We start from the raw sequence: 144,179 nt of genomic DNA on the forward strand, positions 1-144,179 counted from the left end.
AATACATGGCATCATTTATTATTTATTATATTTTAATAAATTATTGTATTATTTTCAGGACCATTACATTATGTCCCTAAAGCAACTAGTTATAGATGGAAATCCTGGCAGGACAAAAGGTTTCAAGTTTGAATTAAAGTTCTCGATAAAACTCTTAACAGAGGACAAGAATATACATAAAAAACTTGCGGTACACATATACATAAGCACTTTGAGAGCTGTTATAAATTATATATTGGTGCTTTATGTAGAACTACATTTCCCACTTTGAATCTAGGTAAGATGTTTTCCACATGTTGCGCCAAGAAATTTACAGGTTGAACTGATTCAGATACTTATATATTATATATCTCCTTAAAAGTGCTTAGACTAGATGTTGTACCCTTAAATATATCACACTGACGGCATACGATATATCACACTGATATATCAAATGCATAATGAATTCGCTGTAAATTCGCGGCGGGCGTGCAGCGAACAAGCCGTGGGTGCGTAGCGTTCACGCAGCGGGCTCACAGTTGGCTACGCATTTTGGACAGTTAGTAATAGAGTGAATTCAGATGAGGAAACATTTCTATTAGCTTTGTTAATTGGAAAAAGTAACTAAAAAAAGGGATATTGCCGTGGTTACATGACACCGTATTAAAAAAGTATGTAAGTTGGGACTAAAAGTACAGGCGACAGCACAACAGCAGCCTGAGTGCTTACTAATATAATTTTATTTAATTTTTTTATAATGTGTGTATAATATATGTGTGCTTAGCGAATTTGGCACACGGACAAAGTTGCAATAATATAAGATAGGCTGGGTGCTTTTTATCCCCTGGATAGTATTTTAAATTCTGAATCTGAATATAAAATAGACAGTGCTATGCATCGATACTGTTATTTAGGCATTTTCTAGCGGGAAGGGCTTTTAACGTGCGTGACACTACGAGAAAATCTTCTCTAAAGATCTCGGCTTTCACTTTTCTGTCCGTTCATGTCTCTCATATCGAATTATGTTACAGAACATTATACACCGGATATTCATTTCATGAAAACATGGATTTAATGGCCGAAAGAAGCACATATCTCACCGGTAATGCTATATACATATATTACTTAAAGTTGTGAAAATGTTTACTTAAACTTTTTAAAATTTAGGATGTTAATTTTGACAAATCACACTAATGATGAGGCTAAGGTATAATCGTTATTGAACGTATTCGATTATCGATTACCATTTTTATAAAACTTGATATCGATAGTTGCATAATTATTTGGTATGTTCAGATGATATAAATATTTTTTATTGAATTATCTATTATTGGTAAGCCATTTCCATTTATGTTTTTAAACCCTACACCACTTGCAGGTATCATTGTGTTAACTATTTAAATCGTGAAAACATTAGATATATTAATTATAGATTTTTTTACCAATAAATGTGATAAATTACAAACAACTCGAATATTTGCAAAAATAATATAATTAAATCTAAATGCAAATTTTTATATTATCGATTTATTTTATTTCAATGGCGATTTGCGATAGTCCGTGATTGTTCATTATGATAATGAGTGGTACTTCAAAATAAAATATGATATTACCTGTAGTAAATTTTACCGAAAAAAAATACGAAACTTCATGTGAAGGAGCTGTCAAAATTACCATCCTATATTTGATAACTAATTAGAATTGGGTAGGACATGACATGAAAAAGAGTTTGTAAGAGTAACCTCATTTTAACATTGAGCCGGTACAATATCCTACTTCAAATTAGGCGAGGCGTACTGAGGCGAGGCGCTTTAATGTGCGCCTTACAGTATTTTGTAATGATAACACTCAAAATACTTTCCTCTGACTCGCGACTCGAAACGCAGTACCATAATGTTCATTGTAAAATAACGTCCTATTGTAATTGTCTACCTCTCTGTCCTCGTCCTATAGTTAACCACGGAGAATGAGTAACGCGACTGCCGCGACATAAAGTTTAAAGTAGTACAATATATAATTTTGAGCCACTCTTCCTTTTGACGTTATGTACGGGACAAATGAACCGCTTATTATATGTCCTACTCAACAAGTTACTTTTTCTTGCTCTAACAGTAATATTCATTAATGTTTTATTTTTAAGATATTACTAAAGCATTTTTCGGACCATATCTACTGCCTTACAAGTAGGTCCCGAAGACACGCGGTATACAATACTCAAATTGGTTTATTCCAAAAAATATAAAACATTTACGAAAGCGAAGGGAAGACGATTTTCACCAGAGGAAAAAAATTGTCATTGTCTTTATTAAAAAACGTCCTAAATGTTACAAACTTTTATGCAAGTATTTTACTCTACCATCATCAAGAACTGTAAAACGAGTACTAAGCCAAATTAATATAATCGCAGGAATAAATCCTATAATTTTCCACTGTTGGAAATAAAGGAAAAAGATTGTTTTTGCTCTGGTCTTTTTGTCTGTGTCATATGATCCATACAAAGATACAAGAGTTTGCTTCACATTAAAAATGCTCTTTTTCTAACTACGCTTTGGTTTTTATAATAAAAGGCATAAAAAAATATTTTAATCAGCCAATAGCATATTATTTCACAAATGGACTTAATAAGATAGAGCTAAAAATATTAATACGAACTGTCTTGGAAGATGCCATTGATGCTGGGCTTAACGTAATCAACACAACATGCGACCAGGCACCCGTTAATGTCGGTCCCATAACAGAGTTGGTTAAAGAAAGATGTAACTAAAGCTGTATATTTACGGAAAGGAAAAGACTGGTAACATGACATAATACGCGTTAAAGGACAAATAACAACCCCGTTTATGAGCTGTTGCGGCTGAACATTTAACGGCAAGAGCAGAATTCCAGCAGAATGTCGTCAGTTAGTAGATTTCACACTTTTACTTAACAATTTATTTAATTCATTGAACGGGTGTAGCGATTTTTATTTATTGTAAACTATTATTTATTAGTTTATTATTATTTATACAGATATTTTTTTATCTTTCACGTTCATATTTAAATGGTAAAGGTTCTGCCCTTGATGTCCCATCTTAAAAATAGAATATGTATCTACAAAAATGATTAGCAGTCTCATAAGATTTTTACTGATATATCCTTCATGGACAACACCTTCAGCGTAAAATTAACATTTCAAAATGTTAACGTGCCTTAAACAAAAATACCATTTCTTAATTTTTCTACTCTGAGTACGATTATGTATTTTTCATATTTTTTGAATACTTAATTTCAAAGAAACAAAAAAATAAAAATCCGAGAAATTCTTGATGACGTCACACATACAGTTGAATAAAGTTGTTCCTTGGTCCACCTTTTCTTTTTTATTAAAAAAACTAAGACATCGTCATTTATCAATGTCAAAAGATAATATTATTATGCCGGCGCCACAGATAACAAAAATATTTGAACTCATGTGTGGCACGGGAATTTTCGTATTTGTGCAAAGTTTGTTTAAATGTTTACGTATTATCTTGTCATTCGGTATCGATTTTACGACCACACATCAAGCGTTCAAAGTTATCGAGTTGCTTGAATGAGAACTGATTATATATGGAAACCTAAAAGTAAAAGCCATAAAAATTTTAATTTGGTCAGTGTCTGTAATAGAATACAAATACGCAAATACCCGTGCCAAACATGAGTTCAAACAAGTGTTCTAATATTTGTCTGTGTGTGGCACCGGCAAAGACGTTTTATAGCATCATGACTGTACATATAATTACAAATTGGCTCGATGAAGGAATACATACTTATCTGCTTTTAGTTATACAGGTGTCAAATTAACGAAGGACCAGCTATACCAGGTTGATAGAGGATTAATTTATATATATATATACAGATATTTTTTTATCTTTCACGTTCGTATTTAAATGGTAAAAGGTGCTGCCCTTGCTGTCCCATCTTAAAAATAGAATATGTATCTACAAAAATGATTAGCAGTCTCATAAGATTGATTTCTTGTGACTACAGTGTTTACGATCCCTTACTAAAAGATCCTTTAAAATTACCATAAGGGCAAACGACTTTGATTTGAGTTTAAAATAGATAAATTATCAAGTCCAAGTGTGATTCTTTTACTGATGTATCCTTCATGGACAACAGCTTCAGCGTAAAATTAACATTTCAAAATGTTAACGTGCCTTAAACAAAAATACCATTTCTTAATTTTTCTACTCTGGAGTACGATTATGTATTTTTATATATATATATATATAACCCTTCTGTGTCGCCTAATAATATTGCATCGTTCAGAAAATATTCAATCGTTCCTGCGTCGACCTGCTTGCTTTAGTTGATGTTTTGTTAATGTAACCGGTACGTACATTTCTGCAGCAATTCGCATTACTTCCTTTATATTTTATGTAACAATTATCATTTTGTATACGACTTATTTATGATTTCGTTATTTGATCATAATGCTCATTTTGTGTTTATTGTATGTTGTAATTTAACCACCACGTAACCCATAATTAATAGTTAAGTGATGGCAATTTAAAGATAATATCATGTACACAAGTGCGAAATTATTTTGCTTTTATCGCGTAAATTGTTCGAATCTCTCCTTTTTTTTTAGTACATACTCTATTTAGATCATATACCCACTGTTATGGTATATATCTAATATGTATTGGCAATTTGTATCGCATTCGCATTTCGCTGTTGATTACTACCTGGTTTCATAGACCTGTTTTAAATCAGTTCTTATTATAATTATTTAATCTTTCTTATTTAACAAATTGTTAAATTAATCTGTTTGATATCTACATAAAATATTTTTATATTATTATCATAAGTAAAACAACCTTCGCATGACGAAGAAAGTATATTTTAATGAATGCTAATCTTTATAGTTCCTTTTTCTATGGATAGGTATAATGATCATTGTAAACTTGATGTTAATTTCTTTTCCAGTGAACATTTTCAATTTTTAAAAGTAGCGTGACTTATTTGTGAAATAATTTTGTTTGGCTTAGAATAAGTTTGTTCTTGTTAATATTAGTTTCACTTGTTTGTGTAGAAAGATAATGCTAGAATCCGAATTTCCTTTTGATGAAGACAAAGATAAATAATATGGCTATCTTGTATGTTTCAGAGTTAATTGCTGTTCTAGATTTGTAAATTTTTATGTATTTCTATATTGAATCGTATATTATTAGGCAATTTTTATAAAAAATAATAAATTCTCTTTTATTTGAACATTGATACTTGATATTTATTTGATGATACATTAAAATGATTATCGAAATACAAAAGAATTCATATATTTTTATAAAGTTAAATCAATTGTTATAAAAATATAGTTTGACAATTGAGAATGTTTTAGCATATTATAAATATCAATGTTAATTATTATTCGTCACAGTATGTATTTTTAGACATAAAATAATTTTAAGTATATTTTATTATTTAGTATTTCGGAATTTTACAGTGTATTACAGTTTATTTTAAAGTAGTATCGTTTACTTTTCCATTGAATATAATTAATAACTAAGATCAAATTATCAGCGCTTACATAGCTTAATAGAGGTGTAATACTTTGTAAATCTAATATTGAATGTGAATATCATTAGTACTTACTATAAGCATTTTGTACACAAAATGTTATAGCAAAAAAATAAAATAAAAATAATATTTTCAATATGATGTTTGTCTGATTAACGATCTTATTCTTAGATCTTATTACTATCGAATTATTATGTATTGATAATGATAGAAGTACACTGTAAATAAGATGTCAGAAATATTATACTACGACGGCATAGCAAATGCAGATCTGCTTCTATGTATTTTAATACTTGGATTGCCGTCTTCTGCACTTTTAAAACCGTTTGCAAAATAATAAAACACAATAAACCTGAATCGTGAAACGCAACGAAAATCGCGAACGCCCTCTACCTCACAAGTATGAAGCAGCCGTAATGTCGATTGGCACAAAAACCCAACGAGTAGGCTCTCTATTTCCATATATATTATAATTCTCTTTGGTTTCGTCGGTAAGATCGTATAAACAGACCCTTTCCAAGGCACCGCACGAGGCCCCTGTAAACGCGAAACCCCTGGCGGTTCCACCGATAATATTAGGTACACCTAAAACATGACATAGTTGATATAGTTCGCGTTCTGCACACGAGATATATGAAAAATATTAATACAAAAGCGGCAATAGCCTATTTGGTTGTGGAACGGACTACCGAGACGGATGGCCACAGATTCAAATCCCAAGGGCACACACCTCTGACTTATCTAAAAAAAAGATGTGTGTATTTGTCAATTTATCGCTTGCTTTAACGGTTAAGGAAAACATCGTGAGGAAACCTGCATACCTGAGAAGTTCTTTATAGGAATTTCGAAGGTGTGTGAAGTGTATCAATCCGCACTAGGCCAGCGTGGTGGACTAAGGCCTAATTCCTCTCAGTAGTAGAGGAGGCCCGTGCCCAACAGTGAGACAGTAAGTATATAATACAGGGCTGATGATGATGATGACATAAATTAGCTTGGATTTTGGTTTAATCTATACATCTGCCTAACAATCGCGAGTTTTATGCGAGTTCCAGACTGCAAATCACCAGTCGCCATATTTGCACCTGGGTACCTGGTTACCAAGCTACACCACCGCATCGACGTTCTCGGCGTATGTGAATAATATTATCACCTAAGTGTACATACAGATCATGAGCGCAGTTCCTGTTCATCTCATCATTCGTTGCAATAAATCATAATAAGACAGGACCAACGGTTTCTTTCATCGGTTCTATCTAACGAATAAGGATTTCTGTGTAATAGATTTATTTATAACCCTATTACGTTATTTGTTTAACTTTCTATCTTTGGTATAGTTGTACTCTGCGCGCGGTAAGAGAGCGCTCTGATGCCCCAGGCACAAATTCTGGGTAAGGCAAACGGATATAGCATTTTCTCTGCTTAGATTCAACGGTGGGGCGATTAGATCGCCTTCTACGACATCATGGGATGGAACACACATGGCTAAAAGTGGGGGTCCTGGTTGCACCGCTACCTACCCCTAATAAGGACAAAGGGGTGAAGTGTGCACGAGCCTCCTCTACTACTGAGAGGGATTAGGCCTTAGTCCACCACGCTGGCCTAGTACGAATTGATAGACTTCACACACCCTTGAAAAATCCTATAGAGATTTTTTCAGGTATGCAAGTTCCCTCACGAGGAGTGTGCTCTTGGGATTTGAACCTGCGGACATTCGTTTCGGCAGTTTGTTCCACAATCAGCTAGGCTGTCGCCGCTTAAATCCGCTGGACTAATCTGAAAAAAAAAAAATATATTCAAATCGCTCCAGCCGTGTTAGGGTCCATAGAGAACAATAAAGGTGTGTACCTACACACCTTTATTTTTATATAAACAAGTGGTCGTCCAAACCGTCGAATTAAATATATTTGATTGATACGTGTATTATATAAAATTTAATTATGCTAAATCTTATACTCCTCCGTGTCCCTACACGGAGGAGTATAATGTGATTAAAAAGGGTACAAAGTATTTTCTTCACCTATTAAGTAATATATAAATTGTTTCTGTTTTTTCAAATAACAATAAGATTTTAAATGGGGGCCCACGGATAACTATGCATTATTTTTTAAAACATTTGGATATTTAAAAGTAAGTAAATCTTGAAGAGATGTAAAGATTTTAATTTTGACACATAGGTAGACTATATTCTGGATCAAAATATAGGTTAGGTAGTTATATTCCGGAACAGAACACAGTAGGAGTTCCATTCTGCCAAAGGTCTTTGATGAAGCTGCTAATTATACTTAGTATTTAATAAGTATAAATATTTCTATCTTTGTTGTGTTGTATGTCTGTAGATATATTTGGAGTATGATGTTAAGGTAGACACTCTCCCCGGAAAGTTATTGGAATTTATCATCTTTGTGCGATTTATTTTTCTCTGGTCTCGGCCTTTTCTGCAAGTTAAGTATGGTAAAATTATTTTTGTTTCTAAAATTTTACGATCTAGAATATTATATAATTACAAAATTCGTGAAACGAATAAAAAAAAAATACATTCGCACATAAAATAACATCGCTTTTGACATTCAACTATTTTGGCACTATTGAAAAAACATAATTATGATGTACCTTATAACCACATATTTTCCGAGTTGAGTCAAAATCAATGAATCCGCAGCATTATACTGAACATCCTTAGAATAATTATTTCATCTAAAGACCGTGGCTACAGTTTGCCACGTTGCTTGTTTAACTACTCGCATCAATGGAGCAAGGTATAAACATAGAATGACATCTCTATGAATGAATAACTGCACGTAGTCCGTCACCTTGAAAGACTTTCATTCTGAAAGTGTGATACTACTGGAATGTCAATATCCAGGCATGAAGCGGCTTACATAAGCAGAGATCGGTGGTGTGACCAAGCGGCAAGCGTACAGGCGGCTACGGTCACTATCCAGTCGCGCTTCGTGTAGCTTCGGGTGCGAACGTTTCTTCCACAACGCACTCCCTGTACTTCGGTCATAACAAACAATATTAAAAATATTATAAAGTATAACCAAAGTGATAACATACAGAATAACATTTTTTCCGAAGGGCAAACTTGTCGTGCCTTATTTGAAAGTTTTGAATATTGCATGAGGCGCGAAAGCTCTGTGGAAAGCGTTTCGTAAACTTTGTGTTTTCTTATGGAAGACGGCGGCGGTAATGCATTCATTTATTATAAAAAATATGCTTTGAATAAAAAAAAATATATAAATTCCACACGATTTAAACTATGTAGTAACGTTGTTGTATGTTTGAAAAGTTTATTTTTTATTTTGTTTATTATGTTAAACATTTTAATTTGTAGCATTTAGTAAAAGGCGTTGCTTAATTAACTTTCCGTCTCAGGGAACCGCGGCTCAGGTGCGGATTTCTGTTTAGACACATGGATAATTAAGTTCTCTTATTTAGGTATCCTAATTTCATTATTTAAATGTTAAATATATTTTGTTTGTAATGGTACATTACACGTACTTAATAGTAAAACAAAATAAATTATAATTGTTTTAACATGGCCAGATGATAAAGCACAGTGCAAAAAACCGTAGTAAAGCGTAAAAAAATATATTTAAATTCTATCAGATAACATAACAGTATCAATATACTTATAATACATAATATATCATATTCTAGCGCCCGTAACTATAGTCACAATTTGAATTTTCATTTCGGAGGGTTTGGTCTTGGAATTGGTAATCTAATTTCCTTGTAACTGTCTCAGGTGGGTTGGGATCTCGTAAATCCTTTATTGAAGAATACATAAACGTATCCGCAGTATCGAAGGTTTCCATATTCGGATATGGACAGCCATATTTCCTTTTTATTTTACAACCTGAATAACAAAGGGAGACGGTTATATGACATTCTGAATATGTTATTACTTATTGGGTTATAACTTGGTATTTACGTAGAGTCAAAAAGGAACATGGAGGTCGAATAATTTTTAAAGATTCATATTCATTTTATATACGATTAAGTTTACATTCGTTTTTAATAATAAATATTTTATTTTCACACAGGAATTATATTTGAAAATAACATTAAGTATGTATTTCAATTTATAACTATAATTCATAGATTTCTCACTTAAAGAGCTAGTTACTTAGTATTCATTTATTCCCCAGTTTTCTTATTCAAGTATAACACGTGCAAAACTTTATACCAGTTGACTGAGAAGTGGCGCGGTGCAGACACTGGATTATAAGTTATAAATATTTATTCTACTTCGTTCGGTGTTCAAATACCTAGTACATATTGTGATTATTATTATTCAAAAATATATAACTATTCACATTTACCGGGATTTTCGAAATTAGGTATTAATTTCCGGTCGCACCTCGCTCGATTGCTGACACATCTAGCTTCGTCATACCAGCCTGATGCTGTTTAAGATATAAATTGTTGTTTAAAGTCTTAAGCAAACCCTCTGTCTCAATTCCTCAACTCTGCGTTATCACATTTCATACGGTTCGCTGAAACTTAACGGTAATATCTTGTATCAGACATCTTCGAACCCAGAATATTAGCTGTGAATTAGAATTAACTACTATTAGAACTATCCAATGTAGTGGAAATTATATTTTAGCTATGCTATTTTAAGTTGAGTGTTACGATTTCTGCTTTATTATTTTTGGCAAACTATTTTTAAATTACCTTCGCAGAATACATGTAAAAGAGATCTAAAAAAATTAATTCAATGAACGCGGTTTGGTCCGCTAAAGAAAAGGGTTTATCTCGATCGGATTTATTTATAAACGACAGCTAACTAGGTAAAAATATAAGTAATAATAAATTGATAAAATAAATGTCTATTGCTGCTATAAAATGTTTAAATCCCATTTCCAACGCATAAAACAATTCCAATTCCGACGTCAGAATTGGCATAATCTTTTGAGCAAGCGAATCTCACGATTAAGCACCTGAGCACATGTTTCAAACGCGTATTCTATTTAAATATACCATGTAGGATTGCCATAAAACATTATTATAAATTGTGTAACACTTTTTGCCCTAATGTTATATTTTTGATGAGTCATTCTTTTTAAATTGCCCTAAGGAAGGTTAAGTAAATGTAGAAATTATATTAATGCGTTCACTAAACTGTTATAAGACAATTTCAAACGTTTTTCAACATTTTCAACTTTAACACAATTTTAGCTAACATTAGTCAGATGACATTTATGATAAAATGCCGATGTATTTTAAGTTAAAGCAGTCAAAAACAAAAGGGCATTTTGGGCGTATAATTTCATTCGATTTCATAATCAGATTGTTCAGTCAAATAGTGCATTCATGAAATTAGGACGGATGCCTATTCAATGCCCATGATAGGAAATATCGTATTAGGTTATTTTGTATACATTTGGCCTTTCTTTGACGGGACGAGTGGATTTCTAGTGAAACTATTGATATTAACTGATAAAATCAATTGATAAAGTTTTCGTATTGATGTCACTGATGACATAAATCAATAAAAGCTAATAGAGGCTTATACACTTCACACTACCTACCGTTGATAGTAGTTGTAATATTTAATTTATAAAACAAATCTTTGGCAGTCTGGATATGAACCAATTATGTCAAACAAATAAAATGTTTAACAAAAGGAAAATTTAATTGCGGTGAATAAAGCTGATATTGCCGGAAACCATCATTGTTAGAATAATCCGTTGGATTTTTAATATTTTAATAAGGTCGCTGTGTGCTGCATTTCTTATTTAAGTTATACAGTGTAGAGCGCTTTCAGTCTTGATAGTTTCTTGGACTTAAATGCCCTACATATACATTTTAAGAAGTTATTAGAGTCGGAACTACGCTTATTCTATTGATTCACTAGATGTTAGTAACTCTTAATTTGCTTTTAAACGATGACCTAACCTTTAGAACAGGTACTTTCGCAACGAAGTCTACTTATCTTTCTTGTCCGTTTTTCTCTGGCGGAAACTGCCAGCCGAACTGTAGAGTAAAAATATAATTTGGATACTATTTACCGTTTTATGAATTCAAATAAATTATTTTATTTGGTTTCATATAATATATATAGAACCATATTCAAAAGAGTAATACTGAATAAGATCTAAATAATAACATCTATAGATAATTTCGAATATCGTTAAAAATCGATTTATCATATAATAATTTAATATTATTACTGTTTATTATCACTGCGGTTATGTAAAAAAAGATTTCATTTAGAAGTTAATAATTGTGTAGTGCAACAAAAGTGTGTCCAGTTGAAGTGAACAATTGACGAAATGTAATGAGTTAATGTTATCGATTGAAATGGATAGGCGAGTAGACGACAGTAGATTCCGAGCAACGGCGCCACAAGAACCAGGTACGTAATTATACTTAATAAAGAAAGTACTCAGGGACTCACAAAAATCATGAATAGATAACAAAAGACTGATATATGAACAGGGTCCAATTCTAGATGTGTTCGAGGCAAAAGTCTGCAATGAAGTTCTTTCGAATGAAGACCAGCTTAATTCGCATAAGCATACTTGTTAATCTTCATATTGGATGTTATTTAATAATTTAAATGTATTAAAAATAATTAAGTAAAGCAAATGCTCTATAAATATAGGGGAGAAGGAGGCAGCTTAGAACAGGTCCATGTTAGGATAAAGGATATAATTCCAAAACTATTGTTAAATGCTAAGCACGAATTTATAATATATTTTTAAAATGGCATTACTAAACCTCACTACTGACAAATATTATCTAGGGAAAATTTAAGTGTCTAATTAAATAATATTCAGTTTTTCTATATAATTACTCACTCGCTATAATGTTGTTATAGCTTATAAATGTTAATAATTTCCTAAATTGGTCTTTCGATCAACAGTCTTAAACTATTATATTACTATTATTACTTATCAGTAATGTCCTAAGATAGCTCCGAAGAGGACAGATTAGTACAAAATCATAAAACAAATCTGCTCGTTAATTATATTATATTTCATGTTTGTTTCTTGAACATAATGTAATAATATTAATAATACCCTAGCCTTCTTTATACTAATGTACAACGTATGAGAAAACTGAAAAAATAACTACATATTTGAAAGAAATGTCCAACTCACCCTTATATTAAAGTTATTTTAGGTACAAATGCAATCAAACATGAATTTATTAATTTATTAAGTACTGAACCAAATTTTTGTTTTTTCATGGTTTAAAACGTCAATGCAAATCAGTATATTTAAAAAAATATTAAAATGTTCCAGAAGACCACAAAAAACAATTTCTTCTAAGATGAATGCTGGCGACACTAATGACTTCAGGATTATTTTAACCGTTAATGTGTGGGGATGAGGTTTAAATATTTTAACAAATCGATTACCATAATTGAACAGCGAGCGCTCTGCTGAAGTAATTTAATGTGTATGTATGTTGGATTTCTACATCTGAAACTAAGCTCGCATTATATGAGGGAATTTGCACGCGTTGTAAAGAATTTTACAAACTACATGAGCTAGACGAGAGTTTGATTAAAAAGACTTGGAGATCTATAAGTATTCAATTGTGAACTTAAGTATTATAATAATAAAGAACTCTACACAATCCATTTCTATGTGTTCCCATTACAGTAAATGTGACAATCTACGTAATCTGGAAAGTTACTCATGACTGGTAATGAGCTCTAGCTTTGTGTTCATAACATTTTGTTTAAAGATTTCCAACAAAAAAGAGATAACTTCAGTGTTCCATACATTTTTTATTAAATAAATTCCAATGTACCTATAAAATTATTTTGTAAAGTTTCCTATGCTGGTATAATGTGGGTGTAATGACCACAATTGTATTGATTATCATAATATATTTATAAATCAGCAAACCCTCTAGGCTATAGTTTTACTATATTACCTATATTATCCAGTTTTATTACTAAACTAGCTTTTGTACGTGGCTCGGGTAAAGACATTTTTTCCGGGCTAACCATCTTCCCGGGATAAAAAGTAACCTATGAGTACTCAAGAGTATTGTAGCTTCTTACTAGTGAAATATTTTTAAAATCGGTTCAGTTTTTTCAGAGATTGGTCTTTACAAACCTAAAAATAAACTCACGAACGTTTCCTCTTTATAATATCAGTATAGATAATACTATTTGTTATTCTTATAAAGTTACATAACATTCGCCACCGCAGAGCCGATATTCGATAGCTTTGACAATATCATATCCTTGTGTGGAGTGCTGTACATATTGATGCTACATATAGAATAGAAACCACCGGGACTTGACATACATCTGATCTTCCGTCATACCGTCAAACTATAATATGCGTGTGGGTTTTAAGGTTTTGTTACATATTTCTATTATCTATTGATATTTTCCTTTCTCCAATTTATTTCACGCTATATCTTCAATATATTTTAAATACAGAACACAGATATATAGTTCATATGTACTGTCGTTTTAAGATTGATAGAAGTCTTTTACCCTTACGTTCGCATTGTGAAATGATTAGCACAAAACCTTAGGTTACCCGTACAACCTAGTGGAGTCCGTTTCTGATTTTACCCACGTCCTACAAATAACCTGCTAAATTAGTAAATTTTTATATTTAGTTTTTATTAGAGTTATTTGCGTTATTAGTTCGTCAGTGCGTGGCGAAAAAAACTCATTTACCAGTAAAAACAGAAAGCGGACTACATTAGTGTAAATGCCTTCTACAATTTACATAACTTAATTTCGTTAGGACTTATTTATCAACACATTTAATCTAACAGAAAGATTGTTTATTCTCAGTGCCATGTTTTAAGGCCTTGTCGTTTATTCAGGGGCTTATTAAAATTCATAGACCAGTGTCCCATCAAAGGTTTGGATGGGACACTGGTCAGTCATTGAGTGAATGGGGGAGGCAGGATTTTTCTTTTTATATACACTCACAATATAATACTATATATTGATACATTTCCTACGACCACCATTGATGATTTAAGGAAGAGATTATATCTTAAAATCCTATAAGCTTCGCATAAGTCCAGAAACACACCCAGACATCTTTTATTAAAAACAGACTAATTGATTCCAAAAGTAGCAAACAATAATTGATTCGATCGAGAAAATTATAATTTGTCCAAATATTTAAGTTGGCGCAGTAATTGAACACGCACTTCAGACATCAAGTTCCTTGTTTATATTGCTGGAAAATTTACATAGTTGACTTCGTAACGTGAAGAATTATATTTAGGCCTAGCAGCAATTACGCGGTGGGAACAAAGGGCTCATTACAGTGTTCTTGTTTTATATTATGTTTGGAGTTGCTGGGAAATGGGAACCCAAGACGTCACGGATTACGAGCCTCCACTTCTTCATATGTTCGTTTTTGCCTATAATATTGAATCGTTATGCAGAATTTAAAGGGATCAACCAGGTAAGCTGGCATTGTGGCGACCATTGAGAGATGCAGTCTCACTGATTTACCTTTTTTAACTAAGGTAAAGGAACCATTGATGACACACTTAATTTTAAAATCTTCGTAAAGTCGTTACTTAAAAATATAAAAAAAAATCTTTGATTAAATTACAACATATAGTATACTCCATACTTATTATAACTTATTGCGACGATTTTTGGTTGAGTAATTGTTACGACTATGTTACATAGTACTTCACTCGGCTCCAATTCCCAAATGTTTATGTAATTGGCTACGTTTTCAATAGTACTGTACATTTGTAGTCATTGCTTTTTATTAACCATAATATTTTATGAATATACGAAGAGTTAGCCTACAATATCCAGCTAAGTACCGACCAATTTTTATTTAGATTCCATTTTGAGTAAGTTTCGCGCCTAAGGACAGTAATTTACTTCTATTAATGCACTAATCAGTATAAGGCAATGTGACCGAAATAGTTCGGTTTCTAACATGGCCCACCATCAGTGGCATAGCTAAGCGTGAACGTAGTGGGCCCTTGCCCACGGCCTCGCACTTAAAGGGGCCTCGTGAGGCATCCTTACGCGCGATTTTTCAAATCTATGTGCTTTACAATATTTACCCACCGCACATTTATATTTTTTTACTATCACGTACATACATACATACATAACATCACGCATTTATCCCCGAAGGGGTATGCAGACGCGCAACTAGGGCACCCACTTTTCGCCAAGTATGTTCCGTCCCATGATGTGATAGGGGGCGAGCCTATCACCGTATCGGGCACAAATTCCTGACTCCGGGCTGATACTGAGCAGAAAAATCCAAATATCACTTTGCCCGACCCCGGGATCTACTACTATCACGTATGTCGTGTCAAAGCATGTTTGGTAAGATAAATTTATTGGGTAGATCTTGGGAAAAAGAAAAGCGGCCTCGCTGATACGACTTCGCGCACGTCTATATTAGTCCAAGCTACGCCACTGCCCACCATCCATTTTGTTTTTTTTTTGCGTTATAATAAAAAATACATTAAGATTTTTTTGTTAGTTTTTTTACTTTTAAGTTATACAATATATTGTGAAATGTTGCAAGTTATTTAATAATAGTAATATCGGCCCTGTATTATATACTGTTGGGCTGTACTGTCTCACTGTTGGGCACGGGTCTCCTCTACTACTGAGAGGGATTATTAGGCCTTAGTCCTTAGTTGCAAATTAATCGAAGGTTATTTATTATATCTTTTCAAAAAAAATATTTAAGTTTTTAAAATTAAATGGGCCGTGAAAGGTCCGTTACCTTATTTCTATTGTACTGATCGTAAACGAGATGTTTGTATTTGTACCAGGTCGAACTTAGCAGCTTTGACTTTTTATTAGCGTAGCCTTACCCTGTGATAAGTATGTTGTCGAAAAGGTGACTGTCTTGTTATCTTTTCAGTTTCACGTATATAGTTAGAAACACACAATTTCTCTTTGTTTCTATTATTGCAACTAGCAGAAATGCTTTAGTCAAGTAATAAACAAGGATTATTATTAACTTAATTGTTATATTCGTTAATCCACACTGGGATGTGTTCCTAATAAAGATACATATTTACTAAGATAGGTACCATCATACATACGGGAAAGGAAACGATTCGGGTGAACTACCAATTATAAATACTAATAGCTGTTTTAATTATGCAACAAATATAGGAATCGTGCAGTTTCAAGTGGATGTGTCATATCGTTATAATTTTTTAAGAAAAATACTCGACATGCAAGCCTTTTATTTACTATTATCTGTTGTCTATAAATTTTATATCAAAGTGTAGAAAATATGCACTTAAAGCTTATGTAAATAATATGTCGGTTCATAGATTAAAAAAAAGCGCATGATTGCGGTAAATTCAAAACAAAAAAATTAAAAAGGAGGCTATAACAAAAAGCGACCGTTTCCTTAAAGTCGTCAGCGCAATGTTGATGTGCACAATAAAATTGTTTTTTACGCCTCGTTTAAAGGACTCGATGTGAGGATGTGAGCACATGGGCCGTAAGACTATTCCGCTTTCCGACGATTCAGTTTTATGGTGCGGCCAACGTATTATAACCTAAGGGGCTTTTTAGTCTGTGGGTTATAGGAATCATGGCAGAGATTAGCATTGTAGTACTGTGATAGTATGGTAAGTCTCAGGGTAAAAGTCATGAGATAAAATAAACAGCTACAAAAAGTACAATAAAAAAACTTACAATTTAGAATTGATCATCCAAGGACAACAGTTAAAAATCTATCGCAATGTAATTATTGTTTTATGCATTATCTTTTAATATTATTATGGACTGGCATTTCATTTTACTTCATTTAAGCATTACTAGTTCTGCCACTAATTACTCACAAATATTTTACGCGCAAGTTTGAGGATGGATCGTGGTAAAACCAACCAAGCTCAATATTCGCTGTGGATTTTTTGTTTATATTCGTAGCCGTATTTTCTGGCTATAGTACGGTTCTCTTTAGTGGTGTATTTAGCGAAGTAATCTCGGGCATTAGAGCATTACGCGGCCTTTGTCTTAACTGTCCGTTTTCTTGTCGTTTTTGCCATGCGGCGTCTTGATTTGGGTACATAGAACAAATATTTATGAGAAAATATGAGATCATTGTTATTTTAAAAGTATAGATTGCTTTTATACCAATAAGAATTATCCAAGAACTTTGTTATTAGTTATTGATATCACAAATGATAAAAATGTTTGTGTGTGTGTAGAAACGGTGAAAAGGTATTTTCATAGGACCTAAGTAAAATAAGTTTTACAGATTGAGAATAAATAAATAAGCTAAATGCTCTGATCTTTAATTAAAAAAACAAAAACGTTGTGATAGCTTGCTGTTGTGTTTCAAATGGTTGGCAACATTGCTAGAGGTGCGAATATATCTTTACCCTTCTTATTCCCTATTCCTTTCCTTCAACTCCAGCAGCGCTTGTATAATTTTTCAGGTATTCTGAGTATTTATTGATGGTAGTCTTCAGCCTCGCTACTGCATTGCTCATTGCGCTATGTTGCAACACCAAATTTTCTTTATATACACTGAATTTTTCAACCCTGGTCACTCTATTTTAATGAAAATATTAGTAACTATTGCAACCGTCTGACTGCAAACAATTAAAATATAAAGCAACTTTTGCCGAAAGGCATTTCTGACTATGCTATGGGTTTCTCTCTGTTAGTATTAAATTATACAATTGTAAAGTCGGAGCGAGGCAGTCTCACAGAGACCATTAATACTGTATGAAAACACATGTTTGTTTTAAATGTTGAAGCTTACCATTGCAAATGTTTGCACAGTATTTTATTATTACCTCTACGCTTGTTTTACCTTTCGCAAACGAGATATTCAAACAACGCTCGCTTTTCATAAATACAGATAAATTATTCGAAGGTTTGTCTGTGTTCATTAAATTTGGGTTATAGTTTTCGTTTGCAAATTTGGAGTTTTGCTATTGTTTTATTCAGTTTAAGTTATTTAGTTATTTTTGTACAAAAATTAAATTACTAAGATGATTACTTTTGAAAAAAAAATATATCGGAACTTTGTCATGTCATGTCAGTTAATACCCCAGTTCGATATTAAACATTATTTCTTCGGTTCATCCTATCTGATGCTAGCTCATCATCTTCGTTTTGCATCCATATTTTTAGTTAATTCGTGTTTTCTGTACAAATATATTTTTTAATCATCTAAGTATTAATATGATTATCTCTTTCGAGCAGGTTGCCCTTACAATGCATTATAGAGGTAGTAGAATGTATTTGCTGTTTTTTATAAAAGTAATTAAACCTCACTGAATAATTGTTACGTATTCGGAGGAAACGGTTTGAATTCATTTATTTAAGTACGTTTACAAGGCCTGTCCTCGCAATAAAGAGCAGCTGGAAAATGCAGAGTCGTTTCGACCGACTTTAATGGTTCCTCCTAACTTATATGAGATATATGTGAACTATCGTAAACTTCATCAACATACACTTGGCCTTGTATGTGGATGGGACGTTTGGTAAGTACAAAAGGGAGGATAGTTTGCGGAATAACCCTCTTAGAGCAGTCTCAATCTCTACGAAGTCTATGAAACTATAATATAAGAACAAAAAAGACCGTCGTCATTTGGTAGGTACGACGCGACTCGCGAGAGTTATTTGAGCATGCCAATATATTAAATGAAGATACCATATAATAAAAAAAATACATACAATGTAAAAGAAACAATGCTCATCACATATCTACATCTATATATATATAAAAATGAATTGCTGTTCGTTAGTCTCGCTAAAACTCGAGAACGGCTGAACGGATTTATCTTATCTTGGTCTTGAATTATTCGTGGAGGTCTAGGGAAGATTTAAAAGGTGAGAAAAATTCGAATAATTGCCGGGAAAATCCTCAAAACAGCATTTTTCTATTTCCCATACAAACGTTTTCTAAATAAAATGGAGAGTCAATTTGTAATTTATTACCGCTGCATAAAGTTCAAATTCGCGTGCGCGTTGGAGGATCTAATATCGCGTTCTGAAACTCAACAAAAGTGAAAGTGAATCGCGAACGCGACAAAATTGCATAGTCTCAAAATACATAGTACATAAATAGTGGTCGGCTTCGAGAAACTCAATTTTAGCTAACTTCAGTTGTTAATATAATATATAACTCAAAGGTGACTGACAGTGATATATCAAGGAACAGCCCAAACCATTGGACGGATCGGGCTAAGACTTTACATGCATAAAGCTACTATGACGTAGGCATCCCCTAAGAAAGGATTTTGATAAATTCTACCCTTAAGGGGATAAAATAGGGGATGAAAGTTTGTATAAATGTTCTTAGATTTTCGACTGATTGAACTGAAATTATAGATTGGGGATAAAATTAGTTTGAACCTATAAGTACCGGGAAAATATGTAGCAAGACTTTTATCAAACAGTGGAATTTTATCCTGGAAAACACCTTCACGCAGGCGAAGCCGCGAGCAAAAGCTAGTAAGATAATATATATAGAATTCCGTACAATATGAAGTGGTTATTTTGTTACAGGAAGTATACGTTTCCATAGAGAAACAAATGAACTGTCTATTGTCTGGAAATTACTAATGTTGTCTATGGTTCCGTGCGGGCTCAGATGGAACTAGATTTCCAACAGAGGTATTCTCAATTAATTATAAGGACAAAGGAGCAAGCGAGGGTGACATCTTATTCATTACGGATATAAATTGTTAGTCACCTCAAGACGCGGTTTGCGTATAACGAGATAATACGGGCGTGACATCGGAAATTAGGAACCTTCACAATCTTTAATAATGGCTCTTTCAAGCTTTCGCACTTAGAAATTATATATATTAAGTTTCGTTACATTTGTACTTCGTCTGCCTTTACTATTTGGTTGCTAACGTCAATTATAATTATTGTATATTATCGATTTTGTAAATATTTAAAAAAAAATGTTTATGGAAAATCAAAAAGGCATTGCTAAATTCTGGGCATGACATTAAAGTGTAATAATTTCTAATCTATATGGATTATGTCAGATATTTTTATGTTATTATATTGTGGATTCTAAGTGCTAGACTTTGGGCTCTAGATTCTTGACCAAACTCTTGAGATATCTATATCTATGACATATAGATGTCATAGATATAGAATACGCATAGCGTCATAGGATGGGGATGGGGTAGTAAAGGGACATAACGTTTATTACTAAATTATTACAAGTAACGACATGACCGGCCATAAAGTTATTTTCGACCTGAAGCAGAATGGGCTTCTAGGAGCACTTTTTATATTAAAATACCACATAAAACTTAGGTACTTTCTATTACTTAAGATTTATGATTATAATATGTTGTAAATGTTTGATCTTTTTTAAAAAAAAAACTGTCATCAATATCAATAGTTAATCAATGTTTTTTGTTGATTTTCTATCACTTTCTTGTGAAAGTGATAGAAAATGTTCTATGGTATTTGCAAATTGAATTATATATTACATGATTGAAAGTCTTTTTCAGTGAAAATTTTCAATAATTCCGTAAGATTATTTATATTGAGAAGGAATCATGAATTGTTTTTTTAAAATGGCAACATGATTTTTTTATGTATTTTTGCAACGTGGATAAATATTTACATAGGGCCTTGAAGTGAAAAAAAGGGAATATTAAATTTGTTCCTAAAATATCAGTTGTGTTACGACTAAATGTTAAAAGTGATCAATTAACAATTTATCCGATGTGTTAAGAACTATGTTTACGGTCTGTTTCGTAGAATTTTTATCCTACAGTTAACAGTCACCTAGTGAAATGTACGTATCGTGATTTAAAAATAGTGTACTAAGTCTTCACAATGTTTTATAAGGTCAAGTCGAGGAAGCCCAAAGTCGTCCTTAATGCGCCGAAGAGGGCCACCGCGGAGTTTTAGTTGGTATGCCGTGAGTTGTATATAGGGTAGGGACTCGGCCCGGCGGTCACCCGAAGGTCAAGATCAAATCCAGGTGGCTCAACGCCGGGCCGTAAGGCACGGTGACCCCAACATAACCGCTCAGTCGCCCCCCCCGAAGGCTGGGCAGTAGTAATAAGGCACTTTCTCCGCGGAAACAAAAAAAAAGGTACATATTATACTGTTGCTGAGATAACTTAATAAATCCGTCACTAAGGCTATGCAGTAGCATAGTTAAATAGCTAAGGGCCCAGATGCAATATGAAATGCCCATTCCCTCGGACCAGAGTGTCTAACATGACCAGTGGCGACCCTAACTAATACAATGAACCAAATGTAAGAAAAAATATAATTGTAGTAAGTGAGATGCTATGCCAAGGTTAAGGCAGGTAACTTAAAAAAAATCCATTGGGTCACCGCTTAGGCCAACGGTAGCTATGCTCTAAGGCTATGGTTATCCACCCATTAGGAACAAATAGCACGTCTCTAACCCCATTGGGTACTCAGAAAATGGAAATCTTTATCGCGTGGTGGTGCATAAGAAGCTCATAATATTGTCGCCATAAATGATTGCAGTTTTTCTAGTAAAAGCATTTACGTTCAGTCTTGAGTATAAATATTACCTCGGATATAGAAGGCAATTTGTCCACTAACGTAGGTTCTCATTACTATATCAGAGGTTCATTTGCATTTTTATGATACGGAATATCAATATTTTTTACTTTTATTCTGAAGTAAATTTTGAAATGCTTCCATAAATTTCTACTAAGTTTTGTACAAATGTTATCAGAGTTGACAGTTTACAATCAGTAGACGTATTGTCTTAAGTATAAATATTGAATTCATATTGGTATAATAAATAAAAATAAATATTATTAAAAAACATAGTGTTTATTATCGTAATGCTCTATGATACGCAACTCATCTATCTGTGTTTAACGACATTTGCAGCGTGCATTCTGTCAATTGCCGAAAGTTATTTCAAACAACTGATAGATATCTCAAACAACTACAGTTACGTAAAATTCAAATCGTTAAGTTTTCTTGAATTTTCTAATGTTCCGCTCAACTTCCTTATTTTTTCATTCATAAGAACCTTCTCCTGACAATGATTATGACAACAAAAAAATAATTAGCGAAATTATTCCATCTGTGCGATGACCAAGGGAAATAGAGATTCATTTCTACATTTATATACATGTATAATAATATATGAAGACAATATTCTTAATGAATATAAATTAGAAAGACTTAACCTTTCTGTACTAACATATGCCTCAGTATGCGAATATCAAATGATCTAGCGCTAATTGCTTATATCAATTGTAATTACTAATCATGCGACAACACGTACTTAGTTATTTATGTATACCGCAATATGTGCGCATCTTTTTTTCTTTCATCATAATTCATATAATTAGTAGTTTCCCGAAGTATTATTATACAAGATATGTCTTGTTGGCTATTCTATGGTAAAAAATAAGCATTTTGTTTAATAAATAATAAGTTTTTCAAAAATAATAAATAATTTGATTAAGTTGAATGCAACTTATGCTATAAATGTATTGAATCTTAATAAAAATGTTGGAGAAATTTCATTTTAATTTTATTATCATAGATCACTGGCCTAATTTTTACTCATTAGTTGGTTTTAATATTTTTTGTAACAACCAAAATGAAAATTTTACTTTTACAACATAAAGTACCTTACTAATAGCCAGTAACCAAATATGTTAATGGATAGCAATCTATTAACCCGTTTATATGCTATAAGGGTCAAAAGACTACTCACACGCAAAAGTAACTGTCAAGTCATTCCAGTGTGGACAGTCCTTAACTTACGGGGTCTCTTCTTTACACTTTGATCTATTCGCATATATTATAGATTAAAGCGATTCATAATCGTCGATGGTGCTAGCTGTGCGTATTGTAACATCCAAGTGACTGCATTTAAAAATAAAACTTTTAAGTCTCATAACCAAATCTAGAACAATATTGTGGTTCTTAAAGTGAGTTTGTTGTTCGTTACCGTGTCACTTTGTAACTCGATAAGCCAATACAAACAAACTTGGCGAAAGCACGCTATAGTTTTGGTTGTTTGATCACAAAGATGTGTTCATGTGTAAAATAGATTAAGTAAGTCCACAGTAACATACGCGAAGACGAAATATATTCGTAATAAAAATCATATGACTGTGAGATACTTAATTATTAACTCTTATGCCCCCATAATAATGCGGCGATAGTCTAGTTGGTTGTGGAACGGACTGCCGAGACGAATGTCCGCAGGTTCAAATCCCAAGGGCACACACCTCTGATTTTTCTAATAAATTATGTGTGTATTCTTTGTGAATTATCGCTTGCTTTAACGGTGAAGGAAAACATCGTGAGGAAACCTGCATACCTGAGAAGTTCTCTATAGGAATTTCGAGGGTGTGTGAAGTCTACCAATCCGCACTAGGCCAGCGTGGTGGACTAAGGCCTAATCCCTCTCAGTAGTAGAGGAGGCCCGTGCTCAGCAGTGGGCAAGTATATAATACAGGGCTGATATTATTATGCCCCCATAGTATCACTACTTTGATGTAGGTACTATTGTAATTAGGTACTATTGTAATATTGTATACAGCCTTTTAACTACTATTAGTAGTCGTTTTTTGATCACGACTCACCGGTGATTATTTCTTGTAGTGGAGAACCGTTGAAGAGAAGTGAAACACATAACGACCATTGAAGTGCGAACCTCTTGTGAAATCCATAAGACATAATATCATGGAGGCTAAATCGCTGATTCCTTGTTAAAGCTTAATGAAATTCATGTTGTTAGATTTTGATGTCTTACACAACAAACAAAAATATAAATAAGTTACGCAATCGATCGTCCATTTGTCGCGCGATGTAAACAAATAAATCATTCGTTTTGGATTGTATATATACTCATTTGATTATTATAACGATTTAGTTTTAATAAATGTTCTGACTTGTAGATACATAAAGCATAGTTCGGAGTTCTTTAAGAATGTTAGGGCATTAATAAAATAAATGTGACAAGTGGAACGTGGGTGCAAAAATTATGTTCCTTCAAAAATATTTGATAGATCTCGCTTTTACGGTCTAGTTCCGGACACCGCTCGTCCGACTTACGAAACTTCAAGGGATCCGCATTGGATAATATATCACTGACACCTGCGACATGTTACTACAACAAATCGATTAGTGGTAAATACAGGAAGGATAAAGGCACGTTCACACGTTACACGTTCAGTCACAACTGACAGTTTTGTATTACATCTGTAGGTTTACATTATGACGCTATATTATTAAGAGAGTTAATTTATAATCATGGGATACCTTCGGTACAATTACCTAATGTTTTGTTAATTGGATATATTTTTTTTAAATTGGAGATAATTTATAAAGAAACAAAAAGAAGGAAGAAAGGATTAATCGATCAAAAATGAAATTGGCGGCTTGAAACTCCTGTAAAATATTTTTCCTTACATAAGCCTGCGTCGGTGTGACGAGATTGGTTACGAGGGCGATTTAATCTTCATTATCGAAGGAATTTGCTTGGCATAAACATTTCCGCACGCTTTTTGAGTTTTATTTAAATTAAATTGTGTTATTTTCATATTCACAGTTAATAAATGTAATGAACTCTAAATTGTGACAGTCGAGTCGGGTTGATTGATTGCGTTTTTGGGTGAATTATTCAGAAGCGTTGCTTGAGATATCACGAACGATATCCTTAAGATCAATTTGAGGATATTATCTTATTAGGTTCAATTTAAAAACGTACTGTTGATTTATTTGGGTTTATATTTTCTTATTTTTGTATTACTTTGAATGTGTACAGCGTAAATATAATGTTATATAGCAAACTATTTTCAAAAGCTGTAAAGTTACAAACAAATGAACTACATTTGAAACTTTCGATTTTGTTATATTTATTAAATGCAATATCTATAACAAACTCGAAAGTTTACATGTAGCCTGTACACTGTGAACTACACACAAATAAATCGATAAACTACGAATTTAATAACCATATAAAAAATATTTTATTTTTCTCAACTCCATTACCTAGGAAAACCAGATGTTACTCCACGAACTCATTTTACACCAATCCTAGAGATGAAGCTTTTTATGTGTCGCTATCGCAAGTCCAGATCGCGTTGTAAACTTACCTTATATACTGATACTTAATATAATAATTTTATTACTTAATATAATAATAATAATTTTACTAAGAAATAACTTTCATTAAGATGTCGGTAAATGTAATACAACGATATGTAGCTCACATTATTTTATATTATAATTTTAATAAGGCATAATCGTATTACAGCTATTGTTTCTTTGTTTATACCAGATACCGTTATATGTCGGTGGTCTCCGTGACAAATAAAGTACTTTTTTCTTTCCTTCTACTTTTTAATAATATCATGTATTGCGTAGTTGCATCGATACGTAGTTGCAATTTGAAATTTATGACAATAGTTCTTCATCAATCGTTGTATAATTTGTTTTAATATTTAATTATGCATAAAATAAAATGACAATACGTATAATATGCGAAATATATATCATAAATAGTAATTTGTTATTGAATTTAAACGTCTACAAGGTTAATAACTGTAAATTAATTAATTTGTCTACAAGGTTAATGACTGTAAATTAGGGAATCTTATGTTAATATAGTCCTGAAGTAGAGAAACCACCCTGCCTTTAATGACCAACTTGAAAACGGCTTTAAATTAACTTTGATGTATCTATTAGTAAGTATGCATGTTATGGATCAGAGATCGAAGGTGTTACAATGTTATTTGTTTATTCTCCTTCTTAATTTGATGCCTCTACTCATACATGAAAATCTATTTTTTTTTCGTTGGAAAGCATAAACAACGCGCAAGAGTTATTACTCTAATAATACTAATTTCTAATTTCCCTTTACTGGTGTAATAGTGTTGTTTTTATCGACAAATAAATATCATGAAACAATACTTCGTTAACAGGGTCGTAAATATAATTATCTTGTAGCGGTGGCGGCGAGTTTAGCTAGATGTTAGACTTTTATGACTAACTAGCTTTTGCTCGCGGCTCGGCCCGAGTGAAAAAGGTTTTCCGGGTCTCGCTTTATATATTGCCAGGAAAAAATGAAGCCCATATATCAACTTAGACTTTTAGCTATGCATCAGTGAAAACTGCAACTAATTTCATGTATTCGTTTTTGCGGGATACGTGTACGAACATACAGACAGACAAATATTGAAATAAATGTGGTTTTGGCTTCTGTGGCCCTAATAAATCCTCCCATTAGTTTTTCTTCAATATCCGTAATGTACAGACATTAGTCTGTTTTAATTTTATTATAATAATGCCTACCAACATAACTTCTATATAATTAATACACCAGATTTACGTGCCATTTTTATACACGTTCGATAAAATGATATTGAAATATGTTAGCTCAAAAAGGTAGCAAATTTATTGCAATACAAGTGATTTTCATACCTACTTTGATGATTGAAATTTAGCAGCTTTTATTTTACGTAAATTATAGAAGAATAACTAGTTGAAATCGTACGAAACATTCATTCAAATGGAAATGAGATGTAAACAAAACAGCGCTAAAATAAAAAATGGACAGTAAATAATTAAAATATCTCATTTTGAATGTAAGAACCAGCTCATTTTCGTGAATCGTTAAAATGACTGGTTGACCTTTCAGGAGAAATAAGTAAAATTAGGTTATTTACTGTAATGGTGAGAGATTAGTCGAAAAATTAGACAAGAGGTAAGTATCTACTGGAAAAAACATTTAAGTTTCTTTATAACGCCTTTTATCCAAGATTAAGGTATTCTCTTGTACCTTTGATTAATATGTTTTTATAAAAAATATAATTTACTTTAAAAGAAATAAATAATTTGTTAATGGTTGTATTACAAAATATAAATATCAATTTCATGCTCCAATTTGCGCTATGAACGTACATAAAACATGCCAGCTACGCGGTAGATATTTTTTATAAAAAATATATTTGAACCAAGAATCGGAGTAGGTTTTTAAGGTTAGCATCCGTCGTATGTGTGTCAAACGATGTAGCGGAGATAAAGCGACCGGATGTGGGGCGGCTGCGGATGCCTCGCCCGTACTTGTGTGAAAAACTCTTAGGTAGCGCACAATGAGATCCGACCCGGTGCCTCACGCTGGCCTTGCCTATAGTATATTTTAAAATTAAACAGAAAAAGATAAAACACTGCCGACAAATCAGTCCGTTCTTTACTCATTTCGAATACGGCCGAGGGTGGGTTAGGGGTAATTTTAACATGGCCAAAAAAGTACATTAGTTATGAGAATCTATTTTCATAGCTACTTTATTGCTGGCTCATTGTAAGTATTTCGTTTGGTAATTTAACTGAGCTTGTGTACTGAAAATTTTCACGGTTTCGGATTTGTCTACTCCATGCTCGTAATTACCTTCTAATAAAAATGCAACACGTCAAATTACAACGGCTAGTTCAGTTTAGACTAAATTTTGTTTGACGCGAATGTAATTTGAAAGTTTTAGCTCATTGTTATAATTTTGGCACAGGTAACAACCCTCGGGAATAACGTCAACACAACAGATGCAATGAAATTAAAAGTCTCTTTACCCGAGAACGGTTGCGTGAATGATTTGCATATAAAGTGGGGGTAATTTGGGTCACCGTACAAAGCCATGTTCGCTGTTATTCCGGACTTTCGGCGACTTGGCTGATTGTATTCGGAATTCTTTGTGGAAAAGGTCTTGTTAACGGTCAGGTTGGCGCTGTGTTTTGAAATGTTTTTGGTGGAAACTAATAAATTGCTACGTTTTGTCTTAAATAAAAAACAGCATCCTCTTCGCGAGATTTATTGAAGTGTTTGGTTTTATCCACGTCTTCCGTTTTATCAGCTTTAGTAAGCTTGTTCTGTTAGAAAAGTAAATTGTCTGGAAATTATTTCTCTTTTTTATGCTACTGGAGCATTTAGATTACGAGAAACGATTTTGTTGAAACGTTTTTTTACATCTTTAGATTTTATTGTAGAATAATAGAATATTTCATAAAAGTTCGTAAATTATTTTTGTTAATAGAGTTTAATGCAATACAAATTCAATATTTATTTAATATCATAATACCTTACATACACGGTATTGATTTTCTCCAATAAGAATTAATTATAGTGGCTAATTGTGATTAAAGATAAGCATATACCATAAATACAAATTTAGGCGATAGCCTAGTTGGCTGTGGAACGGACTGCCGAGACGAATGTCCGCAGGTTCAAATCCCAAGGGCACATATGTCTAACTTTTCTAAAGTTATGTTATCTTGGTGAATTATCACTTGCTCGCTTTATAATAAACCCTCTCAGTAGCAGAGGAGGCCCGAGTCCCGCAGTGGGACAGTATATAATACAAGGCTGATATTATTATATTGTATATCTACCAATTGTCACAAATTAAATACAGACATTGGATATAGTCAGCTAAATGTTGAGACAGAATACCATGTTACTTAGTCTACTAAAAGTAGTTTCTAGACTTTTATCATTAATAAATCCGTGCGAGTTTTGTAAAGAAAGAATATTTAATCAGTTGTAAAAGAATTATAGGGTGGATTATCATCAGCCACGTGCGTCGTGCAGTCTTCTGCTAAAATAAGACTCCTCTAAAGATTTCTAGATAAACCTGTCAAAAGTAGCTCGCAAAACACATATTCTTGCGACAAGGATGCCTTAATGTTGTTAAAATAGAAGAAAGTCATTCATTATCTAGATAAAAATATTTCGAGCGAAACAAAGACATACTTTTATTTTATCCGGAAAATTTATTAAATTACCATAGTCTAATATAAAGTAAGAAATTTTATAAAGGTTCGTAAAGAGATAAGTTTCGTCAAAAATCCGGCGTGTTTGAGCTACATATCACAGCCCCTCACAATCGAGTAATTTGTGGCGCGGTAATAATTCTACTTACTTTCATTACCATATGTGTAATAAATCCTCCTGTTTATTTAACGTGAAACCATTTTTCAAAGAACTTTTACCAACATTTGGAATTATGATTTATAAGTTCATGTGCGTTTGAAATTAATAATACATTTTAATTTGATGAATAAAGCATGTTTTACGTAATGGTTTTTTATCTGATTATTTTTCACATCGCATATCCTCAAATTTTACCATCTAAGTAATTCCTCGACTGTACAGCACAACAATTTAGAGCGATCCTGACTTTTTAAAAGGATATTAATGTGTATCTTTGAAATCTTTTCATATATTATAAAAAAAAACTTTGATATATTTTTATCGAGAATCGACATTTCGTAAGTCAGAAGAGAAGATGTTTAAAGGTTAATTGATACTTTGGAATTATTAAAAAAAAAAACATTATAATCACGTCAGATAATGATTCTAAACTATACGCGCAACATTCTAATGTTCGTTTAACAGTTTTGGGCGAGTTAATTGTTCCTAACTCGGCAGACGTGTAGGCTGTCGCCTGATTTACATGTAAATTGAAACACTGGTCAATATTAGCTGAATCGATTTAATTCCAAGTACTGCTTGCATAACTGGACAACCGATAAGCGGTCGAATGTTGGTTTTTGCATCCAATTTAAACAATATACGCTGCATAACGTGCGAAATTAATTAATTTCGCTCGTCAGCGCAATGGACGATTTGTTTTAAATAAAAAAAAGATGAGTGTTTGTTGGGATATTAGGCGTAGCAGATTGAAGCCGCCGCTAATTAATCGGTGTACCGGTATTTCCAAATATCGCATTCAATTTCATTGAATACGGTTGTTTATGGGGGAATGAATGTCAATTTTAAATTGATTTAGCGTTTTACTATAATATAAAATTTATACACTATGAAAACTAATTTTGCAAAAAAAAAATACATTGGCAGGTCGATGTTGGCAGGCAATTATAAAATATTATGTTGCAGTTTCTATCTATTTTGTTCCTAGTTTTTATATTTATATTTCAATGGTGGTAAATATTGATCTTTTTTATTATTAAATTTTTTTAGGTCGGCGTTTGTTCATATTATATTAAAATGTAGTATAACATAAACTCTAACATTTAATCCCTACTATACAGACTGTAGATTATAAAATAGACTTGTATTAAAAATTAATCTAAACACAGAATTCGTAAAATAATATGAATGCCTAAATCTCACTTTAATTTAATTTCAAGTTATGAAGATATACAATAGTAATACCTGATAACCGCGAAGACCGCATATTTTTTAATGAAGCCAACTTTTTAATACCGAAGACTGAAGACCTATTTATCGCGGTTTAAAATATAATAGCTTCCGCCGCAAGACTCAGTACAAAATCTACACTATTTTACTTTCCACCTCATCAATATCCTGTCATTTTGTCGTGGTAACCGATTGTATTTATCCAAGAAGAGATTTACTCTCTTTTTGTGGACTTGCAACTTACGCATCCTAAGTTAGATTTTCAGCGTTAAATATCAAATCTGCATAAGTAAGTTTACGTTAAAATTTTGGATTTTTGGAGGTTAGGCTTGAATTTTGTTTTCGTAAATACTTTTGATCGCTTAATCTTTTGCATCGTCTAAGGATTGTTTGTAAGGTATAATGAAGATATTTACAGCATGGTCAAAACAACATTATTTTCAGCGAAGCCTGAGGTAAACCCCAGTCTGTCGCGTGACTATAACCAATACTGTCACCTTGGGTCATCTTACTTCTGATTGGGAAAGTTTGTGAGGATGTTTGGATGTTTGTTAGAAGTAAACCAAATGTAAACGTACATAAAATTTCCTACGTAGATAGACCATGGTCTAGGCATGCCTTGAATTAAAATGTAGATTACCTATATTATATTTTTTGTCACGGCAACATGCAGTGGGATGTTTATACCCGAAAGGTCTCTTCCCAACCAAACGGCCTTAAGCACTTGTTCCATACATTTGCAGCGCGCAATTACGGGCGGAAACATGCAAAGTTTTATGAATAATTGTTTTAAAAAAATAGTTCTAGGACTTATTAAAAAGTTTAAACTAACAAAATGTTCCTTATAAAATTGTTTATATAATAATGGTTGTAAATTGATATATTAGGAAGTGATGTATAGAATGAATAATTTTAGCTGCATTTATTTATGAAATTAATAAAATATTCAGATTATACACAATTTTAAACAACCAAAATAGAGATGATATATTCTAGAAATATAATGTTAATTTTTTTAATATATATTATAAATTTCGAATAGACAGTTTCTAAAAATACTGTTAGCGGACTATTTGCTAGCAAACGGTACCAAGGGAAAATAATAAAATTATAAATGTTTAATTTATATTTTAAAATATATTGTAATTCATGCATGATTAACGTTATATTGTGAATACGGTATTTTGTTCGATGTCACTTAATCGGATTAGAATAGGGTGGTAAGATCGCACAACGAACAAAGAAAACATTGTGAAGAATCCTGCAGAGCTATGAACTACGACGGTATGATAAGTCTGCCACGATGCACTAGGCCAGCGTGGTGGACTGAGACCTAAACTCCCTCAGCAGTAGAAATAGTCTGTTGCCAGTATTGCTATAGTAGTATAAGGTTAGATATTATTATTATACTAAATAGTAAAGATGTACCTTTAGTCTTTTATCATTATGTTGTATGAAATGAAAGTGTAAATGATAAATTGCTTTTTGATCTCACAAAGATAAAGCGTAACGGGAAAATGAATTATGTGCATTTGTGAAAGAGTCATTATGATATAAAATGTTATGTAGCAGGTTAATGGATGAGTTGCGTTTCAGATGAGGAATACTTAAGTCGTTAATAATGTTAGAGCTGGTCGAAGCGATAAAGAAAGGTACCTATTGTTAATGCACTTTACGATACATATTGTTTAGAAATATAGTAATTTATCACTTGTATTACTTTCAAAAACTACGGTCTGGGTTATTTTACTGTTATTTATTCGCTACATTGTACTTATCAAATATGTTAACGTACATAAAATGTAAATACTCAAAGACCTTTAGGGCTTTATTTTAATATTCCAACCTAACATAGATTGAAATTGGAACAAGAAAGAACAAAAATACAAATGAACTACTCGCTGTTTTTCATACTCACAATGCCGTAAAATTAATCGCTTGGGAATGGACAAAACAAACTTGAAAGAACTGTGTTACCACGAACAAGTATGGACAATTTGGGTTGTTATTTCTTAACATAACATAGCACTACGCCTTTTCCGCGTTGCCAGGGGTAGACAGAGGCGTTACACCCATATTTGTCATTTTTAGAATCATATAATAAGGGGTAAGTATTTTTGCTGTTCACTGGGAACCATTCCAGATTCATTTGGAATTCTGAAGCCGAGCAAAAAATCCTTAACTACTAAAACTGGGATCGAACTTGAGACATCAGTGCGAAAATCGTACCTTAATACAGCTACACAGAGACAGTGTTATTTCATAATCCACACTCATTTCGATAGATAGGGAATCTTCACAGCTTATCGAGTTTTCTTTATACATCCTGTGGATTATAACTTTTTTTATGTAAGGATCAGTAAACTTGGTTTTACGCTCCGCTGTCAATGAACCCATCTTTTGGGTTTATTGCCCAAAATAATTTAGGTACAATGTTGTTTGCTACTGAATAACTTGTACCTGATGGAGTGAAAAAGATTGTAAGCATCGTTATATGCCAAAAGAAATATTTTTGTAATAGTATCAAACATATTTTAAATCCCCTCTATTCATAAAACAGTTATATAAAACTCACTAGATTTTGGTAAAAATGCCGCCCCATCGTTGTTCCTTTCTGGGATAAAATTGAACCTGGATTCCTCTGTAAAACGTCTGAACAGAGAGTTTGAAGAAGATTTAATTATAAAAGAAAACGTTAAATGCTCATTAATACCCGGAAATGAAACAGTTCATAGCGACGTTCCAGTGGTCGCCATTATAGAAGAATAGATGGTTGCGTTCCTCTATGGTTGCGACTACCTATATCTTGCTAACAGTGTTTTTATTACTAATTCTTGCTGCCTAAATTGTGCTCTAACAAGTGTTAAAAGTTATAGACAAAAAAATATCAGAATGGCGTGCAAACTCTACTGTTATATTATATTGAGGTCAATGGAGGTCCATTAGAGCTACTCAAAGTTTTTAAATTAAAAATATACTTTTATCTTTTATAGTATCGCTGTACAATGTTTCGAGTTAACAAACTCTCGGAGTAACCTTAAAATGAAATAATACAATTTTCAAATTACGAAAACCATTCAATTTCAACTTGTTGATACAGAATACATGTTACGTTTTAATTTTAATTAAGAAAAACAAGTACCAGCAGAAACTTATTTACATATTCGTGTAATATTCAGGAAAGGTTTCGAATAATTTTCTAGGTAATATCGTTATTTCTTTGTTTACACCGCAGTGAAGCGGACTCGATTCAAATTACCAGTATCAACGCTCGCTCAATTCTCTTAATAAACATTAAATTGAAGCATGTTTATTTATTTAAAAATTAAATGGTATTACATTTTGTTGATATAAGAATTTCTGTAGGAATTTTCATAGACATAACATTGCAATTAAATTTAGTTAGTGCCAATTTTTTTACATTGCTTTTTCATCCGGTGCTATTGATAGAGTTGTTTATTTCCGTTATTGTTATAATGTATTGTAGAAAATATTGATGGCCATCTTTGAATTAAAATAAAATGTTTCTGGATCAATAGAAATCTTGTCCACAAAGTATAAATGATGAAGGAACACACTGGACTTTTCTTGTTTCTCAAGTTTGTGTAAACTTCATTTTACTACTTTGTAGGAATATTTTGATTTACTAACTTAGTATAAAATGAATATAGAAACTAATAAGACCAATTTTTATAAATTATTTTTTAAGATATTCATAATTCCGTTTAAATATAGATCATTAAAACTTTTACTTTTATTATAAATTATACCTAGAGACAAATACAAAGTTCACTAGAAATAATCTTCAATTTTTTACTAATTAGTAATCGTAATCTAAGTGCATCATCAGACTTATGCTGTTTCGTACCCATTTATTCAATAGAAACATAAGTTTCGTTCTCGTTCAAAGTAGCTCTCGAGAGTCGTCAGGTATTAAAAATTCATGATCAGCACTTAAGAACGTCTGGACACAAGCTCGCGTGTAATTCTAAAGCTAATTTAAAGCTTTTGTTTAAAATGCGGCTCCAAACGTGTTGGAAACAATTCTGTAGATGTTCTGCGTATATATTTCCTTTGGATCTTGTTTTTGTGAAATAAATTAAATCTAGAAGACAACTGAATAGCTTGTGAGATATTTAAATTACACATAAACTCACGCTTTTTATCCCTTGAGGGGCAGACAAAGGCGCTAATGGAGCACTCTCTATCCGCCGTGTGTCTTCTGTCACATGATATGATATAGAGCCATCGGACATAAATTCCCGACGTCTCGCTGATGCTAGATTGAAAAATCAAGCACACTGCCCAACCTGGGCATCGAATTTGAACTTGAAATACGCCTTAATAGATGTTAGTAATAAACATTATATCTAAATTTAGAATATCCCGCTATTTGAATTTTATGTGATATCTTCAATACCTTGTAAATACATGAATACGCTACCCAATTGTTTCTCTTGATTATACCATGAAAATCAGCATATCCATTATCATCAATTTTCTATAGGGCACTGGTTTAACCCTAGCTGAATGGGCTTAGTCATGTTATAGACAAAAACGTCTACAACTTCGTTCGACCACATTAATGTAATCTCCATTAGCGTACTTGGGACTAATGCAAGCTCAAGTAAATTATTGCTTTCCACTAGTTGAACTCTTATATATACATGCTGTAAGTTTTCCGAAGAATGTCTTATTATTTGATGTTACTATTTTCTGTTATGTTTTGTGTCCCTAGCGTGTTAGTCTTTTGTAATCATATTTATTGATTTCTGCGGTTTCATTGTTATATCAACTATTTATAGAACATGAAAAAATATTAATCACATATTTCTTTTTAAATAATTTCGTTTCGGGTTTAAGACAAATTAATGTACAAAGACGTTTCCCGAACTTTATCTTTGGTGTTATAAAATGCGTGCCACTATCAATTTATGGCTAACAAGAGTTGCAGTAGCGGGTGTAAGGACAGGATACTCTATTTATAAACAGTATCAGACATATTTTTTTTTACACTTCATATACTTCAATGTATAGGCGGACTTAATGCCGAAGGCATTCTCTACCAGTCCACTTTTGGGTGATGCAGAAATGAAAACAATATAGGTGGGTGTAAAAAAAAAAAAATATTATGTGAGAAGAAAACAAACAATATAGCAAAAACAAATATAACTCCACGGATATAATCAATAAACATAATAAAGAATGAATCCCTCCTAGCCGAATTTCAACCACGGCGGCCAACCTCAACGAAGATCAGCCAGGTACGCAGGAGATATTATAGTGCACAAGTGTGTGCGCAATACACAGGTGCACTCTCTGTTCCTTCACTCTCATAGTCCAGTGAGACGGCAATCCGACATAACCGGAGAGAGATCAGGCGCAGGACCAACGGCTTTACGTGCTATCCGAGGCACGGGGGTATCACACCGCCCACTTCCTGACTCCGAGCTGCGACTGAGTAATTTTTTAGATGGAAAAACCCAGTCACAATTATTTTGGCCCGACCCGGGATTCGAACCCAGGACCTCAGCGCGGCAGTCGTACTTGTACCGTGTACACTTACAACTACGCCACCGAGGCAGTCGACATATAGTCTCACATAATAAAGAATAACAATATAAATATATAAACACAAATATTAATATATAAAATACATATTCTATCTTCATACTTGCTCATCTTAATTAATTAACAGAGATCCATTTTCATTTTAACATTTCTAAATGTGGCGTAATATGCATCAGCGTTATCAATGAATAGGTACTGAGCTCGAAAAATTATTACGAAAAGTTTTTTACAGCATTAATTGCAACCTTTTGTGAGAACACTTACGCTGTATGAAATGAAACAAGTTTGTTAATTTAAACATTTTAAAAATAAATGTATTTCTGTGGTTGACTGGTTGTGTTCCTGAATTTTTTATATGTGGTTTTGTGTTATTTTGATGAAGTTTTTCCGTCACTCTAGTTGAGTAATGTCTTACTTCGTTTTACGTATAGTACAAAATATATTAATATATTTTTGAAATCAACTTTATGGGTTATATTATACTTACACCCACATTTTCTCACCTTTACATCATTCAAATGTCGACTATTAGAGACTGGCTCAAACACTAAAAACCTCCACATTTACTGTAAGCTTAAATAAATAAATAACATGCATTATTTAGCTTTACAAAGAGCACAGGCCGGACTTCGGCTTTCATGAAAGCCAAATAGTTTCCTCACAATTCAATGATAGCGTTGCTTTGGGAGCTTTACTTACACGTCCCAAACCTTTGCATAGAATTTAGGGCCTGACAAGATAAGACGCCTTTATAAGGGTTTCGGGCCGAGTTGTATTTATTTTAGCCTATATTTTGTTGTTGAATACGTGTACAGTCAGCTATAAACTAGAGGAATGGATGTAAAACTTCAAGTAGACTAAAATAAAATTTACCTTTTAGCTTATTTCAGCAAAGAAACCTTGTTATTAAGAATACACAAACACATAGGCGGTTTGAAGTTTTGTAAAATTCACCTTAAGGGTATTTCATCAACCTCAATTTCTTGTATATTAATACAGGTAGGGAACGGTTACCACGCATGATTGGTCTCAGTTGTTTTTTATTTTCCCATTAAACATGTCTGTGGAAAGATGTCATACATCACTATAAGAAAGGGCGGCTCAATTGTCCTAAATTATGACTTTAACTATTAATACGTGGCCGTATTGGCTTATGAAAGTCATTTCGCGGCACAACAGTCAGCGCAGATAAAGCTCCGCACGCTATTTCCGAGTCGACCGCGTTATCTCGGCGACCACTAGCTGGCCACCAATGTTTAGCGTGGCGCGTTGTTTATGATGTTGGTTAGTATGAAGTTATGTGCAAAGAATTCTAAACGGCTTAAGCGAAGGTGGCTCCCGGACAGGGGCTTATTTTCACGTAGCAGATATTTTGGAAGGTATGCGCAGAGACGATCTGCGTTAAGTGTAACTATTATTCGCACAAATACAGAAATAGAAAACAAATTTTCATTATAGCGTGAAGGCAGCATTCATGAAAAGCATAATGTTTGTCTTAAACATGTACCTTTAAATAAAATCCTTTCTTTTAGAACAATTTAAAAAGTTACTTCTATTTAATAAAAATCCACATTGTAATAAAATATAAATAATAAATTATTTTTCTGATAATATTTTTTTTATATTATAATTTTCTCCTGACGTTTCGAAAACTTTGCAGTCTTCATGGTCACAGGGGGATTGAGTTGTTGGTCTACGGAAAAGTCAAAGTTACAATATCTACCTACATATTACAATTATACTCAATTAATAATTCGTGTAAACATAAAAATCCATTGTAAAAAATCCACAAGTAATAAAACTCCAACAGTAGTAGTAGAATCTTTCAGCACATTCCTCTACCGTAGGCAGTACAAAACAATTTACAGTAACACAAACCAGGCAATCTAAAATTCGAATTAACCGCTCTCCACAATACATCGAACGGACGAGATCACGAGATGCCTTTCCCTTCGGTTAGGATCTGTTTGATTTAAATTCACTGACGTGTTTGCTTGGAGGGTCAATGTTCATACTCAAGTTACGACCTAAAGTCCTCTATAAAATCCCTAGTATTGGAGAAACTAAACTATGAATAAAATATTGCAAGAAGTAATTTTATAAAACTTTGCCTAAATGCAAATTTAAACTGATAAAGAAATTATTACTGAGATTTATGAGCCAGGCCGTTTTTGTAGATAAAAATAAGTAGCTTTGTGTTCTAGTAATTATTTATTACCTTATTATAAATTCCTTTGATGAAAGAATTATGTTTTTCGTGAAAGTCATACGTCGGACACAAGAACAATTAACCTAATTGTATCTTTAAAATAATAAGATATCTTTTTTCGAGAAAAGTTAATTTCGTAGAAGTAAAATACAAGCTACTCAATTAAAGTCCATCAGAGGTGCTTAATTGTGTTATCTAAGGCAGCTGTTTAACACAAAAGTCCGGAATTGCGTAACATGTCCAAGGAGACATTAAATATATAACTAACAGAATTTCTCTCCACTTTAATCTGTGTTGTTTAGAGAGTCCAGCTAATAATATACTTTTTCAATTGACTTAATTGGGTCTTTGTAGTCACAGTTTTCAATACTATTAAAACTAAAAACCCAATTGTGTTTAGTGATTGTTGATTGTTAGTGCTTTTAATACTTTGTGGTTAATAGGCCTCGTCGCTTTAATTGAGAATTGAAATTTGTTTTTGTGGTTATAAGCCTTAAAAAAAGACCTTATGAGGTTACTTAGTTGTCCGTCCGCCTGTCTGTCTGTGAAGACCCTTTTTCTCAGGAACGCATATACGTATCAAATTGAAATTTATATCAAATACTCGGTCGCTTCAATTGTGAAAAAATCAAACTTGTAAATTAACGCGTTCAAAAATATGATCGGTTATGTTGCATATTTTCTAACAATTTGAGATTTCATATGGGAATCAAGACTTATAGAGTTCTTCCCGTTGACTTAGAATCCAGATAATTAGATAAGAAGTCAGAAAGATGAAGAAAATAATCTAAAAGCCGTAAATATGTCCTTTAATAACAAAAAAGCTAGTTTGTATGGAAATCCCGGTGCGCGAGTCTAACTCACAATTGTACGGTTTTTTTAATGGAACATTGCTATTATACTTGCGATATACCTAGTTCTGAATTTTTCAAATATTTTGTGTTTATCTTTTGGGCTCTGTTATAAAACATACCACAAATATTAAGGCTTATAATATGAATCATACAGAATATCATACATTTAATAAGTTTCATTTCAAATAAACAACTACATTCGTTAAAATAAACACATCAAATACTTCGATTTTCATATTTATTCTATGAACATTATTCCAACTGTCTCGTGATGTAAAACAAACTCATTCTCAGTTGCAGTCGCATTTATAATAACAAAGGAAAACGGAAACTTGGCTGACTTCTTGTGCAGCTCCAGGGGAAATTAAAAATTGCGTTCACCGACTATAGAATAAAAGGTGTTTTTTTTTGTGGCTACGATGTTTTTATAACGATCGCGTCCTTATTTTATTATTTCCCTTGTTTGTAAGAAGTACAATTGCCTTTTAAAACAGTTGTTATTTACTATAGAAATTGCAAGTTATTTAGATGAAATATGGGAGAGATGCGAGTTAAGTATGATAACATGTCTTATGTAATTTGTCACATGATTGTGGAATTCAAAAGCTGGTTTCCTGATTTTTCGAATAGTCTCTGACCATAAAAAGATGAATAATTTAGAGCAATAACTTTAAGAACAGGTCATCATCATTGCTAAAAATATTAAATCAGTGATTTTTGTCAGGTTTACGTTTTAGCAAGACATTATGCATAAGAATTCAACAATAATGCAAAAATGATAACATTTCTCTTACCTATAGTAAAATTAGCGCTGCGGTCAGTGCACTATTTTAATGCTAAAAGTTTGTACTGTTTATTACAAGCGAAAGCTCTCAAACAAAGGTACTTTCGTGCATTACGAAAAATCCGCTGTGGTCTCGTTTTTACAGAATTATATCAGTATTGTGGTAAATTTTTATGCAAATTTTGGATTAGTATTTACAAATCTATTTTAGCAATGAATCGAATTCTAATGACGTAAAGGCTTATTTCTATTGGTTGTTAAAGTCCGCATGCGGGGTACGGGAGAATTTCTGTTCACGCATGCCAAATGGGCGCGTGCGGTAAGCGTTTTGATCATTTGATGGAGCCCGCATACGGGATATGGAAAGTTCTTGTTCAAGCATGCCACCTAGGCAGGATGTGGTAGCGATTTTTATAAGTCGTTATTCCGTATTCAGTAACAACCTGCATACGGTGAAATGACTGATTTAACCACCAGTGAAGAAGAGAAATGGCTACACTGAAAATATTCCTAAAAAAATTAAGTATTTTATATTCTCAAACTAATTTCAAAAACTAAAGATGTAAGCCTCGATTTGCCTTTCCGTACACACTTCTACAAAAATGTAGGTAATTTTGAAAGGGTACAAGTTTCTTTCGAAAGTTGAAAACACTTCGAAAAGAGTTCGTTCTGAAATTAGTCGCTTCTGTTTGCTTAGAGGCGGAGCATTTAGCTTAAGCGGCCGGTAGCCTTTATTCGCTGCATCGGGTATGTCATGTCAGTAATGTCTTTACAGTTCTGTTACAATTCATTGGTGAATGGTATAATTTGCTAATAAACTAGGCGTTGATCGCCACTTTACCCGCATGATAGGCGCACTATATCGGATGATAGCGCCATTTGAGAAACGCCAGTGCTATCTACTTTAAAAATCAGATTAAAAATTCCGATCTTAATAAATTTTCAGCAAAAGAACAGGATTAAAAGCCTATATGTTTATTCAGGACATCGTATATCTATGTGCTAAATTGTATCTAAATCCGTTTAGCAGTTTCTGGGTTCAGTTCTAATAAACATAGACACATCTAAACATTTTCGCAAACATTAGCATTTTTAATATTTGTAAGACAGTAAGATATGATTAATAAGATAAGTAGTAGGGAAATGTAACTTATGTGATTTGGTCACTATTGTGTTATAAAAATAAACAAAGAAAGGTAAGTATATTGTCATTAAAGGCAGATAAAGTTAAGTAATTCTATCTATGATATGAGTAGCTGTGTATGTTGGCATTGTATCATTTTTGGGTAGTCGTGTCTTAGATCATAAAACAGCTTCCGCCAGTCGTACCTTTAGTTTTGTACAAAATTCTATTTTCGCCTCATTTTAATGAAAACCTTTTTATTTTACACATAATTTAATGCAAGGTTTTACTGCAGTAGATGTAAGTGGAACAAACTTCAAGTGCAGACACGAGTGATCCCCTATTGTATTTCTGTGAGAAGAAAAGAGCCACTGACACCAATATCTGTTCATGGCTTTAAATTCATGCAGATGTGCCAATAGTAAATCCACGCGGGTTTTAAAATAGTAATGTATGTTTCCGTTGCTTTAGTACAGTTAATTTTGAGTTTTTGAGGAACGGTTTTAATTCCAAATAGCTTTTATATTTTCATGACGTGTTGGCAATGTGTTTCAGAAATGGTTTGTGTATTTCTCTGTGGAAAGTAATTTATAGCTACAGCTAAATTAAAAGCATCTCTTTGCTAGTAAAAGTACGAAGTCAGTATTTCGATTAATTGCCCCTAAATAAATCCTTCGGCGGTTCCGCGCAGAGCAAGAAATATATATGATTTATTATCAGTTAATATAGTGCATTACTTCGCATACAATATTACCCTACTTCAAGCCACACGTCATGCAATGCGTGTGTATAATTGTGGACGCGTATTTCATTGTTAATGACGTTAATATCTTAACATAGCGGCCTGTTGGGTGTATACTTTTATTAATTACGCAAACTACGATAACAATATATCACACTTAAAGGTTCCAATTCCAATACAATTGCGGAATCTATACTTCTCAGTAGTTTCGTGTTGTCTAAGGCTCTTCTAGATTTAAAGTAGTAATTGACGAATTAAACTAGTTATACTATACTTTATGTACTGGCTTAAGGAAGAAACAGAACGGATCAACAGGAGTGTTGACTGGATAAGATTAGGTATTGGAATATAGACATCATTAGTGGATGGATTTATGGCGCTCTCCGTGGAAACGCCTAGTCCAGAAAAAGCCTTGCGCCTACAAGGACCTTGCGTGACGCAGGTCTTTTGTTGTATTTTTTTTATGCTCAACCAGCAGCCTTCTCTGGAATCTGTAGCTACACCAATGGCTAGAATATTATCATAGTGGAACTTCTGAAACTGCAGCTGCATAAAACTAAGAAACATAAAAATAATTTTAACAAAAAATTAAACCGCCTTCAACAACCACTCAAAACCAAAAAATAATTTCATATAATAAGTATATATTTGATACCAATTTTGGAGTCGGTGCCTAATTAAAATTGCATTGCATATATGTATATAAGTATGTGAGCAGTACAGTCAACCAAACTCAATGCAAAAACATAACTAAATACGTCACAGGAAAGCTAAATTCGCGATTTGGTTTTCTTGGACGACCAAATTATTCTAGTTTTTTTTATTTTAAAACCAAACTACCGAAGCGATGTTGAAAAAAAATTTATGGGACCAATCTGTAGAGAAATTCTTTCGAATAAAAAAAGAATTTTCCAAATCGGTTCATAAATGAGCGAGTTCTGAGGTAACAAACACACCAAAAAAAAAAATTCACGTCGAATTGATAACCTCCTCCTTTTTTTTGAAGTCGGTTAAAAATGGAGGAACTTGTAATACAATGACCATCTGCATTATATAAAGTCAAAGTAGAAGTATACACGCCCCACCTCTACTTTTATTAGAGTAGCGCAAAGTGAGAATTGAAGTTTGAGTTCAACTTCACCGTGCCAACGGGTCAGGGTTTCCAGGTAACCGTTTTTAATCGGATAGTCTTTTCATCGGGTAGTATTTTTTAGAATTAGCGTATCTAATTAAAGTAAAAATATTTTAAATTAATGGTAGTCCAATTTAAATGTAACTTTAAATGTAAAATGGTTAGTCAATGTTGTTACCTCTTGATATTTTTGGTATTATAATTTTGTCGTCAAATAATTTCCTATAGCCAATGGTTCGCAAAGATATAGGTATGTTACCATCAATAATAAAAATCCAAATTTACCAGCGAAGTAAAGCATGCCTTTGTCGCTCGAAGAGCACTAATATGTTTCGATAATAATTATTTTGTTCCTTTGTTAATCTATCTATGTAGGCAATATCTGGAGATAGAAAAATAGACTTATTGAAGTAAATAGTATCGTCTACTTTGGTATCTGTTGCTGGAAAAAGAAACATGTTGAGGTATCATGATATTTATTTAAATAAGGGCAAATTGTTCAATCATGACATAAAGGTTATAATTGTATGAACTCTAATACGAACATATTGAAAATGACAGTGGTGTGAACAAAGTTGTTAAATTCCAGGTTTTAATTTATTTGATGGGTAAATTATATCTGATAATTGAAAAATCCGCCTTAAATCTAACTGGGTCTAAGTTTAGAACAACGGTAGACCATCCATGAAACAAGTCTTGTCAAGTCTAACAGCCCTGGTGAGAATGCGTTTGAAGAGCGGCGGACGTGGGCGGCCGACACAGGCAAATTGCGTCAATCACACTTTTGTTCCTAGAGTTGACGTTTTGTTAAACGTTGCATTGACTTCAAAGGAGAGAACACGAGCCTTTGTGCTGGTGTATAATGCACTCTATTGTAGAATTATTGAAGTTGAAACTGTTTAAGTATAAGATAAGGATGGGACAGTTTGAACTATGTAATTTTATTGTTTTCTACATAAATAAAAAATTCTGAATAAAAGACATTAGTAACAAACATTTGAATATTTCGAAAACATATTATTGTTCTTGGTCAGACTTAACCGTTGTATTAACAATAATAATAATATCAGCCCTGCATTATATACTTGCCCACTGCTGAGCACAGGCTTCCTCTACTACTGAGAGGGCTTAGGCCTTAGTCCACCACGCTGGCCTAGTGCGGATTGGTAGACTTCACACACCTTCGAAATTCCTATAGAGAACTTCTCAGATGTGTAGGTTTCCTCACGGTGTTTTCCTTCACCGTTAAAGCGAACGATAAATTCGCAAAGAATACACACGTGATTTTTTAAAAGTCAGAGATGTGAGCCCTTGGGATTTGAACCTGCGGACATTCGTCTTAGCAGTCCGTTTCACACACAACTAGGCTATCGCCACCGAATACGATTATTCCGACGTTTTAACAATACGTCGAAATAATCGTATTCCTGCAAATGTATGTATAACGGCTAGGCTAGGTTATAAATTCAGCAAATTAATTTACCTTGTTAATATCGGAACGCTAAAACGAGGTATAACTCTAATGAAGTGTCCTATATTATTAAAGGGCCGGAAGCCGCATGAATAAATGAAACGTGTGAATGAACAATTGGCTCACGTCAAAAACGGACCAACCCACTTAAATTTTAATTAGTCAGAAATGTTTTCAATGTCTGCACAAAAATAATGTGCGTTTAGCGAGTTCCAGTTATGAGTAATTAAGGCGGGTCTCGATAATATATTACGTTTTTATTTTCTTTATATTTGACTGCCTCGGTGGCGTAGTTGTAATTGTACATGGTATAAGTACGACTGCCGCGCTGAAGTCCTGGGTTCGAATCACGGGTCGGGCCAAAAATAATTGGCACTGGGTTTTTCCATCTTAAAAATTACTCAGTCGCAGCTCGGAGTCAGGAAGTGGGCGGTGTAATACCCCCGTGCCTCGGAAAGCACATAAAGCCGTTGGTCCTGCGCCTGATCTCTCTCCGGTAATGTCGGCTTGCCGTCTCACCGAACTATGAGAGTGAGGGAATAGAGAGTGCACCTGTGTATATATCCTGCGTACCTGGCTGATCTCCATTGACATTAGCCGCTGTGGTCAAAATTCGGCGGTAACATGCAACAGATGAGGTTTGGAAGACATGTGAGGTCACGCATAACATGAGAAAATCACGATGAACCAAAATGTTAAAGGTGTATAAAGTCTGTGAAAATATATTTTCTTGAACCGCAAAGGTAGTACATTGATTGATATTTAATCAGAGTGTAAAAGAAATTTGCCATTGTCATGTCATTTATATCTCAAGGACATCGAAAACTCGTAAAAGAAAACATTAAATCTCCCTATCGTATTCTTAAAATGTAGCACAACCTTGGAACACTAACTGGAATCGTGTCACTCAGTTACTACATAAAATACAATGTGTACAGTACCTAGTATAGTATTATTAAGATAAACCACAAATATTTCATGCGACACGACTTGTATATACTGTGCGCGTAGTCACAAGTGTCTAGATGCTTCCTTATACCAGCTTAAAGGTATTTAAAAGCCTGGCATGCCGTGCCCTCGTGGTGGTTACTTTTTAGGGTTTCATACTCAAAGGGTACCAACGGAATGCTTTTACTGAAGCTTCATCGTTTGATCTGTAGCGAGTATGTCATTTTAAGGCATGAAAATATATCACTTTGTGGCGAATATCTTATATTAATATTTTAATCTTTAATAAAAAAACATATTAAAGATTTAAATATTATGACAATTAGTCGTTCTTAATAAACTATCCCAATCTCAATCTTCAATCCAATTACGAGAATGAACCAATAAAGATAGATCAAAAACAGCGATTAGGATCGTTTATTGAAAACAGTGGTTAGTCGCATATAGTCGGTATTAGACACGCTTCAACTACTTTTATATTATTATTATCCTATAGTTTTAATAGCAAGGTTAACCGCGCTGGTACGCGGCTATCCGCTTAGTGCGTACGTGACAGTGCGTACGTGCCATAATGCTCTACCTTGGGTAATAAATGTAAACATCCCCACATCATTGCACCCTGATACGCACTTTGTTGTTTATACTAATAAATTTATATTAAAACACCAAGTCAACTTTTACCTGAGAAAGTGTTTTACAATCTCGGATCCTTTTACCAAACTTATAACTTTGCTGAATTTGATGTAAATTAAATGATTTCGCTTGATATAAAACAGACGAGCCAAAAAGTTTAGTACACGTCGAAGCATTCTTTGAAGGCCTTTGAGCCTTGTTAAACTTGCAAATAAATTTTCACAATGGAAAAGCTACACCTGTTTTAATAAAGCCAGTCGTTTCTACTGTAGTATCGCAATATCGCGTTTTATTGTTATATTTCATTCTGACAGTTTTTATTGGTAGTAGGTTGTTTTAGGTTGGTTGTTGGTTTGATTGATAAATTAATAAAAGGGTTTAACTAGAAACTTTTGGCTTACGTATGCGATTAACTCCTCGAATTATTTAAATGAAACCTGTTTATTAATTCGTATATTATTATATTTAATATGTAGAATGTAATTACTTATAATTGATGCCGATACCCCAACAGGGTATTAGTACTTTAATAAATAAATAATATTGTCTTTAGTAGGTTTATTCAGTCTCAAATCCCACATTAGGAATCCTTGTGTCATTATTCTGAAAATTTTTAGTCGCTAAGAATAAAGTACCTTCTAATATAAATTACGGATCAAAAGCCTTTACCAAAATTTTCAAGACCGAACTGTTGGTAGCGGCCTACCTCCAGCGATATTTTGCATCTTTATCGATTTTATTATTTAAAGACACTATTATTACTACTACCTACATCGTTTTCATCTCTGCATCACTCAAATGTTGAATTGGTACAGAATGCCCTCAAAAATAAAACAAAATAAAAATATTAAAATTAATTTATGATACAATGCAGTAGACCATATTTGGCACCTCAATGTCCGCTTCGGTAATTATTTTAAACTGTCGCTTCACACCATGACTCGAGTCACCGTAATAGACATTTCTGTTAGAAAAATCGATATCATTGAATTAATAACAGTAGGACATGACAGCGAGCCAATGATAAAGCAACATGTCTGCTGTTTGTGCACGTATATTATATAAGTACTTGTGAATAAACGTAGATAATGCAAAAAATATGTTTTGCATGTTTACTGTTTAATTGTTAACTTTGTTATTGTTTTATCTGTAATGGAAGGATATATATATATGTTGAGACGTGTTGTTGGTTTCAGGTTCTTTATATTCTAAGTACACACACTACATATCAAGAGACCGAATGCTTTCGTTCTTGGATTTCACTTTCATTGAAACACATCGTTTTTTTTTTTTAATTTATATAAATAAGAGTAGGTACTATTAAGCCTTGTGGATAGGTATCACCGCTTTGTGTTGTCTGTTGTTAACAGTTTATAAATACTGAGGCCATAACCAATATTCCTTTCTACAGTCGTTAATGCTAACGATATGTGTAGGATAACATATCCTAGCGATAGATACAAAGAGACTTTCCCGCCCTCACACCCACCACTACAACTCCTGTAAGCCAGGATCAGCAGTGGCACGCATTTTATGACATCGAGCAGTGAAGCTCGGCGAGTCTCAGGGAAAAACTAATATGTCATTATCCCGCAACGAAATTAATCAAATAGAAAGATAGGGAGGAGTTGAAAATATTAATTGTCCACTTCCCTTCAGAGCAATGCAATAGATACAAAGAGTTCTAAGATTATATTATAGAGCGGATATTGGCAATATTGCCATACAAAAATGTAGCGCTCATGCGATGGTGACTCCATGACCAATCCACTGTAAAATAGAAAAATATCAATGTAAAATACTTCATATAGTTATTTGCACGTTTTTAATATGCATAATAGTATATTTTCTGTAAATATGTTATTTTATATTATTATCTAAAGACGTTGTAACATCTTGTCACACGGACATATCAAATAAGACGACTTATTACCAATTGGTAATAACGTTTGGATAAAAAAATTGACCCTGATGTCCGGTCTTACTGTTTAACGTTTTTGTGCGGATATTTTTATACACCTTTTCTGTTTTATGGGAGCGCCAACGATTGTAGAAAGGCATCTAGCCACGGCTTCTGATGTGTTTTGGTTATTGCGGTTTGTATTGTGAGATTACTAAATGTCTCCAAATAAATTTGTACATCTTAGTATATAACTTAAAGCTTTGGTTAGTAATTTAGGTGGATGTTGAATAATAAACTTTTTGATGTTGCAGCCACACTATCGTGTTATAACAATGACTATAATGGCCATAACTGAATATGAACTAGGTGCAGTCACGATTTATGGTCATAATTTTACAATGTCAATCAATATGGCACATGAGGATAGGCAATAGCTCCGATGGCGGTCATTTTACGTATACCAAAGTCGATTACCGAATTAATTTTTGCATGAGTGGCCACACTACAGTTTGATCAGTGGGGGTCATGAGAAACCATCTTGCAAATGACATTTTTACTACGTAGTTCACTGCCATATCTAGATAGACCTAAGTGTAACCACACCACTTCAGGCGTTAATTTATGGAGTAATTTAATGGCATAATTATTGTGGTAAACGGTAAGGTAGTGTGGCCGCAGCTTTAGACTAACCTAAGCGTTGACAAATTAAAATATTATGCATATCGCATTTACAAGTCTTGTTAGCAAGTTTTAAGATCCTCTAACCCTTATCACGGCCCATGCACATGCATGAGTATTTACACGAGGTCTTGCTTGCGCTCACTTTGCATAATCATCTTGACTTGCTACTACATTTGGAGATAAAGTTGACGGTATATTTCGTCGTCTTGTATTTCGGCCGCGGTTAATTTTCGTAAAATTGCCGTATATGTAAATGTTGTATTAGAGTTGAGATTGCGCCTTTGAAGATTTTAATTTCGTCAGTAATTTTAAAGATGGTTTTCGCTTGTATCTAGAATATTTTAGTGATATTAGATCTAAAAGAGATGTTTGTGTTGTTGAATTGTATTTCTATTTATGATGTCATCGTAGGGTATATTAAAAATCCTGGTTTTCTTGTAGGATAAGCTTCAATATATTTCGAATGGTTACAGCTTGGATTTCGTATTGAACTGCTATGTTTTTTTCTAGGATTTCGAATGCAATTAATCGCAAGACTTTTAATGAAAGCAAATTTTAATGTAACGTTCCAATTTATAATTGAACTATTAAAAAATGTTGATTCGTTAAACTAAACTAGCCTCTATTCACATCATGTGGAAGATTTAATGAAGCTATCATTTTACAGCGCAAAATTATTGCTCTAAACAGTCTCTGTTTAGATCGCTCATAAATTTAGCCATAACATTATTCAATTTTATTTAAATTTAGCTCTCGTAAAAGGCAAATTTCAACATTGAGTGCGTTTCGAGATTTTATTTACTCGGTATTGGATTAGGCATGAAGTTAGGCAAACGGTCTATGATAAAGACTGAGCTAATTTGTGTCTGCAACAATCGTAAAAAAGGTTTGCGTTTATTGCAGGAACATTGCGTAAGAAGAACGAAAAGAACGGTGCTTAAAGCTCAATTAAGCTTTGAGATTTCATTGCAGCAAAAGATTTCACGAGAGCTTCATATTTAATGAATCTGTCGCGACGTCCCATATGAGGTCGGCTCTTCCTAATCAATAAGCATAATAAGACATACCAACAAAAGTTTCAAGGCGGTGGTGACTACGTGACTTATTTGTCTTGTTGATCAGTTTCAAATCAATTATAAAATTAGAATATATGACAAAAATGTGTCGTGCAATTTCCAACCTGTGTGTGTGCATCATTATTTTAATTTTATATACGTTTGTTTTACAAAACGCTTTTAATATGAGGTAAAACGAATATAATAATGTGACAAACCATATAAAAGTATGTTCAGAAAGTCACGTAAACATTCTAGAATGTTGTGGAACACTACAATTTATTGGTCCATTTCCAGAACGTACAGCACACAGGTAACAAATAACGAATGCAGCGTATAACCGCAACGTTTTAGGAAAAAGTATAAAGTGGAAATATTAAGAGTCTCGCCGGAATATGCTGTGCGATACGCAATAATAAAAGCGAGAAATGACTTTCCAGTTTGCACGTTCATAAAATTTTAAAATCGTATGACATTTTGCGTCATAAAAATTCTCAGAAATGATTTTATGGATATAAAATAATAAAAAAATGTTGCAAAGGTATAGATATAGTTATGACATGTGATAAACCTAGTCAAAAATTAAATTATAATATGAATAACAAAATTGTACAATTCGAAGAGATAGTCTTTTGTGAACTTATCTACCTTTCATTCTAAAATATTTAATTTGCCATACATAAATTAGTATGAACAACCGACATCCGTGCTGTATTAGTGGACTGAGAGACCCAAGACAATAGTCATCTACTCAATGATGTATTCTGGGAAGAGGGTCGTCGAAACCAGGGTCAGATGCTGAGTATTTGTGACCTAATTACGTTGTCTGCCATAGAGTTGTTTGTCGGAAGCCCGGGCTTTAATATTTTATCTTGCCAAGGTCGGGAATACATCAAATGTAGGCTTTTAAACAAATTATGTTAATGAATTTCACAAAGAGTTCTAAGATTATATAGAGTGGACATTAGGAAAATTGTCATACAAAAACCTTGCGCTCATGTAATGGTTATATCAATGTAAAACACTTCATATTATCTGGATATCGTTATTTCCACGTATTTAATGCGCATATAAGCGTAATATTTTCTGTAAATATGTTATTTTTGCATTAGATAATATCTAAGGACGCTGTGACATCTTATCACACGGACATCTATACTTATAATAAATCTGTAGAGAGGTCAATTCTGTACATGAAATATATTTCCAAAATAACCATCAGGGGGTGATTAGGGATCGATACTGATGCCAAAAATGCAATTAGTAAAATTTTTGTGTCTGTCTGGCTGTATAACCGTTATAGAAACAAAAACTACTCGACGGATTTTAACGAAACTTGGTACAATTATTTGTCATACTCCTGTGCTGGTTATAGTATACTTTTCATCACGTTACAATTAATAGGAGCAGAGCAGTGAAGGGAAATGTTGGGAAAACGGGAGAAGTTGCTCCATTTTTTAAGCTTCCGTCGCGTGTGCAACCTTAATGGTTAAAGCTACATAGAAATCATGTATGACGGAAAATGTTCTCCTTAAAATTATATAAAAAATATCCCACGACAGCATATGTCTATCTTTTATGGTTGACTCACAATAACACGTGTAACTCCCAATAGCTTAGCAGTTCGAAGCTTTCTCATTATATTTGTCTACTCTTACGTTTATAACACTCTCAGTCATCCCTAATTAAAAAGTTAACATTATTAAATATTCCATAAAAAAGAATCATAGAAAACGGTATAGAAACACCAAAGTTATACATGAAATACGCTAATAATAAGCCATCACGCGTGAATACTGAATCATGCTATATGCTTCCTTCGATTTCACCAGGATCCCATTATCAGACCTTGGCCGGATAATCGGACCACCTGCATACCACCATACATTAAAAAAACATCCCGACAAATTGAGCACCTCTTCCATTTTTGAAGTCCGAAATCCACGCGGGCGAAGCTGCGGGCGGAAGCTAGTTTCAAATAAGACAACGACTTATTACCAATTGATAATAACTTTTGGAACACAAATTTGGTCCTGATGTCCGGTCTATAACTATACTGTTTGATATCTTTGGAATATCATGATATAAATGTGTATTGAAATCCTTAGTAAACTAAAAGATAATATGAAAACAAACTGTTAGGTATTCCTTAATTTTTTAACAACTGCAATTTTACATTAGTGATATTGCTTATCATAAATGATATTATTCCACGTAACTTATAGATACTTGACTGCCTCGGTGGCGTAGTTGTAAGTGTACACGGTACAAGTACGACTGCCGCGCTGAGGTCCTGGGTTCGAATCCCGGGTCCGGCCAAAAATAATTGTGACTGGGTTTTTCCATCTTAAAAATCACTCAGTCGCAGCTCGGAGTCAGGAAGTGGGCGGTGTGATACACTCGTGCCTCGGAAAGCATGTGAAGCCGTTGCTCCTGCGCCTGATCTCTCTCCGGTCATGTCGGAATGCCGTCTTACCGGACTATGAGAGTGAAGGAACAGAGAGTGCACCTGTGTATTGCGCACACACTTGTGCACTATAATATCTCCTGCGTACCTGGCTAAACTCCGTTGAGATTGGCCGCCGTGGTCGAAATTTGGCTAGGAGGGATTCAATGTACTTTGGTGATAGTCTTTTCTCACAATAAAGGCACTCAAATTTATTTTTACTGGTCAAAGAGAGACATAATTCTTAACTGCTGTGTGAAATTCGTGTGGGTGAAAAAGCTTACATTAAAAAAAATCTGGAAAACACATGTCATTATTAAATTGTAATTAAAAACCATAACACTGTATTTAATTTTAGATAAAAATAAAGCTAATATAATACGTGTATTCTAATTATCTCGTATCCCAAGGGTTCTTTACCCTAATAAATCCTAATGTTGCTCACTCGTTGAAAGATTGTTTTATGTGTAAATCTTGTAACACTGCTACGTTTACATTATAATCTTGATTACATGCCCCAAATTACAAGTAACAAGCAATGTGTGCAAAATCAATTGCGTATTAGTTAAATTATATTTTCATCTATATGAATGATATCTGTTTGTGATTTCAAAAATGAAAGGTTTACAATTTCACTCGATTATTCACACATCATCAATGCCTGAAACATGTTGTAAAATCTTTACCTGTTAGTCTAAAATAATATCCCAAGTTGGTAATGCAATTTTGACAAGACATTCATCCTTAAATAGACTTTTCAAGAAATATTCTATATTTCAGCTTTGAAATTACATTTTACACGGTCGAAGCCAATTGCAAACGCAAGTAACAAATGCATTGGTTTGTTCTTGAATACTATTAATAAAAATTAATTTTTAATATTACTGCTTAAAATATGTTAAATGCGAAATTTTGTGAAAGTGTTTGGATGTTTATTAGAAGTAAAAGCAGAGATAACGGAACGGCACACATGTAGACTATATCTTGGCTTACCACACAGGCTCCTTTTATCCTAGTAATTTGCTCCCATGGGAAATAATGAATTTTAATCTAATTTTGTAAATAGACGACGTTGGGGTCGTACAGCGTCTTGCGGACGATTTTTCATACGGACGACGCCGCTGGCAACACCTAGATTTAACATAAATCGCAAAATTTATTACATCGTACAAGTTTTCTAGTCTTTAACTTTCTTACTCTTTTCAGTTAAAGACGCTCCAAGATTATAGTGTTTCATAAAGCCCGCGGTGAACTTCTGAACTTAACTGAGTGTTGCCAGTTCCACTGTCTGAGGTTTTCGTAACACGAACTCATTAAAGTGAACAATTTAACTTGGAGTGGTCGGTCGTGATCGTGCACTTAACAATGGATCGGAAACGTCCGATTTCAAATAAAACTCAAGAGCTTGGTTTTGTTCTATCCTTTTCGAGTAGTTTTTATACGTTTGTAATTAGTTGGTAGTCGTTATTTAAAACACTTGCGGTTCTGACTTTTTTGGGATAGAGAGAAGATATATATGTTACTTGGGAATAATGTAGCTACCTAATTATGGAAGATGTTTAGACCAGAGTAAGCGTTTCAGCGATTCATTCAAACAACCAAACAAAAACTATTGTGATAGTAAAGATTATATATGTATGGAAATACTAATCCTAAACTTCCTAAAGTGATGAAAACCCATGAGAAATAAAAAAATAATCGTATTGAAATTCAACTGTTCAAAATAGAAATACATAGCCTCTGCCTACCACTACGGAATACTGGAGTGATATTAGAAAGCAGAAACAAAACACGAACAAGGAGCACAAACAAATAATCATTTTCTTAGAACTATTTAGAAATACTATTTTTGTTTTTATTGATTTGTGTAAGTGTCGAAAATATTGAATATACCATTTATTTCTTTCTATTAAGCTGATAAATAGTGTTATAGCGATTGACATAAGGAAGAAAGAGAGAATCTGATAATGATCATGATGAATATGGATATGATATTATTACGAATGAGTGCGATGTAGTCAGCTTTTGAGTAGCTCTATCAACAGAATACAGTTATAGATAATGTATTAATATATACATAGATATCTGGCCGATATTATGCTAGATTACTTTTAAAGAGTATTCACGATTGATTGAAGCAATAAAGCCAGTTTTGGATCCGAACAGATTATGAAGTAAAGCATCATTATTCATTAAGCTTGTATGTTCCAGACACGTTTCTCTTAAAACACGCACAAGAACTCTAAAAGGCATATGTCATTACTAACACAAAAAATCTATCGTAAAACGAATATTTAAGTTCCTTTTAAACCCATTTTATTATATAATGGGCCACAGAAAATGTATGTCAGGATAAAATATATCAGGTAGTTACAAAACTATGCTTTATGTTACTACAGCTGTCTTGGCCTTACTAACTTGCCGAGTTGAACTATGTTACATCTATAATACTTTATCAAAGTTTGTCGCCTCTTGAGAACTGGTATCCGTTTGCTGGGCAGAATTAAGTTTATTTTGAGTATTTTTTCGCTAGGTATTAATGTTCTTTTGTTTATTGTAATCACGAATATAGTAACTAAACCAGCATAATAATTTTTATGAAGAAATGTATTTATTTTAGACGGCTTCAGTTTTTATTTATAGGTGAAATATGCATTTATAATGTGTATATTTTTTATTAAAAAAATATTCAAACTAGGAAGCTAAGTTACAAACTGAACATTATATAAGAGCTATCTGAATCCGTATTATGATGAAAATTCTATATTATTTTGTTGGATGGATACTCTACTTGCAAATAACACTCTATATTCAAAATCATAACCGTTACAAATGCTCTCAATAGACATCCTTTTAATATAGTGGCGCAGAGTCCGGTGGCCCCGAATTCAACATTTCTATGCAAATTTGTATATCGTACAAATATTCCATCCGGAATCGAAATTACTTTTGTGAATTAATATTACCAACTATACCAATATACAGTTTGAGATTAGAATACAATTTGTAATTATCGTCAATATTCGTGGCATATTAATGAAAGTTCAAATAACATTTTAGTTAGATTAGTTTTTAGTTATATCATACTAAATACGAAGTGTCGGCAATTAAATTGTTTTCTTTGCCTCTATCTAATAGCCAACTAAAGTAAAGTTTTATCTCAATATTAGCCAATCACAGCGCCCCTACGCTTACGCACTGCGACAGCTGTCATGCCGAAAGCACTAAGAAACAGACTTATTATCGCATTGTTCTATACTAAACTAAGTAACGTTTGTGAATGCAGGCTTAAGTATGTATAACTAACTAAAACATATATAACAGAAGTTCTATAGCGTTTCTTACTAGGAACTGTATCATTAACATAAACCGTATACTAATTTTGTGATCGTACGTGATATCTGGTTGCAATATGCCAAGCTTACAAATAGCCTTGTGAGTTTTATTTGTAAAGCGAGATGAGCAGCTTGTTTTGTAGATGCAAGCGACGCTTAATAGATCACGAATATTTTTGCATTCTCGATTACAGACGAAGATAGTTTAAAATTACGCTTTTTTGTATATTTCTTAGTTTTATTTGACTTCATCGTTATGAAATATGAAACGCGTTCAATTGTATACAGATTGAACACGTGTCATACTTAATAACGATGAAACGATCTGAAAGCAGGGAAGACAAACTGCTCCATAGAATATCAAAAACATCTCTATGAATGCAATCTACTTAACTCATTTCCGAATACAAATTCAAATTAGTCGCATTTATCGCAATAAATAATCAAAAAATAAGATTCACTTATTTAATGACATCATTTTCATTTAGACAAAGAGAAGACAATACCAATTACAGATACGTCAAAAGTAGCGCCAGTAGAATTCAATCAATATCTCAATAATTTCCCAATGTCAGGGCCTTCGAAGAACAAACCTGATCTAAATTTAATTAGTTAATGGGGTAATTGGAGAGTGTACTCTCTTGTTAGGATATTAAGAGCTTAGCAACAACTCGCAAGTGTCAGGTAAGCGTGCGTTCACAGTGAACATGTTATAACTATCTTTATGGAAAAAGATAACTACAGAGGCAAGGGTATTTGGTTGATTTTTATATTCGGAAAATTCAGGGCTATATTATGAAATTATTAAATCTATTTAAATATGATTCTACACTTTTTTATAAATAATAACATTTGTACATGTATTTACAGTAACGAATTACCAATCAACTTAGATAGCATTTTTAATCTGTTGTGTAGGTACCATAGTATTCATAAACTTAATGCCTACTAACAATGTGCTGAAAGTGGATTGAAATTTATTTATGTATAAAAAGAAATATACAATTTGCGCAGGAAAAAATACATAAGTTATTACATTAAAGATAATTTCAAACGATGTCAAATTAACAGTGACTGCGGGTACTGACCCGAGCAGAGGCATCAGATATCGTTACAATTAAAAATCAGAGCGTAAAATTGGTAACGCCAATTTTCAGTCAATATTTATATTTCTGTGCATTTCACAGCGCCAATCTGTAACTGGTAGACAATTTTTTATGAAGTGGGCACATAAAATACGATACCAAAATGTTTGTATATGACAAATTTTATTAATATTTTATTATATTAACGGATATAGTGATTTTATTTTGTAAGAGCAACAACACGTCAACCTTAAATGGAAATGAATAGTACATTGCTTAGTTAAATTGTATAAAATATATATTGGTCTTCATTATTCCTTCTTGATAATTTTCGTATATAAGAATAAATGGCATCATGAAATACTTTCTAATATTATTTGTTTACTTACTTAAATTGCTTTAATGTGAACGAGGTTTTAGGCATCCATTGTGAATCCGTCTTAATTGATTACTCTTCTTGTTTAAGCCTCCTGTAATCAGTACGGTACTTAAGTAATCCCTGACGTATATGTTTATTGGCACGAAACCGGCGCTGAATAATTTGATGTCCTCGTAAATCGACTAATGCTGATCAGCGTTAAATAAATTACTTGCGTATGTATTTAAGTATTAAAGTAGAGATATGTGTATTTAAGTAAAGATTTATGAACATAAAGCCGAGTTCATTGTACTTATTTATTTTTATTTTCTTTATTAGGAAGAACAAACAGTTATGCAGTGTGTACAAATACAAAAGGCATCAAATCTAGTAGGAACATAATATAAATGCATAACCCACAACATTCTTCACAGAATACATATTTAATTATTAGTTACTATTTTCTTACTTATGGATTCCTGCTGCCAATATAATTAATAATACTAGCCCTGTGTGCTGTCTCATTGACGGGCACAGATCTTCTCTACTAAGTACTCATAGGGTTTAGGCCTTACTCCACTACGCTGGCCTAATACGTGTTGGCGAACTTCCTACACGTTCAAAATTCTTTTTAGAGAATTCTGCCAATATACATTGGCATACTATTATTAAATTAATAGTTCCATCATTGGGAAAATAAAGGTCATCAACGAAAAGCCAGCTGCGCCGGCATATTTGAAATAGTTGGATACACTGGCTAGTTTCCAAAAGTGATACATTGATGTTGATGAATGAGCCGTTGGGGTTGAGTTTAACATGTGCTTACTATACGTATGCATTATGATTATGTATATGCAGTTCATCATCCAGATTGCTAGACCTAACCACCTTCAACATAATTCAATACGTTATTTATAAAGCTTTAAAGTGGTAGTTTGCTTGCAAGACTTACGTACTTGTATCCTTTCTTCTGCTGTTTCGTCTATTTTATTACAATAAAAAAATCCACTACATTTTATTTCTATCTTTGGAATTAAAAAAAAAAATAACATTAATTTTGATCCCGGTTTTATAGATTAAGATAAAATGTTAACTCTAAATAGCATTGAATCCTTTTATATTTTTAAATAAGTCCAAAGATTAGTAAATGTACGACGTTATTTGAATAAAGTGTTGGCGGTTAATGATAATTACAAAGATTATTCAGCAGTTTAACGTTCAACGCCAAATTTTATTTTTGCTCTAAAGCCTTTAAGTAGCTACATAGTTTTTGAAAGCAGTTGGTTTTAAATGTAAAAAAATGTGCTTCATGTTAAAGAAATATAAAACTGAAATAACTCTGCTATTTTTTTACAATTTTAGTACCAATACTTTAAAGTGAGAAAGAGAGTTGACATCCGCAATATCATTTTGTGTTTATAGTATTGAAAAAATGGTATACATACTCATAATTTGGCTGTTTATAAAAAATACCAATTCTTTTCATTAAAGCAAAGATACCATAAGTGAACGGAATTCTGGAAGTCCAATGATTCGCTTATAAGAGCATTGAACAGGTAAAAACAATTTTGCATCAGTAAGACTAACAACAGTTATTTTTATTGATACAAAAAAACGAGTTCGTCATTGGTAAAACACATTATAAACAAACGATTCCATAGAGAAAAGCATAAAGTGTGAATCTAATTAATTCCAGAAGAGCAGTCAAACGACCAATTGATTTTTTCATTTAATGGCTCCTCAGTGATTCTTCGGCGACATTTTCATTCTGCTAAATGTTATTGTTGCAGTATTTTATTACTTCATAATTGTAGGTAATATAAGTTTCTTTATTTTGATATCGAATTAAATACATACTTTTGCATTTATACGTACATATAACTTACCTAGTTTAACTAAAAAGTTATTAAAATAGCCCCTGCGCTACGAAGTAGGTGCAAAAAACGCAAATGATTAAGTTATACATTGTTTCACATAAGGTTTAAATTCGTTTTAATATTCGAAGTATATATAGGAAATATTATATTGAATATAGATTTAGTATAATATGTGATAAAACATGCATATATTTGTTTCCAGTATGCTGTACAATTTACGGATACTCTTTCGATAGCGTGTCGTTTGGTTCCGTATCGGCGGCTCTTTGCATTCAATTTCCGGCTGTCGGTGTACTTATACTCAGTAAGAATTTTAGAATACCGATGTGATTGTTATACACTTTGTATACTTTTATGTATCAAAACGGGAATATTATATGAATATATCCAAAATTTTTGTTGATAATCCTTTTAAACTTACATTTTGAATGTTTACTAAATTATAAAAGTGTATACACGTTTATTCACTCTCCTATACGAAAAGATAGAAATTCTCAAATCCATTTATTACTAACTTTTGCTCGGAGCTTCGCCTGCGTAATAGTCCTTTTCCAAAAATCATCCACTGTGTACTTTTCCGGGATAAACATAGTTTATGTTTATATTAATCCAGAACTATGATAAACACGCGAAATCTCCAAACTCACATTTATAATACAAAACTAATAAGAAGTAGAATGAGATGCACAATAACAACCTTTAACTGGAATGCATAACACTAACACATCAATAAATGTTCTAACAAGATTCGGAAGTCAAGTACTCTCACGTACATGCTTAATTAAGATAGGACGATAAACACGGTCATTTTGCGTTTGGCACGGTGCCAACTCGTTGCCAGTGGAGTCTGGAGTTTAAGTTATTTTTCACAGGCCCTAACCGTCCCTTTGTTCGCAGTAGCACGTGACACGTTTACCAGTTCTGAAAATCAATAGAAGTTTCGTTCCACATTCCATCGTAACTTATTCACGATTATTACTGATGTGCCTATCACTAATACATTATTTATATCGATGGTGTGATGCATATTGAATGGTCTATTCGGAACACTTTGATGAAATGAATTTGATTGGAAGTGTTTTGTTTCTAGTACAATTATTTTTGCTTTACTTAAGGCGATACCTCAAGGTCCATTTTCATACATTTTGTTTCACCTTTAATCTGGGTAACTAAACAAGTATTGGCAAGTAAAGAATTTAAATTCACGTCTAGTTAGTGATTAGTTCTCGCAGTTGAAAGAAAAACGTAAAAATAATTAATAATCATGGATATTTCGGCCTTTAAAATTTAATATGACGAAATTTTAAGGCCGAAATATCCATGATTATTAATTATTTTTACGTTTTTCTTTCAACTGCGAGAACTAATCACTACCTAGACGTGAATTTAAATTCTTTACTTGCCAATACTTGTTTAGTATTGGCAAGTAAAGAATTTAACTTAAGCATAGAAATTTGTCCCTTGCCGACTGTGTCAGATATTTATGAAGAAATGTCAATATCCATTTCTTTTGTGATAGTTGTATGAAGAAACCGTAATAAAGTTCTGTGCCTTTGTTTAAACTGCTCACTACAGTAATCAATAATAACTTAAATGTTGGCCTTTCTTTGTCTATGGATTTCTAATCAATTATTTAAAGTTCCTTAGACGCCGCAATCAATTATAGCAGAAGAATCCAACATCACTTTGCCCGACTAGGGATTTGAATTCAGGATTTCAGAGCGCTGTCGTATCATGCACTCAATTCAACTACCTATGCTACCAAGGCAGTCGGAACTGCTTATTCTACCACATAAAGACTTTTTACAATAAAAATGCCATTATGTAGGTAAAAATTAAGAAAATAGTCCACGTATTAAAAAACCAAGTATCTTTTTTAACCTCTCCGAAATACACCAAACGAGTCTTATACGTACTATGTGCCCTTGAGTCAGTTGCTGCAAATTTTATTTCGTCTGGGGCGCTTGAAGAGCCGCTTACCTGTCCAGTTACGATTTCAAAGACACTAACAATTGACTTATTGTATAAAATGTACATTTTAAAGTTTTAAGGTTGCTTAGTATCGTTTCATGATACGAGGTTAACCAATTTTGCAGCAATTGGCTTCTTTATTTGATACTTAGTGGTTTTCTGGATCTGCATTTTCATTTATGTAAGTAATTATTCATGAGTAAGTACTTATAAGAATGTCAGTGGCGCCACGCTGACGTTAACTTGTTGCCCAGATACGCTACATTACTTTTATATTTGACAGTCGCGGCTGTCAGTTTCATATCAATGTAACGGTGTTCAAGAACAAGTTAACAGCGTCAGTGAAACGTAATAAAATAATATTTAATGTAAAAACACATTTCAATATAACGTTCTATTTTGTGAGATATTTACGTATCATTTATAATTTATGTTTGTTACGTACCTGCTCCGTCCATGAAATCCATCTATCGAATTCAAAAATAAATGTCAGATAAATTGACACGAAATTCTCATGACGTTTACTTTCAATGCATGGAAAATGGAAATATTTCCGTACCGCGGTAGAATGCTCCATTTTATTACGTTCAATATTTTCTGTTTTGCAAATATTTTGCGTATCCATAATATATTTTTTACCGAATATTTCTACTGTAAACATAGGATCAAATCTTCCATGTTTACTTTCATCCCATAAAGGAGTTTGTCTGAGATGTTGTTTGCACAGCATTATTTACCTTCTTCTTGATCCCTTATCTTTCTACCCAAGAGGCGATTTACAATGCTGTCATATTGTGTTGTTGATTGCTGTTTTGAAGTCGCGCTTTTATAAAGAAATTATTAGCCCTGCGGGTTGAAAACTTGGATGCTCAATAATTTCCAATCAATGTTTCACTTTGAAGATTCTGTAAAGGTGTTAATTTGGTATCACTTCTGAATATATTATTATATTTGATTTTTATGTCCATTTATGTACATATAGATAACAACAATATGCACGTCTTAGCTCATTTTAAACAGCCGATATTCTTGACATTGGTTTTACATTATCAGTTTAAAATACGTTTAAACAGACATATTTGAAAGATCTTTAATAGCCCGACGACTGTGCAGCTTCTTATTGCAGAATGCCTCTCGATTCAGAGTACATATATGATGTCATCGGCGGATTCAGTATCACTTACATATACAATGAAATCAGATATATGAAGGAAATACATTCACAATGTAAGTTTATGACGTCACTGGTCTACAATAGAATAAATGTTTATGATTTTAAACACAGTTACTTTGTAATAATAACGTAGTTGAATGTACGCTCAAAATGAACTATTTAAAGAACAACTACCGATATCGGTCGAAAGTTCAAAAGCAAATTAGATAATTTGCTTTGTTCGTAGATACGAACCATAGCATCATGACCACAGTCAAACAGTACCGATTAACATTGTATTGTTACGCTTAGATTATAATCGTTTGGAGCGCCCAACAGTGTCTTTATCACATAGCCAATTTAGATATTAAATAATTAATTTTGATTTAAATAATAAGGGTTTTATAGGCGTTGTCAGTTTAAAAGTTAAATGATTTCTTTAGTCCATTGAAATGTTACATTTTTTAGGCCTTACCTTGCGTTTTTTAGAGGATGCAATTTTATTTTTTTGAAGTGTAGGGGGGGTCAGTGTAAAGCTAAAACCAAGTTTGTGGGGTCGCCACCCTTGTCCCACGGCCGCCATCTTGAAAATAGGGGTTGAAATGGTTTTTACGATGTATCTCTTAAACTATTTATCTGACAAAAAAAATTATAAACATTTTTTGTTGCAAATTAAATTCTCTACAACTTTGGTTCAGTAACTTTTTGTCGTAGAACTATAAATAAAAAAGTTATAAGCGAAAATGTTAAGAAATTCAATGTTAAGCAATGTCCATTGCAAAGTCATCAGAACGTGTGTTTATAAGGTTCATAATACTTTTTTTTTTGTACTCTCATTACGTACAACACAAACCCGCGGTTGTCGGCTTGTACGCGAATTACTTGGATCCTGAATTGCTTTGGCACAGATGAAGCAATTGTTCACAAAATCAAAGTCTGGCTCTGGACCTTCTGAAACTGACGATAAACTACTGGAGCTACTTTTTGCGGGACCACGCCAATTCTCGATAATCATTAGTCCACAATTTTTTGTACCCACATCCCTTCCTACACTTTTTAATGGAAATTTTATCGATATTTACGAAATTTCCTTTGGAGGCACTGCGTGCCCCGCATGCCCAGCAAAAAAACCCCTAATTGTACCTTATTTTTGCCGATTTCGTTTAAAAGCCTCGTGACAAATATGTATTGTTTAAGTAAACGAGGAAGGGAAAGAATGTTAGTTATGATTATTCATATAAATAGAGCCGCGTAGATTGAATTTCATCATGATCGTGTTTTCTCTTTTCATCCATTCTTTAGTATGTTTTATAGTTTGAAATAAAAACAAATACGATAGTTCCAGGTAATGTTTATGAGTTTGACAAAATTGCGTTCATATTTTCTTTACGTAGCGAAAATATTGTTTCATATAGTGTTATTTAGGAAAAGAATTCCCTAGACAATTGAAGGTAGTCGTAATATCCGAGTAAAGTTTAGTTGGGTTACGTATTGGATTGTAAAGCATATTCATTAATATTAGGTGGGTGTCGTATTTGCTTTATAGTTAGGTTAGACTTCTTCTTAATTTATTAATTAATTTAAATAAATATAGTTTTGCTATTTTCTTTTGCATTCATTATACAAGCCGCGAACTATGAGGGCGTTAGTCAGATGTTAAGTCAGCTTTGTATTCGTTTTTAGGGTACCGTAGCTAAAAACGAACCGTTATAGGATTACTTCGTTCTCTGTTTGTCTGTCATGACCCTATTTCTCAGGAACGTGTAAGGGTATCAATTTGAAATTTATATGACATACTAAAGCCTCTTTACTCATATCGATACTTATGGAATATTTTCCGTTGACCTTAGGTCGCGTTAATTTGCAAAGTTATTTGGTTCTAAAACCATGAAAGTTAGCTAGAAGCGAAATCGAAAATATGTAATTTAATGACAAAAAAATATTTTATTAAAATATTATTTGCGGTTGACGCAATAATCGTGTCTACGTAGCGAACGGCTAAATTAAATTTGTCAAGTTTGAACTTATATACTTAGATACCCTACCTACAAGTTTATACGGAATACTGGGTGCGCGAGTCCAACTCGCAAATGTTCTGATTTTTCATTTTATGCGTGAAAATACTATTCCCGATATTCGTTTTATATTCGACGTGGTAGTAGATTTCCTCTCTATAAGGAATCAGAATTTATTCATTTATGACATAGGCGCTTATCCTTTTTGCAAAAGGAAGTCAGTGGTTATTTTTTTCTGATAAATTTTAGTAGTTTCACCTTCACACTACAACTTAATTCTTTTTCTGATATATTTTTGGAGTAAATTCGTTAAATCTTCGCTTCCCACCGCTTGCATAACATCGTTACGTAACAAGGCAACAAACTAGTAATGTTACGTTAGCTTGATCTCAATAGCTTTCGAGCGATGCATTGCTGTGAAAAATATAGAAAGATTCAATTAAAAAAGTAATCAAAATGCAGTGTATGTAAGTATGAAACTATGTTTACAGTTTGGCAACATTATATAGCCGTAAAGTTCTTAAATTAGACAGACAATCTGTTATCCCTTAGTTGACTAGGATTTTAGATTTAGTTATAGTGTCTTCTATGTTCTCCCGAAACGAAAATAAGAATTAGAAGACAAAATTATTTGAACTCTAGTCTAGATTAATTAAAGGGTATAAGACTCTCCAAATAATCAAGATTAACGTAAAAATAATCTTTTAATTATTATTCTACATCTTTATAAACAATAGAAAGGTTGTTTAGTTTCTCTCATTAAGGCCGAAACGAAAGCACACTTTAGCCAGAATATTTAACAGAATTACTTGTTTTAATTTATTCGTCTCAGGTCAACTGTAGTCACAATTTCGTTCGTGCCAGCCTAAACTAAGCCAGCCTCGGTTTTTAAGCAATTAATTATTCAAAATAACCGCTTTTTGTTTTTCTATGAAAATTAATGGGAATATTGCGTTATTACATCTCAACTCAGTGGCCTTAAGTACTGAGTCGTAAAATGTGGTAAAATCTTACTATAGTTTGTGAATAATTTATTAAATAGTCTTAAGAACGTGCCAGTGGCCTGGAAGAAATCTAATCTTCGCTCTACGGAGTAAATGGTTTGGAAATAAAATAAGTTGCAAAACTTAAAATATATTTTACACACTCTTATAGTCACACTATCAAAATAATCAAAGAATATGAAGCAAATGTTATACGTAAATGACGACACATTTTAACAAATGGTTTCAGTTTGCTCTACTTCTGGATAAGTACAAATACCGATTCATCTAAAATTTTATAAACGTAAGAAATCATTAATCCCCTTACATTATACTTCATCATGAGTATGAATAAACATAATGTAGATCACCAGCACTTATCGCGCATCTATTTTTTATGACGCAACCACGAGTAATGTTGCTGTCATGAATTTACTAGCGCAGTATGTATTACCTGTCGGGTACCTTGGGGATTCGCAGGAACAATGCCTTTTGAGTAATGTAGCACTTGTACTACGACAGACACATTGTGCCCGTACGGGAAACCATTTGGTAAATACGATTTGAGCTTGGATGACGCGATCTCTTGAACATGCTCTTAAATTCAAATAGAAATGTATTTCGCTCCAAGGTGCCATAAAAGAGGACTTATATATGTATTTTTATAGTTTTGCCGTAAGTTTATGTTATTGCAGTTTGTAGTCGTCAACCAAAAAAGTTAGTCATTAATTTAAACAAAGTTTTTCTCGATTTCTCTCCTATTACTTACCTTAGGATGATAGTAACAAAACAGTAACTATGACTAAGATCCGAGACAAAGTGTGATAATTATCGTCGTTCCTATAAATCTTCTTTCATAATTTTAAGAACCAGTCAAGATAAGGTTAACAGACCCCAACCATGTCCCAGTCGAATCCATCAGTCTCTGAAAACATAAATATTATTTAAAACCTAATTATTTAGAAAAAAAAAGTATTTATTTGGTGTCTGTCAGTGTCTGAGAATTGTACTGATCCCATTTGCCAGTAACAATCCCATTGCACTGAGATAATCCGAATTTATGTCGAGTGCCAACTGCTGGACACAAGAGCATTAATAGGTTATGATCGTAAACACTGCCAAGTTCAATACGACTAAAATAGTGTGGTCGCAAATCATATTTTCATTATATGAAAAGTATGATGAAATATTTTTATTAAAGTTAAAAATTAAACAATTCAATTGGATGCCCAGCACAATTATTTGCAAGGTTTGTCGAGTAAAATTCTAATTAAACTTAATAACGGTAAAGTTGTGTATATAAAATGATTTATTTATTTATTTAAGGACCTCCAACAAAGGATACACGGCATATAATAAATACAATGTTGTAGTATTTGTACAATTAACAATTTGACGTGCCTCTTCAATTATAGGAGACCACAGCATGCAAATTTATATATTAGTACATGATGATATTTATGTGAGGAAACTGTTGAATCGTGTGGAAACATGTATCACTAACTTTATATCACACCCTTATTCCAAATGGATTAAGCAGACGTACAACCAATGCATTCACAGTTTGCCGAGCTTGTTTCTGTCTCATGATTTCATCGAGCTCTCGCCTCTCACACTTTCGGACCGCACATGTTACAAAGCTATATTATATGGCGTTGTATTTACTATCCCATTTTCCGTGTCTAGACACATTATTTTTTGTTATCACTCGTCCGTCCTGCGACACGACTCACAGCCATTTGTCACATAGAACTATTAAGGACGAAATTTCCGTACATTAAAAATATTTTCACGTAGTCACAGATAAAGGGACGGTATATGTTGTAGTCTCTATATTTATAAGTAAGTTTCTATATATATGGTGATAGTAAAATGGTCGTATTTAATTCCATAAACCTAATCGTATTTTTTGGTTACTCATTTGCAACATTCGTGGAACTAAATTATCAAAAAAAAGTTTATAGTAATTTAGGACTATTTCGAAATGAGATCAAAGTGAGCACAAAACCTATAGGTTCGAACACGAACTATATCCTTATAAAATACTTCCTTTGTTTGTCAGTATTTACGAGGCTAGTTCCGTCCCGTGCCACCATTTTATGTGACTTCAGTGATAAAGGTGAAAACAGATAAAAGCCAAGTACTGCGAGATGTTTTTCTTCTTTTTTCCCCGCGGCTCTATTTTTACTTCGATAAGCTGGGGATGTTCTTTCTTGACTAGGAATATATTCTGGAAGTTTGAAGAAAATAAAAACATAATAATATAACACATGAGTAAATAGGGGATTTTTTAACAATACCTATATGTCCATCAGTGTCCTTCAATTAAATTTATAGGCAAAAAGACGGATTCGCCCCGCAGACGGAATAGAGTCCCTTGACTAAATAATAGAATATAAACCCTTTCCTACAAACGAAACAAAAATGTTAGACCTACCAGCCAGTCATAACCACCAGTTTTTTGTTATGACAAAAACAGTGTATGAATAAACGAGATTATGATGGGCAAACAACAAACAACTATTACGAAAACCAACAGCAATGTATTCGCGGACACAGTTCGTGAAACTCCATTATTCGTACCGTATACTGAATTCTGTATGTTAGAGATTTATGGCAGAGTTAATTGGTCTAAAATGTAGCCGGCCTGTCATAGCAGATTTATGTTGTACGTAATATATTATAATAGTTTTAACTAGAATGAGTACTCGATTTATGGTTAGGCCGCAGTGCCGGGAGATATACATAGCTGTCGAGTTAATCCATTTTATTTTTTTCCATCAAAACTCTCCCATTAGATTAAAAATATATAATATTTTTTTTGAACTGATCTTTTATTAATTTCTTAAGTTATTATTAGAAAATCAAATTATACGTGGCAAGTTTCTTGGAACTCTAAAAACCCATGCGAATACTACACTAATAAATAATAACATGAGATCCAATCCTGAAGTCTAGTACAATTACCAAACATTTACCGCAACAGGGATTTAGCATAGGATTAAGAACAGACTGTTTAAAGGCTTATGAAGTAGTGGTGTTTCATTTTAGTATAAAATAATATCGTGGCTCTATACTATAATTGAATGCGTTGAAGGTTCATAGTAGTATACATGTTGGTTATAGAAAAGATTTTGCCAAAAACCAAGGTTCGAAAAGGACTAATTTGTGGCGGCTAACCGTTGCCGGTTAAATTTAGGGCAAAATAATATATTTTTTGGTTATCTTACTTATTATGGACATATTATTTTACTGGAGTTTAATTAATGAATTCACACTGTTGCTGTTTTCCGTTTAAAATATGACGAGTTTGGTATTTGACTAAATAAACTAGAACTATAAAAACCTTTATTTACTTTCATATTTGTAATGATTACTTATGTTTTCGCAAATGTCATCGAAAAAAATCCGCCCCGTGACCATGAAGGCTGCAGTCTTCAAAACATTGAAAGAAAATTACCCCCCCTATTCAAAGACGTTTTTTATCTAAGGACGGAGCAAAGCTGTGATAACAAGTTTGTTTCTCAGTGCTGACGGCATGGCAGCCTTCGCAGTGCGTAGACATATGGCCGTTGTGATTGGCTAATATTGTTGTATCTCAATTAGATAAAAAACGTCTATGAATAAGGGGGTTATAACATAAAAAACCGAGATAAAATCCGAATAAAAGTTTTATGTTTATTTTAAATGAGACAAACAACCATTGATAATTCGTGGTACATTTACGTTAGCGGTACGTTGGGTTCAGATCGGGCGCTTCTAAACGCTAATGCGTAGCTCTAATAGTATCATACAGCGCTGAATCCAGCCTGCTAAATGACGTTATCACAGAGGCTTATAGGTTCTAATGCATTCGTGAAGCGCAAGTGCACCATATTCGGCTCGCGCGTTCCAAATTGAATATGAAAATATCTGGCGCAAACCAAATTGTGTTGGTGGTTGTTGAAACTCCAATAATCTCATAATCTGAGTTCAGAATTGAAACTTAGTATAACTGAATTAATTTCTCGGAACTCGTTATATTAATCATGGCAACCAAAACAGGATAACTTTTAATGTAGCTTCAGGCATTAGTAAGGAACCAAACAAGAAAGTACTTTTAGGTTTTTATAGCACAGGACATAGTCATACATGTATACTTATGACTATATATATAGTCATATATTTATACACGTAAATACGCACGCCTTTTTTCGCCTAAGAGGTAAGCATCGGTGCATCCACTTTTGGCCGCATGTATTCTTTCCAATGATGTGAAAGGTGACGTACCTATCTCCATATTAGGCACAAATTCCAGACACTGTACCGATACTGGGAAGAAAAGGTCAATTTCAGTTTTCCCAACCCAGGGATCGAACCCAATACCTCAGCACTGCAGTTGTAGTGTAATACAACTACGCCAACCAAGGCAGCATATATTGATTTTCTTTCGTGCTATTTTATAGTATATTAGAGGCTCTGTATATATTTTGTTTTTATGTTACACTTAGCGAAAATGTTAATTACTTGTAACAAGAACGTTTTATAGAGCAAAATTATCTTATTAGGCTGATACTAGGTACTTATTATTCTAAACATCGCCAAGTAATTATTAGCTACAAAGAAAAATGTTTTAACGACTTCAATGAGAGTTTCTCTTTGTAAAATGTTTAAAAATATTGAACCGAAGAGAGTTTGGGAAATTCACGAAATCGCCATAGGGCGTAATCGTGTTTCGCAGAGATTTTTCAATTTTCAATATACATTTTTATGGTTGTGTTCAATGATTTCGTTTACATATTAAATAAGCAAAGAAAGTCGTAGTAGAGAAGGTACGATACAATTCCTTTTGTACAAATTTGTCATATTTTCAATTAAAACAGCAACAGTAGTAAAGCGAACATGAAGAAATTAAGAACTAAAACTTTGAGTACGCAGTAATTAGCACTCCGTCAAAATATTTGTAAATTGTAAACTTTGGTGCGAGCTCAGAAGGCTAATTGATCGAAAGTTATCAAATTATAAAAAGCTCCAACTCTAACCTAGCAAGAATTAACTCTACAAACTCTACATTCCGGTAAGAAGTATAGCTCGTCCGTTCGTGGAAATAATAATTAATAAAATGAATACAGCCTATACTCAAGGGCGACGTAGTGTTCAATTGATGAAATATTTTTATAATTAGTTTAGTATATTCAGAAAATACCAAGTACTGCAGCTTTTAGTACCGTGCATATTTCGCCAGAAACTAGTTTTATAGAACATTATAAACTTGGTATCTTGTAATAAAGTTATCTTGTAAAAGTCCAATGCTAACAACTGCAGTTTATTCGAAATAAAAAAATATGGTTCGCGTTTGCAGCAGAGTTTTCGTGTTTCAAATCTTTTTTACTTTTACTGCTCTCATCAATCTTGGCGCACATTCTCTTTAGAGTGGAATTCTTTTTGAGTTGTTGGAAAAATACTATCTATGGATCAGAAATGTTTTATCAAACCAATGTAGCGAAGATTCCTGGTTTTAATTACTTTTATATAAATAAAAATATAGACAATTTTGCCTTCGTGCACTGTTTATGAAAAACCCGCGTAGATTTCTTACACTATCGGACCCAATTTACAGGAAAAAATATATTTAATCAGGCATTTATTTTTCTGTAAATTTAGAGACAAAGACGCGAGCGCACCTACTCCTAAATAAAAATTCATAGTATCACGTCTCTATCCCAAAGGGGTAGGCAGAGACTATGTATTCCCATTTTGCACGATTCTTGCATACTTCTCGCGCTTCCTTCACCTCCATCAATCTTTTCATGCATTCTCGCCGGTTCAGGATACTTTGTACCTTAAATATTTTTGGTTGTTTTAAATATTTTAGGTAAAATTTTTGTTCTTATATTTATAAATGTAATTACACAATTTTCAAATGTATGAAATACATTTTAAGAGGCTAAACTATTAATTAACTACGATTATTAGGTATTATGTCATTCCGGAATGAAAGCTTGAAAGCTTTATTTATTCAACGATTAATTATGCATGTAACAATTCCAAGAGAAAACCGCTTTGCGTAAGCTTTGTGTTTCTATGCATTAATAATATACGTGGGTAACTGTGTTCTTATTCCAGTTGAAATATTATATAAAATATCTAGATTTATTTATTTATTCAGTATGTAATAAATACTACTTTTAGGAGTTTTATGTAACAAGCTGAAACTATATATTGTAACCACCAACTTTATGGTTTTTTTTTTTATTTGTTTTACTATATAAAATCCTTGATACAAATATTTCGGTTACTAAACACTATTTCTTATTTTCTGTTTACAATAATTTCAAAGATTTAAGTGAACGTCAGGAACAATTCAAGCGATGCAATGTTTTATTTTAATAAAGACTATATTTTTTAATTGTGAATGCGAAAGTTTTAGTGCAATTGGAAGTCGGTGAGCGGTTAAAAATAATTGATTGCTCTCGCCGCGATGTCAGGTCAAGGGCAATGCAGGAAAACACTATTTCTAATTGATGACGTCATGAGACCTCTGCCATACCAATCATAAAAATATTTCATTTGCTGCTTACTGTATTGAGGCACAAGGTCTTAAACTAGGATTATCCCTGTATCTTCAAATGTGAGTGCTGGCTGCTGACACCTCATCTCCACTTGCCTTTATTCCACTTCAATTTGAGATTAGCGCAAAATAATTTTCGAATATTTCAGAAAAGATTCCGTTTAGTGCTTAAAACTGAGTTTTTGCCACTCCTTAACTGCATTTAGGGATTCTGCCATAGAGCAGTCCTGGATTTGTATACGCCATATAGGCCGCGGCCTCTTTCAGAGGACGCTCAATCGATTTAATTAATCATTCCTTTTTTTAACTTTAATGCCTTCCATAATACAAAAAACATACATACATACATAAATCTAACTATATGGGGCTGCGGAAATAAAATGGCCTACACTCATAAAAAATATAAATCCGACACTGCCATGGAGAATTACCTCAAATTTTGAAAAATTGAATAAATTGCAATGTATTTTGAACAATATACGTAACTAGCACGAACAAACGCGTCTTTAACAAGCCGCTGGAACATTTGGGAGTGTGGAAGCTGCTCTGGATACCGAAACAGGTCAAGGCCTTTGTATACATTGTTAGGCATATGTATGCCTAACAAACAAAACATCAGCTTATTTAAAATTGATATGCATGATTTGACTTAGGCAATATTTAATTGAATTCTATTCAACGGTAATAATGTAGCATTATCGCCTTACATAAGCCAACAAGTTGCCCAACTATTAACTAACATATCAGAAGGTTTTGTTTAAGAAATGGAAGGATGTGCATTCATGGTATTCTCCTGATAGTCATATTGTTCCGCTTTATACTACAAACTGTGAACACACTTCTTTTTAAACCTAAGCTCAACTATGCCACTATAATTTCGTTGTAATTGTGAATATTCAAAACTGTATAAAAAATTAAATGACTCGCTTGTTCTTTTGATTATCTTCAGTTCTAAAAAACCAACAATTAATTGTAATAAGCCTATTTTATGGATTTTATCGCTGTTCTTTATAATTTTTTCCCGATGTTTCGAAGACTTTGCAGCCTTCATGGTCGCGGGGGGATAATATAAAAAACCACAACAAAATTCGTAAAATTGTTTTATTTCAATGTCTAACATTCGCGTAAAGATGAGAAACAATTAGGCAAAAATAATAATTATTAAAATAAGAGAGTCTATTAAGCGTTTCGATTCACTCCACTATACGATTCTCAATTAATTATAAATTTGTTACCAATATTTCTATAAATGTTACGATTTGAATTATCGCATCGCGTGCGGGCATAGATATAGTAACCAAAATCCCTAATTCATTAATGCGGCTTATCAACGAGGCTCGCTTAGCAAACTGTATATTAAATTACTTTTGGGCTGTGGGCATAATTTGCTACTTAATTATTGACCAACACAGATTGATTAGGGTTTTATGAAAAGCAATTTACGGATTATACGCGTAGTGATTTTGGATTTATGGATTTATAAAATATTTGCGCCGAGTTTTCCTTTGGTTCATGTATGATAGTATTCTATACAATTTAGTACATTATTCATTGAATCAAGTTCCTAGTTTTTTTTTTACTTTTTTAAGCATAATATAGAAATAGAAGTTTTACGCATAAAATATGCTCACTTTTCCGAACGATTTTAAATACGCCAATAGAACAGCGTCACTGCGGCATAGATTTTTCAGCTGTATAGGCAAAACCATCTGCAAACTGGCTGTATTAAGTAGAAGCCACAGCACGTCGAGTGGCGCACGTTTTTCGGAATTACATATTAACAGGTCCGCTACAGCTGCAGTAGCCTTGTTTAGAATTCACCGCACGCCTACTCCACAATATGAATGGTATAAGTACATAACACATTGAATAAAACACTCACTCGAGGTTGATTTAGTGAGTGTTGTAGTTTTAAAAATGTTTTTGAGTTGAGCAGGTTAAATTAGATTTGTAATGTGGTTACTTTTATTAAAGAGAACAGCGTACTACATAGTACAGACAGCCACATAAATAGATGAATAAATTCAATTACGAAACGCCTTAAACTTTTGTGTTCGCATCAATAATCCGTTTTTTTTAGTCTAATAAACTTCAAATGGTTGACTTTATTTTAGAAAAGAAAAAAGGAATATTTCGATTGAATTGGATATGTAAAAGTGTTTTGATGTTTTAAAATTGTTTAGCTACTTTTGTGGTTGACTGTACTTTAATGTTTGCGGTGTGGTTTTATTTATTAAAATGAACAGTGCAGTACTATGTCTATTTTGTTATTTAAAGTTCTGCATAGCACCGCAAGATGGGGACAAGATTTGTAGCGTTTCAAACAGGCAAAAATGTGATATTTGTTGCCCTTTGGCTATATTTAAAAAATCTTGCAAACTCTATAATATTTTTAATAACAGATATGTTATGACGAATGGAATAACATTGATCGTAATGTATTATGATAAAATACATAAAATAAAACGCTTTATTCATCACGTAGGCGAACATAGTTGCACTTATTATAAGTCAAGGTAATATAATAATGATATTAACACGATGTATCTTCGAATATATCCTAAAGTTCACAACGAAGAGCGAGCAATGTCAATACAGGTAAACTGCCATTGCAGATTATTTTTTAATAAATCTGCGCGGAAATATTTTGCAGCTTGACATTCAAAGTGGGTTGGAATGAAACTCGAAACATTTTTTGGTACATTTGTTTTTTATTATTATGTATGTATGCGAATATGTTTAATTAAGCTTTATAATATCATAAAACAGAAAAGTTATTTTATTGTATAAGTACAAGATACTCTTTTTTATTGCCTTTAAGTCTTCCCTTTTTTTTATATTTTTATACATATTTACTTAGAGTAGATTTATTTGTGTAATGCAGATTAGTCTAATTTCTTGAATTCCAGACGCCACCTGACTAATCTTAAATATTTAAATTCAAACCCAATTCTTACCAAACGAAACTAATCATTCAGACAGACATTACCAGAATACCCAATTGTAAATATTAAAATTCTAATACTATTTCTAGAGGCTCAGGAAATTAATATACTGCCAATATCTTGAGTTTATATTATGCCTTCTGAATACCATAAACTACTCTCGGTTACTTTTGACTTGTACAACTGAACTGTTTAACTGAAAGAGGTATTTACATTGTCTTTCTACTCGTTTGTACCCACAGCAATGATAATTTTCATGTACATTTGTGTAAGGAAATATTGCTATCGTAAAGAAATAATTTTCCAAAAAATAACCCTCTCAGCTCAATTTTGGTCAGGAGCTCAATTCCAACGGTGATCAGCCTGATACGCAGGAGATATTATAGTGCACAAGTGCGCGCTAAACACGGGTGCACTCTCCATTTCTTCACTCTCATAGTCCGGTAAGACGGCAATCTGAAAATAAAATATACCTACTATATGTTTGTTGACATTCAAAATTAAACACAACTCTAAAAGTCAATTAACTAATATTTTATTTAATACAGTTCTGTCGAAAATACACACGCGCGCACTAGTCCTAACCAAATATCTAAATAATCACATATGGTAGCGCGAAATTAATCCCTTACTCAGCAAATAACGCATTTAGCGACATGGGTAAATGAATATAGTGCAACTAACTTTAGTTATGTTGGAGTCTATGAGGTAGTTTTATAGTATAACACGTAAACCAAAAAATCGCCCGTTATAAAAGTCTAATTGCGTATTTTTCCAGGATAAAATAGCTTGTCTTATGGTTCATATTATATACTCCGTACTAAATTTTATCGAAATTACGTTCAATAATTCGTCAAACAGTGAACGGGCGAGACAGCGACGCGAAACTAGGCACTTATAATGTACTAGTTAATGTAGATTGTAGAATATGTCACCTAGGACTTATTAATAAATCCATGTCACCTTTGATTAAAATTTCAAGTAGATAATGTATCGAACTATGTAATAAATGAAGCTTAAGATATCTTTTAAGAGCTTATTCTCAGCTGAGTCGGTGCTATTGCATAAACATAAGTCAGCTGTCAAAATTTGTCAAATATACTCACAATGTTATTTGGCATGATGTTTATTAGTTTAGTAGAAATTTATGAAATAGCCACATCTTAATACGCAGACCTTAGTTCGATAGAGTTTCATCTGATATTGCACTTGAGAGCAAAACTGAGTTGTACTCTTGGCGTTCGACTTCACATAGAGCTGGCCATCAATTACTCGTCGCTACCCAGCCCTGTCCGTTGTTAGGCGAAAGCAGAACCAATAAGGTTCTGCCGGGAAAGCAAACACATAGACGAACAGCGTTACTTTAAGATTTAAAATATTAGTATAGAAGTAGCAAACAGCCTAATTGGGAGTGGAATTGACTGATGAGACTGATAAAATAATAAATTATCGTATATAAACGGAGCGAGTTTTTATTAGGAATTACACGAGTTGAAGCATGAACGAAGACAGAGCGTACAGTATTTCGTTTTTAGAAGAAACCTATGCAGTCACAATAAACTACATTAACAAGGAGGTTGCGTTCATATTTCTTCAGAGACGAATGTCCGCAGTTTCAAAACCAAAAGGCATGCACTTTTGATTTAACTATAAAGTTATGTGTGTATTCTTTGTGAATTATCACTTATTTTAACGGTGAAGGGAAACATCCTGACGAAACCTGCAGTATAGCTTAATAAAGTATCTATATTATCAAACTAGGTATCGATATTCACAAATATGACGTAATGCATAAGCTATTAGAATAATTATTGCGTTAATTACTAAATGAGTTCGCTGTACGGTTTTCAATATCTAATAAAATTGATTGAATACATAAATTAGACTCTATTCATTCAGCACACGAAATCATTTTAATACGTTTTTATAGCACATAAGGCCCACTATTCTTTGGCTAACTTTTACATATTGGCAACTTATCTGCGTCAAGTAGTAGAATCTGAATAGAACAATTCGATTCCATTTCAAGGAATATTGAACTATAACACCACTATGCTATACAGTTCAATCCAACACCGTATTGGTTTGTGGCTTCTAATAGCCGCATCGGATAGTCTTTTGAAACTATTCAACAAGCCCGCTAACGGGTCTAGTTCCCTGTAATCAAATCTAATAAGCTGTTGCTTAGAATTCTTGGTAGGAGAGTGTTATTAGTTTTCCCCAGGCGTCGGGTAAAGTTGACCCGATAGGTCATTTTCTATTAGAATTGAATGAGACAGATTATTCTACTAACTTTGACCTGAAGGTATCCGTATTGATCTGTCTGTGGGGCGGCTTTGATTAATTCGTTAATCTTATTGGTGTACGTCGTTTATAATAGTTGAAAAATCATAGTTCATAAGTAATATATAATAATTGTGCGTTCAGTATCCTGCCAGAATTTAGCAGTTTATTTCAGATTTAGTTCTAAATGAATTGCGAAAATTTATATAAATTGTAAATTGCGTATTGAATATGGTCTGTCGCTGTTAAACAAATATCGCTAACATCCAAATAAAAAGAGTGCGGCGCAACGCGATCCGTTTAACAGCGTTTATAATCTCATTGCCAGGCAACGATGCCTACATAAAATATTTGTACAAAGTGTAAATCTGATTGACTCCGGGAATTCAACTGCGAGTTGTATGTAGGGTATGTAGCTCATTAAAAACCGCCAACAAAATTATCAAATTATGTTAATTAAAACAATAAAAAAATATATTAACACAAACCCCCTTATTCATAGACGTTTTCATCTAAGGATGGAGTAAAGCTGTGATAACAAGTCTGATTTTCAGTGCTGTCGGCATGGCAGCCTTCGCAGTGCATAGACATAGGGCCATTGTGATTGGTTAATATTGAGATTCAACAATACCTATATAAAAAAATCCTTAGATAAAAAACAATAAGGGGGTAAATATTTAACACATCTTTTAATTTAATACACACTAGGTTCTTGAATTGTAATTTACAATGAAATAAACACAAGATACAGTATTTCATGTACACGATGTTTTTAATGCAATGGCCGCGGGCTAATTGCCAGCAGATGGGTTAACGCTGAGGCTAGTACATATATTCTTACTGTCCTGGGTGTTCATTCATCTGCAATCGACACACACTACCCGACAGTTCATGAGGAAGACAAATTGACATTGGTATGGGGGAGGATATTAATTAGGTCTTTGGCAATCATTATACTATAATATATACGCATTTTAGTATATATATAAAATTCTATAGTATTTTATATTTAAGACAATATTCGGCGATGGTAAATCTTATCGCTCTTTTTTTGTAAATTGGGAGGGAATAAGTAGTACCTACTAATAGCATTCAGATGAAGTTTATAGCATAGCTAGTTATGTAATAAGTTGTTATTAAAATTATTTTAAATATTTCCACATTGTTATAAAGCAACATAAGATAGATACGTGAAAATTAATACTATATAAATATAATTTGCTAATTTACTGACTAGAGTGTGAAAGGCAACAGATTATATTACGATTTGAACAGTTTATCAAAATATCTTTACATCTCCTGCTGCATTATGAAACACCGGAGACGCCGACACACCTACCACAATATCTCTTTGTACCCGTGTTATTTCGTATGTAAATAGGTGACATAAAGGAGATGCCACTATTGTGTTCGAGCCAGAGTATCATACACAGAACATACTATTATTACTGTATAAATGTAGTTCACACATTTGTAAGGTACGTCTCTAGTATATTTGGGTAGATAGCGCATTGTTCATTTTAGTTGCAAGTAAGTCCGGTTTGAAAGCTTTTATACCAGTTTCGCCGGCGTAAAAATCCTTTCCCGCTTTAAAAAAAACTTAAGACGCCAGCGCTATCTCTTTAAAAATCAGATGAAAATAGTCCATTATTTATCATGGGACCAAATTACTGGAAAAAGTAACCTATTTGTTTATCCAGGACATGGTCTAAACATGTGATAAATTTTATCCAAATCCGTTCAGCTGTTTCTGTGTTTACTTCTAGCAAATGGAAATGTTCGCATTTATAGTATTAGTAAACTAAAGTAAGTAAGATGTAAGATAAGAACCGGGTAATATTTTGATAGCTCAGTTGGTAGAGCGGCGGACTAGTTGTTTATACTAAACTAATATGTGTGTTTTGGCCGTTAGGACATCATATTTTAAGATGACAAGCGTAGCAGTTCCATACAGTATTTCTGACATAATTGATATGAGTTTGAATCCTGTGAGAAAACTCTTTAAGCTCTAATTTAAAAGAACTATATATTTCCGAAAAACATTAAGCCACCTCAAAATTAATGGAAACAATTTCCGCAGAGTCGATCAGAATACTTAACTAGAAACTGTAAGTAAAACTCGTTAAGTTGAATCTCAAGTGAGTGTTTGATCTCATTTAAAAAACTCATTTATCAGGTACCTAACTCTAACAGCTTAGCGGAAGAATTACTGGCACACAGGTTGTTACTGGCGAATGTAACAAATTCTAAAAAGAGAAAAAAGCCAAGTGCGCGTTGACATGGGCCAAGGGTTCTGTACAAATTTGTAGGTGCGTCATCTCAGTATATAATACGAAATATGTAAATTCAAACTAGACGAACTTAACTTTGTCGTTCAATCTCTAGAGACGTTTATAGCACCGGCGGTAAATAACAAGTTTGTAATAGTAAATTCTGACATATTTATAATTAAAGGACATAATATTTAAGGTGTTCAATTTTTTTTTCTTTACGTTTGGTGTAAAGACATTGCTTCTTACCAAATTTCATTATTTTTGGTCAAAAGGAAGTCCCGGTTTTGATACCATTGTAGAATCGCAAAGTATGCGATATAAACGGTCATATCTTTTGATCGCTTCGACTTACAAGTTTGATTTTTTCATAGCTGAAAGAGAACGTAGACTCGAATATTTGGTATAAATTTCAACGTGATACCTCTATGCCTGTGAAAAAAAGTTATGACAGACAGAGGGACAGCAAAGTGATCCTATAACCGTTCCTTTTGAGGTACGGAACCTTAAAAAACCTAATTGAATTTAAAACTGTGTGATCGAACTGAGTTTTGGGTATAATGTTCTGAATTTGAATTTCGATTCATAAACGCGATACCTTTTCACGTTCACCAGCAAAAACCTAGTGCATTTTTTTTAAATACAATTTTTATAAAAATATGTTGAGGATCAAAATTGGGGGCTTATAAGTAATTCGTTTATACTTAATAAATTACATAGCATGTAGTTACACTTTAACCGTATTTCCTAAAGTAACCTTTTACCCTAACAGTAGTTAATTAAACTCACCCACGGTGTACCCTTATTTCAAAGTGTATATAACATATATAAGGCCACCCGGTAAATGACAAGGCAGTGTCTTTGATTATAATATAGTGTACGCGCATTCGTAACTGCCTAAATTGACGGATGAAAAAAAATCTATACAAAACATAACAAATATTTTTAGTTACAATCTAACACAGTGTCTTTCAGAAATCGGAAATCCTTAGGTGACCATTAGACGGTTATTCCACAGTTCAATTCGTAAACTTAAAATATATTACGAAAAAGGGATTTACCAAATATTACTTATCAGACCAACAATCCACATCACAAGATTAATCTATCATCAATTATAGCAAGTCATAAATTGAACTGATGCTATACTGAACGTATAATTACCATACTCCAAAACACTCTCAAAAAATTGACTGACAACACACTGGAATCTGACAATAATTTAGATGTAGAGCTACGGCCCTATTTATTTATGGGTGAACCCCAATGGATTCCTGCGGACGCGAGAATATTTAGAGAACTGGTTTATCAATATATATTTTATACCAACATACATAATATAATCAACATTGAAACACAGACACAGAAGTGACGGATATTATCCCTCGAGTTATTAAATTACCTTCAACAAATTTTACTTGACCATATCACATGGTAAGCTAGGTGCAGTTATTTTACTTGTATAAGTTTTTATTTACCAGTTTAATCAGATCAAGAGCGTACGAGATATTTTGCTATGATATATTTAAAGGCTGTAAGCCACCTATGAAAAGCTAACGTAATGGAAAAGAATTTCAAAATTTCAACACAAATATATTTGAAAGTAAATACGTACATATTATATAAATGTAACTGAATAATTAAACCTGCGTCATGAAAGATTAAACCAAAACCCATTCAAATAAAACCTCTCTGAAAGCGAGGTTATGAACAGTTTTAAAATTTTACAAACGACACAAGTTAGTATTTTATTAAGCGCAAAATAATACAGCGTCCCGCTATAACTGGGCAGGGTGCGGGTGTCGGAAGCCTCTATTAATCTCAAGGGAGGTTGGATACTGTGTCAAGGAAACTTATTTTCTACATAAAATATACATTCTGTGAAGTTTTACATTGCGCTTTTTGCGTAAGTTCGGAGTGCTCGTTATATTTTATGTTTAAACTCATCAGGCTCGTAATTTTAGGAGTATGTAGCTTAGTTGACAACGCATTTAGCGATCTCTGCACGTATTGGATTCAAATTCGGGGAACAGTAAATATATATTTGGTTTTCTCCGAGATTCAGACTTCAGCGAGCACGTAATACTGTGGGTTCCAATTGGTGCCAAGTGCTCAATTGCGCCTATTGTAAAATATATTCAGAATTCACTCCTAAACCTCAGCTGCTGTTAGCTACCCTTATAAATTATCGTTACTTATCTATTTATAGTTAACGCGAATTTTAATTTTAAATAAAAATACATAATGTTCAATTTTCTTCAAACCCCATAGGTTCCATTTATATAATTTTATGTTTTCGTTTTTGAAATTTATAGTCGCTTCGCATTGCGTCATTATTCTCTTTTAAACAGTTATGACAACGACATTCAAATTAAGTTATTACGTTGTATAAAATAAAGTTGTAATCGGAATGTATTCACACTCATTCATTTTGGACTAAAATACCTAGTATGCTTTAAAGGATACTTTATATAAACACATGGATAATGTATCGCGTTACCTCATTATTCTAATCGTATTTCATATTTTCTCCCACAAGACTTTTAAACAACATTATGTAAATGTTATGATAATGTAATTTGAAGTAGTTATTTACTTTTTTAAATTAATCAAAATTTAACCTTATTGCATCCGAAATTGCGCAGTTAAAATTGCAATTACAGGAAGCTTTAGATTTTGTTTCAATTTCTTCTTGTATAATGTACGCAAGAATAGCCTTTAATGTAAAGGTAATTTGGGGGAGATTGTTTTGTGTGACAAAGCACCGTAAGACCACAAGCTTTAAGTGTTACAGGAGACTAGGTTGATTGACGAACATTTACTTAATGCTGTTATCAAACAAACATTAAAATACTTGTAGATGACGCGCAGACGTTGTCATTTATAGCATTGGTATAAATGTTTATATGTATATAAGTCATATGAATTATCAGTCAGCTGTACCTACAATAATATAATGTTCTGAACGGCCATTACAATATTCATTTTTGTATAAGCGTTTTGATATATCTTCACTCTAAGGTTATATTCGATTTTAAATAAATAAATAAATCTTGTTGCTACGAAACGTTACACTAAACTAGCTAAAATTGTCTAAGCAACTCACAGTTTTTTGTGTACGCGACAAAGATCTGAAGACTGTTGTTGAAATCGTTAACGCAGTTGTCAGTTTCAAAGTGTAGTATTTCTTGGCAAGCAGAAAGCCTCGCCTGCGCGATGCCTTAAAACCAGCACTCCGCCAACTGAACGCACATACAGCGCGAATAAGACGATTTGGCAAGGCTGTACAGATTATAATAAATTATGGAAGTTCTCGCCACTGACCAGATGTTTACTTCCAGGCGTTTTGCCAACTTTCTAATTTTTGTAATTCATAACACCGCTGCGTGTAAATGTGCCGCTTTTACGACTTGTAGGTGTAAAATAAGTTATAAGGCTTAAATGTGTTTTATGAAGTAGAAAATGGTGATAGGATCTTGGTCAATTCGAAAAGCAAAATGGGAATGTAGGTGAAATAAGCACGCAAGAAAATATTCTTATAGTAAACTAAGTCAAAGTTAGAAACAAATATTTGTTCTATTATAGTATTCAAACTTTGGAAACTCCTGTCCCAAATAGAATATTGTAACAAGATATTCCGTTTCCAAATATCTTGCAACACAACTTATCGGCATAAGAAATCACCCGAGCTATTATACTCCATCGATATTCAAATTGGGTCTAAACGAAACTATAGGGATTTAAATTTACCAGGAGCACTTCGGGGGCTATTGGCTTTTAAAGCCGAAACTCAATTAGTGGTAAAATTGGCCGCGCGCTGTTTCCGAATCGCTCGGGTCAAGGATTGTGTTGCCAGTGTGTATGATACTTGTCGAGTTTATCGTATAGTAGGCTCATGTTAATATACTGAATTGTGTGCACCGATATGTTATTACACTCGAAAGTGAGACCGTTGGAACCACTAATTGCGCCTCTCCTATCCCTCTTTGGTAAAACAAGACCCGAGCGCGTGAGTGTACAACGTAAAATTTAAAAACTACTAATAGACTACGAGTTATTATTGATTTTAATGCAATATCGGGCACCAAACATGAGTTTAAATTATGTACCTTGAGGTCATCTAAGACCTGCGTTAGTAGAAAACTCTAACATGTTACAACCTCTTTAGATGACGTTATTGAAACAAAACAACAGGGCAAACAATATTATATTGTTATTTATTGTACGTACAACACTAACAGGCCGTAATTCGTATACAAACTATTAAATAAGTTTGCAATGAAATTAACTTTGGTTGCAGGGACTTCGCCATCGTGGGAGCAGTTTGTGCGGGAGTCATTAGTGCAGGCGGCGTGGCCGGTCGCTCTAGTGGCGCCACCTAGGAGAGCCCTCACCGTGGACCATCAGTGAGTACATGACGTGATATTCTTTAACAAATCTGTTTAAAAATACAATAATAGCAATTAAACTGGAAAATACTACATTTATTTCTTTGATGGCAAATTTTTCTCTGATGATTGGAAAATCAGGCTATATAAATTACTTTAAGATTTGATACTTCCTAACCGTTGTGTATATTTGTTCTACCGACCCGATAACTCTTGTACTGTATGCTATTTGTGAAAGTTTTTAAATGGCCTTCTTGTATTTATGTACCTTTAATATTGTTTAATCTAGCTGTAAGTTTTCCGAAAATAATAAAATAAATTGATTGATATTGTTCATAAGATTAATACAGATTGTGGATGACAAAAAAATATTTATGCAATTTAAAAAACAGTTAATATAATAAATCAAACAACTAGGGTACGATATATTTGCGGCTAAGCTTTGCTATTGCCTGTTGATTATTTTATAGAAGTTCCTAATAAGCATATGATGATATGGATATTAATAGATGAATAATAATTAATTATTTCGAAATACATAAAATGGGAATATTTATTATAGGACAGCTTAATTTCACAAACATTTATACATTATTTAAATATTTTAGACGGAGTTTACACCCACAGTTTTTAGTCCAATACTAAATGAAAATATTTTTACCCAAATAGAAATGTGAACATGCTAGCGTTAACTTGATATAATTGAACGAATTCATTTCGGCATCCGCATTGGTGGTTTTTGAGTTAGTTTATATTTTTGAATTATTTGTGTTATGTTTCTGTAACCATGAGCCTCACAGACCAAAAATTCATATAAATCTAAATCATATTATTATAGAAATTATTTGACACATTGAAAAATAAGCCGATGTGATTGTTTATAATGTGATGTGATGTAATAAAATAAATATTTAAGAACGGACAACGATGATTCACTGGCCCTTTTCAAGTCTGAAACAATGAATTCAGTTTCAAACAAAGAGATTCGACAATCCGAGCGAGTACAGCTGCTGTTGTGGATGTCGATGTCATTTTATTTATCGATCCGATTACCCGCACGTAAACCCGAACGCGTATAGAACTATATGTATATTTATACGTATAGTAATAGTACGACACACGCGGGAAATGCGGATTTTCCAACAGACCATAACCATACGTATTCGGCCGCTACGCTCTTTGTTTAGGTGTGCTACACACAATTGTAGTAAATATGGAAAGTGTATAAGCAGCCTTATAACAATGATGTTTGTTAAAAAGGCGTAGATTCGTTATAAACAGTCTTCTAGTGGCACGCTAAAACTGAACTATATTAATTAGTACAATAGACATTATCATCGCGTGAACATCGATTAAAGTGTGTCGGCTAATGAATGTTCTATAAAATGTCCTATATGATATTAATGTAAATGATGACACGCTCTTCCGCTTCCACGTGTTATATTATAGGTTTTAATAATAATAATAAGATATCGACGTGTGCGATAATTTGTCGTTTTTAAAAACGGAGTGTAATACAGGTACCGATTTACTAATATTTACTTAAATGTATTTGCTTTATAATTTATCTGCTTTGTAATTAAATATGACACCCTTCGTTTTTATATATTTTCATATAAATAGGAACATCTATATGAAATTAAAAATGCTTATTGTAAAAACAACAAAAAACCACCGAAGCAGTTTCGGCCGCAAAATGAACGTTGAAATGAACAAAGCATTAGCGACCGTCCATTTTGTTTTTTCGCTACAATGTTTACCGTTCACGTGGATGAATATGAATAAAAACATAGGATGTATGGAAAGTTTCTTTTATACAACTCATAAAAAACCGTTTCCGCGGCGAGTGTAGGCATCGCAAGAGCTCTTTGTGTCACCCTTTTAAATAGGTTGCGAGCGTTTGAATGAGTGAACTTTAATTCGAAATTCGTATTAAAATCTTATGATACGGAAGTCAATTACAAACGAGTAAAATGGGTGAAATTGTAATTTACATTGTTATATTTCAAGATACAGATTACGAATACTGGAATGTTGCTTAATTTGCTCGAAGTTTCGAGTTTGGAATTAAGGAGTAATTATTTAACTATTAATTAAGGAGTAAGAAGATAAAGTTTTTATTATAATATAGGTAATAAATCGGAGATTCAACTTTATGCTTTCACTTTAGTATTCATGTAGAAAACCAGGCGTTGCACAAACTCTGTCAACCGGTTGCTGAAAAACAATATACTACATACTATGAAGCATTAGCCTACCAACTGTTTCATAAAAGTCTAGTGTTTCTCGACAATAAGTTGCAAGTTTCGGGCGGTGTCTTAGAGAAACGGGATCCACAATAATCTACATTAACTTAAACTAGCGCAGTGGAAGGATGCGTCTATCCTTTAACTTCCTTCCTTCACGGAATTCAATTGAATATGCAATTTCGAAAAGGGCACATGTCTGAAAATGTAAAATGTTTAGCAAATGGAAAGAACTTATTATTTTCTAAAGTAATATAAAAATATATATATTGGGTAACAATTTGGATACAATTAGCAATAAAAAATTACGGAAGTTTAATTGTTAATTGTTTTTAGATACATACATTTCTAGATATTTTATATTTATGAGATTTGCCCTTTTCGAAATTGCATATTCAATTCAATTCACTAGTTCCACTGCGGATTGTTGAACGGTGCCAGACAAGTGGTGTGCCAGAATACTAAGCCTAACTCTGACACGGGCAGCGCTGTCGCATAACCGTATTCTGTAATCCGAGATTGACGGCTTAACGAAGCGTTGCTCGGGTTTGGAAAACCGTTGTGTTTAAAGCGTATGTAAAGGATTTTGTAAAACAATACAACTAAAAGATACGTACAAAACCTTCGTGCTTTTAGTAGGATTACCATAAACTGCGACGCGTCCTGATGAATGGCTAGATTATAATTGAATTATAAACAAATTGCTTGCTCGTAATGCCAAGCATACCAGCATTAATATTTTATGGCAGTTCACAACCCAGAATTTTGACACTAAGGTTTCAACGGCCAGTTTGTGCACTTTTAATTAGCTTGATCTGTATGTATTAAGAAAAAAAACTTTATTCGAGATATGAGAATAGAATTCGGAACATATCCTGGCCGGTAACACGCGTCACAACGCTTCGATGCTAAGCCATTTAAAATTAAGATTGTGCTTTCCAAGCATATCTGATGGCAATTAACATAACCGTAAATAATTCTAAAACGAAAATACAATTAATTTAAATCCAAAGATATCCGATTTGTAACGAAGAAGTTTCCAAACAGGTCATGGAAAGGATTAAACTTCGAACGCGTTTCTAATAAATTTAAATTCGGGAAAATAAATTGAGATTTGATTTGTTTTTGCAATGCAAATAAAGAAGTTACGAATTATATTTTACTGAAGTCTTATGAATTAATTAAAGACCTTTTTTAAAGTAGTAGATTATAATTCTCGAGCGCAAAATCAAAGATAGAACCAATATCTAAATTGTCAATTTATATATTACAACGCCTCACTCATACGTTGCAATTTTCTACAATATAGATTAAAAATAAAGCATGTAAGATGCAAATTCTATTCATACGAATAAAATTTACAGCGCCAATGACAAGCTTCGCACAAAGACGCAATGAATGAATGGAAACAAATGGAACGGAATAGAAATAAAATTTCTCTCACTCACAACACAATCATACGCAGGACCGGCTCGTATATTTTACGATCACTGAAACAGACATTATACGAAATGGAACCTTAATAAATCACGTCCTTAACATATTTTATGTTTTAAACCCTTTTCTAATGTTTTAAAATCCTTTTTATATCTTAAACATAATTCGTGTGAACAAAACATGTTATTAATGTGATGATTATTTGCTGGCTTGTTTTTTAGTATTTCCCATATATATTACATTCGTGTAAATTAATGTTTAAGACGTTTTGTAAAATACTTACTCATATTGGTAGGCAGAGAAAGTTTGTGTGATCCGCAAACACTTGGTTTGGGTCTGTGTGTTGTGTGGTTGAAAGTCCCTCATAGTTTCTAATACCAACGGGACGCAGGGTACTTTAATCTGAGGTCAGGACTGGGTTTAATTTAACTAGGGATTATATTTTATTAATAATATCAACTCTGTATTATATTATGTCCCACTGTTAGGCACGGGCCTCCTCTACTACTGAGAGGGTTTAGGCCTTAGTCCACCACGCTGGCTTATTGCGCATTGGTAGACTTCTCAGATATGCAGGTTTACTCACGATGTTTTCCATCCTCGTTACAGCAAGCGATAATTCACAAATAATACACACATCATTTTTTAGAAAAGTCAGAACTGTTTGCCTTTGTTTTTTGAACCTGAGGACATTCGTCTCGGCAGTCCGTTCCACACCATCTAGGCTATCGCTGCTGTATATAATATTTTATTAACTAGTTTTTAATTTTACTTTACACATCTAACGGAACCACAAACCGCTTGCATATTAAAAATTTTATCCAGCAATTAATTCTGACACTCGCGGTCAGAGTATTTTAAGCGAAGCCGCAAGCCAGAGCTTTGAAAATGTATGCAGATATTTACATGTACCTACGCGTGTACAATCACTGGCGGTGCGGAAATTAGGTGTGCTGTGAACGTTGGGTAACGTGACCAGACAGCTAATACGACCGAAGTTTACCCACATTATGCACTAGGCCTTACAATCACAAACAATTTCCAAATATTCTTGTATAACTGTAATAATAGTAATAAAAAGCAAGCCTAAGTGGCACTTTTTGCTTGACTTTGTAAGCGGGATTATAATTCTTATTCCCAACACATAAGGAGCATAATAGTGTGTTTGTAACATAGGATCGTTTCAGCTGTTGTTTCGGTCGTTACGCTGTATTGTATATCTAGGAATTATATTCGTGAAAGATCTGTAAGGCTTTTTTGTGGTTGGACGATGTAATATAGATTCAATAATGTAGATAATTTTAAAAAGTATAAATAATAGACAGTGATCGTTTTGAAATTAGATCTTTACGAAGAATAAAAAGGTACTTACTTAATACTTATTGCATTATATTGCTCGATTTAAATTAGGGGAATGTAATGTTGTAATTCAAGATTAGGTAGAAGGTTTATTAGCATTAGCCTGTACTACTGCACAGGCACACGGAAAAAAGTTAATATTGTATTAAAACCATATAGAGCTTTTAAGTTTATTTGGGTTCCTTATAAATTATTTTATTGTTGGTAAAATCACATGGAATCAAGGTTTTTTTGCATTATTACACACGCTTTCCTAACGTTCCGATTTTCTACCTTTTATATCTAGTCATTCCCTTAGAGGTGTTTGTTAGAAGCTCCAACTGTGGAAACTGCATTAGCTGACCAAGCAATCTTGTTCGTGATTGTAATTATTGAACGAATTGGATTTTATGAAGAATTCCTAAGATTAGCGCGTTCTAAAAATAAACAAACTCTTGAGCTTTATATATGAATGTAGAATATAATATGATATGCTTTGTATTAATATGTATTACCCAAGAGGGTATCTGTTGTAACTTGTAACATTCATGTCGACGTAATGTGTTATTTGTATGTGCATCAGATTGTCTCCGGCGTGCCGTGTGTCGTGTGTTGTGTAGGTGTAAAGGCCGGCAAATCAGATCGTGTCAACAGCCGCAGACAAGCAATCCAATCATGGCTTAGTGCCGTGTGGCTGTGTATAATTTATTTGGTTCTTTGCCTCCTGTTATACAAAACAAATATATAGTAGGTACATATATAAAACACCTTCATATAATGATTTCTTATGTTTACGCGAATGTTAGATATTGAAATAAAACTATTTTGCGGATCTAATCGCATTTTTTTATATTATAATTTTCCCCCGATGTTTCGAAAACTGTGGAGCCTTCGTAGTCATGGGGCGGACTAAGGTATTGGTCACCCGAAAAGCCAAACGTATACTTTTAGTAAAAAATGCTATTTATCAAAATGAACAAGTAGATATTTTTTTAAATAAGATCTGAATCAGACATCAGACAACATAGTACTATGTTGTTCCAAGAGAATTTTGATCTTATTATTTATGATTATTGTCACATAAGAATTTAAAGAATTCATATTAATATCAATAGCCTGTAAAATATAAGGTAATCTTAACCATTCAAAACAGAAAATATTTAAGAATAGAGCAATTAAATACATAAATGATTGCACTTACAGTATAAAATATAATTCTGAGAAAAGAAATCGTCGCGACATTTGGGCGCGGAATACAAATGGATTTTAAGCTGAGAAGGATTATCTTTTGAGAGAAATACACTTCCAAGATTATGAACGAGAAATGTTTTTTAAATAAAATTGTCATTATTTATAATTTGTAGACACAAAAGAAAATGTGACAAGAGAACACAGACGAAATCTGAACTCTCAGATTCCCACTATTGCTAGCTTCAGGCTAGCTTGGAAGTATTTATTGCTTGGCCGTTTGCCACCTGTTGTGCATTTTCCAGATACCGGCTTTGAGCGGAAGTTCATAACGAATAATACCAATTTAATGTCAAAACCACACATTTTAAAAGGGGTCTTATTTAATTTGATAAAGTGGTATTTAAATCAATTTATTGGTGGTTTAATTAACAAAACGGGTTCAAACCATTAATGATTGAAATTTTATTCTAAAGATTAGGTACTTTAGACGATTTTCAATAAAGAAATTCCTTTGTACAACATAAACTTTTTCAAACGTTTACTTGTAATATTTTCTTTGCACAAACACTTTTATTACATGACAAGGGATATAATTCATGAACGAAAAAAATGCTTCTAACAGAAACAATTTCTCTCATCATAACTTAGCTCTATGAATCACTCGTATTGTATCGTTCAGAAATAAATCATGCGATAAAGTTATCCATCCATTGTTTCACGGATTACTCGAAGCGTTCAGCTTGAAAATTAAAAACTGCCTCTTTACGTGTAATCCACTAGTTGCGAGGTTTAAAGCCGTTCAATGTATTTTATCGAGTAGGTGATCTCAGAAAATTCCATTGTCTTTTCTAGCGAAAATTACTATTTAATCCGAGCGTCGCAGATTGCTCTGTTATACGATCGCTCTTTCAATCAAAACTAATAGTGAAAAATCTTCAAAATCTGCAATGTTCCTTGTAAAAAAAGTATTTCTTATGAATTATGTATACTTTTAGCTAGAATATGTTATTACTAGCTTTTGCCCGCGGCTCCGCCCGCGTTATAAAGTTTTTCAGGCTAAGGTTTTCCGTTATAAAAGTAGTAGTTTCTCGGGAGCCTATGTTCTTCCCAGGGTCTCAAACTGTCTCCATACCAAATTTCATCTTAATACGTTGGGTAGTTTTTGAGTTTAACACGTTCAGGCAGACAGATGCAACGGGGGACTTTGTTTTATAATATATTTTTTAGAACTTTTTAAGAGGAACAATCCCGTCATACATCATTCTTGCATAACTTTAACCGTTTACGCAGCGCTCGCAACGGAAGCTCTCAAAACTAATAATTTTTCCCCGTTTTTGCAACATTCATTACTGCTCCGCTCTTATTGGTCATAGCGTGATGATATATAGCCTATAGCACTCCGGGATCAAAGGGCTATCCAACACAAAAATATTTGTTCAGTTCGAACCGGTAGTTCCTGAGATTAGCCATTACTGCTCCGCTCCTATTGGCCACAGCGTGATGATATATAGCCTATAGCGCTCCACAAATAAAGGGCTATCCAACACAAAACGAATTTTTCAGTTCAAACTGGTAGTTCCTGAGATTAGCCATTACTGCTCCGCTCCTATTGGTTATAGCGTGATAATATATAACTTTGAGCACTCCACAAACAAAGGACTATTCAACACAAAAATATTTTTTCAGTTTGGACCGGTAGTTCCTGAGATTAACCATTACTGCTCCGCTCCTATTGGGTATAGCGTGATGATATATATCCTATAGCAATCCACGAATAAAGGGCTATCCAACGCAAAAAGAATTTTTCAGTTTGTACCGGTAGTTCCTGAGATTAGCCATTACTGCTCCGCTCCTATTGGGTATAGCGTGATGATATATAGCCTATAGCACTCCACGAACAAAGGGCTATCCAACGCAAAAAGAATTTTTCAGTTTGGACCGGTAGTTCCTGAAATTAGCCATTACTGCTCCGCTCCTATTGGGTATAGCGTGATGATATATAGCCTATAGCACTCCACGAACAAAGGGCTATCCAACGCAAAAAGAATTTTTCAGTTTGGACCGGTAGTTCCTGAGATTAGCTATTACTGCTCCGCTCCTATTGGGTATAGCGTGATGATATATAGCCTATAGCACTCCACGAACAAAGGGCTATCCAACGCAAAAAGAATTTTTCAGTTTGGACCGGTAGTTCCTGAGATTAGCGCGTTCAAACAAACAAACAAACAAACAAACAAACAAACAAACAAACAAACAAACAAACAAACAAACAAACTCTTCAGCTTTATATAATAGTATAGATTTATTATCCCCATTAAATTAGGTGGTGCGTGACGAGGGATATTAAATATAATATTATAATGTCGTATTAATTGAGTCTTTTTGCATATTATAATTACAAGATTGTAAAAAAATCGAAGATTTTATTATTTTATTAAAAATATAATCTAAAACATATGAAAATAACCATCCATTTCAAACGGTTTTCAAAGACACTAGCATAATAATAGGTTATTTTAGTCAGGAATTCCGCACCGAATTCGCTCCAAAATGAGTTTGTACCTCTATCTACAGAGGTAACAACATTGACAAGGCACTACGTGATACGAATAAATCTAATTAATTCCCTTCTGTTTATTTTTTGTTCCTTGGACATTGTTTAAAAGGCAAAGCCATTATTTTACGCTGAGTGTTTGGGATTATCAGGTTTCAAATATATACTGGTATTGCAAATAAATAAGAATGAAGTATCAAAATTTAAAATCAAAATGCGATCTAAAAATGTTTGGATGTTTATGGGAAGTAAACGCAATAACTTCTGAGGGGATTTGGATAAAATTTGGTACACAGATAAATCAAGTCTTGGAATAATATATAGGCTTCTATACACATAGCATATACATAATTTGCTCCCGTGGGACATATTTGAATTTTACTTGTGACTTTTGCGCTGGCAACGTGTCGTGTACACGGTAGGTACTATGGATCGCTACAGTGGTTAAGAGTTTTTTTATAGCAGGAAAGGCTTTACAAGCGGGAAAGATTGCGAACAACATCTAGGTGATTTATAAATGAAATTATGTAAAAGCTCTTGGCGTCAATAATTATGAATAATAATATAAATACTAAATTAATCTCAACTATGAGAAGAATTTCAAGTAAATATTTAACTTATTAAAAACTATTTAATAAATAAAGTTTAAGTTGCGATTTAAGAGCTTGTTAAACCCAGCTGTGAAAATCCGTCATATGCTGTGACTTAAGATATCATTTAAAATGTTGTTGATTGTTGTTATTAAATAGCAAAGACCTTAAGATGCTGGCTTTAATTTAACAGCGTCTCAGCAGATTTCGCTTCTAATAGCGAAACTGAGTTATATCTGCTAATACGGGCTTATTACACAGTTACATATCTGCATTATGGATGTATTATAAATAAAAGCAATAACAAACATTATAAAAATAAGGATTTTATTTTATCTTTTATACTTACAATGAAATGAGGATACCAATTTGCTGGTAATAGAAAATATTTTATAAATCCGCCCGGACAACGACCACCGTACACAAGATGTTAAAACATCATAGAGGCCCACGCTAGTATGTCGCGTTCTGGGATCAGCCAGTATGTCCGGTCACAACAGGTCGGTATAATTCTGTTGGCTGCCGAGGGGTTATCATCTCTCGTCAGTCGACATTCTATTGAAGACCACTCCACTTACCATCAGGTGTAGTAGGGACACTTTGCACGTGCTAATATAAAAAATGTGAGGAGACTAGCTAGACTCTCACTTGATGGTAGGTCTCATGATCCGCTATAAACTGAAGCAACTTGAAATAACAAAAGCTTTACACTGCGCCTGTCATCCTCAGACATTGGATGAAAAGTCCCATTCTGACCCAGGGGGCAATGGCCAATTTCATTGGAAATGATACTGGCTACCAGTGGCAAAGGGTGAGATTTTTCAAAAGGTAACCTGATACAAAAAAATAATTGTCCTAGTTAATATATCGCTGCCATTTTAACAAATCACAAAATCTAAGACAGACGTAAATAAAGCTAAAAGGGAAGCCGGTAGGAATCTAACGCTTAAACGAACGCTTCGCCACTGTTGGTTACCACCCACGATGTCCTTCAAACCACACCACAGCATACAGTGCTTCAACAATGGTTGCTCGCCGCATTCGAGTACCTAACCTCCCACGAAGTAAAAACAACTCTAACACAATTTTTACTCCATTTACAATAAAACGTACCCGACCCGTCAATCGTTTATAATTTATCGGAGCGAGCTCTGGAATAATAAAATAGTTTCAATAAAAGTTACCTCCGGAACATAGTTTTGAACGTGTGCTGCAAATAAATTTTCAAACGAGGTTCTTTAAACATTAATACGATGCGAATTATTTACGTACTTTTTCTGTTCGGGTTAGCGTATTGAGTTAGACCGCGTTTTAATTTAGGCAGGAGCCGCTGAGAGGACACGTTATGTTGTGTGTTTTTTTAAATAAAGAATATTTAAATTCATTACAGCATTGACGTATATTCTATAAACACGAACGTCCATATAAACTATTTGTTCAAAATCTGAACTAAAACGGCAACCAAAACTTCAATGTTATAACCTATTTATTCACATAAATAACAAATAATTTTACTTATTTGACTTATATTTTTTTATTCAAATCCAGGCTTATACTTAGACTCGAGTTTTTATATCATGCGTGCCACTCCGTACATAATCACAAGCTGTCAGTTTGAATGGATATCAGTTCAAATCAGTGATCACAGTGAATGTTCAGAACGCCTAGAATAACGCCAGAATCAAGTACGTAATACATATTATATCAATGATTAACAGCCGATTTTTCAATAGTCAGATAAAAGTTACGCATCAAATAAATTATAATCTGCATAATAAAAAGTGAGACAAATTGACAACATTATATATTTACTACAACTGTCATTTTTAATTCGCTTTTGTTGTACTTTATCCTATGAATAATTTTATCTGATAATTGAAAAATCAGCCCTAAGTGAGGTAAAAAGCATAGTCTCCATTTTGAATGTTCTGGAGGATTGCATTAAAATGCGGGGTGATTGGAATTGTAGAGACGTAATATAGAGTCTTTAATTACTTACTTTTTGGTGGTATGCATAATCCCATCGAAGTCGAAAGTCGAATCGAAGTCACTGCATTCCTTGTTTCTGACGCAATATAAAAGTATCTAAACACTACGGCGTTTGGGAAAGCTGTTATTTTTTCCTTTTAGGCATATTCAAATAAAATATTCATACTATCCATATATATACGAGTACATATGTGTTATACTGTAACATGGTGCAGTTTCATGAAATCTGCCGATAAGAATCTCCCGGGGCCGGTCTCTAGTAATCCCGTCTCGGAAGCTAACGTCAATGGAGATATCGACACAAACAGTCTGTTTCTCTTCCTTTTATAAGATAATTTGGATCTTGAAGCAAGATTTACATATTTTGAGTTTGTTTTATAACAACACATTTTTATTTACTAGTAAGTCTCTGATATGTGGGTAGGTACCATTACAATGTCTATTTCTGCCGCCAAGCAGGAGTATGTAGTCACTGTTGTTTTCCAGTTTAAAGAACATTGCAGCCAGTATACCTACTGGATATAATAAGACTTAACATCTCATATCTCAGGGTGGTGAGCGCATTGGCATACTAAACAATACTTTATAAATGAGAATTTTAAAAAGGTTTTCATAGATTTCAATAGGTTTTTTCACACATACATTTGTATATACTTCGGATTAACTTTAGAGAATCCCTCATAGGCATTTGATACCATTATTACCACTGTTAAGTCTTAGTAGATATATCATTGTATCATTAATGTGTTAAAAGAAATATTATAAACTTCTAAGTAATTCGACTAATTCATCATTATGATTAAGCTAAATATCTGAGTCTACTTTTTTCTCACACTGGGGTCATACTTGTCGTAGCCTGATAAGAAAACGTTTAAGCATTTTCACATTGAATTTCATGAATAAATTGGAATAAACAGAATTTTATGAGAAGCAAAATTTTATTTGGTTGTATAATATTTACTTATACACTCGTTTCACATAAATATGGTCGCTTATTAAGCATAAATATATATTTATGAAGTTGTGTTTTGGTTTAATTTAGTTTCGCTTTACATGTAATAATTGCGTTTTACTGTAGTTCGAAAGGCAATTTGGTCCCAGAATTAGTGCTAGTGGTGAATTAATACACACAAACACATACTCGCGCCTTTTTTTCCTGAAGGGGTAAGTAGAGGCGCAACTGCCGAACCCATTTTCGGTCGTGAGTTTCGTCCCAAGATATGATAGGGAGCGTGTCGCCATATTGGACACAAATTTCAGACTCCGGGTAGACTGAGTAGAAAAATCCAATGTAATATGGTGGATTAATAATTCATAAAATGTGTTTCTCTTTAACCGCGAGAATCATTAATTCAATAAAAAATACACATGATCTATCCGGAATTCGAATTTGGGCTGGGTACATAAGTCGGTACGGTGATAGGGCCTATAATAGGAAACGAAGTTCGGTTAACCGGTTGGAATATAGTTGCAACTTGCCCTATCTCTTACGTAATAGGGATTTTAGCTTATTAGTGCCTGTATGAATATGATATTGCACCGTGCACGTACAAAAAAAACTTAGTTTATAATAATATATTCTATTTAACGTATGAAAGGTTAAATAAATTAAAACTGATAACAATCTTACTACCAACCGAAATCCCAAAAATCAATCCGTACGTTACACCTTTATATCTCAAATTGAATTCCTAAACGTTACGGTAAACGTAATGTTGTTTGTTTTAACCAAGTTCTGTTGTCATAAACTATTCCAAATTTAACTTTTCATTACCCAACACATTTGTACTTTAAATATCTATGGAATAACATTTGCGGCGAACAATATTTTACGCAGATTATAGTTTTTTAATTTTCAATTCCATATTCATTCATCAATCCGATAATCGACCCGTTAAACTTGACAAAGTTTTCAAAGTATCGACTGAATCAAACTGCTTTTGTGCAGAGCTGCCTATATGCGGGTATGCACGTTGTTATCGCCAATTTTGAGGAATAAAAAGCGACTCTGTTTTAGCTAACGCTGTCAATAAATATCTATCATTGATTAATGTCCCATTTTGTCGATGATTGTATTGGAATGTCGGTCCGGTCTAAATCGTTTCGGTGGATAGGCTTTTTATTTGAGGATAAAGCTATTACCCGTCGGGCGTGTAAACTATCTTTATTGAATTTTGTATACACAAAGGAATCTTTCGATCGTATTTCCGCTCGATATAATAATTTCTCTCTTATTCACAAAAAAAGTGAGAGAGAGCGAGTTAAGAAGAAGTTGTAGAGTATTTACTTTTCGCAATTATAATTCTATGTCGGTACAGAAATAATCTTGGTGTATAATTAGGATTTTTAGTTTATATTATTTTCTTAGTTTTTATTCAGTCAAAACTTTATTCAAATAAATTAAACAACAATACACTGAATAACTGAAAATACAGACACATTTTTCGAACGCTTAATTGTAAAGCAATTATAAAATTCACACGAAATCTATTGTATATTGCTCGGCTCGCCCAATAGTTCAGAAAATATGTTAACAATTTTCAAATATGAAGCGTTCGGTCCTGTATTATTTTTAATTAAAATTTTAGGAATGAAATATGTGAGTTAATTTTTGCAAAGAATGTTTAAAAATGTATTTTGCACAATTATCCCTGATTTAAAATATCAAAGATATTTTGTGACGTAGAAAATCTGTATTCTGATATAAATTTTTAGTAATCATTATGTTACATCAAAGACATTTTCTACATAAAAACGTTTCTGTTTATAAGAGATCAAAACACATTGAAAAAAGGATGATATAAACATCTAAGAAGTACACGTTCTGCTCTTAAGTATATTTATATCTACTGTTTTTTGCTCGCGACACCGCCCATATACAAATTTATTCTAGGAATAAAAATTGTCCTAGTATTCGGGGACAATATAATTCGACGAAATGTTAAGTGTCATAATTGTTCCTGAGATTTACGTGTTAAGAGAAAAACTTTTAATTTTATTTTTATGTGTAATCGCTCGCGGCTTTGCCAACGTGAAAAGCCTTTCCCGCTACAAACGTCGCTAAAATAATATACGACACCAACGACATCTATTTACAAAATCAGATTAAAAAAATATTTCCAATGCAAGTTATTAGGTTTAAAAGTAAGATATGGGTTAATGCAGGCTATGGTCTACCCGTTTGAGAAATTTCATCGAAATACGTTCAGTCGTTTCTTCATTTACTTTTAACTAACAACGAAACTTTTTCACAAACCTTCACATTTATAATATTTATAACATATAATATAAAATAAGAAAAGATATACTTACGTGTATTGTTTAGAGCTCACAAATATAATATAGATTAGTAGCTTACCGTTACAAGGCGAAATGATTATCCTTAAAGAGAGTATGACTATGTTATAGAAATAATAAGATAATAATATTGTAAAAGAGAATGATAAAATACCTAACGTAAAATAAACATGTACACTTCAAAGGCATCTCGTTATGCTGCGAACGACCGCGCTTATTTTCATATAAAACATTTCTATCTCGCATAAAGATTGTTATTTTGAATAAGTTTGACAAAGAAACGGGAATAAATTAAATAATTCTAACCGGCGAACTTTTACAATTCAGATTACTTTTCTACGCTGTTAGGCCTTTATCAACTTATGTTATCAAAGAGAATAGTACCTGACCCAAAGACACTATTATCTACTTCAAGATGTTAAGAACGATATTTCGCTTGATAAATATCTTTGAATAAACCGAACGTTTGCTTTGTGGTAACGTTGTGCTATAGAATTCCATCGCATTACCAGACAATATTAAACGCTATTTTGTTGTCACTTTATAAATTTAAGGGCCAAAATCGTATGTCATGGCTTTTATTCCTGTTTATTACATCATATATAAAATGTAAACAGCAAAACTGTTGCGATGGTATCTCCCATCACGGATTTACGGCACCGCCACTTGCCAGTGTTGCAATAAAATAAAAAGGTCATAAATATTTCACATCAAATGCGAAATTTGTTGTTAAAGTTTCAGACACGACATTTTAATGGCTAGAATTGCGGAGCCTAATATTGGCACTTAATTCTTGATCACACCGTCAAAGGAATTTTAATAGCAGCTTATGTTTAATGTCCTCGAAACAAAATTGAAAAATTACTGATATACAGCTTTGTTATTAACTTTTCTATAAATTGGTACATACCACCGATATGTATATGGTGCCGAATGATATTGAAATGTAGGATTTGTTCCTTTTATATGTATATTTCCAATATCTATGGGTGTTCGGTTTTAGTCTGGCTCTCTAGTTCAGCTTGGATGTTGTCAGTGTTCAAGTAAAGGAAGCTACCCACAGAACCGATTCATACTATGATCGTGCTAGGAACGTATCACGTTCGGAAAGAAATATGACACGGAATACCATGCCCACTAGAACCCATACATAATAGATTTAGCGCCTGTAGGATCGTCGCATGTCATGCACGGAGCGTAGCGGCACCAACAATAAATTATTGTCGACAATAGATGACGCTTCGTGCATGGCACTCGTCGGTGTTGGTCGGTAACGGAACAGTCTAATGGGCACAGTTTCATACTTTTCAACAGACATAATATGTTTTGCCTGACACGTTCCTACCACGATCATAGTACGAAACTGAGTAGTAAGGCTCCTTTAAGCGTTAATAGACGTTGATGGTACAGATTAAAATTCATAAGCAGGTAAACCATTTTCTAGCAAACTATGTTATATTAAATCATAACGCGAAGTATATTTTTTTTTAACCATAGACACCGTAAGGCTTGGAAATCTACTTTAACTTTAATATTTAGTTAAAGTAATATTTAGTTCCCCGAATTATTGTTACAAGATTTGACATTTAAATTCATGCCGTCATTATAAATTCTAACCTGCATGTCGAGAAAAATTAACAAGTAGCGCCATCTCTCCATTTATAAGCTATACATTTACCCGCCCGGTCAACAATGATTACAATTCGAAACTTCGAAAATATTTATGTAGTGACCACGGCCGAGGGGTACAAATCGATACGAGATGACTCGATTAGCGGTTGAATGGCGGTCTGACTACAAAACTATGCAATACAAACTTTAGAGTTATAAGTGCATTCAATAATAAAACCTAAAATTTAAGCTATAATAAACGAATGAAAAAAAAATCATGAATAAAACAAAAAAGTGTTTTTTCATGTTTTTATTTTATTAAAATAAATGAAACCTCACCCATTAAATTTGTGTTAACTGAATTATATTATTTAAATCATAATCCGTTCTTATATCAAATATTAACTGAGCTAAAATTCCGAATGTACAAATATTGTATGATAGATACTTTCTGTAGGTACTTTCTGCAAAAGCTAACTAATGTGACAGTATGCTTTTTATGCAAAGATTTTTGCTAAGAATTACGAAGACAAATATCACAGATTTATTGAATTGTAGATATCCCAATTCGTAAATTTATAGACTGCCTTGGTGGCGTAGTTGTACTGCATGCGTGGTACGACAGTGTTCTGAGGTCCTGGGTTCGAATCTCGGGTCGGGCAAAGTGATGTGATGGGTTTTTTTGCTCAGTATCAGCTCGGAGTCTGGAATTTGTGCCCGATTTGGCGATAGGCTCGTCTCCTATCACATTATGGGATGGAACACACTTGGCGAAAAGTGGGTGCGCGGGTGCGCTGGTTGCGTCTCTGCATACCTCTTCGGGAATAAATGCGTGATGTTGTATGTGTATGTGTAAATTTAGTATAAAAGACGATTCAATTGCGTATATTAGACCGAAATGACGTATTGTTTTGACCTTTTTGTGTTACGATCACAAAGCGTTGGAGTCGTGTAGAGTGTAATTGGACATTCGACATCGTTCCAAAGCAATTTCCAGTTAGTATTTCCTGTTGCGTGATCTGAAACACTAAGCCGTGTTAATGTGTAGCGAGAGTTTTTTGTTTTCTGTAATTTAGGTGTTACGTGTCATCAAGTGGTATATAATAGTTACGGATATGTACTGTTTCTAGGTGAATATTAGGTTCAATATTTAACAACGGCTTTTGCCAGCCGTTTTTTAAGTGTTCAGCTTACTTAATGCAAAATATGTATTCGATTTATATATGTTTGGGTGGTGAGCTGCAAAGACCCGCCTTGTTTCTTTGTCTAAACCACTTTATACATTTTAATTTGAGACCATAAAAATTCACAAGCAAATGCTAAAAATAGTGCTTAAATACTTTTAAAATTTCACCGTGGTCCAGAAGTTACGATTTTAGTGCATTTATTTTTAAAACAATTTAATATAATACTAAAGCTCTTGTACGTTGTAGTAGTACTCACGACGCAAACTACTAACATCGTTACGAACTCTTTCATCGCATGTCAAGGCTAAAGTCGAAATTTCATTCATCCAGAATCTTTTTAAATCGGGATTACGTTTCGTTAAATCGCCACAAAGCACTCCAAGCAGAAAATCGTTTTCCGAACAAACTTGCGATATTTATTTTAAACGAAAGATTGACAATGATAAATTGCAAGCTTATTGTTGTGTTTCGCGAGTCATTGGTTAAATATTTCAGTTTTTATAAGGGTGACATTCTTTCTCGTTCAAATATTATAATCAAACGATTATGTGTAATGCCTAAAGTCGTTAAAGCTAGATTGGTAAGGAAACGTTAATGGCGATTAATTGGCATTTTTGCTTCGAAAGGTGGCGGGCGTAAGAATATATTTCGCTATTAAAAGAGCATTGAACTCGGGTAGTTAGGAGTACAATCACGTCAAGAAGATATTTCACGAACACCGTCGAGTTTGCGAGTCTTAGATGTGACTGGACAACTGATGTGATATCACTCCCTTAAGACTAGCAATATACGGAAGAAAACTCAGTGACAGTGGTGACTAAAACGGGATTGTCAAAAAGATATTACTTTAAAATTCATAATCAAATTGCGTAATCTTATTACTAAAGACAGGATTTTTTATTTATACGAGCATAGCACAGTGACGTAGGTACACACCTGATGGTGAATGGAGTGGGGTCTAGTAGAATGTCGACTGACGAAAAATGGTTATCCCTCGGCGGTCGACACATTTATCCCAGCCTGTTGGAATCGGATATATACCGGCTAATCCCGGAACGCGACACACTTACGTGGACCACTATGGCGTGTTTTAACACCTTGTGTACGGTGGTATACGGGCGGATAAATAGTCCTCTAAATAAAATTGGAATTTATACGGAAATGTAGTAAATTTCCTTAAAGCATTATTCAAGCGCTTTGCGTATTTCACAACTCAGTTATTTACAGATATGGAGAAAAATTCGTAGAACTAAATATTATGCGGTAATATATTTCAGTTTCTCACCTTAGATGATTACTGTGCAATGTGCATACTCAAAACTTTTCGCACAACTATATATTTTTAGCCTTGTTATAAAGAACTTAAGTTTTCTTTGTGCCCCGAGAGCTTCAAATGGCTGCCAAAGGTTAAACCCATTCGAAAACTGTTATTATACAATGTGTATTATAAAAATTTATAAAACATTCGAAGCACGATATTTTTTTAAGAACTGGCACGTTAAAATATTATCTGTCAATAGGTCGAATAAATTCAATAGATTTTTTTTACCAAATATTTTTCCTCATGTATTTTTTCATTTGAAATACCGGAGCAACAGCGTTATCATTATGAGGTTTTCTATAACTGCGATGCTGGTAAGGGCGTGAAATACAATTTAAAAAAATCTAACACTTACATAAATATATCATATTACAAAATTAGCAGTTAAAAGAAAACTTAATTCTAATACTTTTCTACTGAACTTGTTCATAATATGTACCCAAAAAAATAGTTGACACATTCAAAATTACGCCTATGTAGACAACCAATACAAAGCGATTTGTAAAATATCCATTAATGTAGGCGGCGGTGCGCAATAATTCAATACCAGCTGTGGAACAGATGACGGCTTTTCTTTTATAGCAGGACATGAAGGACAAATTTCGCGTTCCAATACTTCGTAAGGATTCGGCTCGGAGTTACTGGGGCGGAATCTTCGAATATACTGGTGGAGTAATAAACTCAGCCACTCGAAACTTTAACTTAAATTTTTGCCCTAATTTTTGTTCAATTCTAAGCTCCTACAGAAATAGTAGCATATATTATTTAGACGCGTTTATATAAATATGTGTGTTAATCTTATTATATTATATTATATTACTTAATATATTAGCAAACGGCTCGGATTTATAAGTGTGTAGGAAATCTTATTATATTACTTAATTTATATTAGCAAACGTCTTGTAATGTATTTTAGCACATGACGAATTTAATTTCAAATGTAAGGAACGAAATTAATTTGACGCAAACGGTTTAGGAAACCACTAAAAGCTACCATTAATGCTTCCTTAAGTCGTAAAAGACCGTCCGATTTCAAGCTTACGTTTGGTGAGCTTGACAGACGATTGTTGCTATCCGGATAGAGCCAAATGCCTTTTGGAATGGACGTAGAGATTAGCTTGGGAATGTGTCTGCAATCGAGTGCATCCTTAATCACTGTCACTGCGGGTTAAGAAGAATTTATTTTGTTTTTAAAGCAGCTGATAGCCAATGTGCTGCGTCATCTCAAAACATTATTTAATTCACTTATTACATGTTGTTGACGGCTCTGCCCGCTTTACAGGATAAAAGTTCCAAGCTGTACTTTTTCAAGAAAAAGAAATATAATGTTAATCCAGTTGGTCTAAATTTCATCAAAATACGTTAAGCATTTTTGGCGTTCACTTTTAACTAATATTACATCATTAACCATCCAATTTTCCGAACTTTTACATGCACAATATTAGTAACTAACTTTTGCTCGAGCTTCGCCCGCATGAAAAAGTTTTTCCGGGATAAAAAAATAGCTTATGTCTTTCAGAGTCACAAACTATCTCCATACCAAATGTAATCGAAATTAAAGATTTTTTTTTAGTTTTTGATAACAAGTAACATAACATTAGTGAAGAGCAGGATAATAAAATATTAACAAAATAAGATTACACACAATAAATACCTTAGCCACATTTATTATAATCAAAAACTGTAATACTTTTTCTTTTGGTATTATATTTTGGTTATAACGAGTTGTATTTTTTGTAATTCTATGAACTAGACTTCTTATTATATTTTGTTTACGTGAGTATATTTTTTCACAAATTGCTCAGAAACATACTGCCTGCGGGTTATTAACAAAAAATATAGGGATAACGATGTTGTGCGACTAATGAAGCAATAAATACTGTTTCAAACGAGTATTAGATAACTAATGTACAATGTATAAAACATAGTTTATCAAAAATAATCACATTAGACTTCCACTTAAAGGTCGATAGACGATTGAGTATTGAATAAAATAAATTATTTCAATATCACTATGAATGCGGTAATAGATGAATAATATGTACAAATGACACAGTAGGAGTAATATGGCGAAATAATACTGTTTAAAAGTGAAATAAGCAGAAAACTAATTCAAATGTATCAAATTAAAACGTTTTTTCTAAGTAAACCAAACATTTTATTTAATGTGGTGAAATATGCTTAAGTATATAATAGAAAATAAACTTTCACCGGGATTCATAATATATTTTTCCGTATGCAAAAAAAAAAACAAATTTATTTTACTTATAAATCAGACCTACAGATATAACAAACGATTCGCAGAGAAAGCAAATGAAATGGTCTTGTGAAAGGAAATGAATACGATTCTGTCATAATATTGTCTTAGATAATATTATTGCAGTACTGTAATAATGACATGCAAAGGACACTCAGATAATCAGTCACAGTGCCAAGAGAGACGGTAACATTTTCTTTCAGTAATTCTAATCCCCTTCAATAAAACCACAGTTTCTCTGAACAGATTTTATTATTTCCGTGATGCCCGTTTCCTTTTATTTATTTTTCTGCCGTCATGGTTGAATTGACATATTACTTTGAACTACTGAAGGTAAAATTATGTTGTTTTTATAATCCCATTTTTGTATATCGTCTCTTTATATATTTCTGCCTTTAAGGCCGAAAATGTATCCGTTATCTTCTTCTTCATTGTAGTATGAAGGTTTATGAGGTGCAGATTATTATAAAGCAGGTACTATATAGATTGCAATTCCTAATAGAATTACTTGGTGCTATTCATTATTTTGTGATTTCCTCAAAATAATTTAATATAAAAGCGCGAGTTAAACCTTAACAAGGTTAAAAGCTTTAGGCTTTTCATATTATTAAAAACTCAAAATTGTCCTAAATTCAAGCAAAACTCAGCCTTAATTGTTAATACACCTTCTTTAGTGTATGTAACGTTTACAGGCCGGTTTATCTGCAAGTAAGATCTTTATATACGAGAAACATGACTCGTTGTCGGCATATTCGGCAAGCACAAATAACTGAGCCACTTAATTGCATACCTTTTGTGTCGGCCGCGTTTATGGACGGATTACGCAACGAAACATGACCTGCTTTTAGTGGTTATGTTAGAGAATATTTTGTTTTGTACATTTTTATTCACAACACGTTAGGATAATACGGTAACAATTTTGAGTTTTAGACTCTTATGTAGCGGCGATAACCTAGTTGGGTGTGGAACGGACTGCTGAGACGAATGTCCGTAGGTTGAAATCCCAAGGGCACATATCTCTGACTTTTATAAAATGTTGTGTGTATTATTTGTAAATTATCGCTTGCTTTAACGGTGAAGAAACCTGCATACCTGAGAAGTTCTTCATAGGAATTTTGAGGGTGTGTGAAGTCTACCAATCCGCACTAGGCCGGCGGGGTGGACTTAGGCCTTATTCCTCGCAGTAGTAGAGGAAGCCCGTGCCCAGCAGTGGGACAGTGTATAATACAGGGCTCATATTATTATTATAATTGGATCTTTATCTATAAATATACGTAAACGAGGTAATTGATATTATGTTTAGAGCACATATAACTAACCTATGAATCTCTGAACACAAATAAAAATGATTTACCCAATTAATAAATTAAAATGAAATATATTAATAAATGTAAGCTCGGAATTTAACATTATATTAATAGAAAAAAATATATAAAGCGCCTCAAGCATGCTCCTACAACCCAAAATTAAGAGTTGAATTTTCTAGTATATTCTTCCCCATCTAATTTCTGTTACAAAAACAATGTTAATGAAAAAAGTTTTTTAGGTACAAACTTCACAACATTTACGCAAAAATTTAATGAAATTGCGGGTTTTTAAAGGAGAGCTAACGTGTTCAACGTTTTATTTCTGTTCCACTAATGAGTTAGATAGGGGTGGCACTGGTCAAAGGGGTGCGCAAACAAGGCCGACGGCTAATTGCTGTTGTGGCGCGACACCTGCCAGCCCTCATCCTAATGTTCTTTGACTAGGAGATTGTTGTATAAATCTCTGTACATTTAAAAGGAGCGATGTCAGGGTATTTTAGTGTCTAAACGGATATTTAGTAGTCGAAAAAGAAATTATAATTATAAACATTTAATAATATTTATTTGCAATTCGGGTTTACAAAGTGTTATACTCGGCAAAATTTTAATGTTTTAAATAACAAAACGTTGATAAGTTCTTAGTTAATCATACGTAAATCGGAAGTGCGTAGCAATTTACCACGTAGCCACGTAGCAACGCCATTATCGTAGCATGGTATAATATGTACTGTAAGTGCTACGTCGTAGGCGACGTGTGTCTTCTTTTATTGGCTATTTTTTCTAGCATAGCAAATAAGCAAGTTTGGTCACTTGCTGCTCAATTATCTTCGCAGAACACCAGCAAATATACACCATTGCAATCGAGGATGTACTACCGACCTTAAAGAAAAGGGACACGGATAACGGAAGGAGGGTGTTTTAGTCTCTGTAAATGGCGGTCATGAACAGTTTAATTTTATTTGGCTACTTTTCTTCTTTTATCACAGATTCGAGAAAGTTCAATATTACGGGCGAAGGGTGAAGTTTCCGAAAGGTAACCAGACTCCACGTAATATATAGGTACTAATATGCATAAATGCGGTTTGAAAATCATTATAATGATAATGAGATTTTGTGTGAAAGGGAAGCCGTTAGAGATCTCGTTATATGGACCCTTCGCCATTGGTTAATTTACCAAAACCTTCGGATCATTAAAATTTGAAATATAAATATTTTGTGCAACAAATATCTCTTTTATTACTACAGCGTCGTCATGTTGCCAGCGTTATGAGCACCTTTACTCCTGATATGATTCGGAGCGGCCTGTTCGATTAGATGTTAAGCAAACTTTTTTTCCTAAGATAAGATTTAAATTTGCAATTTATAACAATTCACAATTTTTTAAATTTATTGTAAATTCTATAAAAAATCTGCCTTGTTATTCATTGAAATATTTTTTCATCACTTAAAAGTACTTATAAAAATAACGATAGTAGCTTTCTCAAATTACTCAAATATTTATTTGGTATCTAGAGACTTCAAAGTTATTCCTAATAGTCAACTTTTATATGCAAAATTATTCATTTACATGCTTTATACTCTTTAAACTATTAGCTATATAATATAGCTGGCAGAATATAAATCTCCGATTATCTTACTTATATTTTACGATAATTGACTGTCTACGAAAATCGAATGCGGCTACGGGAATAAAGCAGTTCAAGCGAAAATTATTGCATGAATATTTTTATACAGTTTCACTGAATCCGAAGCTTTCTATCTTATTGCGTAGAAGTTGAAACCACTTTGTCGGTTATATAAAACGCGGAGTTCCAAGAGTTTATAACATGCAGAAAACAGTCAAAATGAGTACAACACATTTAGCTTTGAACGCATTCTATATACTCTATAACCATACTCAACAAAGTGAATTATAGATTTTAAAGAGAATTATGAATTTAAATAACTTATCATGCATAGTCAAGTATAAAACTTAGTGATATATTTATTTCTCTCTCTTTCTCTCCCTCTCTCTGTCTTATGAGAAATAGTGGACCGTCAAATATGCCACTAATTTTCACATCGCATACATCGATGAGGAAATATAAAACTAAAAATAGTAGAATTAAATTGAGATTATCTTCTAAGTAGCCCTTAATATGGTTGCAAGGGTTTTTAAAAAATATCGCATCTTCACACACGGCTCTCTTGAAAATAAGAGGGTTTGTGAAGATGCGATAGTTGAAGATAAGCAGTAGCGCAATTACTGCACGCATCTTTTGCCACACGCATTTCGTCCCATGATACAGTGGATGATCCATTCATCGCATCTTCAACCTTATAAATTTAGCCCAAATATATTTTGTAATAATTTTATCTAAATTTTCAAAAATACTAGGCACAATACAGGCCTTAAAATGTTTACCAAAATACCTTGCTCATCGCGCATTCAGCCCCGACTATCGGGTTAACCCATCACAGTATATTCAATAACCCATTAAAGTCAGTCAACAAAGGCCTAACCGGCAAACAATATAAAAGCTGACAATTTGGATCATCAGTGTTCGTGTAAAAATGATGCGCGTAAAACTCATTTATCATTTTAGGCTAACGTGTTAGTTGTTACGCCGTCATCGCGCCGTCCTTTATATATAGAATAGTCTATGAGAGATAAGTTTTTGACAGATATGTGTGAATTAATTATTAATTCATAACGAATTTTAACTCCAAACTAATGAAGAATAAGCTTAAAATATTCTCTCCTGGGGCTAGTAAAATGAGTTTTGGGAACGAGTTTAAGGAACCATTTCTTTTTATTTGGGTTCATTATTTTTATAAATGAGTTTTTGGTTTGTAAAAATGTGTCTTATTTAAAGTAGAGCTGTTTAATGTTAGTCAAAATGAACATTTGCAGTAGATATAAGGAGCCATGACTTAATAAAAGACATAACCAAGACCTTTTAATTTAGATTCAATAAAAGCATTATAATTGATAATAAAGGCCAATGACGTGTGTGGCTAACTACGCCAATTAATAATGGTTCTATATTAGACAAAAACACGATGTTTTACAATATGTGGATATAAGCATTAAATTCAACTTATAACTTAATTTATGCCAATATTTTATAGTCACTAATGCCTACAGATTTTATTAACGCATTTTATACTGAGATTAAAATGTTCACGTGCGATCTGCAGTCATTAGTATCTACGTCGACCAGAACAAAAGGTGACTTCTGTCTTATTGCTGTTAGTTCTTAAGGTTATCGGTTGCATGCGTGCTTATATAAAAAAAAAAAACTTTTTTCTGTCGTTATATCAAACCACAAAAAATATTTGTAGACAATTAATAATAATATTATACTTAGGTATGTCGCCTAATAATATATATAAATAGAAATTAGCACTTACAATAAACACTACTCTTACCTTTATTGGCGTCAAATTGATACTTATTAGCCAAAAGCCAAAAAAAAATCATATTGAGAGTAGAAGCACTCTTGAAACCAGCTATGCCGCAAAAATATTTCACCAAATGATAAAATCGATAGGTAAAGTATCAGGTGTATGAGTATGTTAGGTTTGTTCACACGTGCGGGTTTTACAAATTTCCTTAAAGCGTTACCCGCTAAATTATTCAAGATTGCGTAACTTGCACACTTATGAACAAAATAATCTTTTGAAATCCGTTGGAATGCTAAATATGCCTTTTATCTGTGGCGGTTCCTCACACACCGAAAATCTCAACTTTTTTAATTTTTGTTAACAACTGAAATACATAGACACATATTTTTTGCTAACTATAACGATAATTCGAAAATAGCATCTACAGCTAAATAGAATGAAAGCCTGCGATCGGAGAATAAGCGATTTGATGCGCAATAATTCCTGTAATATGAAAACGACATCTACTTTGTTTTAGAGCGGGAAAGTGTCTATTTTTTTACTCAAATAATATTTTCATTTGAACAACCTAGCGACTACCAAATCGTTAGGCAATTAAAATTTAAATATATAAGATCTCGTAATAAGCATGTTTTAGAAAGTTTATTATAAAAACATAAAATTCAGACAGAAAAATATGCAAAAATATTCATCGAGGGATTATTCGTTTTTACACAAAAATGTAAACACGGCAATACAAATGGCACCTATTATAATACAAATGTGGGGTTAAGAATAGAGATGCCTCATTTTATTGAAAACCGTCATGAATGGAATTTCGGGGGCCGCCTGCCGTTCATAAAAGTATGGAAGCTTTATGAGGTCGGGTCGTAACTCGTAGTGCGGCGAAGTTTCATCTCGGATTATTAACTTTATTCCTCATGGCATAGGTATTATATAAAAATACGGAATGATTTCACTTCTATCTGTTTTTTTTTTCTTAAGAACTAATACCGTGTAATATTGTTTGATCCACCTTCTACTATCTTCATCGATAGATGTCATATTGTTTTGTTTTTATTTTAAAAGACCCAAATATAAAATTAAAACGACTTTTTTTTCACTTTTAAAAGAGTTTTTATTTTGTGTAACAGTCTGGCTAATTCTTCTGGGTCATAAGCCAAAATTTTGCCAGATTCACGTCTAAAATCCTAACACTCAGTTTGAAACTGACATGACATTACCCTGTGTCAGACTTGTCTCTAGGATTTAAGACAGGATTTCTCCAATTCTAGAAAGCAATCGGTTAGTATGTTACTGTACCCTTGTAACCCTTGTAACCTTTTATATAAATCTGTGATAGAACAAAAACTATTTGTGAATATTTTTATATACGTTTTATAACTTATTACATTATGAATTACTTAGATACATAGAAAATTTGTGGTAAAAAGTTGTTAATCGGTTTAAAAAAAAGTGTACAGAATGAAAATGTTTTTCTTTTTACGCACTATTGAACAACTTCATTCTAAAGTCTAAAGTATACCAAATAAAAATAAATGTCTTAGCCTGCGGCATCGCTTTATAAAAATCATCGATTTACGTTCAGATTTATTTGGGTCTAAAGGGAGATATGACAAGTTAAACTTCTTAAATTTTTATTTATAGCCTACTAAACTCTCGCTGCCTCTTTCAACTTTCAATATAAACAAAATTATAGTTAATAAATATTATTTTAATCATTATTATTAACAAATACTTGTAAAGATAACAATTTTTAAATGGAAGCCATATTGCTAAGACACCGGTACAACCGGCAAGGACCCGTTCTTTCAGTTTGATTCGGAATCTCCTATCTCCACGGTGCCCTTGACATTGCTTTCCGATTGTATTTGGAAATATTGAACATGCTTCCGTTTCCTCGAAGTCAGAAACCCACGCTTATCATTTACTGAAATAATACAATTGTTAGTGTTACGTACTGAAGGGTTCGAAGATCGACTTATTTAACCAACTGGTAATAACTTTTGGAGTACAAAGTTGATCCTGCAGTCCAGTTTATAACTAACTGTATTGTTTAATATTTTTGGATAGCAATGATTTATTACTCTTTGCTTATGCAAACGTAGTCCTTGCATCTACTCTAATTTAATATGTTATTTAGGAAAACAGAACCGAAATCTAGATAATCCATTAACTTGTTTGTAATCCCACGCTCTACATTAATGGCAACACGTCGGCATCGTAAAATTTACGGCAAACATAAATAGTCACGCTATTATCCTATATAATAATAATAATATCAGCCCTGTATTATATACTTGCCCACTGCTGAGCACGGGCCTCCTCTACTACTGAGAGGGATTAGGCCTTAGTCCACCACGCTGGCCTAGTGCGGATTGGTAGACTTCACACGCCTTCGAAATTCCTATAGAGAACTTCTCAGATGTGCAGGTTTCCTCACGATGTTTTCCTTCACCGTTAAAGCGAACGATAAATTCACAAAGAATCCACACATGATTTTTTAGAAAAGTCAGAGGTGTGTGCCCTTGGGATTTGAACCTGCGGACATTCGTCTTTGCAGTCCGTTCCACACCCAACTAGGCTATCGCCGCTTCCCTATTATCGCTATTATCCTATATACAAGGAATATAATATTGGTTACTTTATAATTGCTATTATTGACAGGGACTTGAGAATGTGATTTTGTTTCTGCCAGATTTAATGGTGCAAACCATACCGTATGATAAGGAATGTAAGTATATACTTAGTATTAAGACTGTCTTAGTGGCGTAATTGTATTACAGTACGACTTTAGTGTTGAGATCTCATGTTCGATCCCCGGTTTGAGCAAAGTAATATTAGGTTCTTCTGCGTAGTATCGGCAAGGCATGGCTCGCGCCTTATCACATCATGGGACGTCATATACAGGGCGGAAAGTGGATGCACTATTTGTGCCTCTGCCTACACCTTCGAAGATAAAAAGCGTGAGTGTATATCTAATATTAAGAAATCTCCACTGTCCAATAATATAGAATCATCATATTTCCCAACGGCCTTTAAATAAAAGCTATAATGGTTACGGTGGGGATAAAACTGCCTGTGACTTAGCCTAATAGGACGTAATATTGTTAAAAGAGTATGTACAGTTTCTAAAAATAAAAATCTAACGACCTTTTACTCAATGCAACTGAACAGTGCATATTAGCAATGTTTTCCGAGTGCAGTCAAGAGAACGCCACTGGCAGGCCTCGGGAACAGCTATACACTCAACAAGTTTAAAAGCGTGCATTATCTCCTGTGTGTTTACTGGATAATAGCGAGCCCGGTCCGTCGGGACTCTCTGGCTGCAATACAACTCCTTCAAGCCATGTTAAAAGAAATAAATGTTCTGCATCTTTTAGTAAAAATATATGCTGACTGAATCGGTACATTAATATTTTTAAGTTAGAATGTTTGTCTATGTCATATTTTGTTAGAATGCATTTTTGTTCATTGTAAAAAATCTCAATTTTTTATTGTAGGTACATGTTTTGTCTTTTGATAATGCTCACTATAGAAATGAGTGTAAAGTTTGGTTTGACCTACAAATAACAATTAAACGCAAGTCCTCCGAATCCACAGCTCTTATACTGGCTCAATAACCCAAATATTATAATATTATATTGTTAAGACCTAAAGCAATTTTAATTAAAACAAAAAGAACTATCGCTGACTACCGAAATTACACCAACAAACACACCAGTAATATTGTCGATGATTTAACGCTTCGGTTTATCAAACGCTCAGTGGTTTACAATAAGTGTCACCAATACCATCACAGGAATATTTTTATCTCAACAATATTATTACGAGGTATGCAGCGCCATATTTGCAAGAAATATGACTACTCATAATTATTAAAGGTAAAAATATCCGTCACACATACATTGTTATTTATGTACGACACGCGTTGTTTAATAATGAATGTAAAGTGTATTTTGAGCACCGCCGTTGGCAATAAATCTCGATGAAAACTTTACCCGGAAGCTCTACATTCCACCTCTGACCCGTATTACTTGTATGTAAATTACTCTGTATATTTAGGTTAGTTTCGATGTTTTTCTCCTCTTACTCCAGAAGATAAATACGAGAAAAATATCGTGTAGCTGCTTAAAGTTGATGAAATGTTTATTTCAAATATTTACTCAATGACTTAATACTAATGCATCAATTATAGTTAATTGAGTGTTGTGGTACTTTTTCTCATTGGACAATAGTTTTTTTTCTCTTGGGATACGTAACATATTGAAAAAGTGTCGTTTTTAAACGTCTATTTTAAAATAAATGTGTTTTTATTTTGCTATTACTATTATAAAAATGATACAAAAATTTTCAATAACTATATTATGTAATTTGCACATATAGTGTTCTGTTGGAACTTGTAATATTGATTTTACACGTTTGATTATATTACGTTAAATATTACAAGTTACTATTAAAAGTTTACCGAAGTAGAGAAAAAATAGAACACGTCTCTTCATCACGCTTGCCAGTTGATGTAGTGAGACTACGTACCTACCTATCGCGGGAAGGCGTCTCCTAAAGTTGCTTGTAAGTATTTATCTTTGCTTGAAATACGCATAGTGTAACACACAAAAAATGCATTCATGCGCAGTGTTACAGACATGCACAGAAACAGGCGACCCCGTGCGTGGGTGCGGGGCAAATCGTTAGATATGGCACACCGAGTAATACTATTTGATAATAGTATTACTCGGTGTGCCATATCTAATCATCACGAACTGGTAAAAAATGAGGCCCCTGGGCCACCGCATACTATACTGCAGTCCCGCGCGTTTGTATGAAGAAATCTACATGATGATGCTGATTTGCACTTCCGCAACCACGCGCGAGGCTCTGACACCACGCACCCCGCAGCGTGGAGCGGAGCAATATATAAAATTAATGGCTTAATACCGCCATTGTAAGGGACGATTTAATAAAAACGTGTTACAATACTGTTTCAAAGGTTTCATTTGAATAACATTTTGAATTTCAAATATATTCCGTCCTGAAAAGATTTTGCACTAGTATGGATATTTTAAATTTATTGCCTATTTTGCGAATATATGATTGTACTGATCTAAACAATGATAATAAAAAACGTGTTATATTTTTATTCTTTGTATCATGAACTGTAGTTTAACCCTTAAACTGATTTTCCAAAGAACAATACTAGAGTTTCTTGCCCTTACTTCTCTGGTGAGAACTGCTTTCCAAACTGGTGGTAGAGTAAATATTGACAGAATCTAAATAATATATATTTTACGAATTACAATAAATTTAATTACATTACTCATAAAAATATTTCGTATTTTATTAAATTTCAAACGAATTCCTAAACATAACTCCATTCCCGAATACAAGAGGCGATAGTTAACAGGTTCTTTTGTTTTGATAGAAATTGCGTTGTTCTTAATTAACAGGCACGAGATCGGTGGTGTGTCCCGATGCGCTTGACTGGATCCAATCATCGTAATCTGAGAGACGGATTGACCGCAAAATAAACCTTGTACACAGCCAAGGGATTATGGTGTTTCAGTTTATCGTGTTAATACTGTTAGTTTATGCACTTAGAAATACAATAACTATGGAACAAACAATAACAGCTCGGTAATGAACGTAGCATTCGTTTGTCACAGGTAAATATATTTTTTTTATTGCTTTGAATGACGAAATCAGCTTGCCGTTCGCCTGATGGTAAGCAATACGACTGCCCCTAAACTGTAGAAACACCATCCAACACATTGAATTATAAAGTATTGTTTGGTATTTCACAGCGCTCGCCACCCTTAGACATGAGATGTTAAGTCTTATTATATCCAGTAATTACACTGGCTACAATGTCCTTGAAACCGAAACACAACACTATTGCTTGGCGGCAGAAATAGACATGAAGAGAAAACCGTAGATAAAACAGTGTACCTACCTAATACAGACGCTCAAAACAATAAATATTACAGACGCATATTACCTTCATTTCAAAGGTGTCTAATCTTTTCGTTCTGCAGTGTTAAGGATAAATAGACTATTCTTAGAATTCGTATTTACCAATATCAACATATTAGACCATCTTTCTTCGAAGAGGTAGATGGAGATCCATATATTGCACCTTCGGCCACGCTTAGCAGATATTAATTCAACCGTGACATTAAAAGAAATTCAGATACGGTTTTTCAAAATGATAAGATCCCAAGAAATAATATAAATAATAATACCCTAGCCCACCTTTTGGTATTATTTACTCATTCAAAGGTACCTACATAATGTGTCATGAAAAACCTGCTTAGTAACAAAGAAGTATTAAAACAATATCCAAGCACATACATTTGTAAGTACAAAGGAAAACATTAGGGACACACCTGCACGTCATTACCATATAATTTCTATTGCGTGTGTAGTTTGTCACTCCGTCTCTCCCAGGAATAACTACATATTAAACTTGCTTAAGGCCCACCCCCGAGCAAAGAGTCTTGAGCATTCCTTTAATTTTTTCGAATAATTTCATTAAAAATAAATGTTAGGTCTTTTTTAAAAATTTAAACGACTAAAATTTTCCTTATAAATTGTCTGGTTAATATTATAGTATTTATGCAAAATAAAATTATGTGCACTTTAAGAACAGATGCACGACATCAACAATTTTAGTGTCATGTTCTCTATAAAATTAATTAAACAACATTCACATCATAAAAAACATCGTGAGGAATCCTATACCTGCGAAGATCTTTATAGGAATTTTGAGAGTGTGCGAAGTCTGCCAATCCGCTATAGGCCATAGTGGTGGACTAAGGCCTAATCACTCTCAGTAGTACAGGAAGCCTGTGCCCAACAGTGGGACAGTATCCATACAGGGTTGATATTATTATTTACATCATAAAAAATCTAAAACAACTAAATTTCAGGTAATATACCTATTACAGAAATATGATGTTTTATGCAGAAGAAATTATCTGGAAATGTTTACGAAGAATGTGTACGTAATGTTACCATTTATTGTGTCCCAAATTCAAATCCTCTCCACTGAGACTTAATTATATTACTCAAGGACTATGTCAGGCGTTATAAGATATTTAAGAACGAATATTAATTTCGACGAATGAAATGAGAAAAGAATAACGAGAATGAAAAAGCCACTTTGGCGATATTAGGTATCTATACCTGAGTCTTTCCCCTAATTCTCTGCAAGGTTGCCGCTACTTTGAATTTCAATTATAAAATGAACACTGCATTTATTATACTCTATATTATTTGTATGAATAGCTAATAGTGAATAATTTTTTTGTCCCAAAGAGGAGGTCGGTGTCAGGCAGTCAGTCGGTCGTAAAAACTAAGCCAACATGGGAGAGCGTGTGTTAGTTCGACCACATATTATGAGGGTGAGGTAACAACAAGTAAAAAAATAAAAATAATATAACGTAATTATAAGGAGCATGCTTTTTTATGCGAGCACGGCACTGTGTCCCCACTGCACCTGACGGTAAGTGGAGTGGAGTCTAATAGAATGTCGACTGACGTGTGATGATTATCCCTCTACAGTCGACACAATTATGGCGGCCTGTTGAAACCGAATATACACGGGTTGACTCCGGAACGCGACACACTTACCTGGACGAGTATTGCGGGTTTTAACACATTGCGTACGGCAGTCGCTATTTGGAGGGATATAAAATATATCCTACTACTAGCAAATCTGTGCTCTCTGTGTAGCTCTAACACATGTCTATTTAGATGACCTTTTTGAAATAAAATACATACCATATTATTTAATTTTGTATTAAAAAACGTGCTCAATACAGTTCTATAGATATAGTATATAACTATGCAGATATTTTCGATGCGGTAATTACACCACCTATTATAGTGAGCATCCCCTGTTCCGCGGGCCGGAAACGACCTACAACAGATATTGATCTAACCAAAGCATTTTGAAATGCAACAATATATTTGAATCGACAATATTGATGCCTACTCCATAATAAGCTCGGAATTGAATAGGCACTTTGTGTAAATGACTCTTACAGGGTCTTCGGCAATCAAGAAAACAGAAATGTGAAGTAATCCTATTATAAACTTAGAATACTTAACATTTTTTTTTATTTCATACATGTGTATATTCAAATTATGCTAAGCCAGTTATTGAGGAAGACGGTAATTTAATGTTAGGCGATATTCCCCATAAATAGTGACAATACAAAGAATTGTGGATACCCTTGCAGTCTGAAAGGACAGACTTAAGTATTAGGAAACCCTAGATATCATATTATGATAGGTATGTATTCTCTATTGTGTTAACAAGTATTAAAATATACAAAATAAAAACCACTAGGTAGGTACGTACTTCATTTTAAAATTATCTTTGCAAAAATACTTAAATAAGGGTTATTTATTTTAACACATGAAATAAAGAACCGTAATAAAAAAGGTTCAGTGATAAGTTCTTATCTTTTGTTACTTATGCAATAATTTTTTTAAGCGCTGAATTTACGGTTTGCTGTGTTTTATATAATGACGAACATTAACAAAGTAATTTCTTGTATTGTTCACATTATCACCTGAAATACATGGGTTAACTTTCAAAATATATATTTTTTATGTTCATAAATATTGTTTTTATTTTTTTTGTTAGGTTGAATAAAAATAATTGTTTATTATTATTTTCAGTGTATCAAATCAAAAGTGGACTTAGGTGAGTTGGTAATGATGTAGAGCGCAATAACTAACACGCTTATAAGTAGGTATTAGAAGCAGCACTGCAACTAGGCTGATGACGTAGGCAATAGGGGCACGTTTAGATTTGTTTAATAGTGGCAAAAGGCACTAACTATACATCACGTAGTTTAAGCGTGTTTAAAGTTGCATTTGTGTGAACACCGGTGAAAGTAGATGTACGGAGCGACATGGTCGTTAAATTACGACCACGCTCTTTAAATAAAGATTAAAAACAAAATACTGGCCGCGCGACAGTGTTTACAGTCAAAACTAGTACCTACATACCCCAGCATACAAAATAGTATTGTAGTATTTATACCGAATATTCGTGTAATTATTTCGTCAAATAATGTGACAAGCAACGAGCAAAATAAGTGATTACAATTCCTCAAAACTCATATATTTTATAAGATATGTCGCTAATGTAGGAACTTAGCACATATTCTATTTCTAAAATCTAAGAAAAAATATTCATGTTATAGATAATATAAAAGAAACAGTACACCTACTGTGTTTTGCTTCGATCTGGTAGTCGCTTAAATGGGTTGTGGAACGAAAGATTTTGGGTTCAATACCCAGATCGATCGCATAAAATAACGCCAATGTGTTAAGTGTCTAAACCCAATTAAACTATCCCCATAGTATTACAGGAGTCCATTGACGGAAAAAATACAATCAGTTGAACCATATTGTAGGAACTCAGTTGCTTTCAATATTTTATTTAAAATACTACATACCAATTATATAATTATGTTGTAAAGGTTTTATAGTCACGATAAATATTACCTTCGTATAAAAGTTTTCATTAAATGTAGTTTTTTTCATGCTAAGCAATCTAAAAATAGCTTGATTTTATCACAAATTGTGATTGATTAATTCATATTAAATGATTGTAAGGATAATTACTAAACTTACGCAGCTCTATCGTAATAATTTCGGAAATACGAAAGCCATTATGTTGCGTAATTCTATCTAGCAGTCTTTACCTTTTCACTTTATATAATGAAGACGTTTATCGCACTTGTAGTAATCAATCAAGTAATACTTTCTATATTCAGTAAAGCGTATTAAAACGAGTTTAAACGTTATAATCTGTAGAACAGGAGTTCTAGGCATTGTAAAAAAATATATAATAAATTCCAGACTATATAAAAAAAACATGTTTTAAACAGTAAAATTAAATACAATATGAAAATAACTATTTTCCCATCGACATTCTTTATTTAGACACGCGGTCAACTAATGGAGCAATAAAAAAGGATTAGAAAGAGATGAATCTCGTTTCATTCCGTACATCTTGATATAGAAACACGCTGTTACCCTCCAATCAGCGTAGTTATACGAGGGTAGGAACTAGAGTCGGGTGTAAGCCGTGCTCACTCAGTGTTCCAGCCCAGTGGATTCTCATCAGCCACCGCGATCGCCCCACTATCGCGGCAACCCCGACAAAAACTTGTTCTAATTACAATATTTTTAGTGCTATAGTGATTTCTTATATCTCATCTTATGAAACGCCTAGTGTAGTGTAACAGTAGAAAGTTTAAACATAAGTGTATATATCTGGGATAAAATATAGATTTAATTAGGAATGTGTGTCAGCAATAATTGTTAATTTAAGATTTATGAAAATAATAAAAAATGTGTTATGACTTAACAATCTAATAATGTTGATATTTTAAAATAACAATGCAACATAACAAATATGATTTATTTGATTTTACATTGGTTGCCGAACTGGTATAAGTTTTTCCATAGGCAAAAGCCTAACAACACAATCAGTACAATAATCAGTGCCAGTATTATCTGTCCATCTTGCTCCGAGGAAGCCTGTTTTTTGACATCCAACACACATGGTTGTATGTTGGTACACAGGTGTTGTTTCATCCAGCACCCTTTGTTCTCTTGCTGTTTTAAGGAGATCTAACATATGTTTGCCGTCATTCTTCATGTCGAAAGGCATGAAGTTTTCAGGTGGCTCTATGTTGTCATAAGAATCTTCCATATTAACTGGGATATGGAGTTGTGGGAAGAAAGTTGACTTTTTATAATATATTGACCTATTCTTATCCCGTGATATGCCTTTTGGAGGCCGTCCAGGTATAGGCAAACCTGCCTTTGCTAGTTTAGCAAAATATTTCTGTATCCTGCTCATGACTTGTATAGGAGTTCTGGTCCCGAGTGCTTGTGCTATTTTCTTATATCGCCTCGCCTCTATAGCTTCCTCAGGGTAAATTTCTAACAGTTCTTCCAATCTCTTCTGTTCTTCACAAGACCATAACTGGTTAAAGGTTTCAGGTTTATTGTCTGTAAACTTCCTGCCTCGTACTTTCGTTTGTGTGTCTAAATCATCTTTATTTTGTTTTGTGTCTTTTATATCATCATTGTCAATGGTATCAATTCCATATTCAGCCCAATTTATATTTGGCAGGTTTGCAATGGTTTGCCGAGGTGGAAAATTTATGCTCCCTGCTTTTAATTTGTTTATGAAACTTACAGGATCCTCTAAAGCTTGATTCTGGGCCTCCGCTAAGTCTTCAATGTCTTTCAGTGCTTGTATTTTTTGCGCTTCTAGCTTAACTATGTACTTTAACAATTTACTGTAATCCTTGTTCCTCCGTAAAGCTAAATGGTCTGTTTCAAACGCAAATTCTTCGTCTGACTCTTGACTGTCTATTTCTTCCTCTATAGGACTCTCCATGTTATCTGAAAAAATAGAAAAACAAATAAATATAGTGAGCTCCCATCATAAACAATATGAGTGTCGCATCCGGATATAAAATACCGAGTAGTCCAAAAAAACTAAGCGTGAAAATCAAAAACAAATTAAATAGTGCACAAAATAAAAAATACAGACCTGAATATCGGAGTTCTTCGTTGGAAGGATGGGCTGGACGGTGAGTAAATAATAATTTAATTACTTTGCGGTTTATATCGGCATTTTAGTAAGAAATAATAAAAACAGTAAACAAAAATCCAACACACAACACACTTTTTGATTGAAATATAAAATGTCAATGTCAAACGACAGATGTCAATCTAAAACTATTATGTTGTCTATGATAAATTATGAAAAATAAGATAAGGGTACATATGTAATATATAATTTATGATTTAAGTATTTGAGTAAAAAATTCATTAAAATCATTTTAAAGGAAACACTATGTACCGAATAGAAGTTACCTAATGACGCATTGCTATATTTGAATAGAGCGCCCTCTATTGATCGCTCGGTGTACTACTTTCATAATTGTATAACTTGTAAGGTTCAATTTGTGCATGTCAAGAGATGGCGCTGTTACACAATGAAATAGTTGTTCATAATAGAGAATAGATGTCGCTAGTGCTAAATATCTCAATTGCACTTTTGAATCATTTTTAAATTTAAATTGTTCTGTAATTATTATGATTAAAAAAAGGGAACGTCGAAGTCGTGTTTCTTTTCCAAAATACTTAAATCATAATACTTTCTAACGGTGAAAATTCATCGAGTGCTTTCCGTAGAGCGATAATTCAGATATGAAAGAGCCATTCGTAGATCATAATCAAACATTTCGGTTTTGCAAGAGGCTATCTAAATATCTCGATAAAATTTTCGGCTTTTTTTTCTTTACCAATATGCTCCTACTGAACAATCCAGAGTCTAGGCAACATTTAAGTATTTAGATAAGTACTGGATTTCTTCATTTAAACAAGATACTAAGATACTAACCAACCTACCTTACGTGAATTTCGGATTAAAATTTAAAAAAATGATAAGTATCTACCTACCCTTTGACACAGGTAGATATTTATACGCAAACTGATCTTGCCAAAAGTAAAGAAAATATTTTATCCCAGTTGTTATTTTTTGTAAATATTCTCAATATCTGTAGTTAGGATAAAGAATTAAAAAATATTTATGACCTTATTAAAAATATTGTCCTTGCAGAGTTATTTCATTAACTTTGCTATGACTGGTAGTGGCAACTGGCAGCACAATACGAGGTCAACGCTTTTGATTTGCACTCGCAAAACAAATCGATTATAACTTTGACCGAAAACTGTCAACAGCACAAGAAGGGTTTAAGGTCCAATTTAAAATTGTTTTGAGCCTCGTATTTCGGTGTTTGAGTATGTTAATTGTATTGTATGAAAATACATTATATACCGTTCACAAACTTTATTATTTGGATATACCTTACCACCAACAAAAAAATAGAGCATACTTTTTTATAAATCGAGATGAGACGACAATGGCAGCTTAACCATTGTAGCTTCAAAAACTCTCTTACGAGACTATCTGTTATTTTTGAAGACATTATGATCTGCATCCACAGATTTTAAACTTAACTAACCTTGGTATTCGTCGTTAATGTATATATGGAGAAAGTGCTTTTTTGCAATTTCTGACCTGAAATGTACATTTTTAGTACATTTCAGGTCAGAGTAATAGATATTAGTACTAATATCTCTAATAACCATTAGAGGCTATTGATCCTTATAAGCAATAGGATCGATCGAGATGTTCGATTGTAAATGTTAGATACCTGTCCTACATCTAAACTGATGACATTATCTTATACGCATAACTGACATTTTGTACAGACTCATTTATACATTGCGTGGTATGAAAACTTAATTCCATTTACAAAGTTTCAGTCACCCTATCAGTGAAAGTAACGATTTGCAAACCAAATCAAAGGCATGAAGGAACTGTAAATATAATTGAGAGCGTTTCAGTCCCGGGAGACGTGCTAGCGGCATATAGAGTGTGAAAAACCACCCGCTGTCCGAGTAGAGTGCTTGTTATCAGTGCATGGAAATATACACTAGTAGAATATATATTTATTTCATATATAGGGTATTCCAGCAGGAGTTGACGTCATGCAAACGACCCTTTAAAACTTATAAACTTATTTTTATGACAGGTATGATTTTATGGCATATTTATATATCTTATATTATATAGGAGACTTATTAGTTTCTTAACTTTAGGTTACTGTACCATAGGACAAAAAATTTGGGGAGATATAAACCCTAAGACCAATATCATAACAAAGAGTACGCGAATTAACATTGCATACAATAAGTACGCTCTATCGTATCAATTACTATCTTGTATGCTGCGTGAGGGTTAATTAATTGATTATTACCGCATTGATGCTCGCGATACCGCTGTCTTCCTTAATTAGCGTTGCATTTAGCTATCCATCTTAGTTTAATCGTTTGAGAATTATTCCCGCATCGAATCACCGATTAGTATTTTGACTCAAACTTACCTTGAAATAGTGTATTTAAAATTATTATATTAAATTTTAATCTTCTTACAAATTGTAGTCCTTGAAGGAGAGCATGAAGAAGCAATTAAACAGGCCGCTATAACTGTGTCGACCGTCCAAGCATGTTCTTCTCTTGTCAGTCGACATGTTTTGGGCATCACTGCATTGGGCAATTTTTTTTTTGCGGCGATCACACAAATGTTTGTTTCTACGAAATTATAATGAACTATCGATTTGTTTATAGGCGCAAGATTACATAATGCCCCAGTTAGGCAATATTTCAGTTAGGTAACCTAGGACTAGCGTGTTGTTATGTCACCTAGATTTTTGACTGCATGCATACCGAAGCAATTTCAGTAATGATCACTGGGATTTTAAAATCTAATACTAGGGTAAATATATGAATTTATTTAAGATTAATGTGTTAAAAATATTAATTCAGAGGAGTTATAAAAATTTTACTTCTATGACTTTTTTTTACCTATCTGTAGGTAAGCGGTAAAAGGCAGAATCAATATGGTAATAACAAAAATAACTTACAATAAAAAAAGCAATATCATACCAATTCGTGGTAATAAGAAGCAAAGTTATATAAAGAAAAAAAAAAACAATAAATGCAAATCCATCAAACGAGTTACGATTTTAAAATCATTGAAGTTTTTTTAGAGTCACGCCTGTTGGTGAACGCAAGGAATGCTCAGCAACAACAGCAATACACATCACACACAAAATAAGATGCAAAGTTCTAGTCTCTATATGATATTTAATTAGTTTCGACATCGTAAGACAACAGACGGCCAGATATTAAGTCTCACAATACTTAATTATACTGACTACATCGTGTTTCAAACCGAAGAACAGATCTTCACCATACTGCTTATTGCTTACCCAAACTAACCCCGTAGTGAAATAAAAATAATACTGGATCAATTTGAATACTGTTACTCTCGAGTTACCTTCCATTGATACATAAGACACTCTCGTTATAAAATATGTTACCTCTTATAAAATGTTCAATGTCTCAACTTTCGAGTACAAATGTTGAGGCCCTTGTTTTGAAAACTGAAGCTACTTTGCCGGAGGGAGTTAAGGATGCGCGGTGAGTTGGACACGTGCCAGACGCCCATGAATTGTGCTCAACAAAGTTAGGAATTTAAATGGCATCTGTCTCTGTTATTCATATTTTAAAAGGACTTTGCGGCAGTCTTTGTAATTTATTTGTTACGACGGATTTGTGGATGGAATTATTTCCATCTGGCATTGATGGATTTACTAAGGACACGACAAAAGCGAACTCGTGTACATAGTTAAAAACATTCGACAGTCGAGTAAAATACGACCATTACTAAAACAGAAATTTGCTAATTTTGTATTTTTATTTTATATAAAATTTACTTCTTTATTTTATATGGGATTTCTCCTCATTTGATGGACAGATGAGCCGATTAGGGTCGCCGGTTAGGGTTAACAAAAGCTTATAAAAATGTTTCTCAGCCTTATGTCAACACAGACGATACCTACCTAAAATATTTGACTTGAAATCACCTTGACCGAGTTTACTTTACAAGTTCTTTACAAGAATGGAATTCTTAGAACAGAGCGAATTTTCCATAGAAATCTTTATTAATTATAAAAACAGTTAATAAAATTTAAGCATGCCCTATTAAAACTCATTTTAAGACAAATATTTTCTGCATTCCGAATTATGGTAACCGAGAACCCTATTATCTCTATCAAAGTTTTAGTTACGTGGCTTAAGGATCTTGTGGCGAGCACCACTAGAAACAGACCGGTGCATACGTAAGTTATTGGCATCTTTAAAAAATTACATTTAAGACAATACTATTGAAAATATTTTTTATGACTTACTAAGGTTTGCTCGCGGCGTCACCGGCCTGGAAAGCCTTTCTCGCTCCAAAAGTTTCTCAAACACAGCACAACGCCAACACCAGTCTATTGTCAAAAATAATCAGGTTATAAAATCCGTTATTTCTGATGGGTGTAAGTAAATCACAGAGATAAAAAGTATCGTATCCGACATGGTTTTCATCTGAATCTGTTATTGTTTTTACGATTACTTTTAACAAACGTAAAAATCCGAACATTTTCACAAACTTTTGCATTTATAATATTAAAACTTGGAGTACATGATAAGGCTTACCTCAATACTTAAATATAGTACTTATAATATCAGTCGGTTTCCATATTTTCGTGTAAACATTTTACATTGAATTTCAAAAACATGGTCTAATTATATCATGTATCATTGTGGACAACTCATTAACTCTTAAATAAAATAAATGTGTCAACCCTATGTTGAATTAAATTTAAATATTAAAACTAATGATAAAAGCACGATAACCTGAAATCCTGTTAATTAACAATTTCGTGTTAAGTAATAACAACAGCCACAACAATACAATTATAATATAAGCATCTTTATTACTTTTTAAGATGCACTTGTATGTTATTTACTTACGGTAAATTGTGTAACCGATATTGCCACCGATTTCTATAATCAAATGACAGCAACAGAGAACAGACACAAAACCTTCATAACCAAGGCGCAAAAAGTAAGTACCCAACACACGAATGCTCAGAACAATTATTAATCTGAGCACAAATGTTGTTGTATTTATTTTCTCCCTCTATATTAACAATACGCCATGTCATGTCACCTTCTAATTTTATAACCATATTACGCTTATCAAGTTTGTTCGCCATAATTGACACCGTAGGGCAAACTTATGCACGAAATATTATAATGGCAATATTAACCTCACCTGTGTAACCTTTCAGGGTGACATTGCGTGTGTTTCTTTTATTTAGCCACAATGATACTCCAGAAGGCAAAATATTTTGAATAGGCCAACGTCCTTTGAATAACATTAGTCTAGACTTATCAACAAGCATCCTTTCGCTCAACAAATGAGGTGAAAATACAAAGTTAATATTTTAATAATTACTAATTAAGGCAATAATCAAGTGAGTTGTGTTGATTCATGCGTAATGTGTCAGGGAATATTGCTTAGAGATTATAATTTTATGAAGGATTTTCCATCCAAGTTCATCACCATCCAAATCAACATTATTGACAGAAACATGCAATAGAAATGAAATTGGAACTATTTTTATGCTTTCAGAATGTAATGCGCAAACCAAATAAAAGGTCATATTAATGATTTGGCTTTAGTATAGTCTAGACCCACTATTTACTCGAAATTAATATAAGTACGTAAAATCTTAGAAACAACATACTATACCTATACAACAAAAATTTTAACGAGCCTTGTTTACTTAAGAAAATTGCTGCAAGCACACCACACCCACACATATTAATTGGTTGATTAAGTAAAACGACAATCTTACAACAACAAACCTGCCTATAACATACATTGTGCAAATATCTCGAAAGTATAATAACAAAAGCTATTGTACGTATAAATATATTTAGAGAAGTATTCTTGTTATATTTACAATTAGGTCTCGGAGGAGATCTTTCGCTGCCAGCCGTGGTCGCTTCCATGGTCGGCGGCCAAAGATCCTGGCGTGCGGTGGCCCACTTTTGTGAGGTAGTCATCTCGCAGAAGGAGAGTGCCGAGAGGGATCGGGAGAGAGAAGATCCCTCCCGCCGCCAGAGGAGACGTAGGAGGCGCCGGGCGGACGACTGACCGGCGTCTCCCGCCCTGTGGAATGGGGGCGTTTGGAGAATTCCACCACGGTATCCCCTGCCTGTCGTAAAGGCGACTAATAGGGGCCATCGGGGGTCGTCGGCGGGCGGCTGGGGGCCGTCCGCCCTTAGTGTACGTTGTGCACATCTCGCACATTGTGATGACCCCGAGATGGACGGCAGCGTGGAAGGTAGGCCTCATGCTGCCGTTGACGCCGAGCGTCCTTCGGTTACGCGGGGCTTCTGAGCCCCCCCATAGGGAGAACAGGCCGCAACAGGCGGCACCGCGCAGGGACGACTGCGGACGAAAACTTAAACATTTCAGTCAGAGGAAGCCCACAGTCGTCCCTAATGCGCCGAAGACGGCCACCGCGGAGTTTTAGTTGGTATGCCGTGCGTGTATATAGGTTAGGGACTCGGCCCGGCGGTCACCCGAAGGTCAAGATCAAATCCGGGTGGCTCAACGCCGAGCCGTAAGGCACGGTGACCCCAACATAACTGCTCAGTCGCCCCCCCCCCCCGAAGGCTGGGCGGCAGTCATAAGGAACTTTCTCCGTGTAGTGTATAAAATACTCGTATGAATTATAACGAGCGGTGGCGGGTAGGTTTAAGAAATGAGTTCGAAATACACTTTGTACGCGGACGTTGTGTTTTATTAATTCTCCCAGTAATTCCTAGAAATACTACATTGGCGACGAGGAAAATTCTGGATAGTGCAGGAAATAGTATACAGAACAATGTCTATTGGTAAAATTCGCGAGTTTGACATTCAGTCGGGTACGTGGTCATCATACGTGGATCGACTCGAGATGTATTTTAAGGCAAACGATATCAAAGATGAGTTGAAGCTGCCTACAATGATATCAGCAATGGGAGATGAAGCGTACGAACTCTTGGTAAACCTGGCAAGTCCGAAGAAACCGGCGGAACTAACATTTGATGGAGCCAGTGACTTGCTGCGTCAACACCTACAGCCAACTCCGTCAGTGCTCGCGGAAGGTACAGATTCAGACAGCGGAGACAGCTTCCTGAGGAAAGTATTGCGGATTATGTGGCTGAATTAAAAAAATTGGCCAGGAAGTGCGAGTTTAAGGAGGAATTAAACGGGAATTTACGGGATCAGTTTGTTTGCGGACTTAAGGGGACATAATGCGACAACGGTTGTTTGCGGAGGACGGAAATATAGATTTTGTAAGTGCAGTAAGACTAGCGACGTCATTAGAAGCAGCAGAGCGAGATGCAGCGGCGGTGGAGGCGGGAAGCGGGTCAGAGGTGTTGGAAAATGCCAAAGTGCACAAAATATCGGCGCAGGTAACGGCCCGGGGACAAAGCGTACGCGGAAGCGGCGGGCGTCACACGCGACCGGGTCGCGGCGGCGCGGTCTGGAAAGGCGCACATAAGGTTGCGGTGGTGGAAACGCAGCTTCCGAATCGTGTCAACAACGATTCCTGCAAGGGCTGTGGGTCGACGAGTCATCTATATGAGGGGTGTAGATTCCGATATTTCGTCTGCAGCAGGTGCAAAAATGCGGGTCATCTGCGCCGGATGTGTCCGAAAGCAGCTCGTGGATCAGTGCGTGGTGAATACTATAGTGATAGGAAGTTCCACTATGGGGAGGTCGATGTTAGCGATCGATCATCGGAGGAGGTGGAGGACGCCAGCATGGATTTACATCACTTAAATTTGCGGGATTACAAGGCGGTGAGTTATCCCATTTCACTGGACGGCGAGGTCATTAATATGGAAATAGACACTGGAACGGCTATATCGTGCATCAGTAAAAATACTTATGATGAACATTTTAGACATCGGCCTATACGACCGTATAATTTATGTTTAAAATTCATAGATGGTTCAAAAATTCAACCGTTAGGTGTCATAAAGCCCTTAGTTACACACGGTAGTATAACCAAAAATTTAGAGTTATTTATTATCAGTGGGGTACTGCTTCCTTGTTAGGTAGACAGTGGCTTGCAGAGCTGAGAATCTCAGTCCCTGAATTAAAAACGAATATTGTTAAAAGACGTAATATTATAACTAGTCGGAATGATAGTTGCAGTGTGTTTCATAACAAGAGTGTAAAACTAAATAATAAAATTGAGATATTGTTGGACAGGTATAAGAATTTGTTCGACGGTAGCCTGGGGAAGTTCACGGGGGGCAAGGCAACGCTACGGGTGCGGGAAGGGGCGGCGCCGGTATTCCATCGCGCGCGCCCATTGCCATTTGCGCTGCGCGAGCGCGTCGACGCCGAGATTGACGCGATGCTTCGCGATGGAATAATTGAACCAGTCGATTGTTCGGAGTGGGCATCACCACTAGTCCCCGTAAATAAGTCGGATGGGGCACTCAGGGTTTGTGTAGACTATAAGACTACTGTTAACCCGGTTTTGCTGGTCGACCGGTATCCGTTACCCAGAATTGACGATGTACTGGTAGTATTAAATGGCAGTCAGTATTTTAGTAAAATCGATTTATCTCAATCGTATAATCAAATTGAGTTGGATGACTCTAAAAAGTACACCGTTATTAACACTCATCGGGGCTTATTTATATATAACCGTTTAGTTTTTGGGCTATCGTCCAGTCCAGGGATATTCCAGCGTATTATGACAAATTTACTTACAGGTATACCTAATGTGGCGGTGTTCATTGATGATGTCATAATAGGGGGCCAAACGGAATTAGAACATTTAGAAGCTTTGGAAATGGTATTCAAGCGCCTATTTGACAGTGGCTTAAGATTAAAAAAATCGAAATGCGTTTTTATAGCTCAGGAGGTATCGTATTTAGGATATATAATTTCAAAGGATGGTATAAAGGCAGACCCCGCGAAAATCGAAGCGATCGTAAAAATTCCTAGACCAATAAATGTCTCTGACTTACGTTCATTTTGGGGTTGGCAAATTTTTTTGCTAAGTTTGTTAAGAATTTTAGTCTCAGATTAGTGCCATTGTATAATTTACTTCGGAAAAATGTAAAGTGGGAATGGAAACAAGACTGTGAAGAAGCCTTTATAGGAATTAAAAATATTTTAACTAGTTCAAAGGTCTTGGCACATTATGATCCAAATAAACCTCTTATTGTGACGTGTGACGCAAGTGCGGTGGGGCTGGGGGGCGTGTTGTCGCAGCCGAGCGGCGGAAGCCGAGGCGGACCCGAACGCCCGGTCGCGTTCGTATCGCGGACACTTACCAAAGCGGAACAAAATTACTCGCAAATCCATAAAGAGGCATTAGCTATAATATTTTGTATGAAAAAGTTCCATCAATACGTTTTTGGTAGACGTTTTGTACTACGCACAGATCATAAACCGCTGGTATCGATTTTTGGCCCTCATGTGGGCATTCCTACCATGACTGCTAGTCGGATGCAAAGGTGGGCAATTATTTTATCGGCGTATAGTTATGATATCGAATACGTTAAGACGGACGAGAATACAGCGGACGGCCTGTCACGACTGCCCGTGCGCAGAGATAACAAACCGGTTTCTGCGATGCCGGAACAAACTTATTTACATTTTGCGCAGGATACATTGTTATTAGATTATAACGAAATTAAAAGATGTACTGCTAGAGACCCTATCTTAGGCAGGTTGTTAGGATTTATACGAGACGGATGGCCTACGGATTGCGAAATTAGTGTCATGCAACCTTATTTTAATAGGAAGAATGAGTTATATGAAGAACTCGGTTGCGTTATGTGGGGTCACAGGGTTGTAGTACCGGAGGGATGTCGGGAAAGGGTACTAAAAATTTTACATGAACCTCACATGGGTATTGTTAAGTCTAAAGGTTTAGGCCGAAGTTATGTGTGGTGGCCGGGTATTGATGAGGCTATCGAGGTTATGTGTCGTGAGTGCGCGACATGTGCAGCACATGCCGATGCGCCCCCGCGCCAGGCGCCTCGTCCGTGGCCCTGGCCGTCCAAACCGTGGGCTAGGCTACATTTAGACTTCTTGGGACCTATTTTTGGACAGACATATTTAGTAGTTATTGATTCGATGTCAAAGTGGGTGGAAATTTTTAATGTATCTGGTACAACAGCAACAAGTACCATTACTAAATTGCTGGAACTTTGGAGTAGGTGGGGATACCGCGACAAATAGTGACAGATAACGGTCCACCGTTTACGAGTTCGGAATTTCAAGAATTCCTTAAAAATTATGGGGTAGATCACATATTTACCGCACCATATCATCCAGCATCAAATGGTGCTGCCGAGAATGCGGTTAAAACGCTTAAAAGAGTCATCAAAAAAGCCTATTTCGAGAAAAAGAATATTATGAAAGCTTTATATACATTCTTACTGTATTACAGAAATACCCCCCATTCATCTACAGGCGAATGTCCAGCGACGCTAATGTTAGGTAGGCGTGTAAGAACGAGGTTAGACATACTAAAGCCGGATTTAACATCACGCATGAATCAGGTGCAAAAGCAGCAGGTAGAAAACGCGGGTGGGGCGGAGAGGGTTTTAGTATCGGGAGAACCAGTTTGGTATAGGCAATTTCTTAAAGGGGAGAAGTGGCTACCGGGGAAAGTAGAACGACAGATTGGTCCATCTAATTTTAGAGTTTCCGATGAAAAGGGTAACCAAGTACATCGTCACATCGACCAGGTAAAGCGTAGAACTAGAAACTCATTGGTCTTCCCAAGCCCGGAATGCCTTTCTCCTATGACCAGTCCGCCCGAATCTGGGCCGGGGAGTGATGGCAAGGACGAGACCATTACATCCAGGGCGACACCTTTAGCGGTTGGGGAACTCGAACGAGCGGCTCAGGAGCAGCCTTCTAGTGCAATTGAGGGTCATGAGGACGGTGCCTTTGAACCTAAACCCCTTGGACTTCCTCAACAGCGCCAAGATCACACAAACTCTCGGCCCATAAGACAATGTAGGTTAAATAATCCTGTTAATTACAAATGTTAAGCCTATTTACTAAGTTAGTTAAGTTTACGTATTGAGTGATAATAAATTGTCAAATTTGTTAAAAATTGTTGTTATTAGAATAGTACTTTGATTGTAAATTTCATAAAGTAAGTGTGGAGGAGTGTAGTGTATAAAATACTCGTATGAATTATAACGAGCGGTGGCGGGTAGGTTTAAGAAATGAGTTCGAAATACACTTTGTACGCGGACGTTGTGTTTTATTAATTCTCCCAGTAATTCCTAGAAATACTACACTCCGCGAAAACAAAAAAAAAAAAAAAAAAGTAGGTTAACGAGAGTGAATGTTTTGTGATCTTCGCCGCTCATAAATGTCTATGATCATATAATAATTATTGTAGATATTTTTTCGACCTTACATTCTTACACACAATACGCATAATTCTTAAATAACCCCGCATTATTGCCGTCCTTATTTATTTGAACTATAAACAACAATAAATATATTTTTGATATAGCAAAAGAATCTTATCAAATAACGGAGCAGATATGAACGGTCGCTTTTGTTCAATATACGAACCTACGTAAAACAATAAACTCTAAGCTTGTATACTAATTGCATTTTTTGTCGAAAATGTATCAGTCGTTTCATTCGTTTGTGGCAACTCTTACTGTTTTTTTTTTAGTAAACATCAACCTCTAAGCGTAAGCCTCGTAAATCAGCCGCTGTCTTCCACGACCTCTATTTCTAATGCATATACGCTGTAAGTTCCAGCTTAGAGACCTAATACCTAAAAGTAACCTAGAATTTAGGGCCGAAGGTATTACTGAGAGAGATAAAATATTTCGAAATTAGTACTTAATATGTTATATAGGTAAAATAAAAAAAAACATTCAAGTTTGATTTGTAGCATTATATTGTAAAATGCGTACACTGAATATAAAATATTTCCAGAATAATAGTTTTTTATTTTTGCGCGACTGTTAGACATTAAAATAAAACTATTTTACGGATTTTATCATGTTTTTTTTTATATTATTATATTTTGCTTCAAGAATTCGAAAATTAGCGTGTTCAAACATTTCAAAAAATTAATTTCTTCATCTTTATAATGTAGTCACATGAACTTATAAATTTTCCAATGAGACTGAAGCTGCATCATAAATTGTTGATTGACCTGCTTCTGGTGCCAAGGTCATCAGCCCGTGCCGAAATATCGCTAATTATTATCACAAACAGTCCATTATCATCAGTTAATTGATTCAGTGCTGCAATCCGCTATCGTTGCGCTGCAATTAGCTGGCTATGTATAATTACGTTAGAACGTGTATGGAGACCGCACATTAATACCTTTTACACCCAAGAGCCTGCATAATTGAATTAATTACTGTATAAATAACGTATGAACAAAGACGCTCGGGATGTGGTAATGGTTCGGAAGTGTTTTGTTCTGAATGTATTGGAATTAGTTATGTGCATTTGTTTTTTATTAAACTGACTATTCGTAATACAGTAGTTAGGTCCGTTTTACTCTGAAGTATGAATTACAGTGACTTTCCATACCTATAAAGATTTCGATCTTTCTGATCCGAATTGCACTGCATGGAACTGTACTAATACCAGTTAGTGAGGTATATGTACTTTAAAACTGGTTGTTATGGCTACAGTTTGTAGACTGTGGCGCTTCATAAAGCTTCTAGATTATATCATTCCGTTGTATAAAAAAAATTAGACAGATGTAACGCTGAGCGAATTCGGATTAGGAAAATACAAAGGTTTTTCGATCCGTCGCCCCTCGGTTCCGCAAACTGCTGGACCTATGAAGCGACTCGTAACATACACGAAAAATGCAATTTCGCGTCCTAAATTACGACGAGTGCAGCAGTACAGGAAATAAACAACAGAGGTTTTTTTTTCACAGCTAAAATTGGCTCCTCTTTGAGCACATGAATATTACTTTGGTGTGTCGACCGTTCAAAATAAAGAACATATGCAATACTGTGAATTTTATTAAGAGGTAATTTAGTATTACCATACGATCATGCTACCTGGATAATCATTGCTATGGATACGATATTTCCCAATGGATTTCCCGTATCACGATACTACAATTAAACTCTCTAAATCTCTCTAGCTTTAGCTGAAATTATTGGCGAATGAGACTTATTCCAAATAAACTCGAATTTAAGCAACGAATAACACGTCATCTTATATAAATGATAAATGAATTGAATATAACTATATAAGTAAGTAAGTACTTAAATTACTGATTTTTTTTAAATATAGAGATTAATTGATTGTGGTTCGGGCATATTTCCAATAGAGGAAAACTCACTTTTATTTGATTCAGCTGTCAACAGTATTCAGCATTCATATCCATGATCTAATAGGTTTTAAACCATACATAGGTATGCTACTAAACTACCTAGTCCATAATTTTGAAATCTTATATATTTGTAGATACTGCGTCTTTGCCACAAAACACAGTATCCTGTTATTTAATTTCATCGAAAAACATTTTGCAGCGTCTCGTCGCCCCATTTATTTATTGGACTGGAACTATTTAGGGAATGGACAGGAAATGGATTGGCGATGACAACGCGTCTCCTTATCTCTTACTGTGTGCTCGACAGCTCTTCAAACTGTTACGGGTTTCTACGGATTATATGATTACGTTCATCGGCTTGTTTTAACTATAACTAGGTTTACAAGGCATTACTGGTGTCAGTAATAAACTATGGAATAAAAAATGCCAGAGATATCAAATATATTAAAGTAGATAAACTCTGGTGTGTTTTAAACAAAGGGCAATGGATTTCTACGAAATATTTGGGAATTTATATGTTTTGTTAAATACCTTAATGTTTGCTGTATTTGTTCGTTATTTTAATATCTTTCAGGCGTAACAGTAAACTTTAGGTACAGACTAGATGTTGTTCGCAGCACCGCCCGCTTGAATATCCATTCTTTGGATAAGTCTCACTGTGCACATACTTTTCCCGGATAAAAAGTATTCTTTAGTTGATCCAGGACAAGGTTTATCTGTTTGTCAAATTCAAATCCGCTCCATTTTCTTTTACTTATAACAAACTTTCAAAGCCTACGCAAATTTTTCACATTGATAATATTAGTAAGGTAAATGTGTTTAAAATATGTATATGATAATTTTAAAAGTAAATAAATAACAGGCATTTGTACATTTGAATTAACGAGTACCTCGAATATCATGAGAAAATACAAATAGCTACCGTTCAGACGAATAATATTATTGTTCGTGGAATGAACTGTAGTACATTAATTGAATTATTTTTAAACACAGAGCATGAGCTTAACATAATATCGCTCGAGGGTATTATGGACCTTCTGCCACGCTTATCCTGTCTCCATTGAAGTGATTTCTCGTTGTAATATGGTTACATGTGTTATGACCTTCATGTTTTCATGAAAACTTTTTATATCGCAGTCTTCAAAACATGTTACCAGGTAAATGTGTATTATGCCTTCAAGTAAAGGAGGACTTTATTTAGTTTCATAGACAGATCCTACGACTATATTTTACTAGGTAGCATTATATTACCATTATTTTGCCTTTATAATATCACTAAACTATTTTTCGAGAGTCCAAAAGAGCCTTAACAGTTTAAATTAACTTAAAATTTTATTATTCCTAACAAATTCTTCAATATTTAAGTATTTAATATTCACAATATATCCCATTTAAATAACGAAATTTGGGGGCTTTATGAAATTGTACTTTTAATCTCGCTGCCCTACCCTTTGAATCATCTAGTACACAATTTTATGTAACAGATAATGCTCTTGTGTAAATTTGAAACTGGAAAAGTTTTAAGCGTAAATCGTTTGGCAAAGCCCCATTTAAAGCGGATCACAATTGTTACGCCGACATATAACTCAGTAATACCGATTCTAAACAGTTTTTTTTATCATTTATCTAGACAAAATTATGACATTGGTATCGAAAAAAAGCGAGTTTGTAAAATGTAAAGGTTCATAGTATTAACAACCCCTATCATTACTCCACAGACACCACAATGTATGTGGAAACATTAAGTTGCCAAGGAGGCAAGATATTATGTGTCAGAGATACCGTAGGGATAGCAAATGCAGTTTAAAAATGCCCCTTAGGACAAGAGTCGATCTGCATCATCGTGGACGTAATTTAAAATTGGAAGCTGGCGTTATAGATGGCAAATGAACTCTATCCATAGATGCTACTGGATAGAGAGTATCTACGTAGTTGTTTAAAACTCATGTATAGCCAGTGTAATTAGCGAGAATAGGGGACCGGCCTATGCTTGATTTTGTACATTATTGTATATGTTATGGTTAATAATACGAAAAAGAAGCACTCCTGCGAAAACTGCATAAAAATTGGTTAAAAAATGAGCGAGTAATTCATATTTAAAATATTGTAACGTGCAGAAGTGGGCGCGATGTGGGGATATCGCTTCATCTCTTTCTTTCGCACGCGTCGTAATTCCCGATGACATCACATGTGGGTATTTCGTCTCTTTTCTGTTTCTTATTAATTACCCCTTCCACCGAAATTCAAAGACTTATAACTTATTGATTTTTTTATCCGATTTTAATAATTTCTTCTGTGTTATAATTTATATTATGTAAATATTTGATAATAGTAGGGAACAAAAATGAGTCCGGTACCCTATTATAATATTTCACAACCAATTGCGGTTTCCTTTTTTAAAATATCGTATTTAAGTACTGGTGGTGTGTTAGCCACATCATTCAGTTGAATAAAAAACTCTGTACATAAGTTTATTGCGTTGCCGATATCAGTTACGATATACACAAACAAATAAAGTTCCAATCAGGAATCGAGCTTATAGTCTGTGACGTCAAAGGCAGAGCTCTTCTCAGAGCTAATTTAGTCATGAAATATTATCCAGGGATTCGGGTTTTCGTTCGTCGTACCCAGATGAGAAATATCAGATTTCATTTCTCTTTTCTTGGAATATAGTTCAACGACCTTTTCAATGTAATTATAAGGTATTATTTATTGCCTAGTGATTTTATAAGTTTCGTGATGGAAGGTCCCGTAGCGACATTTATTTATTATTCATAAATCACTAAGAAAAGTTGCGGAAACTTACCTAACAAAACGTAACATCATTTGTTTGAAATAAAGTAAATGGAAGGAAGTGAAGTTTTATCGAGTTCACAAACCATTTATTTCATTTTATTATTTTCCTGTTTCGGTTCCGCACTGTTTGAAGTAATAAGCATGTACTCATAATCATTATTCATACTTCTTATATTATATACACACTGTTCAGTGAAAAGTGTACCTACAGTATCATTTAATATCTGCAGAAACTTTGTGTTACGCGTTTACACACATAACTTGATTTTACTTGAAAGATGTTAAATTACTAAATTGAAAATCATATCGCACATTTACATCCTCCCTGCTGTAAAAATGCATATTACGTAATATATTCACGATTATTAAATAAGTATATTGTACACAGTCCAATCGAAATGTTAAAAATAAACACACATGAAGGTCAGTATATAAAAAAAAGAAAATCGTCGTAATTTTTAATGATTAAATTTAATTAAACTGTATCGGATTAGACTTACGTACACTAGATTATTATATAATTGTTTTTTTTTTTGTTTTAACACGCTTATACTCGTATCTGTCATTACTTAGATACTACCGATATCATCTTCTTCTATTATATTATGGCTGCCACTGTTTATATGTCGGTGATTTTGCCAATTTCGAGTAATAATAGCCGATACAAAAAAAGAGACTATAAAATCAGATCGCCATTTTGTCTACCTACTACTGATGTCATTCTGAAAAGTATTCACTAATAGAAAGCTTCAATGGTATAATTGATTTCTATACGCTCTCGCGGTGGCGTAGTAGCACGTATTGTATACGCGGTACGAATACTGCATTAAGGTTTCGGGTTCGGTCTTGGCGTTGGATAAAATAATATTGGGTTCAACTCAAATCGAGCCAGAGTCCGGAATTGTGTCCGGTAAATGGCAATAGTATCTCGTATACCATGGACCTGACATAGCAAATGTTTGTGTCTATATATTATACCTCTGCCTTAAGATAAAAAATGGCTTGATGCTGTTATGTTACTTTTATCCCGGGAACAGACTTATTTAGTTGTATTGTATTAGTAAGTGTATATATAGTTCGATTGTGAGATATTGGACAATGCATTTCGGGTTTAAACGACCCATAATCAAGCAAGTCCATTATCACGATTCACGATAAAATGCAAATATACGCCGGGATCCGAGAGTTAATAGATTAACATAGGTTAGTCACTGCAATATAAACCAGTGTGCTAGAAGTTCAGTACAGGATTAACGTCTTAATGCCTGTTACGTAAGAAGTTGCCGAGAGATTACGACGCAAATACATTTTAGCGGAATTAGTTTGTGACTGCCCCGGTGACGTAGTTGTATTTAGTACGTACGACTTCCACTCTGAGGTCTTGGGTTCAAATCACGGGTCAGGAAAGTTATGTTGGTTTTTCTTCCAGTATCACAGCGAAGTATAAAATTGTGTATGATACAGCATCAGGCGTCCCCTATCACATCATGGGACAAAATACACACGTGCGAAAAGTGGTCGCACTAGTTGCGCCTTTTCGTGGGTACGTGTGGTTTATTTGCAAGATTATTCTCCAGTGAAACAATGTTTATTTTTATAATACTGACATGTAGTCTTTACTCCACCGCAAGACAAGTCCTATGACGAGCATGTAAGGAACTATCAAAACCTTTGTCTTATACCCCATATACCGAAAAATAAAACTCTTTTTCACGTTCGATTTACAGTTCACATAACAAATTATACTGCTTAAATTCAGTTGCAACTATCAGCTATGGAGATCAGTACCTCTACCACGAATTCACGCGTTAACGTAATGACGTCATTTTAGTGAAATTTTGTAAGAAAACAGCGCCACGTGAGCGTATTTGGAACTAAAATACGGCAACGTTAACATAGCGCGCTTATATCTTTTAGTAGTAAATCACGGAACCATGGTAACTTACATTGTATGAGAATCGGCAGGACGAATTTGGTTTTGTGACGTCTATTATTGTCAAACAATTGTCGGGAGATAAGGGGCCTTATTCTCTATCCCGCACGTTATTTTGACAGTGCGTAACAAGCATATAACACAACCCATCATGTTTAGTACTATAGAAATTTGGCTTACAGAATACCATTCCACACACATTTCTCGAAGATAACATGACACGGCCGCGTTACGCAATTTCACTATCATACAGAATAAGGGCCAAGTAATTTACTCGATACGAATACTATAAGATAATATATCAATTCCTGCTATAGGTACTGAAAATCAGCCCAATATTACCCAATCAAACTTCCGTATTAACCAAAATCATTTTCAAGCATGCCTCGTGTCACAGTTACCGTTATAGGAAATGTTTTATGGGGAATAACAAAGTATTTTGCATCTAAATATTGCATTCTACGAAATTGTATGCGTGAGTCCATCTGAGTATTATCGCTTTATTTGTTCCTCTTATCTAGGAGCAACGAGTAAATAGCATTGTGTTCCAGTTTTAAGGACCTTCTAGCTAATGTAATTATTGATGTCCCATGGCGACGAGCGAGGGGTAATTCTTTGTAACTCCGAAATCTGTTAATATTTAGGTAAGTACAAGCATAGCGATAAACACAAAATCTACTTTGTGTCAGGGTTTCATAAGACAATTCCATAAGATCTACCCGATTACTGGATGGCAGTGTCACAACTTCCACAAACTGAAATGTCGAAAACAACCCTTTCAGTTTTATAACATTGAGAGGCAAATGTTTGTGAAATGTGGTTATAAGACGTAAACCTAATAATCGGTAGAGGGATTTTGACGAAATATGGCACAAGAATACACCTTGTCTTGGATTACGTTTAGACTACTTTTTAACTTGGTAATTTGCTTCCGTGGAAAATATTTGAAATTTAAATCTGATTTTATAACCAGATTCCGACGGCGTCGTACAGATGGCCCCTTGAATAATCGCAACAGTGATTGAGCGATGTCTGTGGCAAGAAAGTATTTGCCAGCAGGCACGCCGCGAGCAATACCTTGTGATATTTTAAATCAATCTCACCAATGACCATACTCGTATGTTTGTACCTACGTACACAATTCATCGGACGGCAGATACTCTATTATCGAATATAATTAATATTACAAATATTTAACAAACAGTTTTAATAACACGCCGGGTGTAGCTCCCTCAATACGTTGCTATGGAAACAGACAAATAAGCGTTAGTCACTAATCCTTTGAGTAATTATCGTGATTATGTCACGGATCGCACTGAAAGAAAGATAGATGAGGCACTTTACTGCACGAATCGAACTATTGCAATTTATTCTTCGCCAGTCAAGCGTTCTATAGACTCGTACTGAACGCTTAATAGAAAAACGACAACTAGTTTAAATAATTTTGTATTTCTTATGATGATTTTTTTTATGAAAATGATAACAAGACATTAACCAATTCAAAGTTCATGGATATAGCGGTGTGTGCAGACACATCATGTAAATAAATATATTTTAGTGTAAATATAAAACGAGAAAACAGCTTTATATTTTAATTTTTTAACATGTAAATTCGATATTACAATAATTATTATGCACCTACAGATATATTTACAGCAAGCTTATAAATTAATTATGGTTAGTTAGTTAAAAACCTATTAAATGTAGATCCAGAATGATTCTTAATCTAATATAAATAACTGTTCGAAATCAAAGGCATATCATGATTCAAATAAATGATCTCAATCGCTTTTTTCGATCCACCGCAAGAATGGATCAATCAGAAAAGCAAAAGGAGTAAAATGTTTGCTGCCATATCAAATTCCGTCAATAAAAAAAAACAATTTATAGTTTGCTTTACCATTAAAAGATGTTGAATCTTTCTTTTGTTTATACCTTTCGTAGCGTCAACAACTTTTCTTCGTGAAAATAGACCAATCAGAGCAAAGTTCTTTTGACACAGTTACAAATCACTTACTTTGCTAGGTTTATTCCCAGTATCACATCAGTGATTAAGATTGGGATCGTTTATTAAAACCGCCGTTAGGATCGAAGATTAAAACTGAGATCATTTATTTAATAACGCCGTTAATTACATAAAATTCTGGTTCATGATACATTTTAATAATATTACTACAGACTTTAGAAGATATATTTTGAGTCTTCTAAGATACATTGATTTAAAAGCTGTTAAAGTTGTTCAATCGTGGTACAGTAAGTGGAGCTTCCAGGTATTGATATTTCATTGAATTTTGTTACAAAGCTTTCGAATTTCTTGTGAATGTTATTTTGTAATTGTAAAAGTTATAATTGTTACAAAATCTGTTGGTTCTTGAATATTAATTGGAACAATATTGCTAGAGACAAGATGGCAGGGAGTCTTTATTATGCGGGAATAAATGAGACATGTCTGTAATAACATTTGTGTTAAAATATGCTTTGTTGAATGAAAGCCCTCTTCTTCAAAGTATTTGTTTGTCTATATTAATTATTTGAATAAACAAGGTTCATGAAATATAATATAACACGAAATACTAATACAGAAGAAATAATACAAACAAAAATATGCGAAGTAAAAACAAGAAGATTTCAAACGCAAGCACAATTGGAAACAAACAGCTTAAGTATAGAAATTAAAACGGAAACAACGCATTGACTATCGGGATGAGATTGGGATGATGTCAGATTAACATTTCCTGGCATGGACAGAGCTAATAAACAGTGCATTGACCCTACATGCGTTTGGCAACCGCCATGGTAAACGTAAACTCTCGCTGCTATTGGCGTAGTTGTTTTTGCGTATTTGGGTTTCTGTGTTTATATGTTAGTAGGGTACAGTGGACAAAGAATACGGAATCTGATCCAACTTTGCATGAACTAGCTATTGTCAACTTATCAGACTTCTCTTATGCAATCTTGAATATACCTATTATAGCTATTATTACCATATGAGTTGTTCTTTTAAGTTTGAAAATTAATATAACTTAGATTGTAAATACGTAGATTCAATCAGTGTGGACGAATTCTTGATTGGCGTCCACGAATCGACAAGCGTAGTGTAGGACGGCCTCCAGGTAGGTGAAATGAAGATTTGTGTGAGGTTGCTGGCAAATGCCAAACATGTCCAGCAGTGGACGGTGATAGGCAGAAGATATAATAATATCAGTCCTGTATTATATACTTGCCCACTGCTGAACACAGGCCTGCTCTACTATTGAGAGGGATTAGGCCTTAGTCCACCACCACCACTTAGTGCGGATTGGTAGACTTCACACACCTTTGAAATTCCTATAGAGAACTTCTCAGATTAGCAGGTTTCCTCACAATATTTTCCTTCACCGTTAAAGCGAACGATAAATTTACTAAGAATACACACATGATTTTTAGAAAAGTCAGAGGTGTGTGCCCTCGGGATTTGAACCTGCGGACATTCGTCTTGGCAGTCCGTTCCACATCCAACTAGGCTATCGATCCAACTAGGCTATAGGCGGAAGATAATAACGACAAATTAGCTGTGATTCTGTTATGAAAACAAAAGTTGTAGAACCATGCTATAGACATATCACTCCACTAGAGGCGAATGGTTAAATTTTTCAAAAGGTAACCCGAAACAACGCGGCCAATTTAAGAGAAAACAAAAATTAAGACAAACATAAATAAACCTAAAAGGGAAGCCGGTAGGAATCAGGTTGTAATGACGCTTCGGCACTGCAGTGCCACGATATGAACGCGGACCGTAACGGCTTGGCGCGGCGGTGACTGAACCACGTTAAGTGCTTATAAATACTGGATATAATTTGACAGCAGAGGAGTTACTTGTTCGAGATCCGAGTAAGACTATTAAAAAAAAAGACATTTAATTTTGTATTATTTTACAACGTAATGGCAATTATAGCACGAAAATATGAATATATTTTTCGCTAGCCATAAATCAGCGACGATATACATAACAAAGCGGGCGAATAATCCGCTGAATTACGAGAATAATCGGTTTGATTCCTGCGGTGAAATATGTGACAAATAGGTTATATCAGTGTTCGATACGGTGATGATGTAATCTATACTATATTGGGGGAACCAAAGCGGCAATGAAACAAATATGTAGTCACACGCAATTATCACTATTGCATTCTATGAAATTATCAGATCATCAAATCTGTGATCAAAACCATAACTAAAAAAGCTATGGGTTTGTACCCGCGGCTTTCGGTTCGGCCGACCGTTCCATCTTCGACTGGTCTATCAACGCACCGTTTTATTTTAATAATTTTTCTATTATATTTTTAATTGTATTGTTTACATTTCATTTTCCCTTTCTCCAAAGATATCTAACAAACGACGAAATCAAGATTTCACTATTCGTAATTACGAAGTTCTGGGAATTCTTGAAACTTATTAGTTTACATGTTTGATATATAACTCTATGTGTCTTGTTACTAACTCTAAATAAGTTTACTGGTGGTAGGTCTCTCATATGTGAGAGTCCACTTGGATAGGTACCACCGTGATGTCTATTTCTACCGCTAAGCAGCAGTGTGTAATCACTGTTGTGTTCCGATTTGAAAGACATTGTAGCCAACGTAACTATGGACATAATAGGACTTAACATCTCATGTCTAAGGATGGCGCGGGCAGTGCAATACCAAACAATACTTTAGAATTCAATGTGTTGGATGGTGTTTCTACTGTTTATGGGCGGTCGTAACGCTTACCATCAGGCGAACGGCAAGCTAGTCTCGTCATTCAAAGAAATAAAAAAAAATAACTACCAATAATATAACCACCATGTTACATTAATCTGTGAATGATCTATTAAGATAGGACGTAATATACGTGGTTATTTCGAGAAAATGTTACCTGGGAATAAATATCATCGCACCGTATCTGCCGATAATAGCATCTATACATAGCATTATTCTTTATTTAGCGTCTCATTCAACTAATTGGTGAATGGCGGACACTCTTGATCCATAATTTTAAACCATTCATTAGGTTACGTATTTTATAAATAATCATCGCTCTAGCCACAGCCACGGCAATATGGGGTTACCGCGTTATATTTTTATAAACATATTACAGAAAGGGTTATGTATAATTTTCAGGAAACGTGATATAAGTAAAAGTATAAAATTAATATTTTATAAAAAGTTTAAGTCACAACTCAGGATAAAAAAAAACTGCAGTCCGTATAAAAAACTGCTTTATTAACAGTGATTACGAAAGAAATTACAGCACCATGTCATTTTTAAATAATGGGACAAGTAATAATGCACGTTTGTGTCGATCTACCTATAATTTTTCATGGGTATATTTCTTAGCCTTTCTATTGTCAAAAAAACATATTTTAAACAAATCCGACCATCAAATAGTTTCTTTTATCACTACTAATATTCTGTAAATAAAATCTAAACATGTAGCATTCAAAGTGATTTT

General features: G+C 33.8%; 3 protein-coding genes and 1 long non-coding RNA gene across 4 annotated transcripts; 3 read left to right on the top strand and 1 right to left on the bottom strand.

The window, feature by feature from the left end:
- Window positions 1–8,479: 8,479 nt before the first annotated feature.
- On the top strand, window positions 8,480–83,403 carry LOC119190942. The gene is made up of 3 exons (XR_005113302.1): window positions 8,480–8,706; window positions 11,761–11,884; window positions 83,304–83,403. It is a non-coding gene; the product is annotated as an uncharacterized LOC119190942 (long non-coding RNA).
- Window positions 83,404–119,525: 36,122 nt separating this feature from the next.
- On the bottom strand, window positions 119,526–120,867 carry LOC115453694 (ZZ-type zinc finger-containing protein 3). The gene is made up of 2 exons (XM_030182413.2): window positions 120,691–120,867; window positions 119,526–120,539 (listed from the first exon to the last, which is right to left on the bottom strand). The coding sequence occupies exon 2, from the start codon at window positions 120,532–120,534 to the stop codon at window positions 119,554–119,556; it is 981 nt and encodes a 326-aa protein (XP_030038273.2). The 5' UTR covers window positions 120,535–120,539; window positions 120,691–120,867; the 3' UTR covers window positions 119,526–119,553.
- Window positions 120,868–127,910: 7,043 nt separating this feature from the next.
- LOC119190943 lies at window positions 127,911–129,653 on the top strand. The gene is made up of 2 exons (XM_037444483.1): window positions 127,911–128,465; window positions 128,881–129,653. Exons 1-2 carry the CDS (start codon window positions 127,914–127,916, stop codon window positions 128,884–128,886), a joined length of 558 nt encoding a protein of 185 aa, XP_037300380.1. The 5' UTR covers window positions 127,911–127,913; the 3' UTR covers window positions 128,887–129,653.
- A 466-nt stretch (window positions 129,654–130,119) lies between these two features.
- Window positions 130,120–130,872, top strand: LOC119190992 (uncharacterized protein K02A2.6-like). The gene has a single exon (XM_037444685.1). The coding sequence runs from the start codon at window positions 130,120–130,122 to the stop codon at window positions 130,870–130,872; it is 753 nt and encodes a 250-aa protein (XP_037300582.1).
- The last annotated feature ends 13,307 nt before the right edge of the window (window positions 130,873–144,179 follow it).

The sequence above is a fragment of the Manduca sexta genome, chromosome 28 (assembly GCF_014839805.1).
Source record: "Manduca sexta isolate Smith_Timp_Sample1 chromosome 28, JHU_Msex_v1.0, whole genome shotgun sequence".
NCBI classification, from domain to species: Eukaryota; Metazoa; Arthropoda; class Insecta; order Lepidoptera; family Sphingidae; genus Manduca; species Manduca sexta.

Excerpts from the sequence above, each read along its gene's own strand:
- LOC115453694 (XM_030182413.2), bottom strand. The coding sequence starts at position 120,534 with ATGGAGAGTCCTATAGAGGAAGAAATAGACAGTCAAGAGTCAGACGAA.
- LOC119190943 (XM_037444483.1), top strand. The coding sequence starts at position 127,914 with ATGCGACAACGGTTGTTTGCGGAGGACGGAAATATAGATTTTGTAAGT.
- LOC119190992 (XM_037444685.1), top strand. The coding sequence starts at position 130,120 with ATGACTGCTAGTCGGATGCAAAGGTGGGCAATTATTTTATCGGCGTAT.